This window comes from Vidua chalybeata, chromosome 25 (assembly GCF_026979565.1).
Source record: "Vidua chalybeata isolate OUT-0048 chromosome 25, bVidCha1 merged haplotype, whole genome shotgun sequence".
NCBI classification, from domain to species: Eukaryota; Metazoa; Chordata; class Aves; order Passeriformes; family Viduidae; genus Vidua; species Vidua chalybeata.
In genome coordinates, this window is record NC_071554.1 from 4,223,277 (window position 1) to 4,363,657 (window position 140,381).

General features: G+C 42.1%; 7 protein-coding genes and 1 long non-coding RNA gene across 19 annotated transcripts in view; 5 read left to right on the forward strand and 3 right to left on the reverse strand.

Moving 5' to 3' along the window:
* Positions 1-13,669: 13,669 nt before the first annotated feature.
* Positions 13,670-24,897, reverse strand: RRAGC (Ras related GTP binding C). The gene is made up of 7 exons (XM_053964530.1): positions 24,631-24,897; positions 20,902-21,105; positions 20,016-20,215; positions 19,038-19,152; positions 17,450-17,592; positions 16,135-16,283; positions 13,670-15,608 (listed from the first exon to the last, which is right to left on the reverse strand). Exons 1-7 carry the CDS (start codon positions 24,895-24,897, stop codon positions 15,457-15,459), a joined length of 1,230 nt encoding a protein of 409 aa, XP_053820505.1. The 3' UTR covers positions 13,670-15,456.
* A 1,950-nt stretch (positions 24,898-26,847) lies between these two features.
* On the reverse strand, positions 26,848-34,016 carry MYCBP (MYC binding protein). Of its 2 annotated transcripts, none has more exons than XM_053964325.1 (5): positions 32,054-32,173; positions 31,782-31,854; positions 30,043-30,091; positions 29,176-29,305; positions 26,848-26,942 (listed from the first exon to the last, which is right to left on the reverse strand). In XM_053964325.1, the coding sequence occupies exons 1-5, from the start codon at positions 32,066-32,068 to the stop codon at positions 26,898-26,900; spliced, it is 312 nt and encodes a 103-aa protein (XP_053820300.1). In that variant the 5' UTR covers positions 32,069-32,173; the 3' UTR covers positions 26,848-26,897. The 2 variants fall into 2 exon arrangements, with proteins under 2 accessions (XP_053820300.1, XP_053820301.1); XM_053964326.1 differs by lacking the exon at positions 26,848-26,942 and adding an exon at positions 31,388-31,575 and having other exon boundaries at positions 29,267-29,305; positions 32,054-34,016.
* On the forward strand, positions 32,448-37,115 carry LOC128799714 (uncharacterized). Of its 3 annotated transcripts, XR_008434810.1 has the most exons (4): positions 32,448-32,537; positions 33,745-33,857; positions 35,861-35,996; positions 36,906-37,115. It is a non-coding gene; the product is annotated as an uncharacterized LOC128799714 (long non-coding RNA). The 3 variants fall into 3 exon arrangements; XR_008434808.1 differs by lacking the exon at positions 33,745-33,857 and having other exon boundaries at positions 32,449-32,537; XR_008434809.1 differs by lacking the exons at positions 33,745-33,857; positions 36,906-37,115 and adding an exon at positions 36,171-36,260 and having other exon boundaries at positions 32,449-32,537.
* GJA9 (gap junction protein alpha 9) lies at positions 34,116-53,728 on the reverse strand. 3 transcript variants are annotated; one of them, XM_053964321.1, is made up of 4 exons: positions 53,461-53,728; positions 37,468-37,580; positions 36,129-36,488; positions 34,116-35,534 (listed from the first exon to the last, which is right to left on the reverse strand). In XM_053964321.1, exons 3-4 carry the CDS (start codon positions 36,465-36,467, stop codon positions 34,935-34,937), a joined length of 939 nt encoding a protein of 312 aa, XP_053820296.1. In that variant the 5' UTR covers positions 36,468-36,488; positions 37,468-37,580; positions 53,461-53,728; the 3' UTR covers positions 34,116-34,934. The 3 variants fall into 3 exon arrangements, with proteins under 3 accessions (XP_053820296.1, XP_053820295.1, XP_053820294.1); XM_053964320.1 differs by having other exon boundaries at positions 34,116-36,488; positions 53,609-53,728; XM_053964319.1 differs by having other exon boundaries at positions 34,116-36,488.
* Positions 41,736-47,494, forward strand: LOC128799712 (NF-kappa-B inhibitor delta-like). 2 transcript variants are annotated; one of them, XM_053964324.1, is made up of 12 exons: positions 41,736-41,815; positions 42,436-42,524; positions 42,606-42,639; positions 42,841-42,962; positions 43,418-43,602; positions 44,086-44,191; positions 44,854-45,000; positions 45,175-45,226; positions 45,691-45,848; positions 46,229-46,342; positions 46,688-46,852; positions 47,145-47,494. In XM_053964324.1, the coding sequence occupies exons 1-12, from the start codon at positions 41,800-41,802 to the stop codon at positions 47,202-47,204; spliced, it is 1,248 nt and encodes a 415-aa protein (XP_053820299.1). In that variant the 5' UTR covers positions 41,736-41,799; the 3' UTR covers positions 47,205-47,494. The 2 variants fall into 2 exon arrangements, with proteins under 2 accessions (XP_053820299.1, XP_053820298.1); XM_053964323.1 differs by having other exon boundaries at positions 42,436-42,639.
* Positions 53,729-53,950: 222 nt separating the features above from the next.
* Positions 53,951-94,511, forward strand: RLF (RLF zinc finger). Of its 3 annotated transcripts, XM_053964352.1 has the most exons (8): positions 53,951-54,103; positions 59,242-59,396; positions 64,628-64,709; positions 73,255-73,387; positions 82,316-82,518; positions 86,732-86,868; positions 89,058-89,199; positions 89,368-94,511. In XM_053964352.1, the coding sequence occupies exons 1-8, from the start codon at positions 53,951-53,953 to the stop codon at positions 94,096-94,098; spliced, it is 5,736 nt and encodes a 1,911-aa protein (XP_053820327.1). In that variant the 3' UTR covers positions 94,099-94,511. The 3 variants fall into 3 exon arrangements, with proteins under 3 accessions (XP_053820327.1, XP_053820328.1, XP_053820329.1); XM_053964353.1 differs by lacking the exons at positions 53,951-54,103; positions 59,242-59,396; positions 73,255-73,387 and having other exon boundaries at positions 64,680-64,709; XM_053964354.1 differs by lacking the exons at positions 53,951-54,103; positions 59,242-59,396; positions 64,628-64,709; positions 73,255-73,387; positions 86,732-86,868 and having other exon boundaries at positions 82,490-82,518.
* Positions 94,512-97,854: 3,343 nt separating this feature from the next.
* ZMPSTE24 (zinc metallopeptidase STE24) lies at positions 97,855-111,272 on the forward strand. 2 transcript variants are annotated; one of them, XM_053964361.1, is made up of 11 exons: positions 97,901-97,990; positions 98,787-98,882; positions 99,175-99,321; positions 102,618-102,704; positions 103,320-103,436; positions 103,753-103,905; positions 105,848-105,989; positions 106,674-106,834; positions 108,213-108,317; positions 109,021-109,164; positions 109,471-111,272. In XM_053964361.1, the coding sequence occupies exons 2-11, from the start codon at positions 98,820-98,822 to the stop codon at positions 109,693-109,695; spliced, it is 1,344 nt and encodes a 447-aa protein (XP_053820336.1). In that variant the 5' UTR covers positions 97,901-97,990; positions 98,787-98,819; the 3' UTR covers positions 109,696-111,272. The 2 variants fall into 2 exon arrangements, with proteins under 2 accessions (XP_053820335.1, XP_053820336.1); XM_053964360.1 differs by lacking the exon at positions 98,787-98,882 and having other exon boundaries at positions 97,855-97,990.
* The window catches only part of KDM1A (lysine demethylase 1A), a 31,274-nt gene continuing 576 nt past the window's right edge, over positions 109,684-140,381 (forward strand). Inside the window, exons 1-20 of one of the 3 annotated variants that reach the window (XM_053964357.1) lie at positions 109,684-109,834; positions 116,206-116,371; positions 121,159-121,218; positions 124,985-125,118; positions 126,792-126,870; positions 127,802-127,894; positions 128,644-128,750; positions 129,613-129,694; positions 130,815-130,909; positions 131,754-131,896; positions 132,371-132,461; positions 133,508-133,642; positions 134,615-134,688; positions 135,340-135,451; positions 135,833-135,965; positions 136,696-136,883; positions 137,257-137,371; positions 138,423-138,550; positions 138,905-139,051; positions 140,117-140,381. The exon at positions 140,117-140,381 is cut by the window's right edge and continues 576 nt beyond it. In XM_053964357.1, the coding sequence (XP_053820332.1) occupies positions 109,781-109,834; positions 116,206-116,371; positions 121,159-121,218; positions 124,985-125,118; positions 126,792-126,870; positions 127,802-127,894; positions 128,644-128,750; positions 129,613-129,694; positions 130,815-130,909; positions 131,754-131,896; positions 132,371-132,461; positions 133,508-133,642; positions 134,615-134,688; positions 135,340-135,451; positions 135,833-135,965; positions 136,696-136,883; positions 137,257-137,371; positions 138,423-138,550; positions 138,905-139,051; positions 140,117-140,302 (2,322 nt within the window). In that variant the 5' untranslated portion in view covers positions 109,684-109,780 and the 3' untranslated portion in view covers positions 140,303-140,381. Of the gene's footprint in view, positions 109,835-113,208; positions 113,509-116,205; positions 116,372-121,158; positions 121,219-124,984; positions 125,119-126,791; positions 126,871-127,801; positions 127,895-128,643; positions 128,751-129,612; positions 129,695-130,814; positions 130,910-131,753; positions 131,897-132,370; positions 132,462-133,507; positions 133,643-134,614; positions 134,689-135,339; positions 135,452-135,832; positions 135,966-136,695; positions 136,884-137,256; positions 137,372-138,422; positions 138,551-138,904; positions 139,052-140,116 lie in introns of those variants that run through there. The other 2 variants (XM_053964359.1, XM_053964358.1) reach the window with 2 other exon arrangements.

Sequence of the window (140,381 nt, forward strand, 5' to 3'; positions counted from 1 at the left end):
AGTTTCTTTCAGTGTTTTGTTCATTCTACATTTGATAGCTTTCAAATGTAGCCAGGCAATCTGAAATGTACAGCTAGAGAAATGTGGAGAGGGGTTCCAAAGGAAAAAGGAAACAGGAATAAAATTCGACATAGATCTCCTCTAGTAAGTACACAACATTTGATTAATGAAAAACCTCACCTCAGAGCTTCACAAAACAGTGCAAAAATAACATCCTCAAAGAACTACTACAACATCTGTGGGAATTTGTTGGAGTAGCAATTCTATTCTTTTCTGTGGTCTCATGTGCTAGAGGGAAGAAAGTAGGCAGTTATGAATGGATCACAGAATTTCTTTTTATATGCATAGTAGGGTAAGTCCTACTTCCTGTTAAATGGAAATGCCTTGGCATCTAATGCTTCGCAACTGCAATTTTATATTGAGTTTAGATAAACGTAATGTAATTTAGAAGAAAATAAAACAAAACAAAAGAAAACCTAAAAATAATTATACTCTTAAATCTTCCCAAGCATTGAAGGCTCTTAGTATTATGAAATAAGACCCAAAATTAAATTAATGCTATCTGCACCTACTTTCATAGAACAAATAATCTATATTTAGGTAAAGTGATGAAATGAATATGTTAAGCATGCTACAATAAATTTCCTTTTATATATCCACCTTACAGAATGCAGGACCTAGTTGGCTTGTCTTTATTGTTTTTAGTACAATTTTACATTACAAATTATAGTTTCATGCATGGTGTTAAAAACTCCCACAGATTATTATCTCTGTCAAAACCAACCTATATTTCTACTATAATACTGCAAATCTGAAAGGATAATACAACAGAGTTAAATTATAAAACATTTCTGCATTTGGAAATACAAAAAGTGCAAGATTTGGAAATGCAAAAAAGTGCATTGTAACATGACCATTCAAAATTTCAATATAGAGAGAAAGTAATGCAATATTTCTTCTTTCCCAACAGACAGAAAGACAGATTAATTAGCCAGAGAGATGTCAGTGTGCTGGTCTAGACTCTTTCACTCAGCTGCAGATAGGTGAAATCATCTCACTGTGTATGGATCTATCTCTCCACTACCATTGGGGAAAAAAAAAAAAAACAACCCTGCAGTTAAGAAATGCCTGGCTAATAAGATATTTAAAACCCCACCTGACATGATAAATGAAAGAGAATAAATGTATACAGCTAGTGAAACTTCCAGGGAACAGGGGGAGACTTCAACACTTTTGCTGACAGTGACTTTACTGTCACTGGCCTGTCTCTCTTGGAGGCAGCTGTCAATCAGAGCCCATCCTTCTCCCCCTGAGGAGTTCATTGTGCCTGCAGACAGTTGTGGAATAACTGCTCCTAGGCGTCAGGGCGGCAGATGGAGTGGATCTGTCAATCATTGTCACTAATTATTAACTTCTGTCACTCAGAGCAAGGCAACATATCTCTGCCTGATCCTCTGTGATTTGATCTGCTACGCCACCTCAGAGACAGGCAGTTCAGCCTTTCATTATGTGTCACACACAGAGCTCTGCTGGGTCAGCCCTCCTGGCTCGCTGCTCCAGCAGAATTCTGCTTCAGCCTCAGAACGTGGCAGAGAGGAGCCGGGGCCAAGGACACGCTCGGCGTTCCAATGCGGTGGTCACTCCTCTGCTGTAAACATTTTGAAGCTGAAGAAGCACAGAAATACCAGTGTCCTCAGTTTTAAGAAAGGGGAAGAAAAATCATCTAGATATAAGCCAAGCAGGTCGGATTTCACAGGATGAAAATACTCGGAGAATTAATTTCATCATCATGTGCAAGGATCATCACGGAAAGAAAAGAAAATGACAAACATTCTGCAGGCTTCTGAAGACTGGTCTGAAAAGAAGAGACAGGACCTGTGTATGAATTAGACACATGGTGAAAAACCACAAATGCCCTGCATCAGCACTTTTTAAAAGCAGAGGTGATCCATTTTCAGCAGTGCATTGTCCACAGTCTCTTGGTACTTTTGAACATTTCCAGACAACCCAATTTAGCTGAGTACAGGGCACATTTAAAAAGTTAATGGGTTCAAGAAATCATTAATGGTTGAAATACAGTATTAGTGTGTCCCATTTCCAATGTTAAACTTAAAGGTTTTAAAAATTCAAGTAATTCAGAAGTGCTAAGATTTTGTTTTCATCTTAAATTCTATTAACTCTTTTACCCAATACCACTTAGCCTGACTATATTTTAATAATTAGCTATGCCAGTTTATTTACTTGCTTAAAAAAAAAAAAAGAGTACTAAGAAAGTTTAAATTTTAAAGTCTTTTCCAAAGGATACAGATCCTAAACAGCCCTAGGTGTAGTGCTTCTCTCTTTTCCAAAAAAAAACCCACCAAAAAAACCAAAAAGCCCCACAAAAAAAACCAAAAAAAACCCAAAAAACAAAACCCCAAAACCCCCCACAACAACAAAAAACAGCAAGCAAACAACAAAAATAGACTTATTTACATATTTACTTTTAAATACTCGTTTCTGTCTTGATGGGTCTCTTGAAGATCCTTCTCCATTTTTCTCAGAATACTTCCAACTCAAAACCAAATCAAGTTTCAAACTGGTAAACAAAATAATAACAAGGAAAATCTGAAAAGGGGAACCATTATTGCAAAAGGCATAACAAACCATATATTATATGATTATATTATTATAAGGGTTTGATATTCCAAATTTATTTCCTCATGCTAAACCATTGAATAGAACATACGTTTCAGTGCCTCTAATTATAGGGACTTTTGATAATATAGAGTTTTCCTTGGAAAATAGGAACAAAAAGAGGCCACGAGACTATTTCTCTTTGGACCCTGGCCATCTGTTGTCATTACAGGTCAAAGAACATTTAATTTCCTTTCATTACCTTTGACAACAGGAATCACTAACAGAATTTTAGTTGAAGAAACTTTTATAAAATATTACAAATCAAATAAATTGCATCTGAACCTCTAAATGCAATGCAGTGGAAAACACAATAGTTCTTTATTTTATCAGCTGTCTGGTCATATATACATCATCTATAACTAAAACCAAAAGTATTGAGAATGCTATTTATCCAGAGTTAGCAAAAGGAATTTGACAGCTGAAAATGAAAAATCACTAATAAGCATTACAGTGTATTGCAGAGTTTAAACAATGTGATTAAGGAAACTTTTGCAATAATAAGGAGTGTATGCAATTCTATTTTACCTTGCTAAAGAATTCCTTTGGGATTTCTTACTCTGTTATACAATAACTAAACTGAAATATTATGTTAAACAAGCCTCACATTCTACCTGTATTCAGTATATATTTAACAGTAAGAAATAAAGTTCTTTCAACTTATTGCCTTTCACTACAGTATTCATATTTTCCCTCAAATTATTTGCACAGAGCAGTAAGTAGAGCAGAAAGAAAGTCAAAAAGCCCTAACTAATGCTTTGGCCACTTAGATGTTTAAACATGCACTGTAAACACATTTAAACCATCTCATACAAACCTATTTTTAAAAGAGGAAACTAGAAATTCTTCAGGAAGACAGAGTAGAAATTTCAGGGAGGGAATACAGTGAAGAGATGGTGGGAAATAAAGCATTTACCATTATCTCCTGTTGTGAGAAGCCAGTAATAAAACAAAACCAAAAGGAACAAACAAGTCCTGCAGCATAATTCTTCATGGAAAAACCCAAAAATGAAAGAACAGCAGCACAGACAATAATTACATTGTCTATACTGTTGTCTTAATGTTTAGAGAATTAAAAGCAATGCAAACAGAAATCAGTCAAGATATGCCCGAGAAGAATGTGCAGATAAGAACTGCAAAATTTGTCACTTATGCTATCTGCTGTGGTCAGCAGTGATTAGACTCCACCAAGTCACCAAAACATTATCAAGAGACAGAAATTAGATCAGATGGCTGTCACTGAAATGCAAGATTCCACAAGAGCCTCACATCGTCTAGAAAACACCACACTTGATATTGTGTTCCTAAGTTATACTGAATTACAGTTTCTTTAAAGTTTGAAAATTAAGCCTAATTTTCAAACTGAATTTATGTTCCTTAATTAAGTTTACTTAGGGCACTATTTGAAAATATTCACTGAGGAACAAAATATTCCAATAACTGCTGTTATCTGCTTCTATCAACATCTTTTGAACCAGCAGCTTCACTACATCTAAAGCAGAGACAATTACTCAAAGCCTTTAAAGTCAAAATCCTCAAATTTAAAGTTCTCTATAAATTTCTTCAGTTTGTGTATTGAAATCTGCAAATCATTTGCAACTACTCTGGCGATACAGCTTGCAAATTACTATTTAGCAGTCAGTAATTCCAGATACACAAATATTTTCTAGACAAGTAAGTTACTATTCTAAAGCACAATAAAATTTTCAAAGAAAACAAAGTACGCACATGCAGAAATAATGTTTTCCAAGCTCTAAACAATTAAATGATTACCCAATACTACTTTAAATACTTCAAGTTCAAAATTGTATGCATCTGAACCAGCATTTGCAGTCCACGTGCTTTCATAGAGTTCCAAAGCAATGATGCAAAATCACAAAAACGCATCCAAATTTAGCCCTTTGATTTGTTCAGATTTTAAACCCAGCCACAAGGAGGTTAAATTCATAGAACTGTATAACTGCTGTTTGTGTCAAGTATGTTGTCACAGGAACATATGAGGTGAAAGTTTATGCTACATTTCAAATTAATTTCAGCCAGATGAGGCAAACCAAAGTCTCCGACACTCTTTCCTTTATAGTGTCTCTGCTTTAATCACATTTCAACTTACAGTGCTGCTCTTACAACCATTCCTGGATTCAACATATTTCAAATATAATCAATAGAGAAAATCAGAGAGGAGAAACATGTGTCTTGACCACTTGGTTTGGAAAACACTAAACTCAGTCTTGACAGTTCATGTTTTGAGACAATTAAAAATGGCAGGAACCCATAACTGTTCTTCCTAGCATCAGTAAGTTTTATTGGTCATGCACACAGGCATGAAGAACTAAATATTCTTCTCTCCAATCTTCAGAAAAAGGAAATACAGAACTCATAAAAGAACCATTCAGCAATAAATTTATAAGTGAGACCTATCACCCTAATTCCACTCAGTTGCCAGTCAGCTCTGAGTTCCCTGTGTATCTAAATTTCCACTGGCCAAGTTCCTAGTGCTCTAGAACTCCTGCCTGAACCTTCTCCTTGCTGTATTCTCTACAAAAAACAAAAAAAACCAAAAAAAAAACCCAAAAAAAAAACCAAAAAAAAACCCAAAAAAAACCCAAAAACAAACAAACAAAAAAAAAAACCAAAAAAAAAAAGCACAAAAAAAAAAATAAAAAAAAGGACTAGCCTGCCTCAGTTGCTCACTGAAGTCAGACATCCAAATCCTTAACAAAGTAGACTCTTAAGCCCATCATTTGCTTTGGTATTGTCTCTTTGCTTTAAAGCAATTTGGTAAACAGGCCCTTGTGGAGCCCAGTTCTGGTCTGTGGGCATTTTTTATATGGCACAATGAACACGAGATATTTAAGATCACACTCCCCATGTCAATGTAAAGAAATTCAAAGGCTTTCCAGTATCATCATTGGAAAAAGGACAGAATATATGTTGTACCACAAAACGTAAGATATGAGAACTACAATGCTGAAATAGCAGCCTACTGTGAACCTGCCTTTTTTGGCTTTCTCATGCTTCAGTCTTCCCTTCCCTGAAGGCTTCCCATGCTTCCATTTAACATCAAATTTTGTTCTCTTTATAAACAGTTACAAATACAGATAGCTAGCTAAGGCACAACATGGTAAAGACCATAAAGAAACTGGAACTCTATTCAAACTTCAAGAGACTTTTAGATATTACAATAAAGATTCTTAAGTGACCAAGGATGAATACATTTATCACTACAAAAGAAGAGTTGTGTGGCAGTCACATTATGCAAAGATGCTGAAACAATCAAGAATAGAAAATGAGCACAAGGTAGAAAATTTTTAGAATTAGGCTAATATTATAATCCCTGTGCTGTCACTATAATGGTGGAGAGCAGCACCAGAATATTCATTCAAGTAATGCCTTTCCTAGGCTAATGAAAAATATTATTCTAATGTTGAAAATGAACATCCTGCCCTGTCCAAATCTGAGAAACAATTTACAAAATAAAATGTCACATTTGCAGCAGTCCCAGAGGGACATTTTCTTTTTCCTCAGAGAAATTAATCTGGTAAAAATGATAATAATTCTTATTCTTGCAACAACAACAACAACAACATTTCATACTCAATAAGCAGGGATGCTTTGTGATCTCACAGAAATGCACGGAACCCGATAGTCCTAATGTTTGATTCTGAATGTGTCTGTCAGGAAACAAACGCGAGCCTTCAGCAGCCGCGGCTGCCTGATTAGTTTCACAGTCACTCCAGCGAGCTATCAGCTTCTCAGCGTGAAGTTCTCCTGCATCACTGCTCCAAGCCTTTAGGCAAAGGATTCTAATAATGAGTCGCAGTGCCGTGACTGAGGCCACACTTCTGCTCTGGTGAGCTGCTTGCTGAGAGGGACTGCATACTCCCTCATTATCATTTTACAGTGCTTTTTTATTATTATTATTATTTACTTTTATTTATTCTTTTGTATTCCTGTTCCTTCCTCCAAATGCTTGGTGCATTGCAGTGAGAGTGCTAAGTGCTACCACCAGGACAGAAGCCATATGCTCATGTTTAATAACCTTCTGGTGTGAGGTAGTCACACAACTTTAGGCAGAGTATTATGTGGAAGAATAAGTTAAGATACAGTCTTCTAGCACATCCTAATAAATAGATGTAGACACCCTCCTTCCAACCAACAGAGGTTACAACCTCTGTTACTCTATACATTTCTCTTTTGTTGATGGAATTATCCAGGATTAAAAATAAAACAAGCAAAGAAAGGTGACTCACTTATTTAGCTGCACCTTAGCAGCTAGGATAAAAACCAGATTTTTTATCCCCCTACCCATTTATTATGCACTGCTGGAACAGGAATTCCTCTAGAATTTGATGAATGTTGCTTAAACCAAAAGTGGTTGTATCAGTTACATCTCACACACACATAGAGTGCTACCAATTTTCCATTTATTAATCATTTGGCAGCATCAACTCAACAAACATTATGGACAAAACTGACATTGGACTTTACATATTTCATGATATTATGCCACTTTAATAAATGTCCCACTATTTCAGGACATATCTAGATTACTTGCAATGTCATGTGGTGATGATAGTATTTTCTCTTGTTCATTCTTCATGTAATTAGAAACCTCTTGTTATTTTAATGTTCTTTACATAAGATCTAGATTTACTTGAGTGCTATCAGACTTTATAATTACTTCTCTGGAGAGGAAGCATGACAATAAAAAAATGAAAGATTTAGAATATGCACATGTAGTCCTGATTGACTGAATCCCCAAGCAAAGCCAGGAAATAAAGTGATTTTAGAGCAGACAGTAAATGAATAACTAGACTATCATATGAGGAATCTTGAAGTTGCCTTACAGATATGCTATCTGCATGTTTAAAGCTAAACAGAAAGAGGAGCTACCACCAATCCTCTACAGAGCTACTTATTTATATTTATATATATATTTATATCTATCTATCTATATATATATATACACACACACTTTATCATTCCAGTATCAGATATTAAAAAGGAAATTCAGTGAGAGTAAAAGGTGGGAAGTTCAATAAAATTGCAGTAAACTTTTCCTGTTTTATCAAGAGTTACACATAGTAGCTTCTATACAGGATTAAAAGGAAGGAATAATGCAAAAGCTGGAAAAGATGTGATCAGCTTGGTATGTCTTCCCAAATCTATGAGAGAATGTTGGTCTGAAAGGTGCACAGCTGGACCACGATATTCAGAGCTTCACTTAAATTTATTCTGTCCTTATGGTATTTTCAATTAAGTTTTGAGAAGACTATATGGTCTTGGCATTTTGAACAAGTATATTCTGCAAAAGGCACTATCAGAAAAGAACAGAAAGAGTGTAACACAGAGAAAAATGATTACCCAACTTTTGACTGAAGGACTTTGCTGCAGACACAGAAGTAAAAAAATCACTTTTTTTTTTGTGTGTGTTGAAAGCATCTCTTCCAAAGACAAGACCTCCCCGAACAACTCTTACATTCATTTACTTTTGACATATTTCAGTCCTCCCTCAGACACTACTGCTTTAACTGTCACCACACCTGGTGACACATCATCCTCACACAAACACAACTGCTCAAAGAATAAACCTTAAATAAACCTTAAACTTTCTCCTGCTCCTTGAGTTTTCTGATTTATTTTCTTTTATGATAAACTGCTCAGATTATCAAGCATTTCTGAAAGTCAATGCAGGTTTTGAAGCTTTTTTAATAATATTACCAAGACATATACTGGAACTATATTTGGAAATATATTTAAATTAGGCAGACTTGAAAATTCTATAAAAACTAATGTATTAATAAAGTCAAATGTAATCATTGTGATTTTTTTTAACATCAAAAGACTCTTATTTGACTGATATATCTGATTTTTTTAACTGAACTGACCAACCAACTGTGTTTTCCAGCCTAGTCCATTCAATGATTCTGTGATTCTGTACGCAGGAGAGGCAGATTAAGGCAGTCATTTCCTAACCTAAAGTTGCTATCACTGTGCTAATTGTCACTTCTGAAAACTGACATCATTCTTTGTGACAGCAGAAGGATGTTTAATAATCTTATGATCTCCCCTTCAGAAGCATTAACTTATAAAGGCATTTTTTCCAGAAAGCAATTATTTTAATCAATGCTCAATCAGGTAAGTTATCATCCCTTAACAATTGTCTTTAACAGCAATTAACTAGAAGTAGTTTCTAAACACTCTAAGATCAATACTGTCAAGAGGAGGGCATCTCCTGTTCAGTGAGAAAATTCCATTTTCGGTAGTTCAGAAGCAGGAGAAAAATACATGTAAAGACATTTAGAAACAAAAGAAACACACTGAAAAGTAAATTTCTTCATCACTGGTAGAGATTAGGATTTTTTCATTTTTTTCCTTTCTTTCTCCCAGGGAATTTTCTCCCATTTGTTGCCTAAGAGATGGTGGTGAGGATACCTAAGGGAAGTGGCCAAGGTGAGGGGAGGGTGCAGCTGGCTGCATCTCTTTGCTTGGGGGGTTTTGGGAAGGGCAGAGATCCCGAGGGAAATTAGGAAGTGCAGAGATCCCGAGGGATTTAAGGAAGGGCAGAGATCCCGAGGGATTTAGGGAAGGGCAGAGATCCTGAGGGGATTTGGGAAGTGCAGAGATCCTGAGGGGATTTAAGGAAGGGCAGAGATCCCTAGGGATTTAGGGAAGGGCAGAGATCCTGAGGGGATTTGGGAAGTGCAGAGATGCCGAGGGATTTAGGGAAGGGCAGAGATCCCTAGGGATTTAGGGAAGGGCAGAGATCCTGAGGGGATTTGGGAAGTGCAGAGATCCCGAGGGATTTAAGGAAGGGCAGAGATCCCGAGGGATTTTGGCTGGGGAGGGCAGAGCTCCTGAGTGAATTTGGGAAGTGCAGAGAGCCTGAGGGATTTTGGGAAGTGCAGAGATCCTGAGGGATTGAGGCTGGGAAGGGCACAAATCCCGAGGGATTTTGGGAAGTGCAGAGGGCCTGAGGGATTTTGGGAAGTACAAAGATCCTGAGGGATTTTGGCTGGGAAGAGAAGAGATGCCGAGGGATTCAGGCTGGGAAGTGCAGGGATCCCGGGGGATTTAGGGACGTGCAGGGATCCCGATGGATGCAGGCTGGAAAGAGCAGAGATGCCGAGGGATTTTGGGAAGGGCAGAGATCCCGAGGGATTAGGAAAGGCAGGGATCCCGAGAGATTAGGGAAGGGCAGGGATCCCGAGGGATGAAGGCTGGGGCCGAGGGCCGGGCTCGGCTCCCCGCCGTCTCTCCCCTCGCAGCCGGAGCAGGGCGAGGCAGCGCCGGTGCTGCCGTGCGGAGCACTCGCTGCCACCGCGGGGCTCCGTCCTTCGCTGCTTCCTCCCCGCTGTGGCTGAGGCTTTGCCCAGAGCAGCCTTGAGCTGGGACCTGATCAACACCGATCTCACCGCAAAGGACCCTCATGGTCTGCTCGGGGGCTCAGGGGAAACCCGAGACCCTGACCCGCTCCCCACCCCTCCAAGAGAGCCTCATTTCTGTTATCGATACATATTATAATATAGATATTATATAGATGGTATACTATAGATACATATTATAATATTGCCTTTTCGCAAATATTAAAATGGATTTTATATGCGTGGAGTTAAAGTAACTTTACAGCTTTTATTTCTGTTGTTAATTAAGCTTAGACATAGTAGTGAAATAGCTGATATCATTTTGCTTGTGCTAAAATGCTGCTGGAATGGGATAACACCCAATGGACACAGAGTGAGCACACCTGTACAGATCTGCCACCCATCAGCACTCACCGTCTGAAGGCAGTGTGGGCCAGCGCCAAAACTGAAGGTGATGATAAAAAACTACTAAAACCACAGCCAAGGAATACTCGCACTCTTTTGCTCTATGCTCTTTGTCCCCTATTGTCCTTTATTAAACTTTTTTAATTTTCACAGGAGAGTGAACATGTTTTTCACAATTTCTAATTTATAATAATTTGGAGGGAAGAGGCTCGTATTTTCCATTCCAAGGGAGGTTACTGCCTTCCTTGTCAGACACCTGTCATTCCAAGACAATCACAATTCAGAAAACTGGGCAATAGATCCTTATGCTTCTCTGTACTTAACACACAGGAAATACCAAGTCCCATTCTAAGCTGATTTTTTACTTACAGGTAATGATGTAAGCTGAATAGCAAATGCTGAACTTGCTCCTTCCTGCACCAAGTAACTTATCTAACAAAATAAATTAAGAACTTCAAGACCCAAAAATTTTAGGGTTTTGGGTTTTTTTTTTTAAACAAGGAAGAACTGAAAACCTCAGGAAATTTTCACTCCACACTGCTGATGGGTGATTCAAGACATGGTTTTATTAAGCTGTTGTTTGGCAATTATATTATCATTTACAGAAGTTTTCTTGTGCAATAAATTTGCATTTTTTAATATAATGGAAAGTTTATTAGGAAATACTTTCAATTCACTGAAAGAAGTTAGCACTTATCCATCTCCTGCCCAGAAACAGAAGACATACCAGCTGACAGTGGTTCCCAGAAGGTTTTCAAGTCACATATCATAATTTTTGTTCATAAACGTTAAAGTACATTGCAAATACACAAACGTGTAAAAACGGAAACTAATTAGATAAACTTTCTGCCTTACAGCTCTACCAGACTGTGTAATATTCTTTCAAAGAGAACAAGACAGCCATCTAGAGGGCATGAAAGATAAACTATCTTTAGATCACAGGAGAGCACTGAATAACCAATTCACTCACTGCAAGCCAAAAAGAATGGAATGGATCCACACTACTTTTAGTGTTAAAAACCACAGTATTTTTTTTTGTTAAACCAGGAGGTTTAATATTACTTGGTATTTCAACATTTTTCCTCTTTGACTTTCTCTTACAGATTTCAGATAAAGAATAATCAGTTGGCAGCCTAAAAGATATCTGAGGGTGGGGAGATTGATGGTGGCAGAGAAGGATGGGCACAACAATAAAAACTTGATTGTAAAAATCAAAGTCAAGCAAGATGTGGACAGACTACAATAACTTCTCTTTTATTTGCTCCTAAGTGACATAAAACCAGGGAATTAACATCATTCCCTTTATCTTTGTTATGTCATAGAGTAAAAGGTTTTAAAAACACTTTGTTAGGGAATTACAGATTTAACCATATATTATGAGACAGCAACTTTCACTTTCTGTGACACTCTTTAGCCTCTCGTTCCCCAGTCTGTCCGGACATGCAGGGTTACCCATCCCAGCTGCAAAATCCAACACTTTGTTGCGTTTCACACAGTGGGTGATTGCCCCGCCCTCTAATTTGTCAAGAGTTGACATTTCCTCCAAATTTAGTATCATAAGCAAACTTAATTAGCATCCCTTGAAGTCCAGCTTCCAGCTTGTTTATACAGACAGCGCAAGAAATTTTTACCAAATGTAAACCTCAAAAAACGCCAGCATTCAGAAAAGGCACCTCTAGAACTCATTTTTTAAAGGCTATGTTTCTCCTGCTACCCGTTTCCACAACTGTCAGGGTAAAAAACTGCGCTGGTGGGGCAGAGCATAGCAAGAAAAGGAAAGGAAGGGAGAGGATGGCCATATGCACAGCAGCAGGACTCAGTGGAAACGCATTTTTTAAAGTCTTCGTGCAGACGCGTTACCAGAGCGCCGTCTACCGCGAGCGGCTGCTCCAAGCCCAAAACTCAAACCCGCTATTCCGCACCAAAGGCAACACAGAATCTTTCCTAAATGAGAAAAGACCGCGCACACACAGGCGTCCGGCCGGCCGACAACTCCCAGCACCGCCGCACCGCGCACTGCCCGGGCCAGACGGCGCGGCCGCAGCTCCGGCACCGCGGCAGCGCTACCCAGAGCTTCCGTGGGCGTTTCACCGCAGCCGAGTGACGGCCCAGGATCGCCGGTCCTGAGCCCGCCCCGGGCCCGCCCCGAGCGGGCAGAGCAGCTGCAGAGGCCGAGCTGAGCTCCGCTCCGGCCCCGCGGCGCTCCAGAGCGGCCGCAGCGGGAGGCGCTCGCCAGCCGAGCTGAGCTGCATCACGCTCCGTGGGGACAGCAACTGACCGTCAGATACAGAGCAAGAGACGCGGTGAGGAGGGACTTCTGGGTGTCTTCCAGCCAAACGATAGGCGCTTTAGACCTTCAGAACAGCAGAGATACTGCCCTAGATTGCCCTGTCCCTCTTCCCAGACTTGGCTTTCCCCTCCATCCCTCTCCTGTGCTACAGCTGGCGTAATTGCCAACGGGAAACTCAGCCAGTCATCAGCAACGCCCCGATGCCCAACAATGCAAAGCTTTGAAAAGTACCTTGCAAGGGATTCCTTTATTCTTCAACAGAAAGAAATTTTATTCCCTCTCTCAGCAGATGGGTTACCATTTTGCCTATGCCCTGCCCTGTCAGCACCATTCTTCTCCTTATAAGCATACATCCTCAGTTGTTTGCAAAAAAAGATCGCAGAACATCCACACCACTACAGGTTCAGAGGAGGAAAAAGGGGGAAAAAAGGCAGAAAAGTGAAGTCCCAATTGATGGTTTCCTCTACAAGTTCAGTGCTTTTATTGGAGATATTGTGATACTGCCTTCCCTTTTCTCTAATAGGATCTCTCCCTGCAGCAGGTCAGCAAGGAAAGAGAGACAAGTTCCTGCACAAGGAAGAATATAAGCCTAATTCCAATCCTTCCTCCTCCCTGGCATCATAAAGATTTCAGAAGCCAAAAACTGTCTCACTAAAGCACCAACAGGTTATTAACACTCCCCTTGTATAACAGCGTCTGATTTAGTTCAGTAAACTAAAGAAATACTCTACTCCTTACTAGAGACAAATTTAACTTTCAGAGCTTAGTTCTGAGTCAGCTTTTAATTAAGATGAAAGCTAAGGCTGACTAAATGGAAATGTAGTATTTAACTTTTTTTCAGTATACCATAAAAATAACATGGCTTTTAAAAGTTTGTTTAACCACATAGGCCTTTATAGACTTCTGTCCATAAAGACAAGCAGAAACAATAGTGTTACGGTTTGACTTTTTTTTCATTTTATTAGCACAAAATCCTGTAGTGGGTAAAAAGAAAGAGAACATATGCATGTACTTAGAACATGGAAAACTCGCTGCACAAATGGGGATTCTTTCTTCCTGTTGTTTTGCCAATTACTTCTCCTCCTACCTTCAGAATTTGAACTGTGATAGTGCTTGCAAACTACAAAACCCAATCTTAAGAGCCCACTGCACTCCCTTAATAAAAGCTCTGCAGCTCCATTAGCAAAAAGGGGCTCAGCCTAGATTTAAGAGAACAGACCTAGAGCACTTAAATTCCAGTTTCCTGCTGTAAAAAAAAAAAACATTTACACAGTATGTGCATACACCCCAATGTTAATGCATGTATATTCATTTTTACATATATCAATGGAAGCTCATTCTATAAGCACAGAAGCAGTCCCATGGTTATTTCTGACCACATAAATACAACAGTTGCAGAGATGACTTCAATTAGTTCTTCTTGCAGAAACTTTTATAGTGGGACTTGGATAGTTGGTCCAATGGCTTTGCAACACCTACACACACATAGGGACAGGTAAAAGGAGGCAAGGTCTTTATGGGCCAGTGGCTGGGCCTCCTGCACAGCAAGGCTGGTCTACAGAATGACATCTGCAGTACTTATACCAATAAATTAAAGAATTCACATATACTGCCCATAGTATGAAAGTCAGCAGAATTCACAAAGTCAGAAAAACCACTATTCTAGTCAAATTGCACAGTGACAAACAAGAGGGTGTTTGTCATAGGACAGAATCAATGTACTCTCAAAGTCCAGTAATATTAGTAAATTATGGCACATTGAACTTAATTGCCATGCACAGGTAACACCCTCAGACATTTTGCTAGGAATTGTCTTGATTATCAGTCAGAGAGTGGAGAATCATCCACTATCAAAAGTCAGTGACCTTGTAATTGCTTTCCTTGGGAACAGCTGAAAGTGGCTGCTTTATTCCAACAGATGGCAGGTATTTCAGTTTAGTTAGCCATGCAGTTGTTTCCTGAATAGGATTAATCACAGATTTATGACATCCATGTTTTTGCAAAAGAGAGCAGGTAGTTTATTTCTGGTTTTAATCCTTCCCTTCCATCAAAGGGGACATACCAAGAAGTGTGGTCTGAAAGCAAAGTATCACTATCTCTTAAAATGAAGCTCCAGGTCAGTTCTCTAAACAAACACATGATCACTACAACAGAGCTCTCTATCTTGCATCCACTTAACAAGCACAAAATTCATGAGAACTATGAGCACACCAGCAAGAACAGGAACTACTTAATGGAATGATTTGAGACCAGTCTCAGCAAGCAAAAAGCTTGAGTTTCACAAGCCTTAATAACACCAATTTTGTTTTTGCATGACAGGAGGTAAACTTAAGCAAAAGAGGATATTCTACAGATTAATTTAAAAAAAAAATTAAAAAGTTAAGCAAGTGACTGTTCAGTGTTTCACACAAAACCCAACTCAATTGTTTTTAAGTTTTGACCAGGCAATCAGTCAGACACAGACTGTTAAAAGAGGACCCCAAACTGAAAACCTACTCCATTTGCAATACAGCTGATTTCAAACTGACATTTCTAACTCCACTGGCCTCAAAGTATTTTCACAGTAGTTTCAGTTGCCCAACATGAGTTACAATCTGCTGTTCCACAGTTAGGACCACTCTTCTCTGAAACATACTTCAGGCTTTCAGACTACTCCTCTCTTGTTCCACAAAACTTTGGAGTGAAGAGCTGACAAGTCTATCCAAGGTCTTTAGCTTTCCTCTAGACTGCATTCCTAGGTGTGCCATTGTGAGTCACTGCTTTCATATTTGAGGTGCTTGATTGATGGTTGCAGATCCTGTGGGAGGCAACACCTACTTCAAAAACTTCATGAATGGCTTTGCGGAAGCAATGGAAATTGTAGTCTATCAAACCTGTCAAGGAGAGGAAAAACTGTGCTCAGATTGGCATATTTATGTAAACAGAGCTTCAAAATCAGTATCAAATTTAACCAATAGGTATTTTGCTACTTATTTAGTATAAATTTGGACTCAGAGGATTTAAGAAAGTTTCACTGATGCTAGTATTTATTTGTACTGTCTCATTTTTTTTTGAAAAAAAAGTACTTATTTGGAATAAAGACATATATTCATGACCAAACAGTAGGTAAGGGGCCCATTGCTCCATACTACTGATCCCACTAGAACAGATGGTAGAGACAGAGCTCATGTTAGCTACACAAGTCATTTTGGCAGAAGGACAGTGATTAAAGTGATGATTCACAAATTTAAAAATATTACCTCATTACATCTATCTCCAAAAAAATAAAAAGCTCCTCCCATAAGAAAGTACACAAATTTAGTCACACAAAAATCAAGGTGACTTGTAAAGTCATACTCATATTTTACAGCTGATAAAAAATATTAGATAAAGGCTGTTCCATGGCAGAGAAGTTCTTACCTTTGCGCTCAAAACTCTCTTCTCTAAGAATACAAACTAACGCCAAAAACTTTGTTACTTCCTTTAAGTACAGGACTGTTGTGTTATTGAGTTTGATAATTGCCATTGACTCTTTATCATAAGCACTTCCAGTGCCATCTTCTTTTAACCTAAAAAAGAACAAGTTAACCCAAGGCATAATCTAATAGGCATGCACATATAACTTCCAAGACAAACAGCTGTTAAATGCAGTTAGAAGAATATTACTCATACTGAACTAAGGAAATGGAGAACCTGCAATGCCAGTCTTAATACTATCAGTGAGTAAGACCATTATCAGACCTTAAGTTTCTCAGGAAAGCCAGATCTAAACAGGGCAGAGGCCTTCATTAGATACTATCACAGATGAGCAGTTAAGAGCAAGCTACCAGTGTGCATTCTTTTGATGTTTGGAGTGACATCTCAGTGAAATTACTTTTGGTAAATTAATACAAAGTAAATTCTAACTAAATACAAACTAAATTCTTTAGTGAGGCTGGGGAAGAGGATGCAACATGGAACAGGACACTTTTTGGTCTTAAGCTACACCAGCCTGCATTTACAAGAAGAGATGAGCATGCTGTTTTCTATCTTCAAGTTATTAGTGTTAGTTAAATTACTATAGAAGCAAATGATGTACTGCAAGTTACTTCTAAGCACTCCTAAAAAAAACCCCAAACCAAACAGTTACACAACCCTGGATCAACCCATCAGGACACAGACCATGAAATGCTGTGGTATTTTCTTGGTAGCACTGCATTTTCCAGGCTACAATCACAGTTCTAAGATAAGTTACCACTTCTTCAGAACCATTTCTAAAGTCCAGTGGGAAGTATAATTCTGCTGTAAATTGTGAGATATCAGCACTATATGCATCCTTCATAGAAAGTCAGCAGCAGAGGAGTTGATCTCACAAATGTTACTCTGTTCAGACTGCAGCAAGTTTCAACAATGTCACTGCAAGTTACACTTATGGCATGCTATTGACCCCAATTATTTGCAGGTATTTATGTACTTGCTCCACCATGCCAAACCAGACACAGCAGCATTCAGATTTTACATGAAACACAATTTCTACAAATGTCAGACAGCTGTCTAGGGCCACCAGTGGAGGGAAACAAACCAAGTATAAATGCTGCCAAATAATTTGGATTTATTTTAATTACTCACAGAACCAATGCGCTCTAAAGACCAATTGATAGCATTTTGCTGCATGACAAAACCAGCAACAATTGCAGTTTGCAACCTATTCTACACCTTCAGAGGACTTTCTTTCCTAAGAGTATTCATCACTTACCCATATATACAGGAAACATCTATCACTACATCAATCATGTCACAGCACAACTCATATGACTGCATGTCCACAGGAGAACTGTCTGTTGCAATGTAGATTTTGCTGACTACATCGAAGAGAAAAGCTTTTTCAATGCCTGAATTCTTCAGAAAAAGAAAGAATTTGGATGAATTTTTAAAATCTCAAGTAGAATTCATACATTTTCACATTCTTAGTAGCAGAAGATGGTTTTAAATATAAGCAATTTAGAGGCTTTAAGACAGATTCAAGATTTAGAGCATATACCTTATAAATACAATAGCCTTGTTGCCATAGTACATATCAACATTATATAGCTGACAAAAACAAAACTGGGGACTCTGTTACAATTCATTTTAGTTTATTACTTAACTAATCATTATTAAGGTTACATTTTACTATGCTTCCAGAATGCATATTCAGCAATTTACCTTTTCTGTGTTCCTATTAACTCCAGAAGAGCCATAATTCACACCCTCCTAAGGAACTGGGCTCAGAGATGAGATATTTAATAGCAGTATGCTGACTCTTTTAAATTTATGCTTGTAGTATCTTGGCAGCTCAGTTTCTGCATGAAGCATTTGCCATGCAGTTTAACATGCAGAGCAACTAAGTCAGCTTCTGAAGTTAAAAATCCATGAAAAGTACCTTATTATGACTATGGAAAAGCACAATGCCATTTGTAACTGAGCACTTTGGTAACATGCATATGCTCATATTAAGTTCAGAAGCCTTCTATGGTTCAATTTATCACACATACACTACTGACAAAGCTTCTTTTCTATTTATGCACCAGAAGCATTCCTTATCTCTTCATAGCTAGCTTGAATACCCAGGACAGTGTCCTGAAGACATCCAGACAATCTTTCTGGCATCAAGATTACATCCTCATGGCACTGAGCAAGGTCAACATACCCTTTATCCACTGGGCCAGGTTATTATAAACAGTCCTCTACCAAACAAGCATTATATGGTAGCACAGGGTGACATGTCTAAGTGTCAATCTCCTCCTGGATATAAATATTTTTTCTTTGTTGTCCAAATGCCTGCAACAGCCTCACAGACAACTTAAATGAGATTGTCTTGTCTCTAGGGTGATATTTTATTTGATTAAAAGTATAGAGCAGCAAATTTCTATGACACTAATTCCATAAGAAACACAAACACTAAAAGAATAAGGACAAAAGTCTCACAGGTCATATGAAATAGACAGCTAAGTCCAAGGCCAAGTTCATATTATCAAAAAAGTCTCTGGCCAGTACAGCTACTTTAGACTAATAAGTGCCTTAGCAAAGTAATCAGTATACCCTGCAGGCAGGAAACCTCCATCAGCTGTTATAAACAGGCAAAATAGACTTTGTCAATATTTAGAGAAAGCCCACAAAGCACACACCAGTACAATTCAGCTGTGGTAAAGAGCTTTTAATATAGAAAACCAGGTTGCCAGAGCACACCTACATGAGTGCCACCCAAATCTCTCAAGGGCAGATCTAGCCAGCAATCTTTACCAGAAGGACTTGCTTTACCATTCTGGGTATTTCAATCAAAGTTCTGTTAGATGAACACTTACCGATATGAAGATATTAAGTAGATTTTCCAGGGTTGGCAGTTGTGGAATGAGCTTCTGTACCACTTTACTGAAGGCTTCAAATATTGAATGGTCATAGATACTGGTCAAATAAAAGCTGAGATGAGGAGGGAGGGCAAAGAAAGAAAAAAAGAAAAAGAAGATTCAAGAGTATTTCAGAATTGTAACAGAAATGTTAAAGTTACATTTTCTAACATTCAGGCCTGCTACTTTTGCCTGGGATGCCTTTATCACAAATATGTCTGGACATTGCACAAAGATTCAAAGTTCTGAGCAGCTGGAGTACACATGAAACAGATTTTCCCCATCCTTGAGAGATGGGAGACCAAAAATAAAAATTTGAACATTGTTAGAACGCAGTTTGCCCACACAATGCTTATCACAAAGGTGTAAAAATGCTTAATCAGATTTCTTCCAGTCCCGTTCCCAGCCTTACACTTTATTCCCATTAACATTGAGAGATACTGGTTCCACAAGAATCAAAAGAACAACAAAACCAGAGAAAAGATAGCTTGTTTCAAAGGTGTCTGTAGAAGATACCTTAAAAGCGAACCAAAGCTCAAGTAACAGACTAAGCTTTTAGAACCAATCACACTAATCACAGGGAAAAGTCAGTGCAAGTCAGGACTAGAAGGCAGAGAGGTTCCCCTCTCTTTCCCTGCCCCTGCAGCCCACATGCACAAATCTGTTACGCTGAATGAGGAGGACTTTCAATTATCACCGAGTAGGGATAAATCTGTCGATTGTAATCTGATACAGTAGCCTACCTCTTTTCTAGTCAGCCTAGCAGCTGAGGCTTGTTCAGAAATTCAGCAGCATATCTTATTCATACAAGTTGGTTCAATATTAAGAAACTACCCAGACCTTACTCCAGTTGTTCCAGTAGGACATCTAAAAGCCTTTAATCTGTATGCATATCAGCAACAGTATGAATCACATATGCCAGAGTCTTTAACTCACCTAAGGTGAAGTTTTTCAAGCCCAGCATCTGTAAGATCATCATTAGCCCTCTGATGAATATCCCTCTGAGTTTCTATTTTATGGTCATCTGATAAACCATCAACTTTATGAATAAAAACTTCAAAGTTCATTTCTGGGTTGACCTTGTAGGCTTTTGAAACTGTAATGTGGAGTCTTGTTAAAGCTTCCATGTAGTCATCCTGTAAATCAGTTTTGGCAGGAATGAATGACAAAGTTGCTGCCTGATAACTATTCCATTCTGCACAAAGACAAAATATTTCAGTGCAAGAACTTCATTTCTGTAACTAAATAGAAGTATGGGATAAGAGAATACCTTGATGTATCATCAATCCAAGCAGCTTAGATTCTTTATGGCAATTAAGTTTCATTAGCTATACAAGGCTCAGCTACACAAAACCAGACTTCAGAGCAAAAGGTCGGTTACACTTCAGCACAAGGCAGCAGTGATCTCCAAGATGGTCCTAACAACCAGGAAACCTCCCAGGGTGTAATTCCTAGGCTTATAAGAAGCTACCAGATACCCAGTAGTACCAATATTGGAAACTGAGGTCAGAAGTGTGCTGTTATTAATTGAACTCCAGAGCAGAAAAAAGGGATAATTCAGACCATCTAGCTGAGCAGGTTCTCCCTATTATTGCAGAACAGGTAAGTTCAGAGTACAAGCCCTTTCCACTCTCTCCACCAGCAGCATATGTCCAGTCACTTCACCAAAACAAAACCACACACTAGAAGTCAGATTGCCAATGCATCTCTTCATACACAGCAGAAGCCTTATGAACTTATCTAAAAATATAAATTACTGGCCCCTTGATCATTCCTTTCACACAAAAAGCAAAAATAAAACTTCCTTGTGATTTGTATTTACCTGGGCATCAATAACATATATTAGAGCACCTGTTCCTCTGAAGATCATCTCATAATCAAATGTTGGATCAAAAAAGTCCATCTGTCCAGGAAAATCCCATATTTGGAAGTTCACAAATGAACTGTTGGAAATATCATCCTTGTAGATTTTGTTGGTACTTTCCAAGAACAGAGTCTCATTGGGAGACATTTTGTGAAACACCACCTGTTAAAAGAACACAAATAATAGTCTAGATTTTACCTTATTAGAATAAATTAGTGAAAGATTTGTGACTTGAATTCTACAAATAAGTTTACCCATTCTAAAATGTATAGCTTCCTTCTGGTAAACAGACAGCTTCCTGCATCAGCTAAGGAACTTGCCTACCCCTTAAAAGAACCAAGGAACTGAATACAGTTAAACATTTTCACAAATAACCCTACTGGCTGAAGACACAGACATACAAGTTACTCTTTCTTTCCCTGCAAGGCTAGTACAGTATTTTCAAATATATATATATATATATATATATATATATATATATATATTTATATTTATATATTTATATATATTAGCATATACTGAATATATATTATATTCAGATCTGGTATAAAGCCAGTTAATTAAATAACGAAATCTTTTAAGAACTTTCCCTTTCCAGTCTTAGAAATTTCTAAAGAAAACTTCACTTTTAGTCTGGTGTCAAGTGTTAAAACACAACATAATCAGATGGTTCCCAAACTACAACAGAAGAGTACAAAAATAACATCTCAGTTTTAGAGATGCAAACAGCTAGGTAGTTTGCCATCTATTAACACCTCCTTTTGAGTAGAGAAACACAGAATGGGTCAGGCTGGAAGGGAGCACAGTGGGGTTATCTGATCCAACCTCCCTGCTCAGGCAGAGTCATCCCAGAGCACATGACATAGGATTGCATCCAGACAGCTCTTGAGTAGCTCCAGTGAGGGAGACTCCACACCCTTTCTGGGAAGCCTGTTCCAGGGATCAGCCATCCACACAGTAAATAAGTAATTCCTCATAGGTAGGTGGAACTTCCTGTGAAAGTTCACTAAAGAAAGGATGAAGGATTTCACACTAGTTGGCAAAAATAGTTTAGCTGCAAGATGACAAACATACTCATTGCCAGCACTCAAAAAGCCCCACTGGGATTTTAGCCCTTCCTTGTACTGAACTAGCAAAAACAGTCAGTGTCAACAGAGAAGGTTGTGCTAATGCAACTCAACTAGACCATAAGAAAGTTACTCCAAACAATGCAGTCATACACTAAGACTGCAAAGATTAAACAAGTTTCATATACAGCACTTGGTAAATCTAAAAACTTCACAATAGCAGCTGCAAACTTGATAATTTTGGTTTCTTCAAATGTTTCATACAGTTACAGAAGTCATCCATTAGAGACCTGATGCAACAAACTGTCAAAAAAACTGCAAGACAAACACCTCCACACCCAGTACAGTTTAGTGAGGTTCAAAGTAATACTTCAGCCTAGATTTTTAAGGCCAAGGGAAAGAATTTATTTCCCTGGGACAAACATCTTAGGAGGCCAGGGTCTAAACGAGGTTTTAAACAGCAGGACATTTGTATGGAGAAGTAAGAACACTTCTAGATACACGGCAGCTGTACTGCATTCTTCAAGGTTTGCAGCATAGTTTTAAAGTAGTCTGAAATCCACATTTCTTTTGGAACTCAGCATCTCCCACAAAAGTAGGACAGAATTAGCAAATTCAGTTTAAAGCTGATAAGTCTCTGGGAAGCAACACTGTCACCTCATTTTTCCTTTTTTTCCCAAAATAGCACATTTCATCAGATTGATGTTCTCCACCTGAACTCTTTCCAGTTCCCTACTACATCAGTACAGTACATAAGTCCAGTTATGCAAGTCTGCACAGAAATTTGTTTATGAACTGAAGCACTGCATTCCCAAAAATCTACCTACAATTTGCTACTGAATACTCATAGGTTACACCAGTATGGAAAACCCAATTGACCAAAGGAGAAAAAAAGTCCCTCCCCAGGACCATGGTTTTTTCTTTTGTGAGAGATCTCTTGTCAATACTGCTCTCAGTAGAAGCATGAAATGATTTAATAATTCATGTTTTTCACAGAAACTTCTAGATAATCACAAAGCCATTGCTTTCCCCAATACAACATTTATCTTGCATATACCCCTATTTTCTGGCAAGAGGATCAACAGCTAGTGCCCAGACAGAAGGGTTGGGTCTGGTTATGCCTATTTTTGAACTAGAGAGATTTAAGAGCAGGGACACTGTTAATAAGAAATTTCTTGATATTAGACTTTGCTCAGGCAGCCTCACAATGAGCTCCTAGGTACCAGAATCACAGCTTCTAATTCCTAAGTAAGGTTGGCAACTGGCAAAAGATAAATTCTATGTCCCCTTACTGCATATTCAATATGAGACTATTCCTTTCCTATACAACTACTGGAATAGGCCCTCAAAGAATTGAAGACTACCAATCCTGGACAAAAAAAAGTCCAAAAGCTACATCTATAAAGAGACTTGCAATGGCTTGAAATCTATCTGTAATCTGGAGTTTCTGTCTTCCTCTAGCTTTTAGGGTTCAGTTTTTTCAAAAATGGATAATACAATCAGATCTCTAATAAGAGTCTACAACGAATACCATTCACATGACTAAATGAGTTAGAAAAAGGCTTTCAGTGAAAGCAGAACATTTACACATACAGTGGGAGCATTTGACCTAAATAATGGGGAATAACTGATAAGGCTAAAAAGCAACAACAGTCCAGTCTGCCACTGTATTTCAGCATAGCACAATGGAAAAGATTTCTCACTAACAGAGGCTGAAATCAGCTTAGAACTCATTGGTTTACTGCAGTCTTGGATCATCAAGCAGTCTGCATAAGGTTGCTAAAAGAAGCAGATGCATACCTTCTATACTGCAATGTCCATAAAGGCTTCTCTGCACAAAAACTTTATAGAAATCTCTGTAGATTTTCACACTCGCATCTGAAACAAATTTAAGGCCCTTAAGTCTAGAGCTGAGACTTATGCATTTCACTAGTAACATTTTCCCATAAAAATATCATCTGAAAAGTTCACAGGAGGGACTGCAAACGAAACTTGCACTGAGGGACAAGGATTGTTCTGACTGCTACAATTCTAGCGAGCTACCTGGCAAATGAAAAGTCAGTTGTGTCATATTTTTATTAAGAAACGCTAGTGACTTCACAAAGCTACCAACAAACCTAAGGCACCCAAGGCACCGGAACTGTTGTATTTCCTCCTTGACAAGTGACGCTCGTTTACTCTGTCTAAAGGAAACCAGAGGCTGTCTTTCTGCTCACACAAAAGCAGAAGTCTCTCTAAAAGCATCAAAGGGCAGAACAACGGCTCAAGTCTTCCAAATGAAAGCACTAGCTAAACACCACACACCTGTACCACGTAAGAAAACACCTCATGATAAATTTCACACCAGCGTCTTCACTTTTTACTTCTGAAGCCTTAAAAGTGAAGAAATACAAAAGCTACAACCTATGCTACACAACCTTCCTCTCTAGGGCAGATGATCAGAGTCCATTCTGGAAAGTAAACGTCTGTAAGGAGGAGGTTCCCGTCGCTCCAACTTCGCCACATGGGCCCACAATAAAAAGTAGAAATTGCCCGAACAGCAGCACGGCAGGGAGAACCAGCTCGGCGCCGGAGAGGCAGCGCGGCAGGCAGAGGCGGGGAGCCGCCGGCTGCCCCTCACCTTCTGGATGGAAGACTTCCCGCTGCGCCGCAGCCCCATGAGCAGAATCCGGGGCTTGGAGTCCGCCCCGCCCGCGCCGCCGCCGGGCCCGCCCGCGCCGCCCCCGGGCCCACCGGGCCCCGGGCCTCCCTCCAACTCCGCCTCCTCCTCCTCCTCCCCGTAGCCGAAGTCCTTGGGGAACGAGTCCGCAGCCCCGAAGCTCCCCCCCACCAACGCCGGCTCTTCAGCTGTGCCTGGCGCGCCCGCCCCGCCGAACTGCAGCGCCATGTCCGCCCGAGCCCGCCGCCCCGCAGCCGCCAGCGCCCGTCCCGGGGCCTCCTTCTGCTCGCCCAGCCCAAGCCGACACGGCCCAGCCCGGCCCGGATTGGCCGCTGTCGGGCTCCGCGCCGCCGATTGGCTCGGGCGGGCAGCGAGCGAGGAAGGCTCCGGTCAGACGACCCGAGTCACCTGACGGCGCCGCCGCACGTGAGCGGAGGGCGGGGCGGGCGGCCCGGCGGAGGCCCCGCTCTGCACAGAGCCCGCCGGTCCCACCCCGCTCAAGGCGCAAACCCAGCCGTGGCAGGGGAGCTTTCGCCGAAGCGGCCGCGTAAGAAAACGTTACCTTGCGAAGCAATAGTCTTCATTAAACAGTCATTACTTTTCTTCTAGCAGCCGTGGTGCAAGCCGACACTGAGCTGAAGCTTTAACAAATCTTTGGTGTTTTAAGGTTCGTGACATCCAAGTGCTTTCAGAGGGAAGCAAATACAGTTATGAAAACTGTAAGTTTGTGTTGCTTCCCTGGCACCGACAGCTCAAGTCGGGAGCCCATGCCCTGTGATGCCTCGACTAACACCTTTACCTGCCTTGCTGCTTCTTTAGCAAGACATGCCAGTCACATTACTCAGAAACATGTTCAGCTGTACAAGACGTTTCCCACAGCACTACCCTCTCCCTATTTCCACATGGTGCAACTTAGTGCTTAATGTTCTAGCTTACATTCAAGGGAACTGTCTTCTGTCCTTCGTTCCAGAGGCTGGGGAAATTTTTTTTGCCTTCCTTGTTTGGCTTTGGTTTGTAGGTTTAGGGCATTTTTTTCAAATTAATGCTTTACAGACTTAAAACAGTATTTCCTCCTCATTTTACTTCTCTTCTGGTCTGCTTAGGTCAACAGATACAATAGTAAGGTAAGCAATTATTACATTCACTAGCCCTTGATCCCAATGACTAACAAAAGTTCTGATCCATCCTACCACATTTTCAAGATAGTTTAACTTCCTTATTTTTGGGATGGGTTTTGTAGACAAACAGCCAATAAATCTAATACATAAGACAACTACTGCATTTAATTCCCCCTTCCTTTACTTTTCCTGTCATCAACTGCCATTAAAGCACCTAGTTTTAGGGTGGGAAACAAATACAACTCTTTAAAATATTATTATTCTTTTATTTATTTTTTATAAAGGTCTAGTTTGCATTTCAGGAGAGTCATAAAACCAATTCAGGGAAAGGAGAGAGGGAACATAGGCAAAATTAATAATAAGAAGTCACACCCACATCCCACCCCACCTGGATTTTATTTTATTTTCCCTGTTAGATGAATCAGAAAGCTGAACTCCCCACACTGTAGTGTTACATGTGCCACTCTAATTACACAGGACTTCCATCACAAGTAAGAATTTTGTATTATGTTCAGAACTGCACACACAGTTCTGGACACACAGTATCTGGATCAACTCTCCAAAGCCCAGCTTCTGGGAGCAGAGACATGGACTGCATGGGAAGAGGTACACCTCATGGAAGTTAAAGTGTAAGTTCAGTAGGTATTGCACTTCAACACTGTGCTATATCCATCACTTAACTATACTTGCTCTTCTGAGTAGTGTTACCCAGCAGCTTCAGTAGAAGTCTCACCTCAGTGCTGAGTACAAACATAGAAAGTAATTTGAAGGTCATGCTTTAATGTACAGTTGGTCCATCAGTTAAAAAGAAAACAAAGAGACAGATCCATAGTTCAACAGGACCATTGACCATGATGTGAAAATTACATGGAGTTGGCAAGCACAGTTATCTAGAAGTTAATCATAACTGTCATCTTTTCTTAAACACAGAAAGCAAGAACATTGGCCAGTATGCTTAACTCAGCAGTTGCCATGGCATTTGCATGCTCATAGTAATGCATTCTTTCTTTAAGATGAAGTAACAAAGTAGACAATGCAAAGTTCACACACAAGGACAGCATTTCTCAGGAAGCCCTTTATTAAGTCAAGGCAATAAAAGAAAAACTACTGTTATTCACCATGCTTCTCATCTTGAGGTGGTTCATACTGAGCCAGCTGTGGATTTAAAGAAAGGAATCTAGTTAGCAGCAATATTTCATGTAACACACTATATTAAAAAGTGAATGAAAATGTATGGTCTGGACTTGTTCCATTTACTTTATGCATTTTAGCTCCCTCATCCTTACGCAAGCCCATTTTCAAGTCAGGCAATAAAATAAATCTTCTCCCAAAACATCCATTTCTCACACTGTATAACCATGTAGCCATAACAAGGTGATTCTTAAATGCACTTTGAAGCACTCATGTCTTGCCCTTAACTTTTCCCTATTTTTAATTCTAGCAGTCTTTAAGTACTTTCATCTTAAATAGCAGTTGCTTGTGACTAGGGTACTATAAGCTTTCACTGAAACATGATTAAATGAAACAGTCATTCTCATTGCAATAGTATCCAACCTAACATTTCTTACAATCATTCTAGCTCCATTATGCTTTCTGGAGAGTATAACCTGGAGAATATAACCTGGGCAACTACAAACTTAAATATGACCTTTACTTGTAAAGTTACTACCAAAGGAAGATACAAAGTTGTTCACTTGGCCTCAGTGGCATTAAAGGCAAGTTCAAGCTTCAAAAACAGTTCAAGAATTGTGGCCATCTCTCTGAAATATCCTGGTTCAGTTTACTCAACTAAGATTCCTCACCTCTGCAAACTGCAGAGTAGGTTAAAAATAAAAAAAAAGTACATATAAATAAAATTAAAAAGCATAATTAAAAATAATAAACAAAAAATATACATGTGTTTCTTCCTACCAGCAACAGTAAATTGCAGCACTCTGCTGCTAACAAGAACCACTAAAATTGTATTTTCTTATTGTTGCAGATATTTTACTACAACAGATGACTAGTATACAACCCGGTCAGTTTTCTTTTCTACCAAGGACCTGTGACTTCCTGTCCTCCTCCCAACACACATGAATATCTGACATTCGTGTGATGAATGCAACAGTAGTTACCAACAAATGCACAGATAAAGGCACATATTTTATGTTAGAGGACTGCTGCAAGAGAATGGTAGTGTTCTCCCTGCATGCTGTGTGAACTCCTACAGTATGTCAGAATGATGGGCATGACATTGTAGAGGAAAGAACAGGAAAAAACAAAACACACTAATACTGGAAAATATGTAAAGAAGGAGTTCTTATTTAAAGAACGAAGCACCAAGGAACCCATGATTCCAAAAGACTTACTTTCCTGCAACAAGTTTTGACTTCTTTAAACAAAGACCCAGATTACTCTGCTCTTATCTGTCTACTTACTATCAGCTGCATTTTTAAGTCTGCTAAAACAACTGGCTGGTCTACTGCTACTCTGCCTAAAATTGTGTTCTTTGCCATATTTCCTAGTAAAAAATATCAAATGTAGCTGAGGAGTCATAATGGGTAACAGGGAAGAAGGAGAATTCCTATGACAGCAAGATGGCACTCAGGATTCTTGGGCATTACCCCTTTGTATTTCTTATCCATTCTCACAGAACTAAAGCGAGGTGGTTGTCTCCCAGTAAAAAACTCAGGGGTATTCACATATAACAGCCACCATCCTCTTTCAACAAATGCATGGAAACCTGTAGTGGCACGTAAGCTACTAGCATATAAAGTATCTCAGGCGTTTCCTTCTTCAGTGTTGTTAGAAAGCTGTTCACACCTCGGAGCTCTCTCAGCCTGCAGACTCATTAAAGAACCGCCCTGCCCTAGCTAGCACTTCAGATTCATTGTTGTTTCAGATAAAATACCAAGGTCACTTTAAGTAAAAAGCACAAATTATTGTTCCACACGGATCTAAATGCCTGTGTAAGATCCTGCCATGTGTAAGTCTGTGCCAAGCGACACAAAGTAATACATAATATTCCTCCTTCAATCTGCCTTTTGAAAGGGTTAATAATGGATACACTACCTTACTTGTTTTTACAACTGTCTTGAAAGCATGATCTACATAATATCAGACAACTTAAACACATCCAAACAAGACTCAATGCAACGTATTGAACACAATACATTTTCCCTAAGTAAATAAAATCCCTAGCTTAGCAATATTTTATGTTATATTCTATAAGAAGTGTGCCATAAAAAAATAATCTTTACTACAATGAATTCTATCAGCATTTCTCAGTCATGAGGCTAAACATCATCTATAAGTAACTCTAATGGAAGTTAGTTCTATTCCAAGTAATGAAAATATTTTTCTTGTTGTATAATATGGAACTATAGAGGAACACCAAGTAGACTTTTACCTTGGTTTTCAGTTTTTTATTTTCTTCCAGCACAGCTTCATATTTTTCTTTCATCTCTGCCACTTCCAAGTGAAGTGCCTCTATTTCTGGATTCTCAGGAGCTGAAACTCCCAGATGATGCTTCAGAAAACTGATATTTAGATGTTAAGTATTTCTTCAGTTGTATAACTACATTTTAGTTTTAACACCCGTGTTGAAGTTAACACTGCAGTACACATAGTCAAAATTGCAGTAAGCCATTGAGATTACTACAGGAAAAAGTTACCAAAATAGGAGAGCTTTTCAAATTCGTAACTATATTCCTTAAAAACAAACAAACAAAAACAAGATATCAGTACAAATCCTTATGCGTTACTACCTCCTCTTCTCTTCTTAATGGCAGATGTTTTGAAGAATTAAAAGAAAGAACCAAAAAAAAAAAAAAAAAAAAAAAAAAAAAAAAAAGAAGCAATACCCAATAATGGAGGCTGCTTAAAAACAGCAAGAAACCACATATGCCATATGCTAGTTCCCCCTTCTTCGTGTATTTAAAAACAAACAAAAAACAACAGAAAAAGGAAGTGTGAAGAAGCAAACTTCAGAACCCATTGCCACTGCAGGTACTCGAATCTAATGCTGCAGGTCTACAACACTGAAATGACCTATAACTTAGCTTCATAATTACTGACATACTGAAATACCCAGCTCTCTTGCATCCTGTCAGACTCTCTTAGCTTGTGAAAATGCAATCATTAGGTAAAATGCATTGATAAAAGTCACGTTCTGAATGCAAGGCATTGAAATGAGTCTATCCAGTCCACCCATGAGTCAGAAGCAATACTGTGCATGAACTCTCAATAAATAAGTCACAGCAAAGAAAAAGGATACTCCAGTGCACTATCTGGTTTCTCTGGCTCTTCATATAAGGCTACCAACACTGCAAATAGAAAATATTCAACAATTGCAAGAAGTTCATGCAACTCTAAGCTTTTTAAACACATATCAGCAGTCAGAAAGCATACATGTTGCATTTTTCCATTGAACAAGATTTTCACTTGTACACTTTGACATAAGCAACAGGTCTGCTGTATCAGAGGGGACAGAGCATTCCACCTAGTAACAGCTAAAGAGAATTTTCTTGATCCCTAACCCCACATTGTGTTCTGGTTATTCTAGCGCAGAACACAAAACATCCTGAAAAAATTTACATACGCCACATGCACCCTAGTACTAGCTTTAGCCAGTAAGACTGAAATTCTAACTATATTGTTCATAAAACTACTTAAGCTACATCTTTAAACCACAAGACATCGGCAGTTTCGTAACTTCCAGCAGAATAGCAAACCTCCATTGAGCATCTACAGTTACAAAACTAAACAGCTACTAAATGGCTAGGTGACACTGATAATTTTTACGGGTGGGGGCTCTAATGGCCAAAACCGCCAAACAAAAGCAGCAATACCCCGACAATTTAAATAAAAATAGCCATTTGCATAGCAACAGAACAGGAGACTGTCACATGAATACCCAGGAAGTTCCCAATCACAACCATTCCCTGCTCCCCCACGGGGCCATGTGCCAGTTTCAGGTGTCTTGAGCTACACAACCAAACTGGATTTAAGCTAAGTACTTCCGAAGTTAAAAGCAAAGTTAGGCTGCCTCACTGCTTGGAAGACTTGGAAGAGCATCCCATAGGATGGTACTGCGATTGAAAAATCAAATGGTACTCACACACCAGGCCAAAATTCTTAGTGCAGCAGCTATTCGCTTGACATCCTAGATCTGCTGCTCCCTCTTTAAACAGCATATTTTCAATATTAGCAGAATATTATTTTTTTCAATATTAACATATTTTGCCACATTCCATTGGAAGGTTCTCAAAAAGATGTTAGAAGTACTTCGAAGATACCAAGTCACGTGTCAAGTTTAGCATCATCATTTTCCCCGGTTTGATATGTAGAGTCATTAATCCAGAACTTAGTTTCATTCATTCTAGGAAAAAAAAGCACTAAGTTCTAGCCAAGAAAGGGTATAAAACAAAGGTTTTTTTAAGATAACATTTGCTGTTATTTCATCTCAAGCACTGACTTCCTCTGTTGAAGAGCTTCACGAAAAGCACGCATTGGAAGAAAATTAATCAAAAGTGCGCATTGGAAGTAGCACTTTGGTCGAAGAAGAGAGGTCTCCAACACACCACGCGGGGAAAGGACCCGCCTTCCCGTTCTACACGCACCTCCAGCACTCGCCCCGCACACGGTGAGCGTGCGGGGCAGGAGCGGTTTGCAGCCCTCGGGGCACGTTTCCAGCGGCCCGCTGCCCTCTCCCGGCGTGCACCGCCTCGCCGCGCACCTCGGGCTCCATTTCCAGGCCACGCCGCACCAAGTTTTCCAGGCGAGCTCTTCTGCCGGCCGCCTCGCCGGACTGAGGAGAAAAAGCGATCGGCGAGGCGAGGCGGGAAGCCAGTGGAGAGCGGCAAGGCAGCCCGAGGGACGACCGAGACGCTGCCGTGCGGGGCGGCAGCCGCTCGGTGGGAGCGGGACAGCCTGAGAGGAACGGCACCCGCCCGCAACGCCCCCGAAGAGCGCCCGCCGGCGCCTCGGGCGGCACGACGCGAGCCGGAGACTTACCCTTGGTGAGCATGTCCAGCACTCCCGACTTCTCCAAGTACTGGCGGAACTGCTCCCGCTTGGAGTCCGCGGCCTGAGGGAGGACGCCCACACGGTCAGATCGGCGGCGCGCCCCGCCTCGACTGCGGAGGCGGCCCTTTAGCACAGGCCGGTCCCGCTCTCCGCCGCAGAGGCGGCACGAAGGGCCAAGCCGGTGTCGGTCGGCGGCCCGCCGCTCCGCGCAGCCAGCACAGAGAGCGGCACCGCGCCCACGCCGGCGCGCTCCCCCCTACCTTGTGGTGCGCCATCTAACCCGCACGGCGCCTGCCCCGGCCGCGCGCCTGCGCCCTGCGCTTTAACGGCGCGAGCGCTTCCCCACGGTTACTACGGCGACGGCGCCGCGGCAACGGCCGGGGCCCCGCCCCGCGCCCCGCCCTCGCTCCCCTCAGGGCGGCCTCGCCCTCCCACTCGCCGCCCGAGGGGAAGCGGAGGCTGGCGCTGTGCCCCCTTTCTTGCGCGGCTCTGGCCCTTGTCCCGCTCTGCCCTGCTCTCCTCGCAGGGGGACGAGGGGACGGTTCCGGGTCTCAGCTCAGCCCCGTTGGCCGGGACGCAGCCCCGGAGCTCCCCGCGGGGAAGGCGAGCTGTGGCAGCGGCCATCGTCCGGAGCGCGGCCGGCCGTGAGCGGAGCCCGAGCGTCTCCGAGCGGCGGCTGCCGCGGTGTTCGGGCCGAGCGGCGAGCTGTCTTGCGGGTGGCTGGAGTTTTTTCTGTTTTCCATAGTAAGCCTTCTGGTTTGTGAAATTCAAAGTGTCTGATTAATAAATTTCAGTAGCTACAGCTGACTGAAATCACAGGAAAAAGTTGCAGCAAGCAGCAGCTGCAGAGGTGCCTACTCAAGAGCCTTTGAAAAGTGACACGTGGTGAAATCTTTTGCCCTAGCCTGTTAAAAAAAAAAAAAAAAAAAAACTGTTATACCTGTTTATTTTTCTGAAAACATTGACAGATAAAATCTATTTATTGTAGAAATAATAATAAAAAATTATAAAGACCAACCAAATGATCTTGCACATATGATGTTAGGGAGTTTTCACGCTTTTTCTCCATGCTCTTCCACAATGTTTATCTTTTTCAGTAGTTCCTCTTCATTTGGGAAGGTGCTGTGATTAAACAGAATGTCTGACTCATACCCAGACATAAAAAAGTTAATAAAATTCCCTCACAGCAGCAGAAAAATTCTTTTCTAACTTGTCTTGAACAACCCATACATGATGCCCCATACATGAACATCTAAATGCTATCTTTCTATTATTTAGACAGCAGGAACAGAGTGCATTAAATACAAGGCTTTTTATTATGGAGAGATTAAATGCAAAACAAGCATTAGCAGTTATTGCCCACAGAATTTTACGCATCAAGAAATGTGAGAACCAAAGCCACAGCAGCAGCATTAACTTGCCTAAGTCACACTATGTCCCAGTATATTATACAACCTTAAAATTTACAGCATAAACACAATTATGTATTTATGTATACACACAGAAGTGAAAAGGAGAGAAATCTACAGTGAATAGTTTTAATAGTTCTAGTGTGTATTTCTTACGTGGACAGGACCAAATTAATGTTGCTGCTACATGCAAAATATCCTTTTAGGTCTTCTGGCTTCTTTTTTTGCATGTATTGTACAGTTTTCAGTCAATCTGAAACATGGCTATCTGCTAAGCATAATGACAGTGCACTTCAAGAATTTCATTGTGCTGTAACATCATTGTGCTATATCTCACAAATTATTTTTTTCAATAGATGAACAGTATGTCAAATCTGCTAGTAAGAAATACACACAAAAATACTAATGCATTCCAGCTGTGACCACCTCACCAAGTATTTACAGTGCTGTGCAACTCAAATAAATGCATTCCATACATGGAAAGTTTGATTACAAATGTACCATAGTATTTTGTTCATCTTTGCCTCCTTTATTATTTCAAGATGTTTCACGGAACTTCCTTTACACCATATGGACATGAACAGCAAGTGGATAAATGTCCTAATGTTTTGTTGTCCCCATAAAAAGCATAAACACAAATGCTCCTCCTAAACAGGTAGAAGCTTTCTTTGATTTAAAAGTTTATCAGAATTCGGGGGAGAGACAAACAGAAAAGAAGTAGTTTTACTGTTTGATAAACCTTTTATATGTCTTTTGACATTGTAACTGAAATCAGGAAGGTACTACCATATTTGCTTTTTTTGGTTCTCTGTCTTTGTTTTTTGTTTTTTGTTTTTTTTTTTTTTTTTTTGTGGTTTTTTTTGGGGTTTTTTTTTTTTTTTTTGGGTTTTTTTTTTTTTTTTTTTTTTTTTTTGGTTTGTTTTTCTGCTTTCCATAGTAAGCCTTCTGGTTTGTGAAATTCAAAATGTCTGATTAGTAAATTTCAGTAACTTGTTTTCTCATTTTGCTGTCTTATTAGTGTTATGAAAAATGTCAAAAGTAAAGCTCACAACATATCTATAATTCATGATGTTTTAAAAAATTAGTGGTGTATTGAATTCTGATAGTATACTATAAGAAATTCACTTTTATTTTTCTGCTGAGAAAGTCAGTGGCGATACACTGAAAAAAAGTGTACCATGGAGCCAACAAATTAGTGATCTGTTTTGTAAATGCTTTTTCTCTTTGTATTTACAACAGTTTGAACAGTGGAATAAGTTTGACCTTCCACTTTTGGTCAGCTACCAAATGTCTGTCTGAATTCTCAGACTGATTAGGCAGAGACATGTTTACCAATAAGTTCTTCTGAGAGCATCTTTAGCCTAATTTAATTTACTGGTCTTTGTAAAAAATATCATTAGACTGTAAATTTTGTCTTCTACTTTTATTCAGTTTTAATAGTATCAGCTGTGATTTTATGCCTTTTTCCTAATATGTGGATTGAGAGGATGTACGTTTTCCTTTTTAGCTGGAGTGTAGAAGTTTATACACTGAGGTCTATGTCACATTTTCATTACAAAGGAAGTAAAGAAACTGTTTAAAATTACTTAGCTACTATTCAAAGGGTTACACAACTATGTAAACAGCTGGTGAAAGTTGAATTATTTAGCTGCACTTACACATAGGTCTGGGTTATATCTCTGTTCAGGAATTATCCCAGCATTGGTTAGTGCAGCTAATGGGTTAACTCACGTTATATTTGAAGATCAGTGGGGGCACGCCTACTGCTGGCATTACTTGACAGTGACTGTTGCCTAGACAGAGAGAAAAGCTTAGGACTATTCCAGTTTCTGCTTTGTGTAGATTCTGAGCTCACCACCCCCACAGAATCAGAAGTGTCTGGTCGGCTGGAATTTTTTCCATCAGTATTGTAAGGAATTTGGGCTTTGTTTACATTGAAACTGTTCTGTCTTCTGTCACTGTTCCTTGGAAGAGAATTTGTTGGTATTCCTGTGCTCGCAACCACTGCCTGTTGCCTAAGACTGGTACTAGGAAAAGTTGTACCAGGTTGCAATGAAGTTTGACATGGCATCTCAGCAAAGCTTCTCAAGTACACGTTTGAGGCAGTATCTGCATTCTGAGTATCAACAAGAAAATGTTTCTTTTCAGCCTCTTCTTGTGCATCATGTGTCTCAGTCCAAAGCTCGCCAAGAAAGCCTTCGTTATTATTTGTGCTAGCATTTTGAGTCTGATTGTCTAAAGCATTTGTAGCTGGCCTCTTCTTTGGAGATTTATTTTCCTGATTGCAATGGGTGTAATTGCTGCTGCTTTCTGTATGGTTATTTTGCACAGACTGAAACATAGAAGGAGAATTTAAAACTGGGTAGAGCATAGTGTCAGTTTGCTTTTCCATCAAAAAGGCATAACTGCTAAGAGCACAAGGAAGTGTTTTCTGAGGGGTGGTGGATATTCCCAAAGAAGAGTGTGGTATCACAGAGTATTTCTTAGATTTATTTATGTAGAAATTGTCAGAGTCATCTTTGTTTTTATTCTGCTCACAGAGTCCCATTTTAATTTTTCGGAATCCTAAGTGGATAATTTCTAGAATATTTAAAAGCAATGATACAGTTGCTATTGATTGCATAAATAATATAAACACTGTCTTTTCTGTTGGTCTAGATACAAAGCAGTCAACTGTGTTTGGACATGGGTCTCTCTGACATTTATAAAGGGGATCTAAGTGAAAACCATAGAGAAGATACTGCCCAATCATAAAGCCAACTTCCACTGCAGATCTTGTGAAAATATGTATCACGTAAGTGCAGAGCAAAGAGCCTCTTAGGGGGGCTTTGTTTAGCTTTCTTTGATCCAGTTGCCGGAGCTCTCTCTCCAGTCTTTTACGATTTTCAGTCATTTCGAATTCAGTGCTTTCAAGTTCCACCCTTACCTGAGCTTTCTTTTTTTGCCTCTCTTTTTCCAATGCTCTTAGTCTGTATAAGGCATGACCCATATACACCAAGGAAGGGGAAGACACAAATATAACTTGCAAGACCCAGTATCTTATGAGAGAGATGGGAAAGGCCTCATCATAGCACACATTTCTGCAACCAGGCTGCTCAGTATTGCATATAAATTCTGATTGTTCATCATTCCAAACATCCTCGGTTGCCACTCCAAGGACAAGCATTCGAAATATGAAGAGGATCGTTAGCCAAATCTTTCCAATGATAGTGGAATGAATGTGGACCTCCTCTAAAATGCCTCCAAGGAAATTCCAGTCTCCCATGGTTATTCTGCCATATTAACACTAAAATGTATGAAAGAAAAAAGTATCAAATACTGTAAAAGTTGCATTCCTTCCTTAACATATTATGAAAAACACAACACTGGGAAAACTATCGTATCTCACATTGTAACCATGGGAACATGACCAACTGCTCATTGATAATTAGGTATTATTTTCTATCACCTATGAGATGGAGAACTGCATTATCTGCCTGTACCTACTTTATTATTAACATCCTGATAAGCACATCACTACAAGATATTAAACACCCTCAGTCTGCATCCTATCAGTGGAAACTAGAGTGCCTGACTTGTAGCAGGATTTAAAGAGCATGATGTGATCCATTTGAACCATCATCCAATAACAATGTGAGAGCAGTACATTTATATTTAAGACACTTATCAACATACAGGAATATTTCCTTGTCCTCTTTTTCAGATGTTCCAAGCCCCATTTCACAGCTGTAATTATGGCAGTCCAATTAGTGTTTAACAGAAAATTGGTTCTATAAAGGAGCTCAAGAGGGAATAAATCATCTAATGAAAATGTCAATATTAATTAAAAACACATGTTTAAGCATATAATTTTGTGCAGACATTTGGTTTTTTGTTAATGGATGTCAACAATAAATAAATAGAATTGCTGTAATTGGTTTGCTTCCTCTGATCAACAATATCTGCATTTGAAATAGTGAATAGAGTGCCTAAGTGTCAAGTATTACTACTTTGGCCACAACTCTTTGAAAAATAAATAATTTACATAAAAATTCTTTACCAGCATTTTCATAAATTACTGTCATCTGAACACAGATAAACTGGTAATGTATGTGTATAATTGTACATCTCACCTTTCTTTCATATATTTGTTTCTCCATTAACAGGATACTACATTGTGGTCAAAATTTTAAATTCCTTTTCAATATTTATGTTATTGTATACATATACAATTGTAACACAATTTTTATTATGTGTGGGGACAAGCAAAACACTTGTAGATTTACCTTTTCATTGTATGGACAGCACAATTCAATAGAATAGTACCTTACTTTGGTATTTTTTAGGATAAAGGTGCTTTAGCATAGCATTTTCTCTTCAAATGGGATTAATCTTCACCCTATAAAACAGGAGTACTAACAAGTCAACAGAAGCTGGAATCTTATGGTTACAATATTAATGTCCATAGAGGAATCATTATGTTAAGCCTTCTAAACATGAAAATACTTTTGCAAATCAGTATACGAATAGGCAAGTCAGACATTTTTTAAAGATAAATGAATTAAAAATAAATGGTAAATTAAAAATAAAACATACCTTTCTTTACAAAAATATGAAAAACTAAACATCTTCGACGTCCAATAAAATATTACAACCCCTGCCATCTTCCATCTATGTGAGTAAAATGACACATTATAAGCAGTTTATTTTGCTACAGTAGCAAATAGAGTGTGAGCTTTGCACATGGAATTTATATTTGCTGGGGCTGAAGGGAGGAGAAAATCGATCTATTGTTCCATCTACTACCGCTTCAAGCATAATTTAACTATGAACAGTAAAAGATTCTCATTTTTAAAAAGCTAGAAAGAAAAAATCTGCAGCTTTAAGTTCTTTGAGATTATCTTCTCTTTTGCCTCAATAGCACCTTTTAAGTTTTAGGAACAGTCTCAGCCTCAGAAAAACAGAATAAAACAGAACTTTCAGACTACATTTTAGTTTATGTATCTCAATAGCAGCAGACATTCAGCTTGCCTGTGCAAAAGAAGGTAAATCTTCCCAAACACTGTAATTGTAAATTCCTGCAGACAGTCTGTTCTCCTGCAACAGCTTAGCACCACATTCCTGGTGTAAAACATCAGTGAATGTACTTTTGGCCACTCCAACCTCACTCCCTCCTCACAGACAGCATCTCCTATATTCTGTGATTCTGCACTTCTCATTTATTCTCCTGAGACCATATTACTTGTCATAGTGATGTCTTTAAAATACTCCTGAAGCTGACAATGGTTTTGCTCTATTTTCCCCATCCATGTAATTCAGTATTTATTTTTGGGAGCAAATCATTATAATTCCTGTCTTAAATGTCAGATATAGTAAAGATGTTATTCTTCTTTATAGTGATACTTATGTATAGCCTATAAAAATGACTAAGTGACACAAGTTCCATTTTTAATCCAGACCTTAAACTACCCATCTGCATTACCTCAGCAGGAAAAATAGGGAGAACAGGCTGAAATATTTTCTGTTATAAAAGAGTGCACAAACTGTCTGGTCTCAAAGAACATTTTGGGTACTGATGGTAAGCTGGGGAAACCCTTTCAAACACTCTAAGAAATGTTGGGCAGGGGGGAGGGAAAAAAACCTTGGTTTACAAAAGGGAAAAAAGAAATAAATATGTCTATTTTGTGTATAAAATTTTTTTTCTGGAGCCAGCATTAGCAGTGCAGTGGCCAAGGGCACAGCCTCATTAGGCATGCCTGGTATTAATGTGCAAGTACACTGCTAGGACCAATATGAGTTAAGAAGCATATCTAGCACTAGAATGTTCTTTTAGGTGATCCTCATCAGCACTCTGCAAAAGTGTAGTTCTGATTCAAATGTCCTATAAAGGATGAATAAACTTCCTCTGCTGAGAACTGTAAAAAGCTAATCATTATCTTTTAATTTTGGTGCTGAAGATCAGTCAATAGGTCATGTCCAATTTCACACTTGACGGCTTGCCTGAAAGTACTCAATCATTTTGGCAAGCTAGCATTTTCTAGCCAGCCATCTCTATGAAGTACTTAAAGCAGGATTCTAAACATGTCTTCTATTGAGTACTTAAAGTACGTCTCTAAATATTTTTCTGTTATTAATAAAACCCTCTAAGTCTGCTGAAGTGGTCCACAGGCACACACACACTCCCTGCCAGCTCATGCAGAGATGCTGAAGCTTTGTTTGAAAACCTGAAGTGTTTGGTGAGACTGAGCTGCCATGGCTGGAGATTTACTTGCTCTGTAAAACCTAAATATTAAAAAAAAAAAAAAAAAATTCAACGATCCACAGTGTTCCAGGATGCATTATCTCTTTTAAAATAATACTACAGTTGAATGACAACTTGACAACTCACGAGGGAAAATAAATTCAAGTGCCAACAATAATTTTATAGTGTTGATGCTGCTTTTTACCTTAGTTTAGACAGCTTGGAACTGTGACTATTTACATTAACTGTTTATAACAATATTCAGAATTTAGTAATTTAGTGTTGTATGGAGAGGCTATTTCTTTTTCTTTCAGGTCTAGAAGCTACATCACTAGCGTTTTATTCACTGGAAAACATTCTCTAAATTTTTATGACTATATTGATTTTTCTTAGCTTAGGGTCAAACATCACAGTAATCCTCCAATCATGGAAATAGTCTCTGAAGATCAAGGCCCTTTCATTTTTATACATCAATAATGTGCACTTTATGTGTACAATTGATTTTTATTTTCTACTGTTATCTGTCTGACCCACAATGGACAGCTAGATAAGAAGAGGCACAAACATCAGTGATGTGTCCTACATGTTTTCAGGCTAACATGAACTCACTCCCATAGTTTTCTTTCAGTAATTAAGAAAGATCACAAATTATAAACTGCAACAACGAGAAATTTCGACAACTGTACTACTCAATGTTGTCTTTAGGATCACCAAATTGAGCAGTACTGTGTTTGAAGGCAGACCAGAGATTACCATAGGAAGACTGAAGCACTACACTCCAAATTAGTGTATTTCCTGTGCTGCCTTATAGATTCACTTTTTATTGCTAAGATACACATGCAAATCAGTAGGTGCACATTTATATTTTCACTTTCACAAGCAAAATTTCTGAAGATGCTCTGGCCTAGATCAGAAAGTTTAAGGTTTTTTTTTTTTTTTTACAGTTTCTGTCTTTATCTTCGTTCACTGTTGATAGTTTTTAATTCATTCCTCAGCTTTAAAAATTTGTTTTTTCTGTATCCTTTTATATAGCTTGCTGTCTATTTTCCTCTCTTAATCCATGAAATTTTATTTATACATATACACTGGTACTATAGCTTTCTGTGCCTGCTTTTAGTTCTCTCTTGACCTTGCACCTCTTTGCATTTTCAAGTTTCCATGTCTACTTTATTAGGCTTCCTCCAGTCTTTTTTTTTCTTCTTTCCTGCCTGTTCTGCATCCATCTGCTGGGCTCAGGGCCTGTGTCTGTGGCTGGGGCCAGGGGAAGGGAGATGGGCTTCACCTGAGAGCTGCAGCATCTAGGTTGTACTCATGAGGTGTGAAAGTGGCTGAGCCAAGAATTAAGATAGGCTGCAGGAAGGGATGGGCTGGGGCAGCAAATGTGCAGCCACTGAGGCTGGGGTATATAAACCACAGCTTCTGGTCAGGGTGCTTTGCTGCTCCTTCAGCTGCTGGCAGCTCCTAGGCTGTTTCAACTCTTTGGTCAGGTGTGTTCTGGTACTTAGAGAACGGAGCTGCCTGCCTGAGTAAGGCTTCAGGACTGGTGAAGGTTCAGCAGCCTATGGTAGTAAAAAGTACACTTGTGATGCCCGCCCCAGTCAGGATCCTGGAGGGAACCCCCCTGCTATGTGACATCCCCCAAAATAAACCCACCAGCCTTGGTGGTCTCAGAGGTCTTCATGGTCTCAGTGAGTCTCATGGTTTCCTGAAGTTGGGGGTCCCATGTGTCAGAGACTGCCACAGAAATCGGGCTGACCCCCCCATCCTAAATGCCCCCCTGCCAAGTGGGTCAGAAACCTCCCTCAAATGGGGCAGAGATCCTCCCAAATGGGAAAGACACACCACACACCCCCCAAGTGGGGGGATGGAGGGGAGCAGTGACATCCTGCAAATGGTGGGGGGGGGTACAGCCCGGTGTATCACCCCTCTCCCAATAAAGACACCGTGCCTGGCATCTCCAGTCTTCATGGTCTTCGTGGGTCTCGTGATCTTCTGGGGTTCGGGACACAGAGCCCTCACGTAGGATGGGGAAGAGAGTACAAAGACCCACACAAAATGATGGGGGCTGAGAGAGACCCTGGACTGTCGCCCCAAATCGGTGCTGATGACGCCACAAGGGAACAACCCAGGACCTGTGACCCTTCCCGACACCCTCTCAAAGGACCCCGACCCCCGGGTGACCCCGCCACCTTCACCCATCCTCTGGGTCCCGTGGGCCCCTCCGAAGCTCCGCCCCCCTGCCTTATCACTCGTCGCAACAGTGACAGCGTTGGCGTTCTGGTGGCGTTTCGCTCCGGGGCGGGGTTTCTTCGCCCAAGTCCCCCCAAAACGGTCCCCGCGCCCGCCCCGGCCCCATTTGTCCCCGGATTCCGCGGGGATGCGGCCCCAGAGAGGTATGGGAGGATAAGGGGGATGGGGGAAGTGTGTCGCGGGCCCTTTAAGATCTGCTTTTAGGGGATGCTGGCCTTATAAGATTTCTGGGACAGGGTGCTGCCCTTTAAAACACCTGGGAGGGAGCGCTGGCCTTTTAAGACGCTCTTTTAGGGGACACTGGCCCTTTAAGAGCTGCTTTTAGGAGACACTAGCTCTTTAAGTCTCGCTTTTAGGGGACACTGGCTCTTTAAGAGAGCTGAGAAGGGTCTGCTGACCCTTTAGGAGACCTGGGGGGGGGGAGTAGGGGGGACACTGGCCTTCAAGGAGCGGGGGGATTCCCGGGGCCTCCCCGCTGGATTCTCCCCGCGGGGGAGGAGGGGGTTCCCCGGGGAGGAGGGCGGTGACGGTGGGGGCGGGTGGTGACGCATGGGAATCCCCGTGACGTCACGACAGGGGGATTCCTGCCTCGCTCGGGGAGGAGCCAGGGGTCTGGGGGTCCCGGGGGGCCCGGTTATGACACGGCGGTTTGAGGGATCTCAGGAGTTCAGGGAGGACCCCCGAACAGGGTCTGATTGAGACACGGGGATCTGGGAGACGCCTGGGCGTTTGACATCCCGAACCTCCCCTTCCACACCCCCAGGTCCCCCCCGCGCCGCTCCGCCCCAGACGGTGAAGCAGCTGCTGAAAGAGCTACGGCAGCAGAAGAGCAGGGAAGAGGCGAGATCCCCGGTGGGTGACCCCCTCTCCCAGGTGACATCTCCCGCGGGGACACCTCCACTCTCCTCCCTGACCCCCTCGCTCTCCCCCCAGGTTTTGGCTCTGCCCTCCCCGCGCCCCTCGGATGGTGAGTGACCTCCGACCCCCCAGCTCCTTCCAGATCCCCCCACACCCTCTGCGCCCCATAAATCCTCTCCATGCCCCCCCCCCCATCCCTACGTCCCCACCCCCAGTCCTCCCTCTGTGCCTCAATTCCCCTCCATGTCCCTCCCCCCAAACCTTCCTAGTCCCCCGCCAGGTCCCTCCCTATCACCTGGTCTTTCCTCAGGTGCTCCCTGGCCCGTTGCCCCCGCAGTGACGCCCAGCCTCTGTGCGGTCCCACATGTGTCACCCCATGGCAGCCCGGGGGGGGCCCACGGGGGAAGGGCCTCCGGTCCGAGGGGGTTTCAGGTGAGCTGGTTGGAGTGGAGAAGGGGGAGAAATGGGGCGTGAACTGGGAGATTAAAGGGGGGTCAGTGTGTTAAATGGGAGTCTATGGGGGAAAATGAGAGGGCAGTGGGGAGAGAATGGCAGGGGAATGGGAGGCAAAGGGAGGGAATAGGGGAAATGGGTGGGAGAAGGGGGAGCAGACAACTGGGAGGGGAATGGTGGGGCAATGCAGAGTTACACGGGGGTCATGGGATGGTTAAGGGAGGCAGTGGGAGGGAATGAAGGAAGCAATTGGGGGCAGTGGGAGCGGCAGTGGGGGGAGATGATGTAGGTGGGGGCAATGGGGTAGCAGCTCGGCGGACAAGGAGAGGAAAATGGGGAGGGGATCATCGGGGCAGGATTTGGGGGGGGCACCTGGAGCCCTGGGAGGTAATTGGGACGAAGCCCCCCTCCACCTTGACTGCTTCCCTCTCAAGGCTGCTGCCATCCCTGGCCCTGCCTGGCCCCATCCCACAGTGCCGTGGGGAGAATTTGGGGCCCCCCTGCTGGGAAGGGAGATCCAGGACCTGTATCCCGAACCCCAGAACCTGGCAGCCGCCCGCGCTGCACTGGGGGGCCGAGACCCCCGGGAGCTGCTGCAGCAGGACGAGGAGGGGGACACGTGAGTGGGGGGGCCATGGCAGGGCACTGGGGGGTACAGGGGTCATAACAGGGTGCAGGGATCAAAGGGTCCATGACGGATCAATGGGCTAAATTGGAGAAATTGGGGGGTGTCAATGGGGGGTGCAATTTAGGGGGTCACTGGTGTGAAGAACAGTCAGTGGGGCCCATAGGAGTGCAATAGGAGGGCAGTGGGGTGAGTGGAGGTCAATGTGGTGTTCAGTGGGGGGGCAATGGGATGAAGTGGGGTCAGTGTGGGTGAGATCAGTGTGGGGTAAATGGGAGAGTCAATGTGGACTTCGGGGGTAGGCAATGGGGGAGTCAGTGGGACAAGGCAGTGCTGGGAAGCCCCCAGGGGCAGTTGTGAGCCACTGGGAGGGGCTATGGGGTGACAAGTCCTTTTGTGGGGTCTGTGTTCTGGGAGGAATGTGGGGGGTGGATAGAGGGGCAAGGGGGGTCCCCTCTAACCCCCCTCCACCCTCAGGCTGCTGCACGTGCTCTGTGCCGGGGGACAGTGGGCACTCGCCCGGGCTGCAGCCGAGGCTCTGCGGGACCTGGGGGGACTTGAGGTGCGGGAGCACCTGGGCAAGGTGAGGGGGGGGACACATCTGGGGGGCCTGAGGGGGCATCTGGAGGAGATCAAGATACAGGAGCAGCTAGGCAAGTTTGGGGGGGGGGGGGGGGAGGGGAAGCTAGAAGTGCAAGAACTCCTGGGGAAGTTGAGGGCATTGGGGGTAAAGAAGGGGTTATAGGGGTAATAAGTAGGTCTTATTGGGGCAATAAGGGGGTGATGGGGGTAAAAAGACAATAATGGATCAGGGGGTGATGCGGGTAATTAATAATGGGGGTGGGGTAGTTAATTAATAATTAATCACAGGGTTCTGTTGCAGTCTAGTTACAGGGGGAGTGCTGGAGAATAAAGGGGTAATTAATACTGGGGGGGTAATAACGGATGATTAGTGATGGTATAATTAGAGTCCAATAAAGGGTAATGAAGGGGCAATTAATAACAAATAATTAATGAGGGGATGATAAAGGAATAATAAAGGGGGGCAGAGCAGTAGCAGAATACCAGGGTGATAATTTGAGGGTTCAGGGGTGATGCCCTCCAACCACCCCTGATTCCCCCAGATCCCACTGACCTTCCTTTTTTCCCTGCAAGAGCCCCCAGACCCCCTTTAGCCCCTAGACATCTAACTCCCCCCGGGAGTCACTCAAGTCTCCCTGACCCCCCCCCATTTTATGCCCCCAGACTCCACTGCTGGTGGCAGCAGCAGCTGCAGCCCCAGAGATTGTGAGGGACCTGCTTGTCCTGGGGGCCAATCCTGATGCCGCTGACCACGGGGGCCGCACGGCCCTGCACCTGGCCGCAGCCTATGGGCACCCTGAAATCCTCCAGGTGAGACCCCAACCCCCATGAGGACTAGGCAACCATGGGGACCACAAAACTCTCCCAAAGGTGACCCCAAAGTGGGTCCAGAAGGGGCACGGTTGTCCTGGGAGACCAGGGAACCGGCCTAGTGGGGTCCCTGCTATCCAGGGGGACCCCAAATCTTTCCCCTCGCCTTCCCAGGCTATGATGTCCTCAGGGGTTCCTGTCAACGTGGAGGCCAGAAATTTTGAGGGTCAGTAAATTTGAGGGGGGGGGCAAGGGTGGTGGAGGGGCTTGGGGTAGGGGTGATTCTTGGGGAGTCCTTGTTTGGGTGGGATCGGGGAGAATTCAGTTGGTGGGTCCCCAACGGGAGGGGGACTCAGGGGTCCCTGATTTGGGGTATCTGACGAGTCCCTATTTCAGGGTGTCTTGGGAAAGTCCCACTTGAGGGGTACTCAATACAGAAGCGGCTTGTGGGTCCCTGGTTTGAAGGGGACACTGGGGATCCCTATTTTTTGGTAGCTCTTGGTGGGATTCCTGGTGGATGTCTCACTGTTTTGGGGGGACGGGGGATCTCCAGTTTAGGGGTCCTGGTTGATGGTAGGAGGGTCCCGGGTGTGTGTCTGTACTTTGAGGGGGTCCCTAGGAGGGTTCCCAATTCCAGGGGGCCCTGTCTGGGGGAGGGGCCCTTCCTGACCCCACTTGGTTCTCCCCCAGGCCAGACCCCTCTGCACTGTGCTGTCCTGGCCCACAACGCCTCACTGCAGGGAGGGTACAGCCCCGCGGGGGGCTCTGGAGGGGGGTCCCCCACTCCCCAGGACCGATTCCGCTGTGTTGAGCTGCTACTGCAGATGGGGGCAGACAGCAGCAGTCAGGTACAGACCCTCAAAGACCCCCAGGTACCCCAAGACTCTCCAGGTGTCCCTCAGATCCCCTGGGTTCCCCGCACAGACCTCTGTGCTCCTCAAAGATGACTGTGTCCCAACTCAAGGTCCCTGTGTGCTGGGCAGACCTGAGCTCCTGGCCTTTGGGGTCCTTTGGGGTACCTTGGGAGGGTTGGGGAGGGGCAGGAGACCCCCACAACACCTGTGTGCCCCCCAAAGACCCCTGTGTCTCCCTTCAGGGACCCCATGGGTTGTACAGACCTGTGCTCCCAGGCACTGGGATTTCTTGGGGTCCCTTTGGGGAGGTTGAAGAGGATGTAGGGGGGTGGTACCTCCTGTGGGGCCCTCCCTGATCCCTGTCTTGCCCCCAGGACACCAAAAGCAGCCTGACAGCACTGCACCTGGCCGTGCGGGGAGGCAACCTTGCCCTGGCCCACCTACTGCTGCGCCAGCCTGGCATGGCCCCCCGCCTTGTCAACATGAAGGTTTGAGGGACTTGTGGGGCTGGGGGGAGCTCTGAGGGGTTCTATGGGGGGCTCTGGGTTCCCCCTAGGGCCTTGTGGGGCACTTGGCACTGAGGGACCTCTGTGGGGCTCTTGGGGCTGATTGGAGGGGTCTGTGGAGCTCTTTGGGGTTCCTCTAGTGGCTTCTGGGGTGTGAAGGGGCTCTGAGGCTCAGAGGGATCAAAAGGGCACTGGAGGATTTGGGGTGTCTTTGGAGAGCCTGGGGAGGCTGGAGATATTGGAATCAGATCTCAGGGGTCTCTGAGGTACCTCTAGGGGTGCTGGAGGGTGACTTGTGGGTACACTGAGCCCCCTCATGTCCCGCAGGCCCATGGGAACACCCCGCTGCACATGGCAGCAGCACTACCTGGGACCCCCAGCCAGGAGCCCCTTTTGAGGCTGCTCCTGGCCTGGGGTGCCGACCCCAGTGCCCGCAACCTGGAGCACGACCTGCCCCAGAGCCTGCTGCCCCCTGGGGCCCCCGGAGACCAGGTGAGACCCCCACATCACCCTCACACCCAGCACCATCCCCAGCACCTCACTGCACCCTAAAACTTACTCGTGATGGGGGGAAATGCCCGGAATTGCTCCTGGAACCCCAAAATCACACTGTTTTGCCTCAGATCCCTGCTGCTTTACCCTCAAATCCTGCTGCTTTACCCCCTCACTTTCACAACACCCCCAAACCGTGGGGTTCTGTCCCAGGACCTTTGGGTGGCATCCCCATATTCTGGGGTAGAACCCCGTGTTTTGGGGACCTCCCTGAAACTTCCCTCTCCCACAGCTCCGCCTCCTCCTGAGGAGCCGCCGGGGGTCCCAGCGCCCCCCCCACACCGCCGAGTGACGTCAGAGGGCGGGGTCTCCCGGGTATCAGATGGGGGGACACCCCCATATTGGGGGATTTCCTCATGTTAACTTTCCCTGATTTCAATGAAATTGCCCCCAAATTTCTGTGAAACGAGTCAGAACCACATTGGTTTGCTGGGGGGAGGAACACGGAGGGGGGTCCAGCTCCCCTTTGCCCTCCCCCCCAGCCTCATTAATGGGGGCTGTTAATGAGAGGTGTCTCCTCCAAATTGGGGGATTTGGGTGGAGTATGGCAAATTGGAGGGGAAACCCAAAAACTGACAGAATTCTGGAATTAAATAAAAACTTTCTTAAAATCTGAGTCTGTTTTTTCCCAGTGCCCTCAGTCTCCCCTCAGTCCCTCCCAGTGCACCCCACTGACCACAGAAAAATGAGGGGGTTCTGGAACAAAGGGCTTCAAATTGAGAAAACCTCTTTTTCTCTTCTTTTAAGGATTAAGTCATCGAAAAAACCTCCTTTGACACTATTGAAAGGCCTTAAATTAAGGGGGTAAATGGTGCGAAGTGTGAGGGGAAAAGATCAGGAAACACGAGGGAGAAAGGGTGGAAAATGCAAGGGGAAGGAGGGTGATAACCATGAGCCAGCTGGGGTGACTTCCAGAGGTGCCCCCACATGCTGAGGTTTTCCCCTCCCGGCCCTAGGGGTGCTCTAGAGGAACTGGTGAGGGGAGCATCCCCAGAACCATCAAACGCCTCACTGCACCCACCGAGTCTCCTCACAGCCAAACCGTCCCAGCTCCCCCAATCCACCTTCAAACCTTCCCAACACCCCCCAAAACCATTTTAGCCAGCTACAGCTCCTCTTTAGCACTCTCAAACCCCACCCAGCACCACTGAAAGGCCGATTGATACCACCAAATCAATCCCTCCCAGTTCCCTCTAAATCTACTTTAACACCACTGAAATTCCTCCTAGCATCTCCAACACCATACCAGCACCTTACAATACTCTTCCTAGAGAGAGAAATTATGGAACTTTCCTAATTCATTTTTCTACTTAATGGGGTTAATTAACTTTCAATTAATTAATTAATAATAAGCAGTGTTAATTTTCCACTTTAGCCAGCATGTAGTAAAGTTTTTTCACAGATTGCTATTGTAAGAATAGTTTAGGTACAATTACTGAAATTTAAAGTTTTACTAAACCAACCTTGATATCCTTCAATGAACAAAGCCTGAGGGAGAGAAATGATGCTGAGAACTTGTTCTGCCAATTGACAGAGGCAATTTAAAGGACACAGACACCAGTGGAAAGAATGGTCTTATTTTACATGACTATTAAGGCAACACAAAAGTAAAATGCTACATTCAATAAAACTACACACTTGGCTTTAGCAACAAGGGAAAAAAAAAAAGCAAGGTAATGCACCAAATCATTACTACATGAGTGTCGCTGTCGAGCAGGACGGGAACAGAGAACTCCAGATCAGAAGGCAAAGAAAATGAGCTCTGATTTATTTCAAATATACCGCTCTATATATAGAGAACATCGAGAAGACTAATTTCATTTGTCTTAGAGTAAAAACATGTCACACCATTGGTGTGCAGTGAATGACGCACAGTGGCAGAGCATATCTATAAACAATGTGAATAACAAGATAGATTAGAGAATTATTTACATTCTTTCCCAACTGTTTCCCAGGCTCTTGCCTGGTTAGAAAACTTTTCTCTTTCTCTCTGACTGAGCTGAGAATATCCACATTTCCCCCTTTTTGTTTAAAGAAAGAAAAAAGAAAAAAGAAAAGGCGGTGTTTGTGCTCTCCTGCACGGCCCTTGAAGGAAAGAGAACAAACACAGCTCAAGAGCCTTATCAACTCCAATCAATCAAAACCTCAATTTGGATATTGACTCAGAACAGTCGAAGAGATTCCAAACTCTTAGTATAAATTTCAAGAAATCAGTTACCACCTCTAAGATAGGAACAACTCATTGTCAGTCTGCCAAAGGACTGGCAGTCCAACTTGTCAAAATCCATTTCCCAGTGTGAGCAGATGCCCACATGACAGAAAAGAAGGTATTAACAAATGTGCACATACCCAAATCAGCCAAATTCGGAATTTGGCAAGATGAGTAACATCTGTTTGCCACAGCTGCAATGCCCTTAGGCCTCTGAGATTTATCCCAGCCAGTAAGGTGCAGCAGGTCAAGCCTTGGTTGGCATTCATCAAATTGCTTTTGCAAGGTGTGTGCACTTGATAGAAGAATCATGCAAGGCTTTTGGCCCATGCAGTCATGTCCTCAATGAACCACTTGACTGACATATGAAATGCCATGAAATCTCTGAAATGCCATGGCCACAGCCTTTAATTCAATCACTTGGGCCGAGGCTGTTGTGGCTTTCCAGTACTTTGAGCTGTTAGCTCTTTCCCTTTTTTTTTTTTTTTTTTTTTTTTTTGGAAAAACCAGCAGCACCTGCGGGCTCTAGGACCCTGCGGTGCTCGGCGAGGCGGAGGACCCGGTCCAGGGGGCCGGGCCAAGCGTCCCAAACCTGGCCGGGGGGGCGGAGAGCCCAGGCTCTCTGCCGAGCCAAGATCCACGCGGCTCGGTCCCTCCCCCCAGCTTCTCATAGGTATCACTTGGGGACCCTGAATCTGGGGTCCCTGGGACACTCCATAGCCACCCACAGATTGACGACCTATTCTAACTTTATATTTCGGTGCACGCCTCCACCAGGCTGAAAGAATCCCGGCAATTCCTCTGGCTTTTCGCCCTCCCCCCACCCCACCTGGCCATGGATGAAGCCACAGCTTCACGGGACCCCGCTTCTCCCGCTCTGCGAACAGGAGCGGGGCGCGGGCAGGGGAGGTTTTCCCGGGAATATAAAATTCCACCCTGGTTTTGGGGATCTTGGCACCACTCATGCCTGCCCAGTACAAGGGGTTGCTCCTCGCTCTCAGTGTGTCCGTCCTGCCGCGGGATACAATGGACTGAATCGCGGCTCCACCCCCATCCCCAGCCACGGTAGCAGCAGCAGTGGCGCTGCTGCGGACCAAGCCGGTGTTCGCTCCCGCTGCCTCTGCCTCAGTGGGACAGAGCTCGGGGCAGTCTGGGGGAAGCGGAGGGAGTGGTGGGCTGGATGCAGGCTCTGAAACAAACAGACTGGATCTGTTGTCCAGCACAAGGCTGCCTGCTTCTGCCGGCGGCGGTGAATCACAGAGCGAAGTCGCTGCTGAGTCGGCTTCAGGCAGCGCGGCGATGGGAGCCGCTGTGCCCTGCGGGCGCTCCCCGCCCGCAGCGAGCGGCGCGGGGGGTGCAGTTTCCCCCGCGGCGCGGCACGCCGGCAGCCCAAGCGGAGCGGGCGGCGCGGCTTCGGCAGCGTCTTTCGGCGCTGGCGGTCCCGGGGTCGGTGACGATGTCGGTCCCGGGGTGGGGGGCCGCGGCGGCGGCTCTCTCAAGAGTGGCGCTGGCAGTCGCGGCGGGCTCGCTCCAGGCGGAGCGGTGGGTGGAGCGGCAGGCGGGGCGTCGAACCCCGCTGCCGGCAGGTGTGGCGCCATGGCCGACGCTGGTATCTCAAAGGATATCAAATCTGTCGGTCCGCTCGGTGCGCAGGGAGGCGGACCGGGAGGCAATGCTCCTGTCCCGTTGGCAAAGCCGAGGCCCCCGCGTGCGGCGGGGGGCGTGCCAGGGGATGGATCAGAGGCTCCATTGCCGGTCCTGGCAGTACCAGAGGGTGGGACGGGTACATCTGCGCAGGCTCCATCAGCGAAGGAATCGGGGGGGCTCCAGCCCCCACCGCGCGGGCGGCGCCGGCCCCCCCGCGAATGCGCTCTGGAAGCGGGGGGGCTGCGGAGCCGCGGACTGTGGCGGCACGGCGTGCCGCGCAATCAGCGGCCGATCTGTCGGCAAAGAATATCTCGGCTGAACATAGTCACAGGGACGGGAATACTCGGTCTTAGCAGGAGTTCCCGGCGACATGTAAAGTCCGCGGGGCGTCCCAGCGTCTCTCGCAGACCCACTCTGCGCCGTGGCGGGCCTGGGCACCGCCCCGCCCGCCTGTCGCCCACTGATTCCCGAGACACCACTGCATACCGAAGCGGCATCTTCAGTTCCCGATAACTCCCATTCGGAGTCACTGCTCCTCGGGGTCTTACGAGGCAAGGCCGTATAGATGCATCCCCAGACTGCAAACAGAGCAGATGCTGTGCCGTCCCTCTTCCTCACTTGCTTCAGGAGGCACCGGCCCAACTCATTCCAGACCTTACGATCAAAGGCGAAACTAAGGTCTGCAGGGAATCCATGCTCCCGAGCCCAACTCAGGAGCCTGATGAAGTCATCATCCGAGACCCGGATCCCCAATTGTGGGGCGCAGCCTTGCCAAGCAGCCAAGACTACCCGTTCAGCCGTAGATGGCTGGTTCCCCATTGTTAGGAAACCCTCCCTTAGCAGACGTCCACTTCAAGAGACAGACAGTCCACTAGTTCAGGGAAAACCGTCCCACTCAGTTCTCGGCTTCTAAGAGCCGACCCGCGGTCCAGACAGGACCAAGCCTTCTCCGGAAGGCCCACGGTTTCAGCGTTACCTCTCTCAGGAGGCCAAAGGTGTCCGGCCAGAGCCTCCAGGCTACTGGCGTGGAGCTGCGCAGCAAAGCCCCCCCGCAAGACGCTGTGGTTCGGGGCTTCGGCCGACGCTGCAATTCCACGAGGGGTCACGAGATGTCGCTGTCGAGCAGGACGGGAACAGAGAACTCCAGATCAGAAGGCAAAGAAAATGAGCTCTGATTTATTTCAAATATACCGCTCTATATATAGAGAACATCGAGAAGACTAATTTCATTTGTCTTAGAGTAAAAACATGTCACACCATTGGTGTGCAGAGAATGACGCACAGTGGCAGAGCATATCTATAAACAATGTGAATAACAAGATAGATTAGAGAATTATTTACATTCTTTCCCAACTGTTTCCCAGGCTCTTGCCTGGTTAGAAAACCTTTCTCTTTCTCTCTGACTGAGCTGAGAATATCCACACATGAGAGACAAGAGAGTGATTGAGAAAGATGCATCCAAAATTGTCTGTTCTATTTGCTTATCAGGGTTAATTGTCCAATTACAGCTTCAGGTAATGAAGTCAGACACCCCCAGTTTGCTCCCCTCTCCTCGATTCATTTTTGTCTATACTTTTTTCAGGCCTGAGACAGAGGGTGCCCTTGGTTCTCAGGCCTGGAAGGACTGTTCTGTCTGACCAAAATGTGAAGAGAGCTTACTAACACTCTCTATGGAGTCCAGTGTACTCTGACGCAGTACAGCATCTGAGAAACACGAGAAGCTAAAACCACAAGGCATCACGCCAAGGGACAGCGACATCTCCTTCGAGCGCACAGCGCCAGCCCGTGGCCGTTCCCCCGCTGCCGCCGCTCAGCAGCTGCAGCAGGCGGCGCTGCGAGCCCACCCAAGGGCCCCCAGGGGCGGCACCGTCCGGTCACGGCGCTCGAACGGAGCCCACGGCGAGGAAACGCAGCGCTGGGCAAGCAAGGCAAAGCCAGGCAAGGGACACGCAGGTGATACCTCTGTAACCTGGGTCAAACGTACAAGATGCTTGTATAGCTTGAGTTGTACCTATATAAACCTGAATCATAACTTTCTGTGCAATGTAATAGCTCGTATGTGGTAAACTAGTTGCTTAATGCTTAAATAAACAGAAACATGCCAAGTGAATAATCCCAAAAATAGACAAGTATAACTATATTGGGAAACAGCAGGATGTACTAACGAGAAATTGGCAAATGTAAAGCCAATTAGTCACAAAATGGAGAATTTAAACCGGTTATATCCAGAAAGATCAAGGAACACCATAACTGCACATGCTCCAAAGAAAGAGTTGAGAAGTTCAGATGCCAGGAAGACCTTGAGCCTTCATCGAAGAAGACCCCCAACACTAACTAAACTGGGGAAGCACAAGCGCAGTACAGAACTATTGTCTTGCCTAGAACTTCATTGACTTGTCAAGCCATGCCTACTCCTTCCTTCCGTCTTGCCATACCTTGCCTACCTCTCCCTTGAATTGTCTTGACTTTGCTTACCCCTCTCTTGCCTTCCCTTCCTGTAAGTGGAATGACCCTGGCTGGATGCCAGGCTCCCACCAAAGCCTGTCTGTCACTCCCCTAAATGAATGTAAAGTGGGGACAAAATATATATGTCATTAATTGAGATAAGGACAGAGAGAGATCTGCTCCCATCCATGGGTCCGGCGTCTCGTATCACCAGACACATTGCAAATTCTTGGTAAAAGCTATTTACCATCCTCCCCGTTCCCGTGTCTGTGCAACAGCCTCTCCAGGGCTATCCTAGAGATACGAACATTCCGCTATCAACACCGCGCTGTTAACGGGGGATAAAAGCAACGGCAACCTAAGTTAAAACGCTGGCTCTGGCCGGCGTCCGTTACCATTTTGCAAGCCGCTTAGCCCTGCAGCCAGTCACCTTTACCGCAGAGGGGCTGGCACTCCCGAGCCGTGCCGAGCCGTGCCGTGCCGCTCCCTCCTCCCGGCGCCGCCGGAGCCCTCACGGCCCGGGGGAGCGGGGCTGCAGCGGCCCCGCCCCTCTGCGCTGAGGGCCGCGCGCGCCGCACCCCCGTCACGTGGGGCGGCTCGCGGGGGCGCGCCCGCTCCCCGCCCCGCGCGGGCGCGGCGACGCGTCACGTGCGCGCATCACGTGGCGCCGTCCCTGGCCGATGAGGTCAGCGCCCGGTCACGTGAGCGGTGCCTACGCGCAGTGGGGCCGGGTGCAGATGGCGGACGCGGAGGCCGAGGCGGCGGCGCGGCCGGAGGTGCCGCGGGTGGTGCCGGCGCTCCGCGCTCGCCTCTGGCAGCTGCAGACGGAGCTGCGCGAGCAGGAGGTGTCGGAGGCCTCGTCCCGAGCCTACTGCCGGGGCTTCTGCCAGGTAGGAGCCGGGCGGGGCGGGCCGCGGGGCGGGCTGCAGGCCGGGTGCGCGCAGCGCGGATGCGGCCGGGGCAGGCACGGCGCCGCCGCCCTGCGCGCTCGCTCTGCCGAAGCTGCCGCTGCGCAGGGCTCGGGGCCCCGTGCCCGGCTGCCCGGCGGGGCTGTGCACGCCCTGCCGAGGGCGCCCCGTGGGCTCTGCGCCGCCAGCCCGGAGCCGGGGCCGAGGGCACTGCTCGCCTGCGGGCTTTGGGATCGCTTCGGACCGGAACGTCCTGCGGCCCTCGGCTGGGTCTCTGGGGTAGGCGGGCCGCACCGCATTTCTCGGTGCAGTCTTGGCTCGCTTCCGAGATCTCTGGCTGTCTGTTTCCCTTGTCTCGGGATCAAATCTGCGTGTTCCGCCTCGTTTGAGATCTGCCTTGGGGTGCAAGGAATGTTTGCTGGGCTGTAAGGACCTACAGGGCCCTTAATCACTGAATGAGCTGTGCTTTGGCTATCTTGTCTTGACTACTTGCTTAGTGCAACCCAGAGGAGCATCACCAATTTCTAAATCGAGACCCTACATTGCAGAAGAAGAGCTGATCTTGATTAAAGCCACAGTGATGGAGATAACTCGTTGTTAAGTAAACTCTTCCAGTGGTTAGTTTGTACTACCCTCACAGCATCATTTACTGTGAGCTCTAGGGTTGAAAAATTGTTCTTATGATGGTTGGAGAGTTGTCCCTGTTGAGTATGAAGAGATTATGGGGTTTAAAGTAAGAAAGAAAAAATCTGTTTTCTAAGCTAGTTTTCAACACCTCAGCTGATAAGACTGTAGTATTTGGTGAATGGCAAAATCGGAGAAAAAAGCTTGCTGGGTTGTCACAAATTATGTATAAGTGGTGTTACCCTTCACAGTGTTCCATTTTGCATCCACAGGTTGTGTGCTGTACCATGCCATTCTGGGAGGATGTTTAGCTCATCACTTACTGAAACAAGAGAATAAGTGTATTTTCTAGGTTTCAAAAGTCTTTCAAACTGCAGGGTGCAGCTGCATCCTGCTGTGTTTGTCCCAAAATCAGTATATGTGACCTTGCACTGCTACAAAGTGTCACTCTGATCATGTAGGATGTTAAAACAATTTTACTAAAATTGTTTCCAATGGTGTACATTGTGTCAGAACATTGACACAAATATTCAGCTAACCCTTAATAGTGGCTGTCAGAATGATCTGTGTGTGTACATGTCCAGTTTCCCAGATTCCTTTGATACAGAAGAAGCTTTAGAGATACTTGATCAGTGGAGTGTGGTGAAAGACATTTCTGCTACCTAAAAAAATAAAGCAAACAACAACAAAAAAAAACCCCAAACCATGTCCCTCAAATAATGTAGCCCTCTGTGTCCTTGTGCTCTTATTGTAGTGTGGTTTTAAAGTACTGTGATAGCACAGATAAAAATTGAAAAAGTTGGTTTTGGCTTGCCATCAGTCTGGCACTTTCTGGATTGTCATGCCTGTACTCTAGGAGCTGCAATGGGGGACAGGGAACTGCTGGTCCCTCCTGAAGCAGCTTCATCCTTCATAGAGGATGGATTTGTGATGGCTTTGTGCAGTCAGACCACTGTGGGTGGGGTGTAATTTTATATCTGGGTTTCTCCTGACGGGATGTTTGTGATGGCTTCAATAACTTAAGGTTATTGCCCATAAGTGAAATATAGGGAGCTCAATTTTGTATTAATTACTTGGAAGTTACCACTGATATCTTGTCATAAAGTTATTAAACTACAGCAAAATGTGCCTAGAAAAAAGCTGAATTTATCTGGGCTTAATTTTGATTTTGGGAAGCAGCTGACATAAGGAGAGCTGGAATGTTTTGTTTGCCATCCCGTGAGTACAGCTGAGGCGGGGGCCTGGAAGGTGCTCTGTTTTGCTGTGGAAATTACCATGGCTGTCAGGCAAACTGTGAACCAAATTAGTGAATTTCCTGCGCTTTGGGCTGTCTGAATGCTGTTTTACTACTTGTAAACTTGTGCTGCTGTGCGCAGCTTTCCAGTATCTCATGGGGAGTGATACTGGATGTGACAATTTCCTTGAAGATCCCTATTTCCAAGCAGGGAAATGGTACTGTTGTCCAGGATAACAAAAGAAACTGCTGAAGCCTAAATAATGGGTTGACTCTGCAGCTTTATATTGTATAGGCATTAATGCTTTGCACATTCACCTTGGGAAAAACTTTGGGGTTTTTTTTTGTGGAGAGCAGTATGTACCCAAACAGCCAGATAGAACAAGTAAGGGTGTTTGAGACTGTGCTGTCATAAATGGGAAGAACAGAAGGGGAAGTTGTAGGATGTTACAGCATCCCATCTGCCAGTGCCCAGCAGCTGTTGGCTTTCTGAAATTTTTGAAGATGACATGTTGAGTGCAGTCAGATATGGGTAAGAAGATGAGAAAGTATTTTTCTTAAGAAGTCTTTTCTTAAAAAGCTGCATCAACAGGTCTGGAAACTTTGAGATCTTCATCTTTAAATTGGGTCTGGGCAAAAAAATGATGCTTCTGAGGAAGTGCAGCTAAGCAGGTGTTCTGTCATTGCAGAAAGTGAAAATCTGAGCAGCGTGGAGGGCCTAGGCTGGCCTGTATGTTGCACCTTAGGTGGATGTGGTCTCTGCATTCTCACCCCACTTTCCATCAGATGTGTTACTGGAATCAAAGAGGAGGGTGGGATGAGGTGTAAATGGGCATGTAAATTAGCCAGTCTTTATATAGACTGCCAGGAGAAATCCACAGTGGACAACTAAACAACTATTACTTGTGAAATAACACCAGGGCTTTGAAGAACTTCTTTAATACAGTTACTACATTTGGCTTATTTGTCAGTATGCTAATACTAATAGCATCATAATGTTCCAAACTACAGATCTTTGAAGTCTAAGCTATTAATAAATCTGTTGCCTTGAATCTGTTTTTTACACTGAAACCATTGTTTATGTATTTGAGAAGAAGTTTCTCATAAACAGTTGCTCAGTGAATTCCTAATGCTAGCTTTAAGACTTTGATCCCAGTGCTCAGATTGCACTTGAGCAAGGCTGCAGTGTTTACTAGGAAATTTATTTAATCTTAGAGAGTATTCTGTTGTGTTTTATGATTTACATAGACCAGGTCATTTATGATCAAAGTGTCTGTCAAAATAATTGAGTACTAAATTTGGCTTTTTAAATAGATTGGGTTTAATGGATGTATTTTTAGAAAAGCGCAGGGATTGGTGTGTTTGGTCTGTTTCTCTAGTCACTGTAATGGTAGTGCTACTGCTGGCTTTACTAAACAGCTGATTTATGATAGTCATCAGTTGACTCTGAGGATTGCAGCTTGACAGTCTGAATGTGATTTGATGCTACAAAGCAATGTATGATTTGAGTTATATTATCAAATCCTTCATTAATCTGTTAAATAAACTTGAAGTCTGGTATTACTCACCATTATCTGCTGTAGCTAATGATCCTTGTGATCTGCTTAAGGATGATTTCTGCAAACTTCCAATTCCATGCCCCCAGCTTAAATCTTTATAGATATTATGTGGGTTTTGGGGAAAGTTTATAACTTCCATTCATCCAGAAGTTCTGTTCATTAATTGTTGGAGAGCAATCCACAAAACAGTGGGTTACTGATTCTTAGATGGTATTTTTTATAGATTTCTTAGGTGTAACACATGATTCTGCTAGTCTGCATTGTTTTTAGGGGCTAGGACTAGTAGAGTGTAGTTATATCGCTAATGTGACATTGGACACTGGCTACTTCTTTCTTGCTGTGATGGAGTGTAGGTTTTGTCTTAGAAGTTTTTGGTCATTATTATGACTGCATTTGACTTTAGCAAGCTTGTAGTAGGGTTTGTTCTGATAATATCATGTGGGTTTTTTTAAGGTGTTAAAATAAGTTTGTTGTGTCAGAGTCCCAACTTTAAGTGATTTGAAAACTGATGTGGCCTCACCATCCTTGTAGGACAATTTGACTTGTTTTGAATGGTAGGGTGAAGCAATCAACTTTTTTTTTCCCATGCAGTCTTCACAGAATTCACAGATTGGAAGAGACCTTAAAGATCATTGAGTCTAACCCATGCCCTAACACCTCAACTGAACCATGGCATCAAGTGCCATATCTAGTCTTTTTAAACAATCCAGGGATGGTGACTCTATCACCTCCCTGGGCAGGCCAAGTCTTGGCCCTAAGGATTCCTAAAACCACAGCCTCTTTCATTAGTTTTGTTTTCTTTCCAGCTGGTTTTAACCAAGATTGTTACCTTGTTTAGTCTAGGGAGAGTGCCACATGGCAGAGGGAGCTGGTAAGTACACAAGCATCACTGCTCTGGAGGTGTAGGAGAGTGTTCAGGGAAGGGCTGATGCTTGTGAAGCAAGCAGTCAGCACAGCTAAGGTGTCCTCAGCTCAGTGCCCCACTTGCGTTCAAATTGTACTTCATAGCACAGCATGGTGGTGTAGGTACCTTTTAAAAACCGTGGGATGTACTAGTGTTGTCCCTGTGTTGATGTGATTTCTGTTAAAACTGGCTAGATTTTCTATTGCTGCTTTAGTACTGTGCCCAGGTAATGTGGGATTGATGTGGCCGAGGAGTACAATCTGGGGTGATTTTGTGTTTGAAAAATGCCTACATAATGATCTGATCTGGATTTTGGATCCCTTTCTGGTGGCTTCATGTTTGCTGTGTGGGTAATGCATGGATCTTTAAAACACTACACCTGTAGTAATGTTCTTAATCTTGAGGTTTTGCCTATTTTTTTGCATTCTCACTAGTAATAAAGATTCCAGTGTTACATACATGGTTCTGTCTCCATGGTAGTTGTTCAAAAGGAGCTAATGTAGGACGTCTCCCTGAATTTTCTACTTAGTAGCTCACATTTCTGCCAATTGCATCTAGCTTTCTCCCAAGTAGAAATTCTGATAACTTTATCAAGATAATGAAGTCAATAAAAATATATTTCAATAAAAGGGAGTACTTCTGTTGAGGTGAAAAGCCGCTACTTTAAATTCTTCTTCAGAGTAAATATTTCTCGCTTCTGCAATTATTCCACTGTATGTGTCTGATGTTGTATATTGACATTTGTTTTTAAGCAAAAGTGTGTTATAAGAACTTCTAATGATAACTCATTTTGTTTCAGACACTGCTTCAGTATGCTGGCAGTCGGGGTGCATCGGAACATATTTTACCTTTTTTGGAAGTGTATCGGATCTCCATCCAAAGCTTTGCTAATGCAAGACCTTACTTGACTACAGAATGTGAAGATGTTCTTTTGGTACTTGGCAGGCTAGTGCTGTAAGTTTTAAGCTGGTATATTAATTTTTTTGTTGTTTTAAAAAGAACTGCACTTTATAAATTAAAGGGCAAGCTGTTGAAATTGTTTATTGCTTAATTTGACAACTATATTTGCAATTTATCTAGTACATTTAGTACATTTTTAATTATACCACAAAAATGTATTTGAGCATTTAATTAATTAACATGGACAAGTTCTTTATTCTTCTGTATTTGGATAGTCATGTAGGTATTAGGAAGGTTCTCTTCTTTCTTAAAACATTCTGCAAGTATTATTTTCTGTAGAAGGAGCTTAGTGTAGTACTCATTAAACAGAAGCTTCAATATGAGATCTTCACACGTGGATTAATAAAGCTGTATGCTTTGCTCTGCAGTTGCAGCTCTGTGTGTCCGGTCCCTTCAGTGCAGGGGCATTCTGAACATGTCCCTTGTTGAAAAGGACAAGCTGATTTGTGTTCATGGCAGTCTGAGTTGTTCTCTAAGATTGCAAAGCAGACTAGACACGACTTAAAGCACAACAATTCATGGAACAGAACATAGAACTATTTACAGTCCATCAGCTCAATTGGGATGACCTGTAGTTCCTCAAAGTCTGTCCTACGTGCAAAGCAGCTTTTTGTAATTGAAGAGTGTAGACTGAGGCTTGTATGTGCACTGGGGTATAATCAGTATAACCTGAGAATGATAAGGTGATCTGCTGGTCGTTCCTTGCCTAGTGAGGTTTCATCTGAGGAGGGAAGGTAAAGATCTAGAACCTTGAATATGAAGATCATCATAGAATAAAAGTGATTCTGTGACAGTTTTCGGGGGTTTCTTGTTATCAGTCTCTTACTTGTTTTGTGGTCTGAACTCGGATATTCACTTTAAGATGGACTTTAGCAGTGAACTCCTTGGGCAAATGATTTACTTGGTAATGGACTGACATGCAAGATAAATGAACAGCTCAGAACCAGATTATCTCCAAATAATGCCTTGAATTATCTTCTTTTTAATTGTGAGAAATACATGAACTAGAAGTGGTTTTGGGTTTTTTGAAAACATGTGAAATCAGGAGAAGTGTGGTTTAGGTTCTTACAGTGGAAACCTAAGACTTTAACCACATTTACCTGGTACATGATACACACTTTTGGCAAAATATCTTCATTGCTTTTTCAGACTGTCCCCTTAAGGATAGAGTATTACTGTCTTCATTATACTATCATTAATTAGCTTGTGTATTTTGTTGTTTCCAACTTGAGTAATTTTAAAAGTTTGTCATTTAGTGCTTGTTTGCAGGGCATCTCTACTTGGACTACTTTCTGTACATTTTGCCACTGTTAAATATCTTGGGGTGTAAATCCCAATTCTGTATCAAGATTGCTTTTCTCTTGTTGGGAAACACCAGAATATTCTGCTTTTGCTAATATGTTTTTTTTCCAGCTTTCAGGGGGAGGAGTTTGTTGTAGCTTGTATATATTCAGAAAAATTTGTGTTAGAGTACAGTAGAAAAGCTGACTTGCTGAAATCTCCTCTTTCTTATAATGATTATATTTGAAAGGAATCTAAAGAATGAGAAATACAAAGAGTGAGGTGGAAGACAAGGAGGATAATTGCATACCCAAATTAACTCTCCCACATTTTTTCTTTTTCATAAGTTTCCAAGGGATTATGGGAGAAGTTAGAGCAGGAAATTAAAGATAAAAGTTGAGGTTCCATGAGGGAGGAAGACTGTTACCTAGTTAGGGGCAGAAAAACATACTGTTCCCATGTAATTGTGATTTCTGAGGAGACAGTTGGGTTACCCACAGCTGTCATATACACTGTGTTTTCACTGTGTTGAACCTTGACGGAAAGTGAAATGAGCAAACTTGCTGTTTCAAAGCAGAAGTGCTCTACTTCCTATTGAAATCCTCCTTCCCTTCCAACATTCCTCCTGGAGAAGAGGAAAAGAACTTCCTCCTCCTGACTTCCTTCTCAGCAGGGTGAGCCAGTAACAGCACCACTCAGTATGCTGTGGTTTCCCCTGCTGCCTGCTGAGGTCCTCTGTGTGTTCAGAGTGCAGCTGGCATGATGCGGGGACTGTGCCTCCCGTAAGAAACATGATGCTCATGCAGTGTGAGATATTGTTGGTCCACTCTCCAACCTTAGGAAACAAAAGGAAAGCTTGGAGTGGTTGCTCTTGTAGATTGCTGATGTGACAAATGATTGAGGGTGTGTGTGGGTGGGAAACAAGAATTTTCTTTTTGGCCATGGCAATGGAGTGTCTTACCTGCTTTGCTCAAGTGGAACTTGGACAGGTTATTCTCACAGCCCCAAAGCACAGTGCATTCCCCTCATCCCCCAGTATTACTATTTCAAAGGTGTTGCCTCTGTAGAAGAATTAATAAAGAGTTAGCCATATCAGAGATGTCTTTCACTGACAGTTAGCTGGCTATCCTTGTGAATCTCAGGAGACCCTTGAAGCTGGTTATTCACTCAAGCTTCTGTAAGTGCTTTATTTCTGAGGCTGCTGTGAGGGCGAAGGTGTTATGTTACCATCAGTATGAAAATTTTACTTCCATCTAAAAATGGTTTATTTAATTCTAAGATAAATAGATTAAAAAATAATAAATATTTGGTCATAAGTCACATTGTGTTTGCCACTAGCTAAGATTTACACTGCTTTCCACTGTCTCCTGTGTGCTGTGATGGCACTGAACTGAAAGGGAATTTACCACTTCTACAACTTTCAGGAGGTGTTAGTATGGTTTTTTTCAACCATAAAAATGAAAGGAGATTTGAATGCCATCAGCATTAAGAAGCAAAACTGTATTGAACCAGTCAGAGCAGTCTGCCTCAAGCTTGGAGCTCTAGCTCACCCATGGGTTGTACCTATGGAACCTGACAGATGTTGTTCAGGAGTGTGCTTCCTTCCCCCAGCACTCTGTGAGCAGGCACAGGTGACACTGAGCTGTTTGTGTCATAAAGCAGTTCTCAGCCTAATCCACTGCTGCAGTTTGATTTACTAGCTTGCATTTACCACTTCACTGTCTGTCATTAAGAGCTAATTCAACTCTTAATAAGCACAGGATAATTCCTGGCAACAAGTGAATGATGCGTGCTGATAATCCAATGTACAATGAGTCATCTTTTTGCCTCTGAGAAGATTAGGATAGAAAAGTGTTCTAATACAACCTAAAGATAAACATGGTTCTGAAAGGTTTTAAAATTTAATTTAAAAAGTTTTTGTGAATGAGATATAAAGTGATTACTGAAAATTTGTATGCAAATAATATGTTGAATTTTGCATAGAATTATTTGCTGCAAAATAATTTATATCTAAGACATCTTTTCTTGAAAGATATTTTGAAGTTGAGTGTTTCAGATGAATAATATTTTTTCTAATAATGTAAACATTTTAGCACCCATTACAGTTTATTTGCAAAAATTGTGATTGAAGTTTAGAATTGAGTTTTGTATAGGTAGACATTGTGGTGGTACTGGGGAAGTAGGGTTAGAAAGGCTTGACTTGATGGCATGATCCTGGTATTTTGATTTGTGGCCTATTGAAGCACGTTGAGCACATTGAAGTTTGCAAATGTGTTACTGGGTGTAGTGTCTGTGTGACGTGTATGAAAACAGAACACACACCTGGGGATTTTCTTGGTTGGTTGGTATGTTGTTGGTTTTTTGTTTTGGATTTTTGTTGGTTTTCTTGTTGCTTTGTTGGGTTTTTTAAGTTTTAGGGGTTTTTATGTTCAAATAGAGTTCAGGTGTTTCATAAAGTTGGTTTTGGTAGTCTGTTAGCAACCATCTGGATCTAAACATTTGGGCTGGTGGGTTAACTTGTACTGCCAAGTTGGACTACAAGGCAAAACAAGGTCCTGGTTATTTTATTGAATTGAGACCTATGGCAGTGGGAATATCTGGTGGTCCTGTTGCCAGCTTTTTCATCATCAGCAAAGTCTTGTGCCTAATGGTGTGAATAATGATGGAATGACACTGGTGAAGGGTGTTGTATTTTCTGCCATTCAATAAAAGTGCTTAGGGCTTTTTGCAGCAACCTCTATTTCAAGGAACCAGGATTGGGAGTGAACTCAAATGTATGAAATATGAAAAGGATGGCCAGATACTTATTCAATATTCATCCATTTGGTCTTGTTGATGTATTTGACTGCTGAATCTGGCTAAAAACTGAGTAGGCATAGTATTTGGTAGGTAACTGTTCAATGCATTTATCAGAAGTCAGGAGGAAGATGGACTTTCTTCTTGAGTACTAAGCAAATCTGAAACTCCTGTTTGCTTTATGGTCATCTCTTCCTTTTCCGCTTGCCCAGGCTCAGTTCTTCTGTCTGTCTGCCATAAGACTGAATGTGTTGCCCTGTCATTCTTCTATTTAATATTTGAGAGAGAATGTTTTGAAGAAAAAGTAGCAAGAGTTGAAACTATCAAAAAGTGTAGGTGTAGCTTACAGCAGTGATTCAGTGCTTTTTTATAGGTGGTGTCCTAGATTAGTTTTCTTTCACGATTTATGAAAACACTTGTGCTGTGTGTAAGCCTCGTGTATCTCTAGGCAGTGTCATGGTTAGCACTTTTAGTTTGACTAGGTCTAACTGTTCAGTAGGGTTTTAGGCATTGGATAGCTCCTGTTTGAGAACAAGACAGGCAGCAGTCCTGCCGTGGCAGGTTGCAGTTTGTGCTGTAGGTATTGGAATGCTCCCCCAGTTGGTATCAAAGGCTCAGAAGGTGTTTCTAGGTGCTGATGCTCCTCTTGACATATTTTGTCCAGATCCATTTTGGTGCTGATGCATATGTCTTCTGCCAAGCTGTCTCTTAGGGGGTTTTTTTCTTACATATGTCAGTGCTGAAATGTTAAGTGAAGCTGGCTTTCATTCTCCCTCTAGGCGGAGACCATGCTGGACTCCAGTGAGCTTTATTTAGAATGGTTATTAGGTTTCCTTTGAGAAGAAAGAATAGAATTCTGTGATGCAATGATCCTGAGCTACATTGAATGGACTATCTTTATGATAAGAGTAGCTGCAACCTTAAATTGGAGAGATTGTGTGTAGTAAAAAGGAGCACTGTATCCATATGATGAATCAGTCCTGATTTACAGGCTGTTTCAGGCCTTTAATTGATTTGCACAATCTAACATGTTTCAGTATTTCTGTCATTGCTTATCTGAATACTAAGTAGTATGTGCCAGAAATGTTATTTAATGTAACAAGACAATGTGTTCAGGTAGCTTGTTTACTTGCCTTTTGCTTTTCCAGGAGTTGTTTTGAGCTACTGCTTTCAATTCCTGAAAGTGAATTGCCACATGAGGTGTGGTTAGGATTCCATCAATCCATTCAGGTAAGTGTTCTGAATTTCTTTTTTGCAATTTACATATAAAAAAAAAAAAAAAAAAAAAGGCTGCAGTTGTATTCCTTCTCTTCTACCCTTCCCCTGAGTTCCGCTTGTCCCGCATTGCTGTTACCTAGGCAGCAAGAATTTCTGAGCAGCAAAAGTCTGATTGCCACAACCGTATTGGGAGTCTTAAGGCCCAACAGCATATTTATAACCACACGGTTGATGGCAACTTAAGCAAGAGAACCTTAGTAAGTTCTGATGGAATGATTTGTATGAGAGACAGACTGAGTTAAATGAAGTGATTTAACAGCTCTGACATATTGCTTTGATGATAAAAGAGCTTTTGTGGAGGCCTGAGTGGCAGGTTAGTGTCTGTACCTGATTATTTGAGAGGGATGGAAATGGTAGGACAGGTCTTTAGTCCAGGTGGTTCTTAGAAGTGTTTCTTTATGCATGGTGCTGAAATAAGCTCATGCTGCAACATTCCTACACTCAAATCAAGATGGCTAATGTGGACTGTGTAGGAAGAAGAGATGTTTTCTGGGTTTTAGTCTGGAGGTAGTACCTAGCTGTCTGCAGGAACTGGTGTTCCTCATGGAGCTGAAAGACAGGAGTGCTATTGCTGTATTCATATTGATGGGCCCTTCCAGGACCAGGGACTGCTCTGTTTCTGCTATTGCCTATTCTGGCTTTAGCTGTGACTGGTGAAGTTGGAAGCTAAAAGTTACTGGTAAAGACCTTGGCAGGAAATAGTTGGAAGGGAACTTAGACCTTGCAGCTGTCTTTATTGCAAGACCTTATAACCCTTTGGGGATTTTCTCAGTCCCTGAGGCTTGGCTACTGCTGCATTAGCTCTGAAGATGCTAGTATTGAGCTTCTACTTTTGTTTTCCCTGCAGTCAAGGAAACAGGAAGTGTGAAAACTTTTCAGTAGACTGAAGATGAATAAACCTGTCACTTTAAACTGAGAGAAGCAGTCTAGCAGAGCTTTGTAGTCCTGCTTCTAGCAGAAGGGACAGAGATGGTCTGTGCTTGAGTGAGTCTAGGTGTAGAGAAACCTCCTTTTCCTGAAATATCATGGAATATTTACTATCATGAAACAGCTTTGTGTAGCATGTACTCGGTAATAGAAAGAAATGCAGTAGGTACAGTTTAAATCCTGTTGCCTTAGTGGTGACAAGGATCTGTAGTTTATTTTGAGTGCATAGGTCCTGTGACTCCCTTAGTGACTGTAGCAGAACACAGTGGACATTGCAGCACTCCAGAGCCAGGTTTGAAAGTTCATTTTGACAATGCCCAGCTATGCTGTCTGTCTGGCTATTGGCCAAAAGCTGGGCCTGTGCTCCCAACCTCTTTCTTTGTGGGGATGCCACAGGTAAGGGTGGTCAGCCACAGTTTCATCTTTTATGTTAGGGCTGATGCAAGACATTGAAACTTAGTGTTTCCAAAGTAACTCTTCTTTAATTTATTTATACAGTCATTTAGGGTAAAGAGGAGTGATTTGGAATCACAGAGTACCAGGTTGAAAGGACCTCAAGGATCATCTGGTCCAACCTTTCTTGGACAAAGTCAGGGTCTAGACAAGATAGCCCATCACCCTGTCCAGCTAAATCTTTAAATTGTCCAACACTGGAGAATACACCACTTCCCTGGGGAGATGATTCAGCCACTGGAATATTCTCATTATGAAAAATTTTCCTTGGTTGTCCAATCAGAATTTCCCCAGGAGTAACTTGTACCCATTACCCCATGTCTTTTCTATGTGAGTTCTTGTAAAAAGAATTGATTTTTGTAGCTACCCATTAAATACTAGAAGATGGTGATAAGGTCTTCCCTAAGCCTTATGATCTTATCTTACACTAAAAGGCAAATACATTTGTAACTGACATGTCCTAGACCTGAAACAAGATGCTCAGAATATGGGAGGGCATATACAGGCTTTTTTAAAATTATAGCAGAGCTACAGTGCAGCTCTAAAAGTTGCTAGCTTTTAACTGGAGGTATCTGCAAGGAGAATTGTTACCAAGTTTAGTGATTTCTATGATGTAACAGATCTATGCATTTCTAGGATTTTGAAATAAACAATCGGACTTTGATATGTCTGTCAATAGAGAGCAGAATTTTAGTCTGATGAGATGGCTCTATTTATGCTGAATATTTTGGAAGGGAGCTGTTAAATTCCAGTGGTAGAAGGGTGTGATGTCCCATTCTTAAGAGGGACAGAACATCCAAGATTTGTAAACCCTTGTGGCCTCAAGAATCTACAGAAGTCAGAGGATGCAGAAAACCAAAATTTTATTAGTAAATCACATGCTTGGCATGGAAATTGGTGTATTAGTGCTTTATCTAATGTGTAGGCACACAGCAGGGGGCTTGGATAAAGGGTTAAGCCATATTTTGTTCTTTCTCACAGTGTTTTATTAGCAACAATCCTTGTGTGTTATTACCAACAATGCTTGGTTGGGTCCTCAGCATCTCACTACTGGTGTTTGAGACATACATGTAAGCCCTTGTCTTCTGGGGTTCTACAAAGGGTGGCACAAGCTCAGATCTCTTATGTCAACTTTTAGAACTAAGGGAAAATTCAAGATGTGCTGCTGCCAGGAGCAGTAATATATACTTGGCTTTTGTAGTGACTTTTTAAAGCTACGGCTTCCAAGTTTAGCACTCACCTAATGCTCCCCATAGTTCAGACGGTGAACTGATTAAACCTGGTGATATTCTGAAAACTTGCTGAAGAGGTTTGTGGACTTTTACAAACAGGTGTTTCTAATAAGATTTTGAAGTAGCTCTCTGGCAGAAGTATGAGAATGACAACGGTTGTACCCTGTCTTGGAGTACAGTAGGAACCCACTTGTCACCACAGAAGGAGTAAGTCAGTCATATGAAGGGCAGTAGGGACCTTCAGACAGGAATCACTTGTAGGCTGTCTTGTAGGTTTAAAGCCTGTGTGTGACTCTGTGATGTGCAGATCTCCAGGGAAATCCATTAGGAAAGCACTGCAGAATGTTATGTTAGCACATGCCCAAGACTCATGGATGTAAATGTGCTTATTGCTTTCCTAACAAAACAGACAAGTGTGGCTTCAGAGGACCATAACCCCTAATATGGGAGGTGTTTTTTGGATCTGCCTGCAGTAATTGTTGCTCTGTAACAATCTACACAGGAAATGGGAGTCAGTGAAATTTCAAAAAAATATTTCATCCCAGGAATGTGAAAGGTGAGGGAGGGCTTGCATTTCAAAGCATCAAGGTGTGGGGACTGTCCTAGACCTGAAAGTGGAGTGTCAGTGGTGTCCAGCTTATACTGGACACACAAAATGCTGTCAAAATCTTCATTTGGTGTCTGAACCTGTTCATTCTGGTATCCTAAATAACAGCAGTTATGTCCTGCAGTCACCCATGAGTTCAGTTTTCCTCATCCCTAAGCAAGATCAGAGGCAGCTTGGGCAAAATGAAAGCAAGATGTGAGATTGTATGGCAGGAGTCTCAGCATGGATTTATTTAGTGGCAGCAAGCAAAATGATGCAGACACAAGTGAGGGAATGCTGTAAAATATGAGTGAAAGGATTGGGGCAGAATTACAACAGGGCTCTTGATACAAGTAAACTGTTAATCTGGGGGAGGAGCTCAGTGAAGAAGTACTGTGTGGATCAATATAATTAGTCAGGTGAAGAAGGTAAAACCATGCATTCAAAAACATCTTCAGTGGGAGTAGAGATGTGTTGTTCTGAGTATTGAATATGGGTTGTGGAACAGGGTTCCCTTCGAACCTTACAAAGAGCATCAATGCTTTATTTAGAAAAACTGTGAGTTGAGGGAGAGCATAAGCCAAAAACCTCTGTAAAGCTGTATTAGATGGTGGTCACTCTAAACTGCCAGGACTGAAAAATCCTGATGTCTTCAGTAAACTTCAGTAAATTGTTTCAAGGCTTGTCTTTTCTTTTGAACTTTGTCCATAGACTCTTACTGTATTATTCTTTCCTGACTTCATCTAGAATGAAATGTTTATGTCCTGCTCTTTAGAACGTGTTTATGGTGTTGTCGTAACTTAATGAGATCTGTAAATGTTGCATTAAGTTTCTTCAAGGACTTTTGATGTATTCATAATAGATTTTTGCATATAGTCCCATTAATGTTAGCTTGATATTCTTCAGCAGGTGCAATATGGTTCAGCTTAGCAGTGTAGTGGAAGGGGAGTGTACTGACAGTAGTTAATTACTTAGGCTACATATGTTGGTGAATTTTATATTTGGTATTTTGATATTGATACCCGGAATCTCAAACACAGGGCTGACTCAGCAAATCAGTTTGCTTCTATCAAAAGCCCCTTCTTTCTCACCTTCTTAGGTCCTTTCAGCCCTTAATACAGAGGTGCTGACATGTGATGGATCCCCATAGTTGGGCTGGGCTCTGCTCGCTCTATACTGCATCCTGAAGCCCTCAGATTAGGGAAGAGGGCTATTGCGAGGACTTTGTTTATGTTGGATGTCTGGATCATTGAATGTCATAATCTGAAGGACAGTGGTATTTTCAGTACCTAACCTGTGTCCAGGTTGTATGATTTTTAAGTTTTTTTTTGTCAGCCATGTCATTCCAATAGTGATGGCAGATGAGTGGCCTGCTCTGGCTGTTTCTGAGGCTGTGGCTTCTAACTCCTCAGTGCTTTGATGGGTAGTTCCAGCCCTTTGTAGGGCATAACACCTGTGCTGAATAAAGCTGAGTAAAGCTCATGGAGTTCAGTCTTCAAGGTGAAGTTTGAATGCATAGGCTCTTAAATGCTGATGGTTTTTTGGAGTTCGTCTTTGACCTGATGTATACCTGAGACTGAGAGAGATTAATGCTGTAACATTAGTATGAGGGGAGAGAATGCATCGTGGATGATCTGGCAACCTGTTGTGTTGAAAAGACTTAATGCTGTGTGACATGTAGTTGGGAAGAGCCTGAAGTAGAGGTTGTTAAAATGGGCTTCTATTGATTTTTTTAAATAAGATCCAGTATGTCGTCTACCTGCATATCTGTAGCTGTTTTCTTAATCATCCTCAAGACTGAAGAGAATATACATAGACTTCCTATAGGAAGTATGTACCAGTTACAGAAACTGGGCTGTGGTTAGGTGTTTCATGGATGCAAATTCAGATCAGTTTGTTGTTTTCCAGTGGTGTTTTTAAAGCTGTCCTGACGCTACAACTTGAGCATCTTTTGGCAATAGCATTGTGTTAAGCATTGTATGTCATTCACCTGGCTGGTTCTATTGGCATGCCATTTAGCTCAGTGTTAATTGGGGAATTGATCATGTTTTAGTTTTAAAAAGCAAAATAAACCCAAAAAACCCCACTTCATCCCTAAGGGTCTTTGTGGTGAATTTTGTTCGCTGTTCCAGCATGCAGTGGAAGCAAAGACTTGAGAGGAAGAACAGCTGTGTGAGCCTAAGGATTGCTTAAGTGATGTTCTCAAATGCTTAAACACAGCCTGAAACCTTTGTGTGTCAGTGTCTCAGTGCTGTTAGCTAAGAGCAGTTTGAGCTCTGCTAAAGAGCATGTAAAGTCCCTTGCATCTTTAGGGTCCAGCTGTGACACTCCAAAATTACTTTTAACCTTGTGAGTAGCGTTTCAGGCTCAAGACCAGAAACTAGTCATTGCAAGCATCCTACTTGTCTATCTTTGCATCTGCCAATTAGCAACAACTCCTCTAGCAATACCAACACCTGATTTTTTGAGGTGGTCTTACCAATAACTCACTCACTAGTTTTACTTCCTTTATAATCACTTTTAGAAATAGCAGGGTCTTTAATGATTTCAGTTAGCAGGTTGCTGTGAGCTAACAGTTGGAACACAGTTACAATAGTTACCTAAAACTAAAATTACCTTTGGGGCAATATCTACAGAAAATCTTTCGTACTGCTAAGGAAGATGAGATTGTTAAAGTTACGAAAACTGCTTGATTGTTGCATTCAGCTGTGAGACTTCTAATTTTATCGTCCTTAGGAGGTGGAGGTCTGCACTATAGTTCTGCATTTGGAAAGAACTCCTAATGTGTGCTTTTTTGCTCACTTTTGATGTTGGTTTGGTCTTTTTCTTGCAGTTGGAAAAATACTCATATAGGGCAGAAGCACTGATTTCCACAAAGTGTGCTTTCAGACATAATTTCAGTGTGCTTTCTGACATAGTTTGAAATTTCAGTGTGTTCAGTCTGAAATTTCAGTGTGTTCAATCTCTGAGGTTTCTATTGAGGCAGAGGCATGAGTTTGCTGGAAGAAAGCTCAGTTACCTGATCTACCTCTTCACTCAGAGGGCTTTCTCAAATCAGGTTGCTTAGGGTCCTGCCCCACCGCATGTTGTCTTTAAGAAATGGAAAATGCACAAACTTGCATTAGTCCTTTCAAAACTAGTGTTTACATATGGAAACACTTCCCGCACACACACTTAGAGAATTTCCTTCCTCTGACTCCCTCGCTAGACAGCTCCGGCTACCTTCTGGCAATATAGTGGAGATAAAGACAGCTCTAAGATTTTCCTTTTCACCCTTTCTTCTGCACGTGCTAGTCTTTGCTGGACACTGGATGTGAATTACTATGGCAAATGAATTGTACAGGACAGTTGCAGACTAGGTGTTGTACTGCAGTGGAATTTCAAAAGTGCCAAATGGAAATAAGCACTTCAGGAACCTCTTGATTATGCTTTTTGAGACTGTCCGGCACAGCTAGCCTTGTTTGCAGTAACATCTCACTGCTGACCAACGCTTAAATTACAGACCCTAGATACCTGTGATGCCAAACTGGAACCTAGCCAGCTGGTCACCAACCTGTTCTGATTCTTGGGGTTGTAGCATGTGCAGCACTTCCATTTGCCTGTGTTGAGCTTCACTGGGTCCCTGTCAGTGATGTTCTGCAGCCTGTTGAATGTCCCGATGGCTGCCTGCCCAGCAGTGTCAGCTGCTCTCCTGGTTCTGTATGACCTGTGGGCTGGCAGATAATGAATGTGCTTTGTCCCATTATTCAGACAATAAATGTGTTCAAAAGACCAGCTCACCATTGACACTGAGAAGTGCTGCTGGGAGACAGCTGCCAGTTGGGTTTGCACAGTTTGTCACAAGCCTTTTAAGTCTGGCTATTGAGCTGGTTTTTTTTACCTGTATTTTGTCCACTTTTCCTTATTTTAACAATCTGGTTTTCAAGATACTGTGGGAGATTGTCAGAAGCCTTGCCAAGTATGACTGATGTCATCTGTAGCTTATCACAGAAGGTAGTCAGATTACTGGATGTAGTTTCCAGGAGAATTTGTCCCATGTTCTTTTTGGGGTCAGGCTATGCTGACTGGCCCATAGCTCCCCAGGGTTTCTTACTCTTGGTAATTTCTTCAAGTCACTAGAAACCTCTCTCCAGTATAGCTAAAGGGTACAACAGAGGCTGTCAAAAGCAAGCCTGAGGTTAAAGATTGTGTTAAAAATACAAACAGCTTGAAACACAGCTCAGCAGAAGGAGGGGACATTGCCACATATTGAACTTAAGATCTGCTGTGAGAAGCATTTTTACTGAAGGTGTAGCCACAAATTGCTTACAGCTTTATTTGTCAGCATTAGGAAATTCTGAAAGATTACACTTAATTCTTTCAGTTCAAGTCACCCTACAACTGTTTCTCTACTAGGGACATTAAATGCTTGGAATTTGTTTCAAGTTGCTTTCTTTTCTATGTTAGACTCTTGATTCTTCCCATGTGTAATGTCTTTTTTTAATTCCTCCTTTACTCCTCAGATTTTCAGAATTCAAAGCAGTAGGGCGCTGATCACTCTGAGCAATGTGCTGTGTATTGAGGTTTTGTGGGTGAGCTTCAGCTGGAGGCCTGCTGGTCATGGAGAGTCTCTGGGTCAAGCTTCACAGCATCAAATCTGCTAGGATCAGAAATCCCTGGATCTTAGAGTAAATGCACTGGACATAGAATAGTTTCTAAGAAAATTGCATCTTCATTTCCAGTTGAAGGATGTTCTCATCTTAATGATGTATTATCCCATGGCATTCTTCAACTAGTGACTGATGGCTTTCATGGCTCTCAAAGTGAACTGACTGGCTCATCTTTAGTGTTAACTGTAGTTAACAGTTAAATGTTAACTGTACCTAAGTGTTAAATGTACCTTGTGTTACTCATTTTGAAAATTTAGTCTTTCTTCTGAGTTTTTCAATAGCATATGCTTTGATACAAACCCATCCTTTGCCTTTTATACAATTGCTTTGTCCCTTATACAATATATATACAGATGTACATGGAGAACCATAAAAATTGCAGAAGAGTTACAACTGCAGAATAGGCTTTTTGATTTAAGCCATTTCAGTCAACTCAGTGGTCTGAAATTGGAACATTTTGCGGTAGGATTAGAGAAGTGAAAGAACATTGGACTATTAAAATCCCAATGCAAACTTGTCAAAGCAGTAATGACTGGGAGGAATAGTGTGAAAGTATTAGTATGTAATGAAATATTAGGATAGATAATGTAAAATTACATTGGCTTAATTTTTAGCTAAGACTTTTAATGACTTTTTTTTACATTTTATAGGATTCACATGATGCTTTACTGGAATTTGGGAATAACAACCTCCAAATATTGGTGGATATCACAAGGGAAGGGGTATGGAAAAATCCAGTTCTTCTTAAAATTCTATCCCAGCAACCAGTAGAAACTGAGGAAGGTAAGAGTGTGTTTTTAGAGATGATGTGTGGTTGTTCAGAAATTACTTGGGCAGTTTTGGTGGGTAAGCAGTGATTTGAAGACAGAAGAGTTGCATTTTAAATTGTATCGTGAGGTAGTATTCATATGTTGCTAAATAATATTTATTATGAAACTGTCTCACTGGCATTTTGAATAATGTGTCCAATTGTACAACCAATGCATCTCTTCTTGGACTGTACTATCCATCAGTTTGAATATTTTGGAACTCCATTTTTAAAAAGAATTATTTCTTTTTTGATCATAAAAATACAGAAATTTTTCTTCCTGAGGTGCTTTGTTTCTCATAACTCTGTGCTTTTAAATGTTTTTCTGAACTCTTCACAGGGAGGAATTGAGTATGTCCATACTTTTCAGAGGCATAAAAGATTCATGTGGAAGGGCAGTGTGGAGTGTTATTAACTCTAGGTTGGGAGGTGCTTTGTGTTTAGACTATGGAAATAAGATCTTGATTCAGAAACTGCTGAGAGGTGAGGAACAGGAGGTGCTAGTGTCACTTTATGTAATATAGTCTTTCTAATGTCTTCTAGTAAATTCTTTACTCTGAATTTTTTCCCATTAGTGATGCCATTAAGTACTTGCAGGTATTTATCTGTTTCATTAACAGTGCAGTAGACTGCAGTTTACTTCTGGTAGTCTAAAGTTAAAAATAATACAGAAGGGAAGAAGAGTTTAAAATAGTCTTAAAAATTAAGGAGAAAAAAAAAGGTATTTTAAGTTAAGTTTTCTTCCATAGCAGAGTCCTTTCTTCTGGCTTTGGGTAGCCTCTCTTTGAGTTGAAGTCTGTCAGTATTTTTAATAAATAAATAGAAACATGTTACAGTTATTGAGACAATATGTTGTTCCTTGTGCTAAAAAAAGAGCAGCTAAGTTGGACTGCAGTATTCTCTAGCCTTCATGTCAGGTATTAATAGCACGACAGAAACATTTGAACTGTTGTGGTTTAAACTCAGCTGGAAACATTTAGCCCCACTCAGCTGCTTCCTTTTCCCCCACCCCCTCTGGTGAGAGGGAGATAAGGGCTGAGTTGAGATAAGAACAGTTTACTTGTAAACAGCAATGAGATAAAATGAACAGTGACAGCAACAATACCAGTAACAACAGTTTATAAAAGAAGGTGATTACATTCAAAAACACTCTCTGAGGAATTCCTACACTTTGGCCACAACAATCCCCTGCAGCACTACAGTGGCTGGATGAGGCCAGGCAGAAAGGGACCTGGGGGTGCTGCTGGATAGCAGCTGGACATGAGCCAGCAGCAGGTCCATGTGGTCAAGAAGGCCACTGGCACCTGGCCTGGATCAGGAGTGCTGTGGCCAGCAGGAGCAGGGAAGTGCTTCTGCTCCTGTACAGTGGCTGGGCTGCACCTTGAGTGCTGTGTCCAGTTCTGGGCCCTCAGTTCAGGAGGGACATTGTGATCTTCAAACCTGTCTAGAGACGGGCAATAAGGCTGGTAAAGGAGGAGTGTCTGATGGAGCTGGGGTTGTTTAACCTGGAGAAAAAGAGGCTATGGGGGGACCTTTTCACTCTCCACAGCTACCTGCAGGGTCTAGTCAGGTGGTAGTCAGCCTCTTCTCCCAGGCAAGCAGTGACAGGCCAAGAGCTCACAGTCTTAAGCTGCATCAGGGGAAGTGTAGGCTGGACATTGGGAAAAAATTCTTCACTGAAAGAGTGATTGTGCACTGGGATGGTCTGCCCAGGGAGGTGGTGGAGTCACGGTCCTGGAGGTGTTTAAAAACAGATTGGATGTGGCACTCAGTGCCGTGCTTTAGTTGATGAGATGGTGTTAGGTCATAGGTTGGACTTGATGATCTCAAGGGTCTTTTCCAATATAGTTAATTCTGTGGTTCTGTGACATTCATTGGAGATCTACTGCACAGGTTCATTTTTAGGTAGTCTGGAATACTCCACAGGCACATCTAAACAGTCTGAATGTGAGTCAGGAATCCTATATTAGACAAATCTGGCAAAAGCACATTTCTCAAGTAAAGTGTTAGACATTTAAAGTAAAGAGTACTTCTGAGAAGTTGAATATATGCCTAAAATGTTGCTTCTATCATGTGTCTTGCATTTGTGGCAATCTTGGAAACCTTGGTTTGTTTTTCTTCTTGCTCTATCTGAGCAGCTGGAATTAGTCTCTTGACCTTGTGTAGGATATGGTTGGAGTTGGTATTAAGTAACTATCTGTAGATGTCTACTAAACTCACTTAATTGTTTGTTACCTTCAGAATCATACCAAGTAAATACTGATTTCTGTAATAGATTGTAAGTCACTGATGAGTTACAAGGTTTGGCTTTCTTTCGCTTGTGTCACTTCTTTGATCTTTATGATGTTCTGTGCTAGCAGGCTCCATTTGATAGAAATAGGAGGAATCAAAGTGTAATTCCTGCAAGACCCGGAAAGGGATGGCAGTTCTGCTTTTAGACCTGGGAGTTGGGGCTGCAGAAGGGGCTCCAGTGCAACGGATTTTCAGTTGCCTTAGTCAAACTGCCATTTTATCATTCAGTACAACAGCAGCTTCACAAAGTGTCCCTTTCAGTCATCTAAAGCTTAGTTTGTTTGAATAGTTTATATTTCATGTTTTTGGGGTTTTTGTGATGAGTACCTGAAAAGCATTCCTAGTTTTTGCTGCTGTGAGCCAAATGTGAGAGTAGCTTAGTGTGCCTAGCTGAAGCTGTGTTTTGTGAACTGGTAGTTCACAGTAATGATCATCAGATGCTTACTTGAGTAAACAGTCCTGAAGGTGTGTCAGGTTCCTGTCTTTCTTGTTTAGAGTTCTTCATTTTAATTCTGTTTTTAAATGCACTAGCCTAGAAGAGGAACTGACATGAAATATAAATATGGTTTGCCAAATTTGTTCCAGCAAAAGTTTCATAGCAGCATTGCATTGGGTTCTGTCTGCTGCTTCTGTGGCTGTTAATAAATTGCACTGCCATGTGCTGGGCTGGTGGTTCGTAATTTTTACTGTCAGCTGGCTGAGGATGGTTGGTTGGGGCATTAGTATTTGCTTGAGGAAAGGGCTTTAAAAAAATAATTTTAACTTGGGCCTTTTAGGTGACTAAACAATACCAGCATCCTGGTGGGACCATAGTTCATGCTGTTCAACAGTTGTGACATCCCATGTAGTTCTGTGCCTCAGACAGTTAGCTTTAATAGACTTCCTCCTCACTTTTGTCTTAACAAACCCTGAATCAAGGAGGTTGGGGTAAGCTTGTTGCTGAGTGCAGCAGATGAATGCCAACAACTTGGTGTGTCTGTCTTGATGAGAGTTGGTTTGTAGGACAGCTGGGATAATTCTACAGCACACTGCTGCTGTAGAATACACAGACCTCAGTGCCAGTTGTGCATGCTTAACATATCTTACTGCACATCAGCACCTCTCCTGTTTTCCTGTTCCACAGGGACTTTCAGCAGAAATGCTCATCCAAGATGCTGTTTCTCTGGAATGTTCATCCTAGTGACCACAGAGTCTTTTCATGCTCTATAAAGCCATCCATGCTTTATAAAGGTTGTATTCATAATATTGTGGTGTAACTTAAATTATCTTTCACTGCAAGGGTTTTGGGTGAGAGAGGAATCTCTTATTGTTACTTTTTTGGTCCTGGCTTACAAGAGCTCTTAAGATACATGTAGAGTTGGAAACTGCGCTGCCCTCTTGGCTAAAGGAAGAGGGAAGGGTTGCTGAAGGTGTCTGCTGATTTTTATAGCAAGCTGTTTTAGTCTTGAGAAGTTTGATAGAACACTGTGACAGAACACATAACAGCAGGAGATCTAGGAAGAGAAGGAACAAGAAAGCCTGTTCATGGACATGTATGGAAATGTAACAGATTTAGGACTGAGTACAAAATTAGGTTTTCTGAGGGAAAACAACTCTTCTCATTTTGCCATCTATTCCTCAGTTTTTGTTCCTTTTCCAGGAAAAGAGGAAACTTTCCACTTTAGAGTAAAGCTAAGTGCTTAAGATGTCTGACTAGTGACTCATTTCTGAATTTTGCTCCTACCATCATCACTTACATCTGCATGACAGAGGAGCTCAGTTTGTCATTTGCCTCCTTTTCAAAGTTCCCTTGTGGGGACAGCATGTTCTTACCGGCTACTCTCAAAGACTGCAGCAAGTTGAGAGCCTCTTGTGCATACTGGCAGAGCATCCGCCTCCATCAAAGTTTCTCTCATTTGTGCTGGAAGATAAAAAGTGTAACTGTTAAACTGAAAGTGTTTAATTTGGCTGACTGCAGGTAGTCTTAAAATAATTCCCATGTCTTGACTAGCTGGCTCTGACACTTCAGTAAAATTTGATTTAAGCAATTGCCTAGTGCATGTCTAGCTGAGTAAACAAGAGGAATCTAAAGAATTCTTAGAGGAGGTAAAAAGAGTATTTTTTCCTAGCATGTCCTTTATTCCTCTTATGGACCTGAAAAAAAAGTATTCTTTGAGCCAAGAGGTGTAGAAATAGGGACTTAGAGAATTGCTTTGAATTGCTTGTGGCATTCAAATCATTCCTGCTAGGCCCATGAATAGCAGTTCCACTTGAAGAGGTGGCTGATCTGATAGTGGGTAAACCAGCTTTGTGGGAGTTTTCCCTCAACAGTGATCTCCTGGCCATCTGTTGTGGTAGTGTTAGCGTTCAGGAACACCCGTAATCATGGAATATGATTATATGCAGGTGCTTTATTGAAGAGCTCTGGGAATCAGGGGTACAGACCCAAATCTGACTCCAACATGGCTTTTGAGCTGAACGTATTTTATATTCTATCCTTATATAACTTACATATTAATTATTAAATTTATATTGTTCTATTGTATACATTGATCGTATTCAAGCATGAATTTCTCGTGATTTCTCTCAAGCCCCTGACCACAGTTTCTCATGATTATTCTTACGATTAATCAGTAATTATATTTAATTACTAAACAATCATCACATCTAACAATTATATCATTTATCATATCCTGGTTACACAGGTGCAGGTACAAGGCCTATACTTTCCCAGGGTATTTTCCCAGGGCCAACTAAGCCTAACTTTCCTTCTGACTCCCCAAATCCCCATGATTTAAAAACCCTTTTACTATCAGTAGCAGTCTCTTATATAAAATATCCATATTGAAGCACTGTTAGCTTTCTTCGATGAGTATTCAAGCACAGTGTCATACAGATGCAATTTTTAAGGAAGAGAGGAGGCTTGTCTCCTAGCAACTGGAGATCTTACTGCAGGCTGCCTCTTGGTCAGGCAGTTCTTTTTGCTTTATCCATTGAAGTTCCTTTAATGTGAATTGTCAGCTGGCTCAAGAGTTTAATGCTCAGAGGTTTTACCTGTGAAAAACAGAAACCATTACCATAGATTTAAATCTTAAAATTATTCTCTAATGGACCACTAAGCTGACTCTTGCAGAATACAAGTAAGTTTCACTACAGGTATGTGGTGTGTACCTGGCACCTGAAATGATTTTTCTGTTCAGGTGCACATTGTGAGTTTTCTGCCAATTAGTGTAGTGTCTGTTAGAACACACTGTTGCTTGTTTGGGCAATATTTAAAGTGCAGAAAGCATGAAAACTTTCTTGTTATGTGCACTCCTCTCTTTTAGAAATACCATACATACCATTGGTGTCTTAACTACCCATCTTGCATAGTAATAAGATGCTAAGTAGTGGAAGAGCCATTGAATAGAAATATTTTCTTAAGTTGTTAGTCTAAAGCAAGCATTCTTTTTTGACTAATCCAGAGTCTCTTGTAGGCAGCAGAGGTAACTGGTTAACTACAGTTGCTGCAGAACACCATTCTAGTATGAGTTTTATCAGAATGTCTCATGCATTTCCATGATTTCTTGTACAGTTCATCAGCCAGTTTGTTCTTTGGTTCATATGCATTACTGCATGCTCTGTAAGCATGTGTTGAACTATCTTTCTTAATTCACAAGATTCTTTTGAATGATGTACAGATCTGGAGACTTGTATCAAGGCTTTGTGAAGATATTTATGTTAAGCTGGAAATAGCACCACAGATATTTTGAACCATATGATTTCATCATGTTGGTTTTGCACAGCCTGATTTTTCATAGCAGGGGGGCCATGGAGGTGGCTTCTGTGAGAAGCTCCTGGAAGCTTCCACCATGTCCAGCAGAGCCAGTCCCTGATGGCTCTGAAGGTGGACATGCTCCTGGCCAAGGCTGGGCCAATTAGAAATGATGGTAATGCCTTTGTGATAACAGATTTAAGAAGAAAATCAAAACAAAGGGAGGGCAATTTGAATTTCAGCTAGAGAAGAGGAGGAGGTGAGAACATGTAAGGCAAACAACATGGAAACACCAAGGTCAGTGGAGAAGGAGAGGGAGGAGGTGCTCCAGGTGCCAGAGCTGAGATTCCTCTGCAGGCTGTGGTAAGACCATGGTAAAACAGATGTGCCCCTTCAGCCCATGGAGATCCACAGAGGATGCAGAGATCCACCCAAAGCCTCAGGGGGCAGTGCCCGGGTGGATGCCTGGAGGAGGCTGTGATCCAGTGGGAGATGCAGTGGAGAGAGGGGGTCCCTGCTTCCAGGCTGGAGCAGCCTGTCCTTGCAGGACTGCAGCCCGTGGAAGAGTGACCCACACTGCAGCAGTTTTGGCAGGACTGTCTGCCCGTGGGAGGGATTCAGGTTGCAGCAGTTTTAGCAGGACTGCTGTTCATGAGATTGGACCCACGCTGGAGAAGTTAATGGAGAACTGTCTCCTGTGGGAGGGACCCCACAGCCTCACAGGGGAAGGACTCTTCTCCCTGAGCAGCAGAAGAAAAACCTTGGCTGATGAACTGACCAAAACCCCCATACCCTGTCTCCCTGCACTGTCAGTGGGAAGGAGGTAGGGGTTGGGGGAAGAAAAGGTGATTTTTAAGGGCTTATTTTACTTCTCATTATCCTCCTCTGATTTTATTTGTAATTAAACTCATTTTTACCTCTACGTTGAGCTTGTTTTGCCCATAGAGTGTTTTCTTATCTTTCTGGTTCTTATCTCAAGTCACGAAGCCTTCATTAAATTTTTCTCTCCTCTGCCCAGCAGTAGCAGGGGAGTGAGAGTGAGTGACTTTTGTGGGTGCCTGGCGTTTGGCCAGTGTCAAACCAAGCCAAGTACATGTACTTTATCAAAGCTTTTGATGCTGGCTCTCACAGCATCCCTGGATTAAATGTCCAGGATACAGCTTGATAAATCCATAGTAGGTTGGGTGAGGAGTGAGCTGATAGGTCAGGTGCAAAGAGTTACAGTAAATGAGATTGTCAGGCTGGTGAGCAGTCAGTGGTGGGGTTTCTTTAATGTCTTCATAAATCATATTGGTGTGGAAGTTGAATGTACATGAAATAAATTTGCTGATGATACTATGTTAGGACCTGTGATCTCCTTTGAGAGCAGAGCCCTTATAGAGAGATCAAAATAGACCAGAAAGCTGGGCAGTCACTAGCCATATGAATTTTAACAAGAGTAAGTAATGAATTCTCCGCCTGGGACACGGCAATCTTGGTTACATAGACAAACTAGGAGATGGAGAACAGCCCTGTGGAAAGAGGTCTGGAGGATTTGGGTTGATGGCAACTTGAATGTGAGTAAGCACTGTGCCCTGGCAGCCAGAGAGGCCAACTGTGTCCTGGGGTGTATCAGGCACAGCATTGCCAGCCAGTCGAGGGGGAGGTGACTGTCCAACTCTTTTCTGTGCTGAGGTGGCTTCACCTTGGGTCCTGCTTTGGGTTGAGCAGTTCTGGGTACTTCAGTGCAGGAAGGACATCAGGCTACTGGATTGTGACCAAGGTGGGGGGAGGCCTCGAGGCTCCTCCTTATGAGGAGCAGCTGAGGTCTCTTGGCTTGTTGAGCCTGGAGAAGAGAATGCCCAAGGGTGACCCCATCAGAGTCTGTATCTTCCTCAAGAAGGCCATGATGGGGAGGTGCTGGTCTCCTGTCTCTGGTGACCAGCAGCAGGACAGGAGGACGTGGAATGAAGCTGTGTCAGGGTAAGCACAGGTTAGACATGAGGAAAATGTTCTTTACCCTAAGGGTGGTTGGATACTGGAACAAGCTCCCCAGAAAAGTGGTCACAGCACCAAACCTGCCAGAGTTCAGGGAGCATTTGGCCAATGCTCTTAGTCATACAGTTTAATTTGAAGTATTCCGTTGAGGAGCAGGACTTGTGGGTCCCTTCCAACTGAATTCTGTTTCTATGATAAACCCCTGGGAAGAGAACAAAACTAAATCTGTGAGGTATTTAATCCAAATAAGTAAATTTTGCTTGCTATTCACAAAAATAATCTGAAGTGGCATTTTTACTATTGAATTAGTTCATTAAATCTCATAATGATTAGTAGTATCTGCTTGTTTAAGAGCCTAAGCCTAGAATGTCTTAAACACAATTCTTCAAAAGTCCCACAAAGATAATATTTTCACCCTCAACTTCATTTTACATTTTTGGCATTACATGGGGTTTTAACAGCTTGGGTGGAAAACTTTCCAGTTGAAAAGCATGTAATGAATGCCTTGAAATGGTTTTTTGATTTTTGGAATATAAAACCACAGTTGAAAGATGATGATTCTGAACCTCAGTTAAACTGCTGGTATCTGTCTGGTGTGGTCAGTGTCCTTTAGCCATTGCTAAAGTACATACATCTTAATGGTGCTGTTTTTTGGGGGGCATGGCAGGGGGTGGCTGTGTGTGGGGGTCTGTTTTCTGTGGCTCAGCATTCTCTTCCTGAGATAAACTTCCCAGAGTTTGGGAGAAGAGAGTTCATTGCTGTCACTTGTCACCATGCCTAGAGTTTCCTAGAAACACAGTTCCTACACAAATTTGCAAAGAAGTGTGAATGCAGTGAGACAATTTCATTTAAGTGTCATCTGTAAACTGGTCTGTTCTCAAAGGATTTTTTCTTTTCCTAGCTAATAAATTGATTACACGAGAAGGGCCTTCCTTTCTGCAGATGCGAATAAAACATTTGATGAAGTCAAACTGCATCCCTCAAGCCACTTTCCTGTCAAAATTGTGTGCAGATTCTCCAGAAATTGCAAATGTTTCATCTTTTCGCCAAGCCTACATCACATGTGTGTGTTCAATGCTGCCTAATGAAGACTCCATTAAGGAGGTTAGTAACCTATAGTCCGTTTTTAATATATATTTATGAAGCTTTTTAGAATTTATTTATGTAGCAGTAAGAGTTGAAGCTGAAGAGTGAAACTGTTGCAGCAGAGTTCCATAAGAGGAATTTTGAAAGATTATTTTGAAAGATTAGACAATGTGTGGTCATCCTTTTCCAGGAACTGGATGTGATTGGTCTGGCTAAGTCAGGTGTGGAAGTTAAATTGCTGAGCTCCTACAAAATAAACTACTTCTGTCTATATCTATAAGTAATAGTATATATACACACACACAAGTGTATATATGCATCTGTATGTGCATACTTCTCTAGAGGTATGTAAATACATGTGTATTATGTGAATGTCTAACTCTGTGTGTGTGCATACACACTGTGTATAAAGTTGTCCCTTGCACTTCTGGTACCTCCTGGTACCTTGAATTGATTCCGAGGCACGCATGTAACAAGAAATACAGCTCTAGAGTTGTTTGTTCACTGCTGCTCTGTGTGAATGTAGAAAGTAGAATTAAGGATCACTGACAGGCTTCCAATGTTTGGCTTGATTTTGCCAATTTATTGAACCAATTAAAATGTTAATTAAAGCAGTTGTCCTACACAGTAATTAACTATTGCAAGAGCATGAAGCCCAAATGTTCTGTGATGTAAGATGGTTTTCTCTGCAAGACATTAGTGCCAGCCACATGTAACAATTAAAAAGGATTTTGAAATGCAACAACCAGATAAATTAAAGCCATATTGAGTGTTTTAATGTTAACTGTCTCTGTCAAATGTCAGTGTGAGTGTTTGCTGGGACACATAGGAGCTTCATATAGCCATCTCATTATCAAAGTAGGTTTTGTTTAATTTGGAATTCCTTTGGGAAAGACTGATCCAAAGGTGATGAGTAAAGCTCTTCAGGGAGTCAATTTAAGCAAATGCCCCTTATCCCATTCATAAAAAAAAAACTCAGTTGTGAAACAAGAAGTCATCTTTTGGAGGTCTTCTTCAAATAAAGAGTATCAACATGGTGTCCTACTGAAAATTGGTAGAGGGCTAGGTTAGTGGTAGGACATTTTTATGATGACATAAAAAATAAAGTATCACTGTAATGTTACAACTTTTCCTTCAAACTAAAGTAACATGGAAAACAAAGACAAGTTAAATGTTACATGGTTGTATGTTCTTTGGAATAACTTTGAGGAGTAAACTGTGTTAATAGAACATGGGGAGGAGGGCATCATTTTTTAACAATTCTAATTTCAAGTATCTTAGCAGTGTTTGTTCTATAGTCTCCTAACTTTCAGTGAGTTGTTGTTCTAGTTGGGTTTATAACCAAGTAATAGTGGTCAACATTTCAGGTTTAGTAAAGACAGCTCAGTACGTATCTGGTTTGTCACTTAAGTGACTGGCTGGATATTGTTGGATGATTTCAAGATGTGCATTTTGACTTAATCTTGAATATTTAAAAAAAAGATCTTACAAACAATCTCACAGCAAAAAAGATCTCACAAACAAAAAGCAAAAACCACAAGATCTGAAATGAGATTAATTATCATTGACCAAGTTTGAGATAAACAGGACTTGAAACCAATTTTCTTGTTGCTTACTCAGTAGTTAATGCCCTGAATGCAAATGAGTTTGTCCAAAAAGAATCAAATTTCTATGGGAGGAGAAGAGCTCTGATGTAGCTGGAGGTCACACTGAGTGCCAGGCCATGCTTGTGCTGGAGCTGGTGTTGCTCCTGCTGGTCCAGCACACAACAGAAGTTTTGGGTCTGGTTGAGGAATAACTGATAGCTATTAAAAATGTGGGATTTATAATTCTGTAGCCTCAGAAACCCTAGTAAGTAGATTTTAATGTTGTGGTTTTTAAAACAGTGGTGGTGGTATTCAGTGATTGTTGTTTTAAAGGAACTGGTGATGAGCGTGCTCTCTGTCAGTAATGTCTGGCTGAGTAGCTCACAGGTAGCCTGCCACGTTGTCTTCAGATCTGTGGAGGAAACATGTCCCATACTTACATGAACTGACAATAGTTGTGTCTCCGAAACCCAAAACTTGGAAGATCAGACTTCTATCAAACTGCTGCAGGCAGCCTCTGCATTATTTAAGAATATTTGCTGTAGTATTGAGGAAATGACAGTGTATAATTGTAGAAATTATTAAAGACAAAAGTTTGTGTCACTTAGCTTTAAATTTAAATTTTAGCTTTTTAAATCTACCTTATATACTGATTGAAATTGTTACCTATAAAGAAGAGGAATAGTCGAGTGGAGAGAGACAGTAGAATACTGTGAGAAGGCTGGAGTTGCCCAGCTGTCAGACTTAGTCTTCTCACCCAAGCTGCAGCACCTGTGTAGCTGTAGGTACTGGAGGTCGATGACAACATAAGAAAGGTGCTGCTGGCAAGGAATGTTGGGGGGAGATGGCATGCAGCAGTGTCCTGTTACCTACAGGAGCCCCTTTCTCTCCTGGGCAGTGATCGACATCGTCACAATCCTGTCATGAGGCCATCGGTCACTTCTCAGCCCTCCCCAGCCTGCTGGAGGTGGCATTTGATTTACAGATACTGTATGGGTTTATTGTCTTTGGCATGCAGGGAGCAATGATGTCTGTTCCCTTAGACAGCAAAGCACTGTCACCTAAATCATTTTCTGAGGTTTCTCTTGTGCCAGGGGTGAATCAGTGACAACTCCCTCCCTCCTTCCCCCCCCAAATCTGTTGTATTTTACTTAATCAAATGCAAAACTGACACATCTGCAAGGCCTTTCAGCTTGTGAATTGCTCTGGAAATGTCTGCTGCAAGAGGTCAGTTCTGGGTCTCAAGTTGAACACCACAAGTCAGTGGACCCTAGCAAATGCTGGCAGTGCTCAATGAACTCCAGTGTCAAGCCTGAATGGGAAACTGGGTTAATATCCCTGCTTCTGTTCTTCCTGCTGAATGAGATGTTTGCAAAAATTAGTTTAACTTCCTGTTGTTTGTTCTCTGTCATTGTTATTCATGAGGAACAAGAAGTTTGAGATGTTTATAATGTGAACAGCTGTTTAAAGTACATATTGCTAGAGCACAGTCTGTTCTGTGAAGCAGAATAGATCCACTGGAAAAATGTATTAAAACCTAATGTTGTCTTAGTAGTAAATGGTCTTCATAATTACTGTTTGTGGCTTATATCCAAGCTGACACCCTGGTTTGATACACAGATATGTTCTACCTTAAGCAGACATTCCAGAAGTTCCTTGGGATTTGTCTCCTTGTTGTGGTTTAACCCTAACTAGACCCAGGCCCCTCATAGCTGCTTGCTCAACTCCCCTACCAGCAGTACCAGGGACAGAAGTGGAAGGGTATAAGTCAGAAAACTTGTAGGTAGAGGTAAAGATAATATAAAACGTGAAGCAAAAACCGTGCATACAAGCAAAGCAAAACCAGGAATTAATTCAGTTCTACCCATGAGCCTGCACCTCCAGGAGAGCAAGGCACAGTCATGCATAACAGAGACTTGAGAAGACAAATGTCATTTCTCAACACACTCCCCTTCCTCCTTCTTCCCCTCACTGTATGTAATGAGCATGATGTCATGGTCTGGAATATCCCTTTGGTCAGCTGGGGTCACATGTCCTGGCTGTGTCTCCTTCCAGCCTCCTGTGCTCTCCCAGCTTCCTTTGCTCTGTGAGTGCTGCTCAGCAATAAGAAAAACATCTCTTTGTTATCAGAAATCCCAAACACAGCCCCATACCAGCCCCGAGGAAGAGAAGTAACTCTACCCCAGCCAAAATCAGCACACTACTCTAAACACTTCTGTTTCTATCATCATGCTTTGAAATGTGGTTGTTCAGAATCAGCACCTAGGGGTGAAGAGAACAAGAGACAAGCTTTTTCACAGCTCTTGATCTTTACGGACCTGGGTTCTAATTTTCAAAAGTAACACAAGAATCCCTGTAAGTGCAGAGAGACAGAATGGGAAGTTTTAGGTAGATGGTTGCCCTGCATGCAAGTATTTAGCTAAGCTGCCCAAAGTGGAAGGTTGTCCCAAATAAAGCTAATGTCAAGAAGGGATCAAGAACTAACAGGTGAACTTCTCATAACATTTCGTAGCTGAAAGGTGTGGCATGATCTCTGGGTATGGGAGATGTAATGTTTTGTTTGTGAGACTTTGATATAGTAAATGTGCATTTCTTTTGTAAACATACTGAGAATAAAGTGCCTTTTCTTTTTCATTTTCTTTAAGATTGCAAAGGTGGATTGCAAAGAGGTACTAGACATCATATGTAATCTGGAATCTGAGGGACAAGAAAACACTGCATTTATTCTTTGTACAACATATCTTACCCATCAGCTTCAAACAGCAAATGTGTATTGCTCTTGGTACGTATAAGCTGTTTCTGCTAACTGTTCCTCACTGGCTAGAATTGAGTGAATACAGTACAAAAATATGTAGAGAAGGTGGATTTATCCTTTATTTGAGAAGTGCATCAGACTGAAGCACTTCCTAGATAATTACTTCTTTTGTCACAAGTTGCTATGCTAATAGAGCAGTTAGACAAAAGTAATGTTTAAACAATTTAGAACTGAAACAGCACTCATATTATTGGCATGAACACTAATAATGGGGTAGTAGATCTGTCAGTGGTGGTGGGTCAGTGCTCTCAGGGTTGGTATTAAACCCCTAGCTTTGTGGTTCCACAAAGTATGTTGTCAGTCTGTTCTTCCCTTGGGAATACTTGGCCCCATGAAAGTCTGGTGCATTTTTTGACCTTTTTTGACAGAGATGTCAGTATTAGGAATGAGCAGAAATAACACCCTGTAAAAACTTCTTTCCACTTCCCCTCCAAGAGCCTTTTTATGTTTTTATAATTTCTGTAACTCCAAGAATTGTAGTACTAGATTTTGACCTGATTGTGACTGTGAAACTCTGCCCTCTTAACTGTCTGGAGATGCAGAACCTTCTGCACCTCTGTTTCAGCAGTGGTAAACTTGTAGAGCCAAAGCAGAGGGGCTGGTTTCTGCCTTCCAGAAAATGGGTTTGTAGTTTTGACTTTCAAAGCATGGCTAAATATGTGGTTTTCTTCCATTTAGATCCCCACCTGGATAAAGCTTTACATGGCCAGACATATCAAGAATACGTTGGGAATTTGGTTTTGGTTAGCTGTGGTATTAGTTATTTACTCCATGTTTTAAAGCCATTTAAAAAAGTTTTTACAGTACTTCAGTGTCTGCAGGATGATTGACAGTTCAGCCTAGTCTAGTCATGTGTACAAATAGGCCAGAAAGGTCTTGTTGAGCAAAGAATACCTTGTAGAAAGAAATTAACTTTTTGGAAAACTCAGAAGGGGAGAGTTCACCACACTTGAAGTTTTAGAGGAAGTTTTTTACTATAGAATTTTTAAATTAGGGATTAGAGTAGAATTATATCTAAAGAGGTACAAGGCTAGAGTACAAGAAGTACAAGGTGCCATAGAGGTACAAGGCTATAACATTATTCTAGGGTAAGTTACATTGCTTGCTTTTGTCCAAGAAGACATGATTTGTTCCAATAGCTGTATCCCTAGGGTGCAAATGAAGAGGGTCGGACTGTTGGGAAACAAATGTGGGTAGATTTTTTTGCTTGCAGTATGAAGTCTGAACTGAAACTCTTTAGCATTGGAATGCAATTTTCAGGTCCTGTAGGTCTAACTCAGACCTGTAGATTTCTCATCTCCATGTCAGTCTGACTCCCAGGTCAGGCCTACCTGAGGCTAATGCTACACAAAATGTCGTGCAGCTGTAACATGCCACTTGCACATCAGCTTTAAACTTGGCTAGCATAGGTGACAGGCAGTGATGGCTTGAAGTTCCAAATGCTAGCACAGTCCAGCAGCATAAATATGTCCCTGCTTACAGAAGGTTAACAGGTTTGTGTCATATCATTATGTCTACACTGTTTTTAGTCATTCTTAGGAAAGATGCTGGGTCAAACTGTGTTGCCCTGTCCATGGATAGCACAGTTCCCCCTCCACTGCTGTCCTGACAGACTTACCAAATTCTAGCTACCTTCCTTGGGGATGAGATGGGAGAATTAAGTCTTCTGTCTAATGGCAATGCTGACATTGTAGAGATGTATAAATTGAAGTTCTAGTAGTGTACCTAGCAGTCCTTGTACAGCTGCTTGCTTATTGGAAGAGAAGTGGCAACTTTCCGTTACGATTCATCTTACCCATTTTAAATTTCTGTGTGAGAGGTAAAGACTCTGGAAGTGTGGGACTGTTTTTTTTTTTTTTTTGTCTAGAAAGGAAGTCTGCAGCTATAGATGTGTACATTAAGTGAGATGAATCCCAGTGCCAGTGTCTTTCCCCTGTAAGAATCAGGAGATACACTGGAGTTTGATCAGATGCTGGAGTGGGACACAGGAACAGTTCTCTTCAGTGTCACTTGGAGATCAGGACCTAATTGAAGTGTATGCTGTCCTTGAATAACACTTAAATTTTTCTTGGCATCAGCTCTGAACTGACACACTGTGACTGCACAGATTGTCTGTATCTGCAATGTTCTTACATTCTGCTTTCAACTCATTGCAGGGAACTGACACTTTTCTGGAGCAAACTGCAGAGAAGAATAGATCCTTCTTTAGATTCGTTTTTGGAGAGATGTCGTCAGTTTGGCATCATTGCCAAGACACTACAGCATCTATTTTTCTTGATAAGAGTCATACAATCTGAAGTAAGTAACAGTCCTGAGTCTTTGGACACAGCTAGAGCTGATTATGTGAATTTATTGTTTTATTACTAATTCTATTGAACTGAAAAAAATATAACTTATTTCATTATTCATACGTTCTGATTATGCCTAAAAACATACTAATAAAAATCTTCTGTTTCCTTTAAACAGGCAGAGGAAGCAGGACTTGCTGTGTCTGTGTTGTTGTGTGTGAGGGCCCTTCAGATCAGGTCCAACGGAAGCGATGAAATGAAGACATCAGTGTGTAAAACAATTGCTTGCCTTTTACCAGAAGACCTTGAAGTTAGAAGAGCCTGTCAACTCACAGAATTCTTACTTGAGCCAACTTTGAGTGGATTTAATGCATTGGAAGAGCTCTATATGCAGCCAGACCAAAAATTTGATGAAGAAAATGCACTGGTTCCAAATTCACTCCGCTGTGAACTGCTGTTAGCTTTGAAAGCATATTGGCCATTTGATCCTGAATTTTGGGACTGGAAGACTTTGAAGCGGCATTGTCTTAAACTATTAGGGAAGGTAGCTTCTGATTCCGAGGATGATGCAGGTTGTCATATGTCACTCAATGAAACCGACATGTTAGAAACTTTCTTTAGTGACTATGATGAGACAAAAGAACACAAATATTATGATGGGAAAGACACAATGAACCACCCTAAGGAGAAAGCAAGAGTAAAAAAACCAATTGGTTCTTCAGAAAGATACCAGAGATGGCTTCAATACAAGTTTTTTTGTGTGCTCTGCAAAAGGGAGTGTATAGAGGCCAGAATACTGCATCATTCTAAGATGCACATGGAAGATGGTATTTATACATGTCCTGTTTGCACAAAAAAGTTCAAGAGAAAGGAATTTTTTGTACCACACGTAATGGAACATGTTAAAATGCCACCTAGTAGAACACATAGACCTAAAAAGAAAATAATTCTGAAAAAAGAGAGATCACCGCAAAAGGCAACAGCTTCCAGCAGCCCACCCCCAGTGTTTCCAGAAAGGTCACACCAGGCACAGCTCCCCGAAAGCTTTGACGATGACACAGAGGAATATGTCACATTCAGCCAACTGGAAAATTGCCAGCTGCAAGACAGAGACATCTACCCCTGTCCTGGGACAGATTGTTCTAGAGTATTTAAGCAGTTTAAGTACTTAAGCGTACATCTGAAAGCTGAACATCAAAACAACGATGAGAACGCAAAACACTACTTGGATATGAAGAACAGGAGGGAGAAGTGCGCGTTCTGCCGCCGGCACTTCATGACGTCCTTCCACCTGCGGGAGCACGAGCGCGTGCACTGCGGGCCTCAGCCCTACATGTGTGTGTCCATGGACTGCTACGCCAGGTTTGGGTCGGTCAACGAGCTGCTCAACCACAAACAAACACACGATGATCTTCGCTATAAATGTGAACTGAATGGCTGTAACATTGTTTTCAGTGACTTAGGGCAGCTTTACCATCACGAGGCGCAGCACTTCAGGGATGCGTCGTACACCTGCAACTACTTTGGTTGCAAGAAGTTTTATTATTCAAAAACTGAATTTCAGAATCACCTTGCAGCACATGATATTAAAGTGTCAAATGGGGAGGGGAAGCAAATGCTGAACCTTGAAGGGTTGGTTTCAGAAGAAAAATCCCGTTATCTTCCAGAGTCTCAGCTGCTTGAACAATCTGAAAATTCCAATCTGAACGATAACTTCGATCCCTCAGGCTCTCAGGAAATTCCACAGGTGAAGGAAGAATCTCTCTCTGACAGTGAAGATCTCAACAGTGAAAGTAATTGCAGCCTGCATTGTGGGAAGCACAGGGCAGATGCTGCAGCAAGCCAAGGTCAGACATCTCCACAGCTGCTTGGAACAGTGGCTCATAACCAGTCAGTTCCAGGTTTTGTCATGTCCCAGGAAGGAGTCTTCCATCCAGCAAATATGAAACAGCAGTGTTCCAATGTGGCAGTTTGCTTTGATGAAAAAAGTCTTTCCTGTGGTTTTGAAGGCTGCTGTTCCACCCACAAAAATTCCAGAAGTATGCAAAAACACCTTCGAAGGGCCCATCCATACAACTTTAAAGGTAAAAGAAATATGGAAATGAAAACTAAATACTTTCTCGATCTGTTGAGCGATGCTCAGGACAGTAAATCCCCTACAGATATGAGTCCAGAGTTGGGTCATAATTCTGATACAAATGCTGACTCTCCAGAAAGTGTGTATTGTGCTGTAGATGCTAAAGAAAGCAGTGGCCTGAGGGAAGAAACTTGTCCTTCTTCCCCAGAAACATCTTTTTATGACAGCTCTAAAGAACTAGATATTGAAGATAACATGCTGGAACTAATGTTAGGTTTGAAACATCTAAGCTTAAAAAATGCTAGCATTCAGAATTCTTCAAGACAGAAATCTTTTCTGGGCTATTCATCTAGGGATGCCAAGTGCCCTGAGTCAGTTGATGAAGCTACCTCAAAATTTCACCTTCAAGAGCAAGAAGATAATTTACCCAGTCAGTACCTTACTCAACTGGCAGCTAAACCATTTTTCTGTGAATGTCATGGATGTACATGTGAGTTTGTGACCAGAGAAGCTCTCTTAATGCATTATGTCAAAAAGCATAACTATTCAAAGGAAGTGGTTCTTCAGCTAAATATGTTCCAGCATCGGTATTCACCGTTTAAGTGTCACATTTGCCAAAGATCATTTACAAGAAAAACACATCTTCGAATTCACTATAGAAACAAACATCAAATTGGCTGTCAGATGGTGGCTCACAAGGCGTGTCCTAGTGAAAAATTTGATCATGTAGGTTTATGTACAGAGGACATGCATAAGAATAGCACTGCTCCAGTGCCTGCCTGTGCAAACAGTGTTGGGTTCTCTGGACATTCGGACTCTGAACAGCTGTGTCACCCAAAAAAGGAAGACTGCTCTTCTGAGACTGATTTGGAGTCCAATGAAGAGACAGACAATGATGTAACAAGAAAAACATCTAACGTAACTTCTCTGGACAGTCATAGGGAAGAACTGGAAGCAAGACAGGGAAGAGGGAGCAAAAGAACAGTTGCTAAAGGAAACTTATGTTACATATTGCATAAGTACCACAAACCATTTCATTGTATACATAAAAGCTGCAACTCAGCATTCACAAACCAGAAAGGTTTGATTCGCCATTACAGAACTGTTCACCAGTATAATAAGGAACAGCTCTGCTTAGAAAAAGACAAAGCAAGAACAAAAAGGGAACTTGTCAAATGTAAAAAAATATTTGCATGCAAACACAAAGAGTGTGGTAAGCGTTTTCTGTGTTCTAAAGCTCTTGCTAAACATTGTAGTGACTTCCACAATGAAATCTTAGAGGATCAAAAACTGCTTTCTGAAGCTGAGTCTGCCAGATTTGCTTGTAACCAAGCACACTGCCATGCTGTATTTTATACATTTAATAAGCTTAAACAGCACCTAATAGAAGAACATGCCAATGAAGAAAAATTAAATAAAGATTTTGAAATACATTGTGACCTTAATGGCTGCAATCGAATTTTCACAAATTATAGTAACTATTCTCAACATGTATATTTCAGACACAGTGAATATTATGATAGTCTTTTTGGAAATCAGAAAGAGGAGGAAGATGATGAAGATAAAGATAAAAATGAGCAAAATTGTTTGAAAGACAGCTTTAGCACAAGCAAGCAGAATGGGAAGCAATTAAAAGAAAAAGCAAAAAGAATTAGCAGAAGCAGGGAAAAGCATTTGCTGAATTTCAAAACAAAAGAGGAAGCCCTACAAATGTGCAAAGAGAAGTCTAACCAGACCCAGTACCCCTGCATGGTCCAGGGGTGCCTGTCTGTTGTCAAACTGGAAAGCAGCATAGTGAGGCACTACAAGCGCACACACCAGATGACCAACATGTACATCGAGCAGCGCCTTCAGAAACTCGTTCTTTGTGTTAAATGTGGCATCATGATTGAAAAGCAGTCTTGCTCTGGCACAGCTTCAGACTTGGATAAAAAAGGTGTAGAAATTAATGAGGATAAATCAGCTAATTCTGAGCCTGTGCAGGAAAGTGACAAACCCCTTGTTCCAAGCCCTGCATGTGATCCTCCAGATGTGAGTAATGAAGACCAAAAGCAATGTTCACCGAGTAGTGTGAATTGTGATGCCAGTGCCTGTGTGTATTCAGGCACTTTAAAATATAACCACAGTTCAAAGAACACTTGTTTTGAAGAGCCTAACACCGGGGAGACAACTGTGTGTAAAACTGAAGATCTTTCTGAAAGCAGTGAAAGAGAGAATAGCTCTTCTTTCTCCAGTTTACAATTAGATTTGCCAAGAGAGAAAGACCCAGAGGAATGTCAACATAGTGCGGTTAATCAGAATGCAAAAAGAAATGTACTTTGTGCTGCAAAAGACAAATTTCAAAAGCCTCCTGTGTCCAAACCATTTGATTTAAAGACATATAAACCAATGGGATTCGAGTCTTCATTTTTAAAATTTATTCAGGAAAGTGAGGGAAAAGATGATGATGATGATGATGATTGTGATGAGGTAGTAGAATGGGAGTCTCCTGAGCATTTGCCAGTAGATGAAACATTGCAAAAAGAGGGAGACAGTCAAGGGAATACACCAGTAAACAACTTTGTAAGTGATGAAAATGTAATTATAACCCCAAATAACCCTGGGCAGCTAACAGAGATCCAGCCCTTGCTGTCAGAGTCTTCATCTGCCCCTTCTTTAGAAAATCTGAGGGCAATCTTGGACAAGGCCCTAACGGACTGTGGAGACCTTGCCTTAAAACAGCTGCATTACTTACGACCAGTAGTAGTTCTTGAAAGATCCAAGTTTTCCACACCTCTCATAGATTTATTTCCAACAAAAAAGGCAGATGAGCTGTGTGTAGGAAGTACATAAGTAGCTTTGCTTAGAGCAGATAGCCTCCACTACTGCTGTACGGGGAGAACTTCAAATTAGAACAGTAATTGTTACAGTACACACTTTTTAGGTTAGTTTTGACTGTTTAATTCCATGAATGTATAATATCTGTCAAAAGTAATGGCCAAGTTAATTTAGCTCCCCATTTTTTTCAATGAACAATGCTGATTTTGGTGCTATTTAACACATCAGAATACTGGGGGCTTCCTCTTCAAGAGTAAATGTGCATGATTGTATATGGAACAAGTACTGGGGTACCAGGGTTTGGGGGGCGATGGAGTTATTACTTGACTTGAATGTGCACCCCAGGGTGCTTTGTGTAACATATTGTACACTACAGCATCTTATATTTTTTGAGTTATGAGTTTCAATAAATTACAGTTTTTCACCCATTTGTTTACTGTACATTAAATCTTTAATGTGCTTTACTTGTAATTGAGTTTGGGACCATTCTGAGTGCATTGGACGGTGTTGCTTAAGTTTTATGCATTTGTAGATAATTTATCAGACTGATAAAATAGATACAGAAAAGTAAAGTATTACATTTTATTTTACAGCATTCTCTGTGCTTTTTTCAGACTTGAAAAAACTATAATTAGTACAAGCTTACTAATTACACTTATGCATGAGAAAGTCTTTGTTCCTTTAAAGGCAGAGGGTGTTTTCTGAGACTGTCTGGCACCACCTGAGTGTGTGATGAGTGTTGCCAGACTTCCAAACAGGTTGTGTCACATGAAAGTACCAGTATACATTTAGGATTCCCCGGTTAGCTGGACAATGAATGAAACCTATCTGGAAGATTTACCAGAAGAGTCAGCTAATATTTTAAGCTCTGTTTCTTGTTCTGTGTCACATTTCTTACCACACATGGCTACGTCACGAGGCCCAGAATCACTGTCCCCTGTATGGCGTATTTCCCCATCTCCGTGGGGATTCTAATGAGCAAGCAGCAATCACTGCTTCTTACTGACTGAGGCTTGGGTGTTGTTGGGGCTTCTGGGGTTTTATACTGTGATCTGAAAAGCAGCAGTGGAAGGGAAATGGAAAAAACTTCAGGAAATGTTTAAAACAGAGCATGAGTTTTGGTTGGGTGCAGGAGTAATGGCAGCTATCAGACTGTCTAGTGAACTGTGGTATGACCAAAGTGAGGCAGAAATGGCATCTTCATACTACGTTTAGGAAAATGAAATTATTTGGGCATCCTTAAAAGTTAGGTTAAAAATCATACATCAAGCAAGAGAAGTGTAGCTTACTGCCTAGCCTTTCATGTAATTTCCTCACTCTAAACTATAAGCTTCTTTTAATGAAAGAAATGTGGTGCATCAATCTTCTCACAAAGTTCTAAAAATGGAAGTAAGTTGTGTCAAAAGGTTAAATACTGCAACATAATCAGACAGCCTTCAGTGTGTTCCAAAGTAATTTCTCACTCTAAAATAATGAAGTACCCTTTAATTTCAAGTTTGAGTCATGTTTTAACATACTTGAATCTTCAAGATCTCAAAACAGAATAGTTTAACAGCAAACTTAATAGACATGTGATGGCTGCTTCAGGTATTGGGCCAGAGAGATTCCCTTACCCTCTCAGGGTTTGAGTATCCCAGAGAAGAACCTGTTCCTTTGTGGCGAGCATCAATAGTAAATTCTTTGAGGTTTGGAGACTTCAGTTTCAAGTCAAGCAGCTGTATTTCCCACAAAAGGAGTTGCATGTGAAACTCACTTCCTCAGATGCAATTGTGCTTTTACCAAATGCGTTTCGTGTGTGCCTGCAAACCACACAGAGTGCAGACTGCACAGTGCACGCTGGTACTCCCTGCACCTCCGGTGTTACAGAGCCTGTTGAGCAGGGTCCTTCTGTTCAGTTACTGCTCTTTCTACAGGCTGGGAAATACCACAGGACAAGACAGGGACAGACATCATTTCTGTCTGCCAGGTATGGAGACAAGTCCTGCAACATTCCTCAATCCAAGAGCTGCATTTAGAAAATGGTTGAGTTGCTTTGGGCTGCACAAAAGCAGCTTGGAGGCATTTTCCTGTGGTGATGTGGCACTCCATGCACTGCCAGGACTTTTGGTAATGTGGGCTCATAGGATGTTCATACTTCAGTTGAAAGATACCAGTACAGCACTTGTTAAAAAATTGTATCTTGCCCATTTTAGAGACTTGTCAGTGTGTTTCAGTCTTTGAATTCCATCATCTGCAAGATGCACTACTGACTCAATGAGGTAATATGTGTCACACCATCAAAACTTGAACCTACATCTTTATCCCAATTTCCTCTTGGACTTTTTTATCTGATCTAATTGCCTGGCGCAGATGGGTGTCGGAGAAGGAGGCCACAAAAGGGTAAAGGTTTGAAGAGTTTTTACTGTTTATTTCTGTTTTCATGCCATGAGGTAGACCATCATTTCCCCTCCTAAGTGCTACCAGAATTTGTCTTACAAATGTTGTAACATTTCCAGCTTCTTGCTTTCAAGCATACGGGAGAGACATTTTGTTCTGCAGTAAAGGAACACCATTGCATTGACTTTCCAAAAAAAAAATTCTTAATGTGAAGAGCAGATACCTCAGAAAACACAGTTCATGGGGAATGTTGCTTCCATTTTTTTGAATTGTTGTCTTGAAATGTGTGGATTTTATAGGACAAAACAGTGTTTATGTGTTGTGCATGCCTAAATTCTCCAAGGCTGTGGGCTGCCCTGCCATGTTCCCAGGGGTAGTAAAGACCTGTAAATACCTTAACAATGAGAGACATCCCAGACTGACCTCTCTCTTTCTAGCAGAGCTCTCAGCAGAGCCAGCAGCACTTCCTCATCTACCTTGTTCTTCTGCAGGGATATATTAGGTTACAGAAAAAGCTAGGCTTCAATATATTTGACAGGTCGTTCTTCTATATAGTTAAAAAAGGTAACTGATAGATAATGAGAACATTAAGTTGGCATTATTTTATTAAAAATTAATGATTAAAAATCACAGATATGTTCTGTTATACTTTAGACCGGTAGAAATTAGATAAATGGCTGATACTAAAATGCCATATCTAGAAGTGGCTCAATGTTAACACCCCTCTTACTGCATCTTTGTCAGATTACACGGTGCCTGTGCTCTGCATGGCACGCTTGTCCCCAACCCTGCCGGGTGAGCTCTGGATTTCAGCAGCACCGTGCTGTCTTCATTACAGAGCATTACAGAGGCCAAATCTGAAGTGCGCGTTTCGGCTTTAAATAAAACAGCCAGTACTGCAGCAGTCAGTGTTAATTTTTGTACTTAGTGTTTCTCTAAAAGGTTTTGGACAAGTACTAATGAGGCTTTATATGCGTTATTGTGCATGGTCCAAGTAACTTATACTGAAGGAAAACAATTTAAACATTTGCCCAGATCCTCGCCATGCTGCCCCCACCACGCGCTTCACTGGGGTGACCGTGACAGGCAGAGCTGAGCCGGAGCCCACCATGGAGCCCCTCACGGAGCCCAGCATGGAGCCCAGCACAGAGCCCACCATGGAGCTCCTCATGGAGCCCAGCACAGAGCCCACCATGGAGCTCCTCATGGAGTCCAGCACAGAGCCCACCATGGAGTTCCTCACGGAGCCCAGCACGAAGCCTGTTGTGAGTAGGCACGGCGGCAGAAGCCCACCATGGAGCCCAGCACGGAGCCCGCCGCGGCCGCCCCTCACGGCCGCCCTGCCCCGCCCCGCCCCGCCCTCGGTTCCTCCGGCCGCCAGGCGGCGCCGCAGCGTGCGGCGGGTGGAGCGGCCATGGCGCTGTCCGGCGACCTGTGGACAGAGCTGCCGGCTGAGCACCGCATCTTCTGCTCCGTCCTGCTCTTCTCGTGGGCCGTCTACCTCTGGGAGGCTTTCCTGGCGCACCGGCAGGTCGGTGGGGCTCTGGCGGGGACAGTCGCTGGCAGGCCGGGGCTGTGCCGGGCCCGGCCCGGCCTCACGTGGAGGATGTCCGGGGCCGGGGCTGGGGCCGGGGCTGGGGCTGGAGCCGGGCGCCGTGGGGTCTGTCACCTGCCTGTGGAGGGCTCGGCCCTGCCCGGGGCGCGGCCTCAGCGCGCTGTAGCGGATGGTGGGAGCGCTCACAGCGACGAATTGGGCGAGTGCGGTAGGGTCACCGGCGACTCGGCATCCCTAGCAGCTCTGTCCTCCTCCCCGGGACAGTTGAGAAGAGAGAGCGGTATGAGCAAAAATGAGAAAATGCGTGAGTTGAAATAGCGACAGTTTAACCGGTGAAGGAAAGAGGAAGGAAGCGCTGCGAGCTTCCATCCCCGAGCAGGTGATGCCTGGGCAGCCTCCGAGCGATAGCCACCCTGGAAGGCACATCCCAGCCCCCGCTTCTTATTGCAGAGCACGACATAGAGGACGGAGTGTCCCTTTGGCCAGGTGCTGGCTGTCACCAGCCAGCCACATCTCCACCCCCAGCCTGCCCACCTGGCAGGTGTAGCAGCATTCACACACCGGGGTGTTTGAGCCCTGGGATCAGGGACAGTGCAGCCTGATGCCCCGAGAGGGGAGAATGTGTTTTGAAGTGACAAAGGGTAGGAGCTTTTCCTTAGAGAACAGGTAAGTATACTGAAACAAGACAACTGAGGGAAAAGACTTTTAGTCTTAAAATTTTTTCAAGTGGCAAGTTCTTTACTGAAAATGAAATATCACCTCGTTTGTGCAGCCACTCCGTAGGTCTGTGTTCTGGTGAAGTCACATGGTTTGCACAGGAGGATCTGGTGTTTGGTTTCAAATGAGCTTAGCTGTTAACTGTGGTGTGGTAAGTAACATCCTGTGAAAAAATCCGTTTGTGTGATCTGTATTTGATCACACATAAGTTATTAAATCAGCAGTTCAGTTCCTGGTTACAACATAATAATTATGCTTCAGTTTTATATTTAGAACTTAATAGAAAACTGGAATTTAAGAATAATTGTTCCTTTGTGTGTTGGTTTTTCTTTTTAATTTTCTGTAGTGGCCCATGGGATCATTTTATGTGTTATTTTAAAATCTTATTTATCTCCTTTAAAATATTAGGTGTAGACTTTTAAGTTTTGTCTTCAATTTTTCAGAGGCGGGTGTATAGAACAACAACACATGTACCACAGGAACTGGGACAGATCATGGACTCAGAAACATTTGAAAAATCTCGCCTCTATCAGTTGGACAAAAGTACTTTCAGCTTTTGGTCAGGCCTCTATTCAGAGGTTGAGGGCACTGTAAGTACCTTTCATATGATATTTTTCATGTACTCAAACTGTGAAGTACTTTGGTTCTTAGTGATCCCATGCAGCTGCACCATTGGCATTCTGGTGTCTACAGCAAACACTGACATTTATATTCTGGTTTTCCTTGTGGCTGTATTTGCTACACAAAAAGAAGTAATTATTCGGAAAGCATGTCATTTCTTTCTGCAGTGCTGAGTCATACTGCACAACTACCGTGTTAACTTACATTTTAATTATACTCTATAGGAGTTTGCATTGCAAAATAATTAAGCAGCATGAGAGTTATTTTAAACTGTTAAAATACAGACCTTTCCCTGTGTTTGGAGGAATGCAACTACTTTCATTTTTAGGTAAAATTTAAGTAGAAAGTAAAAAGAGAAGTTTATGAGAACAGGGAATGTACCAATGGATACTTCTGAAGTATAAGAAGAATTACACTGGGCAAGTAACATTCACATATATGAGAGAACAGAGCCATTAAGTTAGCACAAAATATTTATGTGTGTGATTTACAGTCTTAAGAGAAACCTGTTCTAACTCACTGCTGAAATGCATTGCTTATCACTGGGACAAAAGGAATCATAAAATGCCTGGCATTGCAAAGTAAAATTGAATTATGATCCTACTTCATGATGAACCTAAAGAAGCATAAATGTCAGTTATAAAAGATAATGAAAATAGGATTGTAAAATAGTCAGTGATGTAACTGTAGAACAATGATGCAAACCCACTACTCAGAAATTTGGGTTACCTCTTAACTTTCACATTTCCTGATCTCCTTTGTGCTGCTTGACCTGTATTTCATTTCCTTTTGTATGAACTTCTAAGAAGGATGTATTGTCAATGCAATCTGTTATATTCCTCTTGTTGGGATTTTCAGTATTCTCAGTAGAACTCGAGACAATTTTTATATGAGTTTGAAAAGTTTTATGTTTCTGCCTGATTTTAGAGGTAGTATTTCATTTGGAAATCAAAGCTGCTCTCTGGCAGTGGGTTGGTGGATAAGGTGACGTGGAACCAGCTAGCAAATACAATGAGTCAAAAGGCTCTGAAGCTTTTTCTTGATTTCCAGAACTTGAGCCAAAACAGGTTCCTCAAGTTTCTAAAGAAAATACGCATGATTGGAATGAGCATCTTTTACCACTGAATTTAGTGCCCTGCTATTCAAAGACTTGAATCAGTTATCTGTGCTTATCTTCTTCTGGGCCTACTGTTGTTATAGTTGCCCAAAACATTGTAGCTGCTAAATAAGAGAGACATGAGTTTGCCAGATGGACTGTTAGTTGAATAAAGAACTGGCTGGATAACTGCATACAAGAGATAAAGCAAATGGCTCAGTTTTGAAGTGGAAAGCAGTGATGGCTCTCAAGGGTCCACATCTGGGAGAATGCTGTTTAGTATCTTCAAGGGACTGAGCGTACCCTTGGCAGGTTTGCAGCTGACACCAGGCTCGGTGGGCAGCTCATGGGCAGGAGGGACAGATGCTGACCTTCATCGGCTGAAGGCATGGGCTTATGTAAATCTCATGGAGTTCAACAAGGCCAGGTGCAAAGGGCTGCACATGGGTCAGTTCAATCCACAGCACCAGCACAGGGATGAGTTGACTGAGAGGAGCCCTGTAGAGAGACTTCAGGGTCCTGGTAGATGAAAACTTGGACATGAGCTGGCAATGCATGATTGCAGCCCAGAGAGCCAACCTTGTGCTGGGCTGATCCCCAGCAGCAGGGGCAGCAGGGTGAATGTCCCCCTCTGCTTCACTAAGATGAGTGAAGCACAGAGGGAGATTCACTGCCACCCATGGAGAGGCACAGCAGGACCCATGTCCTGCCAAGTGGGGTGAGTGAGCAGCTTGCCAGCACGGTTCCTTATTAAAACTAGCTCTCCAGGTTATGTTTAGTCCATTTCCCGTTGTTTCCAGGCTGGGAGGAGGTGGTTGAGCCACAAGATCCTCTCCAGCGTGCTGCCTTTGTTCTCCTGAGCACTGCGTGGTAGGCAGTGTAGGGACAGCCACCTTTTGCCTTTGTGTGGAAACAATGTGGAGCTGTCTCTCTTCAGGAAGCAATTTTGTGTGTTTGGTAGTAAATATCATTGTGGGTAAAGCACTTTCTCTTGTGTCGTCTTTTATTTATACTCCTGTGTTTATTCACATTATTCTTTGTTTTCTCAGCCCACAAGGTCCAGGGTTGCAGTCCTCTGCCATCTTGTTTTTGCCTTGGGGGGACCGGGCAATATCTTGCCTTTGTTGGTTAAACCAGTTCTCTCTTTTGTACAGTTTTCTTTTCAAAGTTGTATTTACTGCTGTTTTCTTCAGTAAATTGTGACTCTAATGTATAATCACTGAGTTGGGTTTTTTTTGTTATTCCCCTCCACCATTGAAAAGGTGCACTTGAGGTGTCCTTAATTTCTCCACTGAACTTTTCAAATCACCACACTTGCTTTGATCATTTCCATCTCCTCCTGACACTGAAAATACACCTTGAGTGTTAGGTTGTAAGAGTAAGCCTTTTCAAAATAAAGAAATACATAAACCCCATGTGTTATCAATATTGGAAGGCTGCTTGCTTGAAAACTGATTTTATATATTGTGATGCATCACTCGCTAAGAAGGTAAATGTGAAACATTTACAAGTTGAGCTGTATGAGAAATGCTGCCAGGCCTGGCTGTGAGCTGCAGTGAGCACTTACTTCAGTAGCTCTAGCATGGGCATTTCTTTGATGTTGGTGTACCCCAGATGTTCACTCCCTGTTCCTTGGCAGCCAGTATGTCAGGAGAGGCTGGGAGCAGGCACGAGGAGGAGACCATGAAGCTTTCTTCAACATGGCTGTAGCAACTCCAGTACTGAAACTGGGGCTTTTCTCTGGGCAGGGAACACAGGTGAACCTCTAGGAGAAGAGGGCAGCTCCTCTTCAAGAGGAGAGGCTGCAATATGAATATATGTGTGTGGTTATACAACCACAGGGCACATGAGCTTTAAGGTCTTCTGAAGATGTACCTTTCATCTGAGCCAGTACAGTGGCAAAGTATACAGAAAACAGGCTTGGAAATATGCTAGGTTTTCACAGGAAAAAATTACTTACCTGCTCTCTGTTTCTGTAAAGTAAAAATTAATTAATGCCAGATATTCCAGGATTGTTTTATCACTGTTATGATCAGAGGAGTGGCAAAAAGCTAATTATAAAACTGGTCTCATTCACCCTTAAAAGGTTCTTATCATGCTGAAATGTTAATAGACTAAGATGAAAGTGTGTTTCATACTACCTCTGTGGTATGTGGTTTTGTTTTTAAGATGATTCTCCTCTGTGGAGGAATTCCTTTTCTATGGAAACTGTCTGGTCAGATCTCTGGTCGTGCTGGGTTTGGACCAGAATATGAGGTAAGTAGGTTTTATATTCCTGTGAGAGTGTTTAGTCCCTACTGCAATAATTATTTTTTAAATTGGTATTTAGTTAAAAGTGAGATTTAGCTAACCTGTAATACAGTAAAAATAACAGATATTTTCTGGTGCACACAATGACTCTGATTCTGAGAACTGGTAACAGAAAATTAGCTTGCTTTTAAATTAGCTTACTAATTGAAACAGCCTTATGTGTTAAAAGCAAAGTCTGGTATCTGCTTGAGTCAAATGGGATGGTGGGCTGGGGTTTAGGGAGCTCTTTATTTGGATGTTTTATTTTTATTAATCCTAGAATTGATCTACCTGCACACTAAAAGGGTAAGAAATTTGAGTCTACTGCTTATGTTACCTTTGTGCTGTGGATGAGGCATGTATCCAAATTTGTGTTCCAAATCCTTAGTAAGCTATTATAGTGAGCAATAATTAGTCATCATGAACAAGTTAATTCTGTGAATTTATCTAGCATCATCTTCTAACCAGTTTCAGTTAAACTACAACCTAAAAGCCATTTTTAACACCCAGAATATTTGCTAGTATGGGTCAGTAAGTATCAGGTGGTTTTGATATCAGGTTTTGTTTTGTTTTATTTTTTAGATTGTTCAGTCTTTGGTATTTCTGCTGCTTGCAACACTCTTCAGTGCATTGACTGGTCTCCCATGGAGTTTATATAATACATTTGTCATAGAAGAGAAACATGGCTTCAATCAACAGGTATTGCAGAGAGCACTTGTACTGACCAAATTGGTTCCGATTGCTTAGATAGACTGGTCCTTTCATGAATGTGCCACACAAAATAATGGTTTGGGTCAGGCTTTACTAAGGAAGAGTGCATCTGCATGGGCTTGAATCCATGTAAATGTAAGGAGCTACTAGGAGAGTTCCTTTTTGATTGACTCTGATTCTTATGACACTGTCATTGCTGTTTTGCCATTTGTCTTGTCTTAACTGAAGGGATCAGTTCACTAACCAGAATGGCATATTAGTATTTACATTGACATCACTGATCTAATTTATCCTTTCTTTGCAGACGCTGGGATTTTTTTTTAAGGATGCTATCAAGAAGTTTGTTGTGACTCAGTGTATTCTGTTGCCAGTGACATCCCTTCTGCTTTACATTATTAAAATAGGGGGAGACTACTTTTTTATCTATGCCTGGCTCTTCACGTTGGTTGTTTCCTTGGTGAGTATGAGAAGAGGTTTGGGTTTCTTCCAGACTCCAGCTTACTGGCATGGCTCAGCATGCTGAATGCAGCTGAAAAGAAATGAAGAAAAATCTAAATCTCCTGTGAATTTTAATGTCTACAAACTGTTAACAGAGTGTCTTGCTCTCAATATACTTGTTCAGGAATAATAGCTCATATTAGTTGTCCACATTAATGTCATATATATATATATAATCTATTTAATACTGGAGTGTCTTCATCAATTGAAAGAGAAGCACTGATAAAGCTTTAGAATAGGTACTGGAAATACAGCACTATGTGGTGATTTGTTTTCCTTTCTCCTGAACATAGAGGTGAGAACCAGAACATACGCCACGTTCCTCTCTCTCACTTTCTTATCACAAACTAGTATTTTATTTTTGCTCTGCCTGCACCTTCCTGTTGAGCTGTCCACATAGATTTTGTTCTGAGGTTCTACAGATGCTTTAGAACCTGATATAACAGGGGTTGGTCTATCTTTTATACTGCAAAAGCTAGAAAATAAAGCATCTTGGCGAGCTGCAAACTTCTGTATTGAAAGAACATTTTCCTGGCTCACTCTTTTCCTCTGAGCTCCCTCCACCCCTGAGAGTTAAATGCATGCTTAGACAATTGGTGTGTTGCCACCTCACTGCAACTTTATAGTTGCATTTTCAGGCTTTAATGTGTCTGAACAGCATTTGACATGCAAAATCATCCTAAGAGGTATTAGATTTACCCTTTAGAGTCTGGTTTAGGGAAAATTCCAGTTCCATAACTCTGTAATCAGAGTTAGAGTTGCATCCTCCTACTAGTCTGTTATGCCTGCTGATACCAAGGCATTACACAAAGATCTGAGATAAAACCTTAAAATTAGGCCCCACGTGCCTATATGGTCTGAAACACTAGTCTGGACTGAAAAGCTGATTTTTACTCTATGAAATACCCTCCTACACCTTCTGCAAAATATCTGCAGAGATTTAAGCCCCTAAAAATTACAGTAACAAAACTTATTTTAGTGGTGTTTCATATTGATGCCCTCACTTGCTGTGACTTTGCTAAAGTCAGTTTTTCTGATTTTTGTTTTCATTGGACTTTTTCAGCAGTGCACCCACTGTCAAAAGTCTATGTACTTGTTTTCAGTAAAATAAAATGTATCAAGATAATTTTGAATTTAATGTTGATGTCCGTTTGCCTCTCATATCCTGTTCCTTTTTATCTAACCAGAATTTAAACTTATAAAACAAATAAATAAAAATAATTTTGTAGTGATCCAGAGTGTGAGGAAAGGGAGTTCAGCTTTTCTTTCTGTCTCATTATTCTAGTTCTGGATTTCTCAACTGGGCTGCAGCTGATGCCAGTTTGAAGAGATGCAGGTGTACAGTAGTGATGTTTTTAGGTCAAGGCTATTAGTCATTGTGGAGACAGAGGCACGGGGCAGACAACTGCCTTAGCCCTGCAGACAGTTGGGAGACAGAAAGAAAGCAGGGGACATGAAATTTCTTGCCTCTTTTTAGACAGTTGTTTTGCAACTTAGCAGGAATTAGTCCCACTTCTTCTATCTCTTGGTTCCTTCATCTCTCTGCTGAGTATGAAAAACTTTAGAGCTTTCCAGGCTTGCTGGAAGTGACAGCCTTTCACTGATGAGCCCCCTGCTCCCAGAGGCCTTGTCTTCTGCACTGTTCACAGTAGTTCTGCTCAAGTGTGTAGGTGCTTTGTGCACAGTTTGCTGAACTGTGGACTGGCCACCAGACAAAGCAGCCCATAGAGAGCCTGCCTATAGATCCCACTTCATACAGGACTCTGAATGACTCATGAATGCTGTATGACTTTATCAAGTGTTTTTTTCTGAAATTCTGCCCTCTTTTTGAACTTTTTGCTCCACCTTTAGCACTAAATAGGTTTGCATGTCCTGTTCTTAATATCTGCATGTGTTTGCAGGTGCTTGTTACAATCTATGCAGACTATATTGCACCTTTGTTTGATAAATTCATTCCGCTTCCGGAGGGAGAGCTCAAGCAGCAAATTGAAACAATGGCAAAGAGCATTGACTTCCCATTGACTAAGGTGTATGTTGTTGAAGGTGAGGTTTTGTTATTTTTTTAAATAAAAAGGCTTTGTAAGTTTAAATTTCTGGGATTTTAGCATTGACTGTGGATGCTGTAGTAGGGCAGTTGCTAAAATTGCTCAGATACGGCAATACTTGCTAATGTCTGTAGCATTTGCATGGTCTTTTTCCTGAAGCTCAGTGTACAGCCTGAACTCATCTTCTGGTTGGAAGCATTTTCCTGGGTCTGTGGAATGGAAATACACAGCTCGGTCAGGAGTGGAAGCACAAAAGTATGCAATATTATAATTTTAGAACTGTAAAACAAAGGGAATAGCTGTTTCCTTTCACCTTTGCTGGCACATTTGAAAGAATTCTACACAATTTGGCACAGGTTCTTTGCCTGGAGCAGTGTCAATTCAGAATGCTCTTTCTACTCTAAATCTGAAATTGCAATCAAATTTGCTTTTCTTCTTGGACATCAGCTGTTCATGACTGCTCTTATGGTTTTAGTGCTTTTAGTGATTACACACTACATTTCTCTATTGGAGTCATCATTACTTAGATTTTAGAATATGTTTCAGCTTCCAAACAGATCTGCTTGATGTACAGTTCATTTGGGGACTTTGAGAATTCCTCTGGAAGAATCTGGTCTGTCATACTGTACAGGCTTCAGTGCATGGAATTATTCAGATCATGGTCTTTAAATTTTCCCCTCAGGTTCTAAGCGTTCTTCCCACAGCAATGCTTATTTCTATGGATTCTTCAAGAATAAGCGGATAGTACTCTTTGACACACTCCTGGAAGATTATTCTGCTTTGAACAAAGAGCCAGCAGAAGGAGAAGATGGTGAGAATGAAGAAACAAAGTCCAAAACCAAAGTGAGTTTGTCTTTCATTGTGTTGTTTATATTAACTTCTTGGTGAGATATTCCCTTGTGTTTTCTAATGTGTTTTGAAGGTCTTGAGTAAATTGCTAAAACCCAAACCCTAATGATTTCAACACCAAATTATGCCTGGTTTGCTAATTGGAATTCTGAGGCTATGTGAGTTCTGCAGATACCACCAGAGACTGTAAAAATCCACAGGGGCTTTAGCAAAACATTAGTTCCTGCATGTAAAAACTAGATCTTCCCTATAATTCTTGGAATAAGGGACCTGTTCGGGGTCCTCCTCTTCTCTTGGGACTGCCATACCAAAGCTTCCCTTTGAAGAAAATACTTCTAATTCTTAGTGTGTCATTTGTGTGCCTTTTACTGCATGCAGAGTTTTTGGTGCAGGAGGACAGACAGATTGCACATGTGCATTCTCTCATGCTCTGGTCAAGAACAGGATGGTGGCCTGCCACTGGCCTTCCTTTGATGTGCAGCTGCACATCATGAGTCTGCTGGAACTGCTGTTGTGGCCTCAGAAGAGTATGGAAATGACTAAAGCTAATAGAATATTTTCTGGATAACCTGAAGGACTTATTCTGAGAAAAACAAATGGCCTTGTGCAGTTTAGACCTAAGGTTAGGCCAATTTCTAGATTGTTGTTCAGTCCAGCTTCTGTTCCTTGACACGTCAGTGGTGTCCAGGGTTTTGTTTGGCAAATACTGCTGAAGTGGGTGGTGAGAGGGAGGGGATATTGAGCTCACCTGATCTGGTCATAATGAGAGACTGTGTTCCATTTCAACAGGTTCTTCAGCCTTTATGTTTGCTTCTGACTTGCTAATGGAACTTTGAAGGTGCAGGTGTCCTTCCTAATTATAGCTTTAAGGCGTGTCATAGGGCTTTTTGAAGAAGACAGTTCCTTTTAAAAGGAACAGTACTGCCTTGGGAGGAAGGCTACATGTTGAGTGTTGAAGGAAACTAGTAACAAGGCTTTGCTCTCAATTCTCCTCTGAAGGTCTGCAGCTCTGAATACCTGCTTCCAGTGTAATGCTTTGCTTGAGTAAAAAGACAGGATGAGAAGGGATAGGAGAGCATTTGGAAGGCGAATCTTCCAGTGTTCTTTCAGATTTGCATCAGCATGTTTGCATACATAGAAATAAGAGATCACCACCTCGTAGTAGAAATCTTCTTAACCTTAAAAGGTTATATTTCTGTAAGTATCTTCATGAAAAAGGCTCAGCAAGAAATTATATGTGTATTTCTGGTATTAGAAGGGAATGGCCTGATCTAGGGACACTTAAGTGATTAAGAAAAAAACAAATTAGTAAGAAATTCATTTGGTTGTGTTCAGACATACCTGATAATACTTCTGCTTTGTTATTCCTCAGAATAAGAAACAAGGATGTAAAAATGAAGAAGTTCTGGCTGTACTCGGTCATGAATTGGGTCACTGGAAACTAGGTCATACTGTCAAAAATATAATCATCAGCCAGGTAAGTTATTTTAAACTTTTTTTGCTTTTTTTTCCTAGAGCATCTGTAATTGTAGCTATTTCCAAATGCCCTCTTCAAGATTTGTTAGTGTACATTCACCTGATATGCTGTGTGACAGGAAGCTGGTCTGGATCACAGCCATCCTTCTTCTCTGTTCTGTGTGTTTCAATAACAAAAAATATTCTGGCACCTTCTATTTTTAAAAAGACAAAAAAAACCCATTTGGATAGCTAATCACCCCCTCTAGAAAACTTGATAAGGTATGGTCCTGCCTCTTCGCTCTGAAAAGCCAGGCAAGCACAGTGTTTGTACAGGACGCTGCACAGCTTGGATGGAAGCACAGATTGTTTCCAGGAACAGAAGTACAACACAGCACAGACACATTTTGTTTGGCTTTAAACTTTTCAGAACCTATACTTAATTCCAAGGAGATGGGTTCTATCCTGTACTCCCTCCTCTCTTCTCTTCTTGCTTTTTCATCTCCCTTCATTATTTGTTTTTTGTTTTTTGCTCACTGGCAGAAAATAGTGGTTCTTCTACTGTTGCATTTTCAGAAAGCAGGTAAAGACCAACTGTTTGTTTCTCTCTGTGTATTAGTTCAAAAGTAATCTACTTTTTTTTTTACAGTGGCATCCATTTGCAAATCTATAATGTGATGTTATGTAGACCTATCTTAATCAAGAATATTTTTTCTTTTCTCCAGATGAATTCCTTCCTTTGCTTCTTCTTGTTTGCTGTGCTAATTGGTCAGAAAGAACTCTTTGCTGCATTTGGTTTCTATGACACCCAGCCTACCCTGATAGGCTTGATGATTATTTTCCAGTTCATTTTTTCACCTTACAATGAGGTAACTTGTTTTCAAGACATAGACTCTGAAGTATCATCCTATTTAAATAACGATTCTGTTTTTTCAGGGGAAGGTTGAATTTCTAGGGGCTGTATTGGGTGTCTCATTTAGATAATCAGGCTTAGTGCTGCATGTTGGGTAGCACTCCCAGTTTCAGGTATGGCTTGGATAAAGCTTAGTGAGATCAGTCTACAACCACAGCCATGTGTGGGATGTGGGAAGCTAGGTTTGGTGGTATTTACTGGCACTGAAGGAATTTGCAGATAGCTGCATTTTAAAGTAATTTTAATGCATTTCTCTCCACAGGTTCTCTCATTTTGTTTGACAGTATTAAGCCGACGATTTGAGTTTCAAGCTGATGCATTTGCCAAGGAACTTGGGAAGGCTAAAGACCTATATTCTGCTTTGATCAAGCTAAACAAAGATAATTTAGGATTCCCTGTTTCTGACTGGATCTTTTCAATGTGGCATTACTCCCACCCACCCCTTTTAGAAAGACTTCAGGCCTTGAAAGATGCAAAGCAAGAGTGACAGCACTGATTGCTGGTTCAGAGACAGTGCTTCCATCTCAGAAGCAAAGTTCAGAGCTGCTTTTTAATTTTTTTTTAAATGGATAATGCGAATTAAGTGCGCTGTTAACAGCACCACAGATCTGAGTATCCTGAAACAGGTATTAAATTATAAATGACTTATTTTTAACAAAAACAAAACTGTGGAACTTAATTCAGAAAAAGTGCTGGGTGAAGACCTTCCCCCCCACCCGCCACACTGACTTTTATTTCCATATCATAGTACAGACTTTTAAAGGGAGGAAAACAAGTGTAGAGTTCAAAGCACCTTTCTCTTCAAGTTTATGTATGCCTTGAACATTGCTTTTGATGCTTTTTCTATTCTCAGCATTCTGTGAACCTTCCCAGTCTCACCCTCTTCACAGTGAAGAGGCTTTGGGTGACTTGATTTTCTGTATAACGATACTTGTGCTTGCTAGTGTGTTTTAAAAAGCTGAATGCAGCTGCAGGCTTTTCTCCTGCATTCATGTGTGTCATAATGAAAAATACTACTTAAGAAAACCTTCTTTCTCTGAAGTGTGGGAAGAAGGATGAATTATAGCTGAGGAAATGTACCATGTCTTCCTTGAAAATGAGCACTAGGTGGTATTTAGTAGCATTATAGTGGGATTAGGCTGCTCCTATTGCCCCCAGGGCTGCTGGGGGTATGGAAGGATGTTACAAAGAATCAGAATGGGACCCACACATTTGAGAAAATTGCTAATTCTCTCTTGTTCTCCCTTTTTCCACATCTCCGTTCCTCCATTTCTCTTGTGCTTTGCCTAGATTTCTTGTGTATATGGAAGTGTTCAGTTGCTCAGCCAGTTTATCAGAGCCACACTTTCATTCTGAGGGGGCTTATCCTCCATTCCATTGAGGGTTTTTCATTAATATGAATCCAGCTGAAATAGTAGTGTTGGCATACTTACTCTTCATCATTGTTCTTATATGTCAAAATTCTTACATATAAAAAGCCCAGGAAAAAGTTTGCCCACATCAGTTACTGAAGAAAAAAGTGGGTAAACGTGGAAATGGCTTCAGCATTGATTATCTCAGACTTTTCTGATGAAAAATAGGATTATATTTACTTTTGTTGAAGTAAAAATAAAAGTAAGATATAAGTTTGCATGTGCATACAAATGTTTTAACCAGTGTGAATATACATACTCCATATAAAAATCAGATTTTCTATCTGCAGTAAATTAAAAAGTTCTGCTCAGCTCTGTACAAAGAGAGAAGTCATCAAAGCAAATTGTCATTGTTTCACATGTCATAATATTCTCATACATTTTATTGTTAGCTTAAATTTGTTTTTCTGATCATAAGGAAAAATGCCTTACAAGATGATGGGCACAATGATGTCTTGGGTGAAACAAGATGTTGCTGAAAGCCCTTTGTATGCCTTATTCTAATTGTGTTTATACCCCAGCAAATATGGAGCTAAGCTATAGATACGGATTTAGGAGACAGTTTTACAAGTCTGGAGAGCCTATATTTGTCATGTGAACTGTATTTAATAAAAGGCCCTCAAAAATAAAAGCATTAACTTGAATCTGTCAATTCAGAAGAATAAATGTGTCAAGTTTTGAATGAGATGTTGGCTGGTGTAAAGCTATGTTAAGTGTGCTCTGAGAAAATAATTTGTCTCATCTATTAGGTAAAAATTGTATGCAAAAATTAATTTTCTGGCTATTCCAGAAATTTGGGTAAATGCAAACAAAAGGAGATTAAAGTGTGAAGATGAAGGAAATGCCAGTTCCTATGGAAGCATGAAATACTTAAAATACCTAGCTCACAGGTGAAGATAGTGTTCTTATAGCAATTGCCTGTTACTTCCTTTTCTCCCTATCAGTATTTAATTATCTCTGCAGTTCTTCTAGCTGGATTTCATATATAACTACTGAACAAGGTTTCAGAGTTGGTTCCATTCTGCTCCAGTTGCTTCTCAGCTCTACAGTTGTAAGTGTGTGCTGCTGAGCTCCTACCTGCCCACATTCCTACTGGGCATCTGGAGTGCATCAGCTACACCTTGCAGACCTTCTACAGCCTCATATTGCTTCCTGTCTCCCTGAGAATGGTCAAAATTACACCTAAATCTTCCTGTGCACCTTCTGCCTTCCCAGGTACCTAAATGCTCCCACAGTGTCTACACAGCCACGTAATAAGCCAGCATCAGCTTTGTGACAAAGTAGGTCTGCTTAAGAGCAGCCACCTCCCTTCCAGGGAGTGACCAATTTTAAGGAAAGAGGCAAGAAAATTACCAAGCGTGCATTTAATTTTCTGTTACTTCTAGCAAATACTCTTCAGATACTCAAGGGAACCCAGAGCAGAACATCTCTGGCATCTGTGGGACTGCTGGGCATTCATCAGCAGAGTCCTGTCCAAAGGCTGGAGCTTCAACTTCTGCTTCCTGCCTTACCAGCTTTTTCTGCTGGTCTAAGTAGAAACCTGAGAGAAGATACGCTGAGGAAAAGCAGACCTTGAAAGGTGACAGAAGGACTAAAACTTGAATCCTTTGTCAACGTGAAGCTTCATGGGTCTTGGCAATGTGTGCTGGCGGCCCAGAGAGCTACGTGCCCTGGGCTGATCCCCAGCAGGGATGGCAGGACGAGGGAGGGGATTCTGCCCATCTGCACAGCTGCCTCCAGCTCTGGCATCCCCTACACAAGAAAGATCTGTTCGAATGAATCCAGAGGAGGCCACAGAGATGTTCCCCCCACAGACATGGTGGAGCCCCTCTGCTCTGGAGACAGGATGGGAGAGCTGGAGGTGTTCACCTGGAGAAGGCTCCAGTGAGAGCTCAGAGCCCCTTCCAGGTGATAAAGGGGCTGCAAGAGAGCTGAGAGGGACTTTGGACAAGAACCTAGAGTGACAGGACAGGGATGGATGGCTTTAAGCTGAAGGAAGGTAGATTTAGATCAGATATTATGAAGAAATTCTTTCCTGAGGGACAACTGGCACAGGTTGCCCAGAGAAGCTGTGGCTGCCCATCCCTGAAAGTGTCCAGGTTGGACAGGGCTTGGAACAACCTGGTCTAGTGGAAGGTGTCCTTGCCCATGCTTTAAGATGATCTCTAAGGTCCCTTCCAATCCAAACCATTCTGTGATTCTGTGATAAAACAGGCATAAACGTCTGCCTTTCACAGCGTTTCAAGCCCCTCCATTTGTTCACGCAGGACTGTTATGGGCACAGGGCTCCTTACTGCTCTGGGTCGCCAGCACCTCCTGCTGCTGTGCACGCGGGGCAGGTGCGCAGGCCGTGCGTGCCGGTCGGCTCGCGATGCCGGGGGCGATGCGCGAGCCCCGTGCCCGCTCAGGCTCCGCGGCGGCGAACGCGGCCCGCGGGGCCCGGAGCGGCAGCAGTGCGGCTGCCAGGCCGGCCCGCGAGCTGCAGGGGGCGCTGCGGCGCAGGACCCGCCCGCGGGGCCGCCTCCGCGCGCGCGCGCGGCGGCCCGGACGTGACGTGGAGCTGGGGCCGCAGCCCCGCGCGGCTCCTTTGTGCGGCGGGGGCGATGCTGGCGGGCGGCAAGAAGGGCGCGGAGGCGGCGGCGGGCGGCGAGGCCGGGCCGGAGGCGCCGGTGCCCCCGCCCGCCGCCGCCGGGGCCCTGGGCTCCACTTCGGATAGCGGCGGGGCTTCGGAGCGCACGCCCCGCAAGAAGGAGCCGCCGCGGGCCTCGCCGCCGGGCGGTGTGTCCGAGCCGTCGGCCGTCGGGGCCACCCCTGCGCCCGGCGCCGAAACCACCGGCATCGCCGAGACCCCCGAGGGCCGCAGGACCAGCCGCCGCAAGCGAGCCAAAGTAGGTGTGGGGCAGCCCGCTTGCGGGCCTCGCCGGCGCCTCGTGCGCGACGCGCTCGGGCCGGCAGGGGCGTCCCGGCCCCGGGCCTGCTCGGCCAGCCCTTCCTCGGGGCGTCCCGGTCCCGCTCGGCCGGCCCTTCCTGGGCCCCGGCCCTGCCGGGGGGCTCAGCACGGGGGGCTGCCGAAGGGGGCGGGTAGCATGCCTGGGTCGGAGGGCTCCGGTGTCGTGAGTGCGAAGGACAAACACGCGGGCGCGCAGGAAGCCACATTGGCTTAAGATTAAGGTCAAGATATCCCCTGTTCTAGCTCACTTTCGTGGGCTCTGGGGAGGACTCATGCCCAGTCATAAAAGAGAGTTTTATGCAGCTGTTTAGGAACTTTCTGCGGTTTCTGATCGGATACCGAGCAGTAAAAACACCCCAAGACCATGGCAGTGCATTGGAACGCTCGTGAACTTATATTTTATCAGCAAATTCTTCTGTTACTGTGGTATATGGATGCAGCCCCTCCAGGCTCATGTGCACGGGATGATGCTGGTTTTGCAGGGTTGTGAAGGTGATGGCCATGCCTAGTGCACTGTTCCTCACCTTCCCTCTGTCGCTGTTGGAGAGCTGAGTCAAGGCTCTGTAAGGGTGGAATTTAGCAATGAAATCTAACAGCTGCAAAAGGTCTCCAGTAGTTTGGGTCTGTAGTATGTAATTCTCATTTGTTCTGAATATATGAGAGCATAACCTTTTTTTTTTTTTTTTTTTTTTTTTGTAAAATCTTTTTTTGGAAACCTTGTTTCAGAAGATATTGAAGATCTTGAATGTGCCAGGGGTTAGGGTGTTTGACATGGAAGCTGAAATTACTTTTTGGAACTGTTTTGTCCTGTGGTATTGAATGTGGCTCTTCAGAGCTGTTGTGTGATGTGATGACTGAACTGGTCTTTCACACATACGAGCTGTTGGGTTGGTCAGTCTGGTGCGTCTTTTAAATCAAAATAAAGTAGGTGTAGACTGGACATAAGGAAGGCATTTTTTGCAATGAGGGTGTTGAGGCCCTGAAACAGAGAAGCTGTGGCTGCCTCATCCCTGGAAGTGTTCATGGACACATTGGAGAGGGCTTGGAGCACCCTGGTCTAGTGAAAGGTGTCCCTGCCCAAGGCAGGGTGGGTGGAATGAGATGGGTTTGAATGTCCCTTCAGTGCAAACCATTCTGTGATCTTCAGAGGCAGCATTCCTTCTTTATAGTGGTCTGGTAACTAGTAGGAATTAGTGCTTTATGTGGTTGTGTGTTGGTGGTGTTTGCACTGACAGTACCCATCTGCAAAGGGTGTTTGTCTCTTGTGGCACCCCTTGAGCACTCAGGCCAGCATGAAGTGACCTTCCCATGAATGGTTGTGGTGTGAACACAGTTTGGGAGGGTATCTAGGTTAAAAATAAATCTAGAGAAGAGCTTAGGGTGTTTAATTGAACTTGGTTGTTCTTCAGAAGTTGTGGAGCTCAAAGGGATTGGGAGATTTCAAAGGGCCTTTGGACAGAAGGAAGCTGTGTGTGGCTTCAAATAGCCCTGGTAATGTACAGATGTGCTGAGTGCTCACCGTTACTTGCTTCAGAGGGGGAGTTCACAGGAGGTCCTGGAGGTGCAACAGTGTGAAAAACTGAATATGCTGGACGTTGTGGAATGTAAATATTTAAAAGACAGCAGATAATGGATTATATTAGTATCTTAAAGAATCCAGTGTTTCCTGTACATAGGCTTCCCAAAGCTACTTTGAATTGTGCCCATTATTGCTCTTTTTTAGTGGCTGAACTTTGACTATGAAAGATTTTTTCTTCTGGTGAGAATTCCAGAGTTGTTTTTGTCATTTCCTGGTGGAAGCTGACCTGTTGGATATGGGAGGATCACTAGCTGCTTTCTTTTTATTTTTCCCATGGCTGCATATTGAGAAGTGCTTTTTTCCTTTCCAATCAGTAAGGGAATTCAACAGTGGTATACAGAACTTTCTTACTTTGGATTAAAGCTTGGTTGACTAAGCAGTATGAGATGCAGCCCTTCCAGGCTAGTTTTTGGGATTTCCATGTTCCTTCAAGTTGGAGTGAGTCTTTTTTGGCTGATAATTTTATTTATTTTTACTGGAGAACAGTAACAGAACAAGACATATATGGCAATAAAGACTGAGGGGGATGAGGGGAAGGGGTATTTCTTGTGTTGAGCCACTAGTGTGACCATTCTTGAGAGGCAGTAGCTGTGAGCCTCTGTACCAGGACAAGATTACCAGTAGGCAGCAAACCATACAGGGCACAGGTGGGATTTCTGCAGGAAATCTCATGTGCACTTCTGGTCACCAGTCTTAGCAGATGAAATTTGAGTTTGAATACATGGAGTGGACACAGAAGCTGCTTTTCATCCCTTGGCAGGGATGTGAAGGAAGGGAAGAAAATGAGAGAGGTTAAATTATAATATAATACACATTAACTGGGCTTGATGAAAGCTCCTACTACAGGGTGCTGAAGATTTTTTATTTTAGGTGGAGGCAAAAGCATTTGGAACTTGTTATGCTTTGTTGCATTTTATAACATGGTGTCTGCATAACTCAAGGTAACTCAAGAGGATTCTTTAAACTGTAAGCAATTTTGTTACTTGCAACATTAATGTTAGTAGCCTGACTTACAGGCATCTTCAGTGTGTTTATGTTCTGTTGCGCTTTTCACAGGTCGAGTATAGAGAGATGGATGAGAGTCTTGCAAACCTGTCAGAAGATGAGTATTACTCTGAAGAAGAGAGAAATGCTAAAGCTGAGAAAGAGAAAAAACTACCCCCACCACCTCCACCAGCTCCTGCAGAAGAAGAGAATGAAAGTGAGCCAGAGGAGCCGTCTGGTGAGTAGAGAGAGACCTTCTCCTCTGAAACTATTTACCAGATTTGTTCACAGAAATTAGGTAGGGCTGGGTGTGGCATCATGAATCCCATGTCTGGTTTCAATCTGGTTTTGAATAATTGTTCTACAGTGTTTTATTTGCTGGCCCCATATGTGGAAAGAGGGGAGAAACACAGAACAGCCTGATAAAGATAGGAATATGCATTAATTTAATTCCAAATGAAACCAAACCTCTTGTGCTAGGTTCTCATGATCCTTACTGACTTGTCTTTGGAAGCTTGTTGACCAGAATAGCCTCTCTGGCTCTCTGCTGCCACACCTGCTTGTGTATGAACATTCACTTAGACTGGGTTTATGGGTGGGGGGGGTTGTTATGCAGAAGAGTAGATTTAAACTACTGTGATTCCTGTGGCTTTAAACTGTGACTCTAGTTTTAAGTTCTGGTTGGATACTGTTTGCTTAAATTTCAGTATTAAATTTCAGTATTCAGTGCTTTCCTTATTAGCTTAGAAAGAGCTTCACTTTACATTGAGATGTTTTTTGGTCAGTCATGTTCAGGAGGCAGCTTTTGAAATTCGTGGTAGTAGCAGTACCCTATTCTTTACCTCCATTGTGTTTACAGCTGGCACCATTAGTGAGGTCTGTTGGTATCACTCAGCTGCCAAGAAGGTGATGCTTTTGCAAAGTTCAGAGTGAAGAGATTTCATGAGATAACGTGTATACTAATCGGTGTTAGACGAGCTGAAATCTAGCAGTTGAATCTTTGCAGGTTCATCGCTGCTGTGAGTCACTGTTAGTCTTCAGTTACCTTAATTTTCTTTCTGGCTGGCAGGTTTGAGAACATAGGGCTGATGTTAGCTTGGGGATATCTACCCTTAGTCGCAGAAAAAATATTAAAAGCTGTGGGTGTGTTTTATCTCTTACAATTTGCCATTGTAACCTCTCCTTGTTGCAGCTGTTGGCTCCTGCCTTGATACAGGAGTACTCTAGCTCATATGCTTGACAGAAATACTTGCAGTGATAAAAATCCTGCCACCCCAGCTGTAGCTGATGTAGCAAAAATGGAATTTTAATAGGTGTAATTAAGCAAATATTTTAAGCTTACTATTTAATTTAGCTTAGACATTGTGTTTAATCCTTGAGACAATATTAATATGCTTTCTTATTTCTCTCAGATTCCATTTTGTGCCTCTAAGAATGATTACTGAAATCAGTTTGAGGCTTAGTCAGTGAGGTACAGTGGAACAGGTTTTGTCCCATGAAGGAAGAAACATGGAAGATCAGCAGTGATGAGTCATGCTGTTTTATACACACAACAGCCTGTTAGTTACTTTGCAAGCACTGTATTTAGCCATCTAGATACAATCAGTTTTTAAATAGGCTGTATCTAGCTGCCTAGAAATGAGTAGATTTCAGGTCATCATATAATTTTTCTATTCCTAGAAATTCTGTGAATATGCATGAAGCAATAAAGTAGAAAGAAGACAGATTTCAAGCTGTCATTCCTCAGCTAGTCTTGCTGTAATTTTAAAGGTTTCTGAGACTATATATGTTTCTGGTTCTCTCTATTTTTGTCTTTATTGATATAGGTGTCAAGAACATCAGGTCATCTTATGCTGGCTGTTAAAAGTGCATTGAAACTTCTAATTCAGCCACCCTTTAGAAGGAGGAGGTGGCATGGAGTCTGCTGTATATAAAAGCAGTGTTTATAATTGAGGTTTTATCTCTGTCACTTGGAAGGAAAAATTGAAGTGTTCAATAAATACTGAATTGGACAGTAATACTAGTGGAGGATTGCATATTGAAAATCTAGGAAATTTTTAGTTAGCCTGGGTATTGCTGTTAATTTATTTTCATTGCAGACCTTAAAAAAATCATTCCTGTGTTTAAAGCCTGTAAAAATGCAGGTAATGCAGTAGAAACATAAACTTGTCACATTACAGCTTTTGAGCTGAAAAGCCTGATTGTGCAACTTAAAAATGTCCTGGTGCTCGTGTCTGGTATTTCATTAGCCTGTCCCCACAGACAGCTTATGGTGAAGGGGATTATTAAGTGTCACACTACAGGTGACAGCACAATGCTGGTCTTCCTTGAGTAGGTTCCATTCATGTGTTCAGCTGTGGGGAATTCCAGGTGTTCTGGCTATTACAGTCTGGATTTGCAAGATATACTGCATGCTACTGCAGAGCAGTTTCAAAAGGTGTGACAGTATTTCATGGTTAAGGGAATTTTCTGAGAGTATCTCTCCTCTTTTGACTTGAGGAATATTGTCTAATAGCAAAAAGCTTCCAAACTCCCTTTCAGTGCTGACTGATGACATTTGTGTTCTTGTTTGCCAGTATCCCTTTTAGACTCAAGGAGCTCGCTTCTTTTGGTTTTTTGGGTTTTATTTTCCTCTTAAAATATTGATTTTGTTTTTCCTCACCAAATTGGATTTTCATTTTTAGAACTACAGAAGATTTTCTTTACTACCTCCTGGCCTTTTAGTGTTGTCAGTATTCTTACTTTGTGGTAATCCTATATTTTTAGGTGCTGTTTTCCAAGGAACTGAATATGATCAAGATTAAGATCAAGGGAATGGTCAGACTTAGTGGTGCTTTGTCTCTTTATTTTATCTCACTTGTCTGTTTTCCTAAATAAATTCAGTACCCTGTGATACTTGTGTGCAGCTATTCTTAATTTTGAGACAGTGGATAATAATATGAAGTAGATTTCCTTCTGGACCTTCTTCCTCATTGCTCTTCAGCTCATGGTCTGTTATTCTGTTGCCTTGAGACTTTGAGCAGATTCTGCTCTCACACATGTTCTGTTGAGCTGCAGTAGTTTGATGTTAGCAGGGATCAGTGGTTTGCTTGCTGCTGGTTCCTTTTCAACTAGGAGAGGCAATCTTCACTAGCAGGCCTTGTTTCCACTCCTCTCTGCTCAGATTGAGTAGCATTTAGAATTGTGCCCAAGCAATCAGTAATAACAATGAGAAGAGGAAGATTCTGATTTCTTTCTGTAAGTAAGCCAAGAGCAATTTTTCCCCTCTGCTCACTGTCAGTATTAATTCAGGGATTATGAAGCCATAGACTAAAGTCACAGTCTGTTTAATTTCTTAACTTATGGAAGGCACAGGTGAAACTCTTATTGCAAATCAATGGCCCATGCTTGATTGTAAATATTCGTGTTTCAATTGTGTTAGTCTCTCCCAGAATGGAAGCAAGTCTTGAAATGTTCCCTGCAAAATAAAGTACTTGCAATGTAGATCAAGTAAAGAATTACATCTTGCTATTGCAGATATGTTTATTCACAGAATCATAACTTGGGGCTTGTGAGATCTGTCAAAATACAATTATTTGTCACAGTCTGTGAGTTTTTTTATTTCCCAGCTGGCAAACTGATTTTGTACAAGTACTAATTGTGGCTCCTCTGCTGTACTGAGGGAAAATGTCTGTCTTGTTTCAGTTCCTATTTTGTGTTATTTGTAGATGTTTAATGTTGTGACATTCTAGTTTAATCCAGTTTAGCACAGTATGGAAACATTTGTTTAACTTCCTGTGTCTTGTTTTAGGGGTTGAATCTGTAGTTCAGATGAAATTCTCAGTTAGTGTGTTAAGAACCTTAAATTACATTCTGGCAAAATTGTCCACCCAGCCTCTAAAGAGTATTAACAGTTGTATGTTCATCCTCAGGTTAGACCTTGCTCTTACCTGTTTGGAGATACGCCTGAACAGTTGTGCTCTAGGAAGCGGCTGTTCCATTCCAGTGACCATTGCAGTGTGTTTCAGTGCATGTTGCTTTGGACTTGATGACTGTTGAAGTGTGTGGTGTGAAAGAGCCTTGGTACAGCAGGAGCCAGCTGAACAGCACTGGGCCATCTCTGGAGTGTGCCATGGCTTCCTGAGCTCTGCAGGTGATGGGACTTCAGGCAGACATCTGGTGGTGGAAGAATATTGCTCATGAGCACACCTCAGAGTCAGTGCCTCCTGTGAAGTGAGCAGTGTGTGAGGAGTGTAATGGCTTTGTTCCTGCAGACACTGCAGCTGTACTCATCTCTCTTCTCAACGTGCTCTGTTCCTGCTTGTGTTGCAGTCCCGTTTAGGACTTAGATACAGGCTAAGGTAATTCTGAGACTTCAGATCTTTCAGATGTGTACTTAGCCTTTCCTTATGTTTCCACCACTGGGAATGTTGAAAGACTGATGTCTTTCAGTGCTGGGTATTGATCACATCACTGATCAATGGCATGATGTGTATTTGGCTTCAAAGACAATCTTAGTGTGTTAGAACACTGATGATGTATCAAGGGTACTGAAGCCAAATAAGTCGTCTGAGCCTTTCAAGAATTGTTCTAGCATCAAGCTTAAAGGAAGAGTTTATGGGGGAAAAAATAGGGTCTCCTGAACATAAGAGGCTTTTCAAAATGCTTTAAACTACCTCTTTGGGATGTGGGGAGACTTGGGAGCACCAAAGGCAAGATTATTAAATTCTTAGGGTTTGAGAGCCATAGAATCTGATGGTATCCATGTGCCAGATCATAAGTATTTAGCCACCAGGAATGCTACATGTGGTGTACTTCTTTATTTCCCATCAAATCTGATGTAAAGCATTCCAGTAACCTGGATAACACTTTAGAACAAAAATTTTTGGTGCCCTGAACCTAGGTTCCAGAAGATGGGATTCTCAGAAAATGGGTTTAGTTAGTTGGTGGAATTTAATACCTAAAACGCCAACTGCCGGGCCTTTATGTCCAGTATGGTTTAATTTATGGAGTAAGGTCCCTGAGTTCTCCTCTTTCCTTCCACAGGGCAAGCAGGAGGACTTCAAGACGACAGTTCTGGAGGGTATGGAGACGGCCAAGCATCAGGTGAGGGTGGCGTTTGATGCTTGCCACTGAGTAGCAAGAGCCGCCAAGTTAGGGATTGATGCTTGCAAGTGCGCATGGGTGTGGTTGTCCCGAATTTAGCAAGAGGTGCAGGAGTTGTGTAGCCACCTGTTGAAAAAGTGTGGGGTATTCAGATTTCAGTTGAGGTCTGTAACAACTGTGGAAAAGGGCACTAGCTAACCTGTGCTGAAATGCCTCAGGCCGATCTCTCATCCCTCCACTCCTCTCCATGTTCAGAGGAGTCTAAACATACAGAAAGCTGTTTCTTACCTAGCCAGTTTGTACCACCTAGACTGATACAAAGAGCTTTAGAACAGTGTACCCTTTTTTCTAATCTGCTGAAGAAGCATAGCATGGAGTACCTTTTTCTCCTTTCTTTTTGTCTTTTGAAAGGTTTTGTGTTTGGCCTGTGTGCCAGCACTTAGCCCAGGAGATTGTCTGCTGGGCAGATCCATAATCTGCTGCTCACTGGACTGGACTAGGAATTGCATTCGCCATTTAGCCTTGGCACTGCTGCTGCTAGCAGTAGTCACTCACTGCTTCCTTCGCAGGATTGGTGTCTTTACTCTTAAGTACTTGGAGTGCTACTTTTTAAATCTTCCTCCAACTCTGCTGCTTTTGCTCTCACTTCAGGATTAGGGTTTTAAACAAGAGTCAAAGGCTCCAGAACCTATTCTGTATGCAAGTTGCTCTTTTTGAAGCAAATAGAACTTCAAGATACTCATCTGAGAGTGCATCCTTTGCTGTTGTAAGTAATGGAGCTGAATACTGTTATCGATGTTACCACTTGCATGGAACTGCTGGCTATTATGGCTCATGGGCTTAAGGATGCCTTGCCTATTTCATTTTTAGGTAGGCATTGGCTGATTGGATATTCTGCATATTTTGCATTTTGTATTATATGCTGAGAGTATGCTCTAACAACTGTCCAATTCAACAGCCAAAATCCTTTCATTCAGTGTGTTCATCTGCAGATGTTTTAGTAAGTCTTTAAATGAGCAGCATCCTTCAGGATTTCTTCTGTGGGCAAGGATATACTCAGAACATCAGCCAATTAGTTGCTAGTGCTGAATGTCAGGAAATGGGCAGGTATGTTTGTGCAAATGTGTGTGAAGAGGAGCTGATAATCCAGTCTAGGCAGAACCTTTCCAAGGAGAAGCATGTAGTTTTGAACTGGTAATCCCTGTAATGTGTACCTTTCATGAAGTACAAGCAGTAAGGGTGTGAAATGGGATTTAGTAAGCCTGAAATCCAAATCCATTTAGATTTGAGCTGTGTAGTTGCAGAAGTAAATTCAGGGACATTCAGTTCTTAGAAGATCTTCCAGTGGTTGGCCAAGTAAAAATGCTATCTTTGCTATTAATAGCTATCCTTTTTCTAAAATCTTGTATGATACACTCTTGTGGGTTGTTTTATTAGCTTTTTTTCCCTGAATACCTGTGCACATCTGGAGCTAGTTTTAAACTTTTGGAATTGCCGTGATAGGTATTTGGCCTTAAAAGTCCCCCGACTCAACCCACCTTGGGAGTTCTTTTCAAAACTGTTAGTAGCACCATGTTCTCTGGCTGCTCAATTTGAAGAAATAAATCCCAAAGCTTTTCAGGACACTGCCAAACTGCCTTACATCCATACATCTGAGAGTTTGCTGGTACTTGATGACTCCATGGCTTTTTAGGAGGTACCTGGAGAAGCACACTTCTTTTAGCACAAACCTCTAAGAGTCAGGGAGTCAGGTTCTGCATTTCAGGTCTTTACTGACCGTTCTGTGAAAATTGTGCTGCTGAGCTTTTTGCTAGCACTTGAGCATCTAGAGCCTTAATTAAGATTGTTAGCATTAATACAGTATCAGAGAATTGGTAAGTGATTTGATTTCCATGCCCAGTTTTACAGAATTCATAGTTGAGCATGTGCATTCCTACACAGATGTTGGCACACTTGGGCCAGTGTTATGTGGAAGGACAGCAGAAGGGCTGGGCAGTGGTTGTTGCTGGAGAAATTGAAGTCATAGTGGAGCTATGGGTTTCTATTCCATAGCTGAATATTAGTTCAGGAAACATTGTGGGTGTGTCAACTTCTCCTATGGTTAATTTTATTTTACTTGCAATGCTCTGTAGCTTCTGTTACTAATTTCTTCTTCTTGTAAAATTTGTGTAAATGATTGCAGACAGTTGACTCATCACATAGGTCTTTTGATCTTTACTTGCAGATGAATTTTTGGTTATGGGGTTTTTTTTGGTCAGTTGGTTTTTGTTTGGTTGGTATTTTGTTGTTTGGTTGGTGTGGGTTTTTTTTTTTTTTTTGGTTGTAGGTTTTGGGGATTTTTTTGGGGTTGTGGGTTTTATTTGTTTGGTTGGAATTTTTGTGTGCTTGTTTTTGGTTGGTTTGTTTTGGGAGTTTTTGTTTTGGTTTGGTTTTTTTGTTAGTTTTACAACCATCTCCTTCCTTGATTGTTTTTCAGCACCTTTGGGAAGTAAAAATGCTTGAAAATTAAAGGGGTGTGTGGTGGCACCAGAATTAAAAGCAGGGAACTCCTCTCCCTGGTACAGTTACATGTACTGCTGTACATGAACTTCAAACTCTTGAACAGTTGTCTTGGTTAGTGTAACACACTGCAAGCTTATATTTACTTTGCAATTTATTGTAATCTTTTGAGCAATTCCAGTTTCAGCAAGTGATCTTAATCATACTGTGTTACTCGTGGGGTTTTTTGCCCCTAGGATGTATTCTGTCTTTCTAGATTGAATGCCTTATCCTCTGTCCTGGTCAAAGTCACTTCTAGGACATGGGAGATTTATATTTTTCTTGCTGTACTTCACATATCAGTATGTTGTTTTGCTCACTGTGCCTGCAGGATTTGCTTTCTGCCCTTGTGCTGTAGCACTTGAAGCAGCTGTGTCTTAGTTTGTCACTTTTTCTATAGTACAACATAACAGAGACTGAGGAAAGTAGGGTACAGAAATGTACAGAATGTTACATCACTGCCAGTGTGTGAATTGGTACAAGTGCAGGTTCCTGTATGAATGAAGGCTTTCCATAGAGAAAAGCTCTCCTGTATGGGTTCAGCATCAGTCTTTTACATGTGGAGCATTTAGAAAGAACAGTAGCCTGTTATTTGTAGGCAGCACTTGGGGAGGGAGCACAGGAAATGCATAAGTGTGATTGTATTTCATTGCACTGCCTCCTGTAAATATATCAGATATGCAAAATAGGAGTTTAAGGTGGGTTCCTCTAGCTGGGGGAGGTCAGTGCAAATTAAATTTTGAGAAGCAGGTGAGAGGGGATGGTAGATGCTGTGCTTGTGTATTACAGATATTTTGGCTTTGGACAGGTTCTAAAACAGTTTTCTGGTTCTGCTAGAAACTGGAAGCCACACAAATTAAGGGCAGCATCTAAAATAGTTCTGTTTTATTGTTCATACATATATATGTGTGTGTGTGTGTGTGTGTTATGTATGTATTGATATGTGCCCCCACCCTACTTAGTTTTCAGGCTTTATTTTTTGGGGGGGATTTGTTTGCTTTGTTTGTTTCATCCCCCCCTGCAGAGTAGCTTTTTCATTATCTCTAGATACCTGTAATTCAAAGAACTGTTGACTTGGAAACCTGTATGTCTTGCAGAAGTAAATAAAAGAACTAAATGAAGGCATCCCATTAAATTGGCCACCGTATCATCTCCTGGCTGAATGCACTGGCTGGGAAGGGCAGTGTTCCTTTGCAGTGCCTGTAGACTACTTGTCTTTTTATTGTAGGTGTGGAGGGTGCAGCTTTCCAGAGTAGACTTCCACATGACCGTATGACATCTCAAGAAGCTGCCTGCTTCCCTGACATAATCAGTGGGCCACAGCAGACTCAGAAGGTGTTTCTGTACATCAGGAACCGCACCGTAAGTTTGTTGTAAAAGTATTGGTGAAAAAAGGGTAGGAAATGTGTGTGCCTTGCCAAGACTTTTTGGTTACCATGTCTAGTTGATTTAATTTTTGGTTTTGAGGCAGTGGGGTTTCATTTTTGGCATCCTGTCATGCTCTTAAGTTGTTAAGAAATGTGCTATCCAATTCTTGATCAAAGCAGTGCTCTGAGCAGCATAAAGAATCTGTTGTGTATTTACAACATCCAAAATAGGGATCAAGGCTTTCTCCTGTATTTTGAAAAGAGTATTTTGGAAAACTGAAGTAAAGTTAGAAAAATTACAGTGTGAAGGCAAGAAATACTTTGAAAATTGCTGTGTTACCATAGTTAAGAGACAAAACATCTTATACACCACTCAGTTTTTTCACAGACTAAAGATGATCAGGAAACATCATGGGGCATTGACCATGGTAACACCCAGTGCTTAATAACTTTAAGAATTTATTTAAAATTTATGTGTGGTGGATATCTTCATGCTAAGAGCATGACTTCTGCTATTCCTGAAATGCTTTCCTCTAACTCAAGCTTTTGGGAAGTCGTGAGATGTGTAAAAACAGGCCAGAGCATGCAAAAAAGTTTGGAAAACAATTTGCACAAAATGAACAGTGAGTAATCCTTTTCTGCTTCCAACACATTTGTAAAAGCCTGAAACTTAGAAACTGGAAAGAGATATTTGCAGGGAAAAGCAGCACTGGTGGTCTTTGGGCCTTATTCACTACAGAGGAATGTGGAGAAGCTCCTGAGCAGTCATCCTGTTTGAGGAAGGCTTGTGAGAAGAACACTTCCAGCAAGAATGGCAGACTGTGGAACAAGCTGCTATGAACCCAGTGCTCAGCAGAGCTGCAAACTGCACTGTGCAGCCTCTTAATTAGCCATTTGCCTCAAATAGCCTCCCAAAGTATAAGGAAATTATTTCTTAACCATTCCTATTCTTTATAGGTGTAGGGTTTCCACTTTAATTTGGTATCTGTGAGGAACTGTGAAGCTCAGTAATGCAACTCTAGAGAAATACTCAAATAAATTACTAATTATGGAATGCAAAACGGAGTGGAAATGCTATGTATGACCTAGACCTGGGCATGGAACAATAAAATTATTTATTTACTCCTGCCTCTGTGCTACAAAGTAGGAGTTCTGTTGGGAAAACAGTTCTTTTCTAGTATGAATTGACCTAATAACATATCACAGACAATTCTTCCTGCTCAGTTTTTGAACTGTAAATGTGCTTTTTTTGTGCATGTGTGGTCAGTGTAGTCCATGGTTGTGTCTTATATTGGTGAAGATGGATTGGGTCATTAAATGTCAGAGATAAATAAACCTGACATAAATAAACATGATAAGTTCTGCTGTAGCTTTTATGAAAACAAGAGATCTGGTGCCAAAAAGACAATGCTGGCTGATGCTGCCAGCCACACACATCTTTGTGCTACCTTGGTGTGTTTCCACTTAACTTGAAATGGTGTGAGAATTTCAAACAGACTGTATTGCACCTTAAGAACACTGGAAGGTGAAGTTCAGTGTGGCTTGGGTAGTCCTGCCAAAGTTTAGGGGGTTTCATCTCCTGACAGTATTTGGTAGCAAACACAGGCCGGGAAAACACCTCTTTTGTATTGCTTAATGTGATGTGTTGTATTGTTTGTTTAAATACAGCTGCAGCTCTGGTTGGATAACCCAAAGATTCAGCTGACATTTGAAGCAACTATCCAACAATTAGAAGCACCTTATAATAGTAAGTCAGATTTTTTTTTATTGCCAAAATGTATGGCTCATTGCTGTTTTCTTTCACTTTTGTTTGAGGAAAAGCTGCTTCAGATGCTTCAGTCATTTATTAGTGGAGCTCCATGAGTGGTTGTGTACAAACTGGGATATTGCATTATACTCATGGTTCGGATTTAGTTAGAGTTCATTGTCTGGTAAAGAAATATCACTAGCAAGATTCATAAAAGCTGCTAAAAAGATAGATTGTTACAGTAGGGTTAATTCATGTGCAGATTTTAAGGTTTGCTACAGCTTCTTGGTGGTTTTTCAGCTGTAAAATGTTATTAATCATATGTTTTTTAGGAGGGTTTTTTTAAGACTTAAACAGACTGGATGTGATGCAAGAAGGCAGTAAAAGAGTGAGGGGTTACTGCTTGCAAATGGAGACCATTCCCCACTTTTCAGACAAGATCCCAATAAACTGGAAAAAGGTGGAGGGTAGCCATAAAAAAAATTGAAGAAGAAAATAGTACTGAAATGAATGCAAATATACTATCAACGATTGCAAAATAGTGAGTTATTGTGCTTTAAAAATAAAAATGAGAATTCAGTGCTGCATTAAGTATTGGCATAATACTGGCAAATCACATCACAGTTCTGTGTCATGGTATCGGCATTTTGCAGTTAGTTTCAGAAAAAGTGTTCTTCTCCACTAGGTTAAAAGAAGCACCTAATGTCCTGTACAGCTTTTCAGGCAGGATTCAGAACTGCAGTACAGCATGGGTGTTTTTCAGAAAAGTAGCCTCAGGCCTCCTCGGGAAAGTGAGTGGGTCAGTAGGGCAGCAGAGCTGTAGGGCAGGATGTGTTTAGTGGCACTTGAACCAGGTTGCTGTCAGTATTGCTCAGTATGTATATGCTGTTGAACATACAGAATAATTTTGGAAATTTATACATTCCTTTAGGTGACACAGTGCTCGTTCACAGGGTTCACAGCTACCTGGAGCGTCACGGGCTGATCAACTTTGGGATCTACAAAAGAGTGAAACCCCTTCCAAGTAAGAGACTTGAACATTGTTTCTAGTTTTATCTTGTTTTATCTTGTTTTATCTAGAAGTCTTGTTTTATCGTTCTGTGCTTTCTTAGGACAGTTTTTTGAGTGTTCTTTTTTAGAATTGCAGTGCTAAGAAAGTTTAAAAAAAAGGCTGGAAGGCCATCTGGCTATTGATGTTAATGTGTTTTATTTTGGCCTAGAGAAGCCATGTATTTATGTAAATCACTTTGAGAGGAAAAATTATTGGCAAATCCTCTGTAGATAATTCAGTGACTGTCACTTTTTAATGAGTTATCTTGGTTCCTCATTTGAATACCTAAAGTCAGAAACACAATATTGTACTTAGATCTGTTACATCCTTATGTGATTCTTGAATTTTGCAAGTGGACTTCTTTGCCCTTTTAAAGTTTTATTCTTCTGGGGCAGAAAGAAATCAAACTATGATACTTTGTCCCCTGTAATTAATATGAATTGCTTTCTTCTTCAGAGAGTTGTCTGGAAGCATTTTTTCTCCTGTTTTCTTCCTTGTTCCAGGTGTACTGCTAGTGTATTTTCCTTGTCCCTGTCATAGCATTATATTCAGAATTATTTCAGTTTTCTTTTTGTTAAAGAGTTCATTCTGTCAGAACTACTCATGAAAAGAAAGCTACTTTTTGTTTTTGGTGTTTCTTAAATGCAACTTTAACAAGACTGTTTGCAATTTAATACTGCACATATAAAGGATTGCTGTAGCTGATTTTTCTCTTTCTTTAGCCAAGAAGACAGGGAAGGTGATCATTATTGGTTCTGGAGTCTCTGGGTTGGCAGCAGCTCGCCAGTTGCAGAGTTTTGGAATGGATGTCACAGTTCTGGAAGCCAGAGTATGAATTTCTATGCTGTTTTACTTCTGTTCCAACTTATCCAGTAACCCTGTTCAGTACTAGAACAGGGCTGTGTCCCAGCAGCATGCCTGGGGTGGGTCACTGTGTGGTGTTCAGGCAGGATGAATTGCTGGTACTGAACCTGTCTCACAAGGAACTGAGTGGATCTGTTCTTGCTGGGAGCTGTCTGATGCTTTCTCACAGCTGGGCTGGATAGTCAGGTGCTAGTGTTGTGTGCTTACACCAGGAACAGCTTAAAACAGCCTTCTTTCATTATTAGAAATGGGTTTTTCATCAGAAAGCAGAATGCAAGTCCAGAATGCTAGACTAAAGGGAAGACTAAACAGAATTTCAAGAGTGTATTATTACGAGTCTGTTAAACTGTGAGAGAGGGCAGGAAAAGTACTAGAAGTTATAGCTGTGTATTGACAGTCTACAAAGTTACAAATACATGAAAAATATATAAAAAGCTAAAAATCTTTAGGCATAAGGCGGAGGAGGAAACTTAGTACATAACTAAATTTGTGCATGGACAGTGAAGGGATTGGCTTTGGAATCACAGTGGATCCTACGGTAGAAATGGTGAAATCTGCCCAAATCAGATTAGGCATATTTTTTTCTATTTCTTTATTCTTTTCTTCTCCTTTTTAAATACTACTTAAGCATTTTATTCCTTAACTTAGGCAAATTAATTGTGATAGTGTTCATTTGCAGAGGTTTTTGGAAAAGTGTACATTCTATTTATTGAACCCTCAGTTAAGAGAATACTTGCACCATGTTTTGTAGATGTTTCACTGATGTTATTTCAGTGAGATATCTTACTGAATGTAACAGGAGGTTTAATATCTTGTGCTTTTCAAAGGACCGAGTAGGAGGAAGAGTTGCTACCTTTCGCAAGGGGAATTACGTTGCTGATCTAGGAGCAATGGTGGTGACAGGACTTGGTGAGTTTTTCAAAACCAAAAAGACAGTGAAGGAAAACTGGGGGGCAAGATGCTGTAAATGTGAAACCTTAATGCTATTTTCGTTCATGGCCAAAATAATTGGATATTTTTAACTCTTTAAAAGAGTGTGTTCTCATTCAGCCTTTTTGACAGTTTATAGTTTTCATAAATAGCAAGGCTATATGATGGGAGAGACCCTAAAGAGACAGATTGTATTCTTTCAATTTACATGGGAAAACAAGGGAGGAGGGGAAATGGAGAGTCATTCTGAAGAGAAAGCCCTTCTTCAGAGTTGAAACCTCAAAAGTACTTTCTCCATATGATTTCAAAAGTAGATGTAAAAGTAATGACAAACAAGCCAAATTTCTTCCTTTGAAATGATAAAATACTGTAAAACCTATAATAAGCCCCTGTTTTTACTGGAAGCCTAAATTTGGTGTCTGTCTCATGATTAGTCTTATTAAATTGCATACAGAATTTATTGCATACTGGTTCCAAAGAACTGAACTTGCACAGTCATGGAAAAACAGATTTCAGTTTGCCTATTGAAAGGCTGTGATATTTTTATGTTTAATTCATAGAATCATGGAATCTTAAGAGTTGGAAGGGACCTTAAAGATCATCTAGTCCCAGTTGCCCTTGCCATGGACAGGGACACCTTCCACTAGACCAGGTTGCTCAAGGCCTTGTTCAACCTGGCCTTGAACACTGCCAGGGTTGGGGCATCCACAACCTCCTTGAGCAGCCTCTTCCAGTAGCTCACTGCCCTCACAGGAAAGTACTTCTTCCTAATAATGCAGCCTAAATTTCCCCTCATTCAGTTTGTACCCATTACCCCTTGTCATATCAATACTGTTTCTGACAAGGAGTCCCTCTCTGGCTGCCCTCTAGGACCCCTTCAGATCCTGGAAGTAGGTATTTGGTGGGCAGGTTTTTTCCATGTCCTCATTGCAGGAATCAATGTGAAGTGCAGCCCTTTGGCAGGGTTACACTAGGTCACTGGAATGCATACACTGGAGCTGCTGTTTAAGTCTCTGAAATTGCTTTAACTGTGGAGTTTTTGTTTAATTGCAGACAAATTTTACAGGAGTCTCTGTTAACTATATAAAATCTTTTCCAGGAGGAAATCCCATGGCTGTGGTCAGCAAACAAGTAAATATGGAATTGGCAAAGATCAAACAAAAATGTCCACTTTACGAAGCGAATGGACAAGCTGTAAGTCTGAGACTGTTTCCACGAACCTTTTAAAAAAGAATACCTGAAGTATGTTTGTTACCAGGCTATTGGTCTAGCATGAGATGGCTTCCAGAGAGAGGGAAGAAGGAAAGTGTGTGTCCCTTTTTAGGCATTTTAGTAATATTGTAGCATACCTGCACATATTCTTCTAAAACCTGCTTTTTCCACATGAGTTTTTACCTTTGCATTTCAGAGGTTTTGTGGAAGCCAAGTTCTCTCACCTTTGTTTAACCAGTGACTGGTTTAACAGATGTGAGGTTTGCTCTTTCCAGCACTTGAGCTCTCATCATGTAACAGGTATTTTCACACTGGCAGCACTCACTATTTACCTGAGTATCATTAGTACAGTTAAATACCACCATTCCATATGTGTCCTGCAGTGTTTCCACCATCATCCTAGAAAAGCTGGATTGGTAGTTCTTACTCACAGTGACCATTCCAGAAAATAAATTACTGTCTGTCTACTTCACTGAGCTATGCCAAGCCTTCTAAAGCCCTGTGCTTGTGTAGAGCCATCCTGCCATCAGAGTCTTTTGGCAAGCTTATGTAGCTTTGATGAGCACACCTTCCTTTCCAGTAAGGAAATCTTATTAGCCCATAAGGCAGTTTGGTTTTCTCTTGCAAGAGAAGTCTGTTGTCATTGTGGTTTGACAGCTCTTCTTGTGCCCATCCTGCCAAAGTGTGACATTGTGTTGTACAGGCCTTGGTGTCTGACCATTTGAGAGAGCTGAGGGTATTACATTTTTTTTTCCCAAGGGGTATTCTCAGCAGCTGTATTATTTATGAATGGATTAAGAACAATGCTTGTTCTTTTGTCTCCTAGGTTCCCAAAGAGAAAGATGAAATGGTGGAGCAAGAATTTAATCGTCTGCTGGAAGCCACATCCTATCTCAGTCATCAGCTGGATTTTAATGTTCTCAATAATAAGCCTGTCTCCCTAGGTCAGGCTTTGGAGGTTGTCATACAGTGAGTGACTTCTCTCTTTTTGGTAGACTTTCCTATTTTGGGGATGAATTTCCAAAAGTTACCTCAAACAATTGTGGTGCTCCTAGATGTAAGCATTGCCCTCTTAATACAGCTGCTTGATGTCACAGATGGTTAAAGGAGCAAACCTCTCTTCTTGAAAGGTTCCTGAAAATCATTGCTAGAGTGGCTCAATGTGATTGGTGTCCATACAGTGCACTAACACCACTTGAAAGTTAATGGCAGTTGTAACGGCCTTTAACAGCAGAAGGTAACTTCACACTCACATTTTAGCTAGTCATGTATCCCTTATTTTCAGAAACTTCCATTAATTTTCCAATTGCCACACAAATATTTACTAAAATATCCCATGACATGTGGTTTTATTGTGTTCCACTAATTAGATTGTGATAATAAGTTTTCTCATTAACACAAGGATTTTATGTTGAGATGACAATTGCTTCTCACCTTTTCCAGATTGCAGGAGAAGCATGTGAAGGATGAGCAGATTGAGCACTGGAAAAAAATTGTAAAAACACAGGAGGAATTGAAAGATCTTCTTAACAAGGTCAGATGATGACATTTAGAACAAGATGATAAGCAATTTTGTTCCTCAGAAAGTGGCAAAACATAGAAAAATGTCCAAATAAAAATATATCAGAAAGTTGCTATTAATGCTGTTCTTAAAATATCTCTTTGCTTAAGACCTGCATAGAAGCCCTGTTAGGACAAAGGTGTTGCCTGCTTGAGAAGGAGAAATTGATTAGGCAGAAAACCATAAGACATAATATGGGAAAAGAAAGGAAGAGGACAGGCACAATAAACAGTGATGTTTCATGGCTTCCTTTAGAGATGTTGATACTGGCTGAGGCTTTTGGGGGCTATTTAAAAATGTTTACTGTCTTTACAGTACACATCTGATTTGTAGTACAGAAACAGTGGTTTAGGACAACTTACATTATTTTTGCTCATAGTAAATGATGGTTTTACTTTTCTGTGTTTCTCAAACTAAAAATGCTTGTGAACTACTCTCAAATTACTTGCAACATAGTAAGAAATCAATGATGTTGGTCAGCCTTGTTGTTTAGGGTTGATGATATTTACTGTGGCTTCTTGGAGGTAGAATTGCATGTATAAGGGATACCTGCCAAAACCAGTAAATCTCTTCTATATAATGGCACAATTAGAGGTGAATATCCAGGTTACACAGGAACTTGTTGAAATCTGCCTTTTGACATTTTCCTCCTTCCTTTCTTTCCTTCCTTTCTTTCCTTCCTTTTTTTCCTTCCTTTCCTTTCTTTCCTTCCTTTCTTTCCTTCCTTTCTTTCCTTCCTTTCTTTCCTTCCTTTCTTTCCTTCCTTTCTTTCCTTCCTTTCTTTCCTTCCTTTCTTTCCTTCCTTTCTTTCCTTCCTTTCTTTCCTTCCTTTCTTTCCTTCCTTTCTTTCCTTCCTTTCTTTCCTTCCTTTCTTTCCTTCCTTTCTTTCCTTCCTTTCTTTCCTTCCTTTCTTTCCTTCCTTTCTTTCCTTCCTTTCTTTCCTTCCTTCCTTTCCTTCCTTCCTTTCCTCTCTCTTTCCTCTCTTTCCATTTCTTCCTTTTCCTGCTCTATCTTAAAAGATGGTGAATTTAAAAGAGAAGATTAAAGAACTTCATCAGCAGTATAAGGAGGCATCAGAAGTGAAGCCACCTCGGGATATCACAGCAGAGTTCCTTGTGAAAAGCAAGCACAGAGATCTGACTGCACTTTGCAAGGTAAAGGATCACACACATACAGTGTGTCAGACTGTTTTCTCAGGACTTCAGCAGCCAAAAATTACCAATTAGCCACATTTTTCAGAAGATAAAAGTAGCCAGTATAAATGTTTCCACCTCTCACTATGATCCAGTGCTTTCAAGAGAATGTGATTGACAGTAACTCTGGGTTCTAACACTGATAGGTCTGCTTTGAGTACCTTTAGCTGGGGAATACTAAGGCTCAGTTTTAGGTAAGTCTGCTGGCTCATGTCAGACAGCATGTAATGTTTTGAAGATGAATTTTTCTCAGATTAGGTCTTTAATACAGCTGGATTTCACAATAGTCTGGAAATAAAATCTACATTTGAAGAGAGATACCTTTTTCTCTAAGATAAATAAAGGTGGTTTCTTGACTGAAAGACTTCTTTCTATCTAAAGATTATCATGTACAGAGCTCTGTCTTGACAAGCAGAGTTACTTCCTCTCTCTGGGAGTATCTTGATGTAGAGATGTGCCTTAAAAGGAAACTATAGAAGCTTGAATTGGATCATGTCTTCAGTTTTTAAGTATGATTGATTCTGCTTTGGAAATGTCCATGTTCAATATTAGCTATAAACTTTTAAGATACAGAAGAACAGAAGAAGTAGTTTGTGGAATATGAAGCTCTCAGAGCCATAGGAACCCCTAAAATATCAGGAATGTAATGGACCCTCATGTTCTTCAGTTCTGAGTGTTTAAATTCCTGAAATATCACCAAACTAATCTTTTCTGCAATGTGGCACAGAGTTCTGTGTATACAAAGAGCAGAAGAGCAAAATATGCTGGATTAAATGTTGAAAAAAATAACAAACTTGATTTAGGCTCCACTAGATCCATGAAGTGATTTTTCTAGTGATTTCTCTTGAGACTAGGTCCAGTCTGATGCTACATGGTATCTTCAAGCTCTTTTACATGTAAACTGGTTTTAATGTCAGTTTTCATTCTTAATAGGAGTATGATGAATTGGCAGAAACACAAGGAAAGCTGGAAGAGAAATTACAAGAACTTGAAGCCAATCCACCAAGGTGAAGAGACAAACTAAAAGGATAAATACTTAGGAAGGCAGTTCTTTTCTACCTTTTCCCTGAGTTTCAAAAATGGTATGGTATTACAGGAACTCAAGAGGTTACAAAGGCACAGACATGGAGTTTGAGTTCCCTCAGCTTTAGAACTCACTTTCCTCATTTTTAGAGATTATTCAAACAGAAAAAGTGGTCCTGAGCTAGGGTGATTCTGTAGAAATCCTGACAGTAATCAGTGTCTGTTCTCAAAAGGCATTTGAGGTTTTAAATACCTATCAGTAATGATAGCATACAATCCTACTTATACTGGTAGAATATTATTATTCTGTGCAATTTTACTTTGTTTTGTGTTGTTGTCTTTATGCATGCTACTTAAGCCGTTATTTGTGTAACTTTTTTATTTCTGAAGTTTTAGCTTCCCTTTGAGTATTTTACATTAATTCTTCTTTAAAAACCTGAATTTGCTGGGTTTTGATACTCAGCTTTCACAAGAGAGGTCCAGATGTTTGAAAGAGAAATGTGTTTTTTAATGTTTTTATTTCTGGACTAAGGAGAGACTCAGAAATTACTTGTGAAAAATTTTCAGAAAAAATGCATTTACAGTATTCTGTTCTAACAAACTAAATGTCTTTGTGTTATAATTGTTTTTTCTAGCGATGTTTATTTGTCATCAAGGGACAGGCAAATACTTGACTGGCATTTTGCAAACCTAGAATTTGCTAATGCTACACCCCTTTCTACACTTTCACTGAAGCACTGGGACCAGGTAGGTAGCCAGTACTCAGCAATTCACTAAAAACTTAAACTATGTTTATTTCATTCTCATGAAAGTTTGTCGATGTTAAGAGTTTCTAACTGTTGAAGTGTGTCTGCTTTTATGCAGGTACTGAATTTTTATGTTATTAATATTTGATTATGAAATTCCGGGCAGCTTATTGTTAATGCCAAAACAATCTCTAACAGTACTCTGTGCTGAAAGTTTCCATATTTATTACTTGATGAATAATCAGAAATAATTTCATGTTTGTTTGAATCTTTAAAAAAGGTTTTGAAATATTTTTTGCCATTGTGTAGAGTTGTTGATTATTTTCTGTTGACTTAGAGGACTTCATTATGAATGCATGCTTTTTATGCCTCTTCATTTTAGGATGACGACTTTGAATTCACAGGCAGTCACTTGACTGTGAGGAATGGCTATTCCTGTGTGCCAGTAGCCTTAGCAGAAGGGTTGGATATTAAATTAAACACGGCAGTTCGACAGGTTCGCTACACTGCATCAGGTACATGAAACCTCCAGGAAACTGCTTTGAGGGAGTGTGGGCATAGAAAGTAGATTTCGGTACTCCTTGAAGCAGTTGTGAGGACTGATACTGTATAACCCCTCCCATGACATGTTTGGGGGTTGATAAACAGCCATGTTTCTTACTGGATTTGTGTACGTAGTTGCTAGAGATTTATTAGTCTTGAATGTTTTTTTTATTATTTCTGTGACTCATTTGACACAGTCTTTTTCAGTTGTATTTACTTATTGTTCACTCTTACTTATTTACCTCAATGATTGAAGCATTTGGAGTAAGAGGTCTGGGACTGTTTAAGGCTTGGTGCCATTGGACCTGGTATTAGAAGTAAAAATGAATGTAATGGAAGGAATGTATCTTTTTGTTGTTCTTCAAAACATTGGCCTTGGGAAACTGTCAGCTGGGAGAGCAGTGTAATGAAAGGAACACTCTCTACTTGTTGTTTATTTATGGATGTATTTAAATAATATTTACTGACCTGGATGAACCTTTAGGCTTATCCCATTAAGGCCATTTTCAGATGCTACCTTAATTATGTTTCCTGGAGTAGAGTTAAATGGCCAGTAACAACTTGCCTACAAGTTAAGTAATGTTAGTGTAAAGCTGTCTCCATAAACAAAATACTTTCTGATATGGTTATGGTAATTTCTTTAATTTTTAATCCAGTGCTCTTGCCTCGTGGCCTATTAAACTGTTTTTCTCCCCTTTCCAGGCTGTGAAGTGATAGCTGTGAATACCCGATCTACTAGCCAGACCTTCATTTATAAGTGTGATGCTGTGCTGTGCACTCTGCCCCTGGGAGTGCTGAAACAGCAGCCCCCAGCAGTTCAGTTTGTGCCACCTCTTCCTGAGTGGAAAACTTCTGCAGTGCAGAGGATGGGCTTTGGCAACCTGAACAAGGTACGTTGTCACTGGGGGAACTGCAGCAGGCCAGAGGCTATCATAGAGAGAATCTGAAATGTGGGTGGAATGTAGCTGGTGGGGGAGAGGAAGAATGCCTTTTCCACAGCTGTTTTGCTAGGGTTTGATGATGAAAACTGTCTGGGGAACTTGCAGAAGTAGATCTGATGGAACTTGTTAACCAGAAAATGGAGAGCACACTAACATGTGGAAAGGCAGGTGCAGGCATATGCCTCTATGTATTATGTATTTGCACTCTATATTCACCACATTTCCCTTTCATGACCTGTCCAGTGATAAACATCAATGAGTGTAATTGTCTTTATTTTTATTTCTTCCCTGCACTCTTCCTTACTGTTGATACTCTTTCTAGGTTGTGTTGTGTTTTGATCGTGTCTTCTGGGATCCAAGTGTCAATTTGTTTGGCCATGTTGGGAGCACTACTGCAAGCAGAGGAGAACTTTTTCTCTTTTGGAACCTGTACAAAGGTAGCTGTGGTGCATGTCTGCTTTTGCCAGTGTCTTATTTGTATAGTTTCAGATCTAGAAAAAAACACTTCATAAAATGTTGTTGGGTATGATAAGGAGATAGTATTTTTAGGAAGACAAATGGAAGCAGAGAGCAGCACTGATTGCAGACAGTTCCAGGCTGTGCCTGTTAAATTGCATTACTGCCACAGCAGGACTTAGCCATCAGTAGTTACGGTTTATCTGCAGCTGGTGCTGCCACAGTCGATTGTCAGGAGATCTCTGCAGCAAGGGTACTGGTTTTGTTCCAGCCATTGACCAGACTAAAAGCAAAGGTATGTATAAGGAGCATTATTAAGTGAGTTACTTGTTTAGCAGATGATGAGTGGGTTTCCTTCCATTCTGTCATAAGCAGGACCGATTTCTCTGTTCACTGGAAAAAAATTGCTGTGCAAGGGAACTGCCTTTCTAGATTATTGAATCATTAAAATGTTTGGCAAGATTTTACTGGAGAAATACAAGTAAGGAGCCTTGGATAGCAAGGCTGTTCATGTGGCTTTTGTGGCTTTAAGATGGCCCTATTATATAGTTAACAAGTAGGGTCGTGGTTTTGGTTTAGATGGAAAGATCATGTCATGTACAAATTAGCTTCCCATGCTACATTCTAAGCCTTCCTTTTCATGAAGATAGGTAGAAATGAAACAGAAATGCAGTAAAACCTCATGTTGAAGCACAAGTCAGATGGCTAAAATCAAAAACAACAATTACCATTTCACCATTTAACCACCATTAATGTGGTTAGACCATAAAACATTGAAACATCATTCCTGATGGTTTTGTTTACTTTTTAATACATCAGTTCTCTTGATAATTCTAAATAGTACCAGGGCATATAAAAATTCATTTTCTTTTTGACATAGTGGAAAATTTAGGACTACTTTTGCTGGATTTGTTTAGTCTCTGACTTTGTGCCTTAACTGCAGATCCACGTCTATCCAAGTCCAACTTGTCTGATCGAAATGTTCGATTTCAATAATTCAGTTGTTCTTTTTTCTCTCCTACCCCCCCACAGCACCGATTCTGTTGGCCTTGGTAGCAGGAGAAGCAGCTGGGATCATGGAGAATATCAGTGATGATGTCATTGTTGGTCGGTGCCTCGCCATCCTCAAAGGCATCTTTGGCAGCAGCGCTGTGCCCCAGGTCAGTACAGCCCGGGCTGAAGGAGAGGGAAGAGTGCATTGCCATCATGTGGAGAGTAGGAAAAGAAACAGAGCAAAAAGTGCACACAGAGTAGGTGTGTGCAGCTATAAATGTCTGAATTCCAACTGAGAATCTACATGAGCAGGGTCTGGTAATATTTTGGAAAGACTTAAGGAATTGCCATCAAAGATTGATCTTAGTACGTGTTATCATAGAATATAAATGGGTAGTTCCGCCACTAATGTCAGCCCAAGGACTTTGTCCCTTATATTGTTGCAGTTTGCGTTGTTTGTATTTGTCACAAACTGTAGAATTTGCACTTTCTCAACAACTGAAGCTCCTGTCTTGTCTCAGCCTAAAGAGACTGTGGTGTCCCGCTGGCGTGCTGACCCCTGGGCCCGGGGATCATACTCCTATGTAGCTGCTGGATCCTCTGGAAATGACTATGATTTGATGGCTCAGCCAATTACTCCAGGACCAGCCATTCCAGGTGCTCCACAGGTAAGAAATTATTTTTACAAAAAGCTCAGAACAAAATTATTTTTCTGAGAAATTTGCATACATATCTAAACACAAGTTTAGATAACTTGAATCTTATGATGAATGATTAAAACCTGTAAAATATTTTTTTTTTCATTCATTAATTCTATCATCACAGGTTTGGTGTCATTTGCTTGTTAAAAAAAAGAGCATTTTTATTCAGAAAGCCAGTTTGGTTATGTCTGAACAGAGTATTTAATATTATACCTGTGTTTTGTACTCTGTATTTTTATTGTCCATCACCATATTTAGGTGAGTTGTAGTGATTTGAAAGAGGGTGAAGGCCAGAGTGAGAAGAACAGGTATCAAAAGGTCTCTTCCAAATTGGGGGCCAACACAATGAAGGCATCTCCACAATGAAGGGGTCATCTCCAGATCATGTTGAGAGAATTAAGTTTGAAAGCAACAGCCACTCTTGAAAGCACTGCCAGGAAAGGCTGTGTGGCTTTGGCTTTGAGTTCTTGTTCTAATGATACAAGTCATTAATACACACAGCTATGAGTAAAATTATTCCCTGCAGAATGTAATATATGAACATACATTTTTCTCCCACTTTTTATGATTCTGTAGGTAGTTGTTTAAGGTCTCAGTTTAAAAAGAAACTGCTGATTTAAGTGAGTTGTTGAAGTTTTTGTTTGCTTACTCTGCTAGAGTTCATGTTCCAGGATTAGAAAGTATTCTTCCTAAACACGTTTGGCTGTAGAGTTACAGTTACAGCTGGGACATGACCCTCCTCTGCTTCTCTGGCTCTGCAAACAGTGCTTATGGAATAGAGCTTTATTTTCTTAGTAATTTATACATAACTTAAAATAACTAATATGGAATAGAGCTTTAATTTCTTGGTAATTTGTACATAACATAAAATAACTTCAAATTTGTACATCAATCTGGCCTATCCTGTATGCACCACCTTCACATTCATGGAGGTTGTGCTGTGATTAGAGGACCTTTAAGATTCTTACAGTACCATTTGCTGCAGAATCTAATGAAACACAAGCAAACCCTGGTGTGTTGTTTGCCCCACAGCCCATCCCTCGCCTGTTCTTCGCGGGCGAGCACACCATCCGCAACTACCCGGCCACGGTGCACGGCGCGCTGCTGAGCGGGCTGCGCGAGGCCGGCCGCATCGCCGACCAGTTCCTGGGGGCCATGTACACCCTGCCCCGGCAGCCCACGCCCGGCGTGCCCCCCCAGCAGGCTGCCAGCATGTGAGGGAAGCTGGAGGAGAGGAAGAGGAGTGCGAAGCCCGCGGTGCTGCTGGTGTGGACCCTGCGATGGAGAAACTCGAGTA

Coding starts and splice junctions, on each gene's coding strand:
- GJA9 (XM_053964320.1), bottom strand. CDS start 36,467: ATGGGAGACTGGAATTTCCTTGGAGGCATTTTAGAGGAGGTCCACATT.
- ZMPSTE24 (XM_053964360.1), top strand. CDS start 97,874: ATGGCGCTGTCCGGCGACCTGTGGACAGAGCTGCCGGCTGAGCACCGC. Junction 97,991..99,174: donor CTTTCCTGGCGCACCGGCAG/GTCGGTGGGGCT, acceptor TCAATTTTTCAG/AGGCGGGTGTATAGAACAAC. Junction 99,322..102,617: donor ATTCAGAGGTTGAGGGCACT/GTAAGTACCTTT, acceptor TTTGTTTTTAAG/ATGATTCTCCTCTGTGGAGG.
- RLF (XM_053964352.1), top strand. CDS start 53,951: ATGGCGGACGCGGAGGCCGAGGCGGCGGCGCGGCCGGAGGTGCCGCGG. Junction 73,388..82,315: donor ACCAGTAGAAACTGAGGAAG/GTAAGAGTGTGT, acceptor TTCTTTTCCTAG/CTAATAAATTGATTACACGA. Junction 86,869..89,057: donor GCAAATGTGTATTGCTCTTG/GTACGTATAAGC, acceptor AACTCATTGCAG/GGAACTGACACTTTTCTGGA.
- RRAGC (XM_053964530.1), bottom strand. CDS start 24,897: ATGGCGCTGCAGTTCGGCGGGGCGGGCGCGCCAGGCACAGCTGAAGAG. Junction 17,593..19,037: donor TACTTAATATCTTCATATCG/GTAAGTGTTCAT, acceptor CTTTTTCTGAAG/AATTCAGGCATTGAAAAAGC. Junction 16,284..17,449: donor GATGTTTCCTGTATATATGG/GTAAGTGATGAA, acceptor GTTCTTTTTTAG/GTTAAAAGAAGATGGCACTG.
- MYCBP (XM_053964325.1), bottom strand. Junction 29,306..30,042: donor AAACCAGATAGTGCACTGGA/GTATCCTTTTTC, acceptor TCTAAATATCAG/TTTTCTGAAGCATCATCTGG. Junction 26,943..29,175: donor ATAAAAAACTGAAAACCAAG/GTAAAAGTCTAC, acceptor TTAAATCCACAG/CTGGCTCAGTATGAACCACC.
- LOC128799712 (XM_053964323.1), top strand. Junction 42,640..42,840: donor CTCCCCGCGCCCCTCGGATG/GTGAGTGACCTC, acceptor GTCTTTCCTCAG/GTGCTCCCTGGCCCGTTGCC. Junction 46,343..46,687: donor CCCGCCTTGTCAACATGAAG/GTTTGAGGGACT, acceptor CATGTCCCGCAG/GCCCATGGGAACACCCCGCT.